At 38.9% G+C, this 144,179-nt stretch overlaps 3 protein-coding genes and 1 long non-coding RNA gene across 6 annotated transcripts; all 4 read left to right on the top strand.

The window, feature by feature from the left end:
- Positions 1-8,344: 8,344 nt before the first annotated feature.
- LOC133816002 (L10-interacting MYB domain-containing protein-like) lies at positions 8,345-9,776 on the top strand. Its single transcript, XM_062248735.1, has 2 exons — positions 8,345-8,695; positions 8,786-9,776. The coding sequence occupies exons 1-2, from the start codon at positions 8,348-8,350 to the stop codon at positions 9,368-9,370; spliced, it is 933 nt and encodes a 310-aa protein (XP_062104719.1). The 5' UTR covers positions 8,345-8,347; the 3' UTR covers positions 9,371-9,776.
- Positions 9,626-10,960, top strand: LOC133814195 (uncharacterized). Its single transcript, XM_062247189.1, has 3 exons — positions 9,626-9,997; positions 10,200-10,431; positions 10,509-10,960. Exons 1-3 carry the CDS (start codon positions 9,626-9,628, stop codon positions 10,958-10,960), a joined length of 1,056 nt encoding a protein of 351 aa, XP_062103173.1.
- Positions 10,961-40,472: 29,512 nt separating this feature from the next.
- On the top strand, positions 40,473-42,175 carry LOC133816001 (uncharacterized). 2 transcript variants are annotated; one of them, XR_009884943.1, is made up of 3 exons: positions 40,473-40,758; positions 41,464-41,786; positions 42,007-42,175. It is a non-coding gene; the product is annotated as an uncharacterized LOC133816001 (long non-coding RNA). The 2 variants fall into 2 exon arrangements; XR_009884944.1 differs by having other exon boundaries at positions 40,481-40,758; positions 41,464-41,578.
- A 3,264-nt stretch (positions 42,176-45,439) lies between these two features.
- Positions 45,440-103,610, top strand: LOC133817733 (protein SWEETIE). 2 transcript variants are annotated; one of them, XM_062250327.1, is made up of 48 exons: positions 45,440-45,728; positions 46,272-46,479; positions 46,650-46,756; positions 47,311-47,547; positions 47,652-47,741; positions 53,425-53,512; positions 53,776-53,840; positions 54,307-54,411; positions 55,193-55,282; positions 55,403-55,483; positions 55,599-55,667; positions 62,672-62,797; positions 63,162-63,265; positions 63,549-63,681; positions 63,772-63,878; positions 64,078-64,188; positions 64,306-64,473; positions 64,635-64,721; positions 64,842-64,935; positions 65,401-65,469; positions 65,541-65,663; positions 65,766-65,834; positions 65,923-66,027; positions 66,214-66,302; positions 67,840-67,996; positions 68,211-68,360; positions 68,555-68,604; positions 68,790-68,889; positions 68,983-69,039; positions 69,143-69,210; positions 75,173-75,266; positions 75,746-75,972; positions 76,067-76,211; positions 76,319-76,387; positions 80,890-80,946; positions 81,127-81,213; positions 81,299-81,427; positions 81,617-81,820; positions 81,919-82,380; positions 88,621-88,686; positions 99,676-99,776; positions 99,860-99,956; positions 100,064-100,199; positions 100,466-100,773; positions 100,852-100,986; positions 101,078-101,245; positions 101,384-101,509; positions 102,493-103,610. In XM_062250327.1, exons 1-48 carry the CDS (start codon positions 45,564-45,566, stop codon positions 103,198-103,200), a joined length of 6,591 nt encoding a protein of 2,196 aa, XP_062106311.1. In that variant the 5' UTR covers positions 45,440-45,563; the 3' UTR covers positions 103,201-103,610. The 2 variants fall into 2 exon arrangements, with proteins under 2 accessions (XP_062106311.1, XP_062106312.1); XM_062250328.1 differs by lacking the exons at positions 45,440-45,728; positions 46,272-46,479; positions 46,650-46,756; ... (3 more) ...; positions 53,776-53,840; positions 54,307-54,411 and having other exon boundaries at positions 55,204-55,282; positions 55,379-55,483.
- The last annotated feature ends 40,569 nt before the right edge of the window (positions 103,611-144,179 follow it).

Here is a 144,179-nt window from a genome sequence, read left to right as displayed (position 1 = left end):
GCTGCATCACAATAATATCTCTCATTGAACAGCTGCCTAAATTCTTTCCAGTCCATCACAGCTGTATCTCGCATCTGGGATACTACTTCCCACCATGTCCGGGCATCATCCCATAATACATATGTAGCACAGATCACCCTATCGTGACCTACCAGCCCCATACTATCAAGAATGGAACTGATCATGCCCGTCCGTTGCTCTGCTCTGAATGGATTTAGGCCTCCCTCAAAGACTGGAGGGTAATACTCCTGGAATCTTCCACAGAGAAATTCCCATATGTTCTCAACCCTAGGCTGAGCTAAAACTGGTGCCACTCCTGGCATAGCAAAGGAAGAGGTGTTCCCCGACAGATTCTGTTATTGCTTCAAACACCTAATCTCTTCCTCTTGCCTCTGCAATCTTAATTGCACATCTGTAAACATTTGCTGGAAATTCTAAGGGGCAGGTAAATAACTCAAACCCTGGCTGAAACTCCCAACCTCGGTATAACCATCATCAGTCCTCATTATCTGCCTTGGATACATACATGCTGGTTTAATCTGCAGTTAATAACTTGACCCATTAAACATGATGAGCATATCAAGAGCTTTCCCCCACGGAAACAATCTTACCACACTACATTCACAAACCACTGTAGTGCTAATAATATGCCCATGGCATTCATACATCATTCATAATCCCTGCTCTTCCAACATACATACCATGCCTCCAACTCCAGCATGCAATTATCACAATTATATAATCACGGAGCAGGTAATCATATAATCACATTCATATATATATATATTCACGGAGCATGTAATCATATAATCATTTAATAGCCAAGAGCCAGGCTCTATCAGAATCTCATGCTCCTTAATAAAATGTGCAGGTAAAGCATTTACATTCTATTTAAGCAGTTAAACACATAACTACAGAAATAGTTACCATACCCTGAGTGAAGCTATCTATAGTGACGAGTGTACATGCCCAGCTTGTCTTCAGGAACCATTAACCTTGGCTCGCTCTGATACCAAGTTGTAACACCCTAATCTCCAGGGATCATTACGATGTGCATTTAAACAGTGTTAAACTCGCTAACCGAGTCATTTGGCCATAATCGTGTAACTAAGTATGATTAGCGGTTTAGGGTTAAAAATTTTGGTTAAAATACAACGTTTCACTAAAACGTTTACCATATACATTGGGATCCCAAAAATATAATTTAAAGGTTAATTACAATAAAATATTTACAACCAGCCGACCTAAGCGGCAAAATAGGGTTTAACCCTAGTTCCTCTTTAAACCCTCGGCCGTGGCGGTCGAGCAGCCACATATGTACACATCGTCACCTAAGCTCTCCAACTCAAGGATGGTCCAGCTTTCTTTTGCCTTTACCTACACCACATAGCACCCGTGAGCCAAAGCCTAGCAAGAAAACTCAATATGCTCATGAACAAGTAATAACATGTTAGTAAGTCGTAATAGGCATGCCTAGCAGTAATAACCCTACTTATGCATGCAAGCAAGTACAATTAAATGTTTGTGAAGTCCTAAACTCTTAGTAGATGACTAATAAGTCTCTCGCTCTGAGGTAGATGACTAATAAGTCTCTCTGAAGTAGATGACTAATAAGTCATTCTTTGAAAAATTGACTAATAAGTCGCTCTTTAAATAGATAACTAATAAGTTTATCTCGTTTAGATGACTGATAAGTCTATCTTGATTAGATGACTGATAAGTCTATCTCGGTCAGATGGCTGATAAATCTATCCCGGTCAGATGACTGATAAGTCTATCCTGGTCAGATGACTAATAAGTCTATCCCGATCAGATGACTAATAAGTCTATCCCGGTCAGATGACTGATAAGTCCATCTCGGTCAGATGACTGATAAGTCTATTCTGGTCAGATGACTGATAAGTCTATTCTGGTCAGATGACTAATAAATCTATCTCGGTTAAATGACAATTAAATGTTTGTGAATTCCTGCACTCTGAGTAGATGACTAATAAGTCATTCTTTGAACAGTTGACTAATAAGTCGCTCTTTAAATAGATAACTGATAAGTTTATCTCAATTAGATGACTGATAAGTCTATCTCGATTTGATGACTGATAAGTCTATCTCGGTCAAATGACTAATAAATCTATCCCGGTCAGATGACTGATAAGTCTATCCCAGTCAGATGACTAATAAGTTTATCCCGGTCAGATGACTAATAAGTCTATCCTGGTCAGATGACTGATAAGTCCATCTCGGTCAGATGACTGATAAGTCTATTCTGGTCAGATGACTGATAAGTCTATCCCGGTCAGATGACTAATAAATATATCCCGGTCAAATTGTTGATAAGTCTATCTCAGTCAGATGACTGATAAGTCTATCTCGGTCAGACGATTGATAAGTCTATCCTAGTCAGACGACTGATAAGTCTATCCTGGTCAGACGACTGATAAGTCTATCTCGGTTAGATTACTGATAAGTCCATCTCGGTCAGATGACTGATAAGTCTATCTCGGAGGTCCCATACCCTCCTAGCCATGTGACATGTAGGTAACCTTAGCCTTTTGGCTCTGGCTCTAAATAACTAGCCTTTAGACTATACAAGCACTTTTGTTTTTCATCGAACTTAAGGTCGATCAAGCATTTCATGCTCAGGACAATAATGCTTTTGTCGATTAGATCTAATCTTTATCAGCTTGCGTTAAACACACTAAGACCGTTCTTGACTCATAAGCCAATACCATACGACCAGTGCTCGGTACTACTGCCGAACCTGACTAGTAAGTCACTGCTTCACAGTTAATACCGACACCATTGCCGATTCTGACTAATAAGTCAGTGCCATTCACAAGTGAGCAAGATTTTCTAAGCATTTGATATGCAATCAATGTCCACATTTAAACACTCAATATGCCTCAATAATAACCATGCATGTCACATATGGGGTGCAGTTTTCTTACCTCTGGTTCGAGCGAGAAATACGTTACAAACAACCCTTGAGTTCGATTGATCCTTTGATTCTTTAACGGTCACCTAGTCATAACGAAATACAATCTCCGATTAATGAAATCAACAATAAAAGGGTCTTGACCTAAACCTCACTCCCGGGACCCCGAATTGTACCCAAACAGTGAGTAGATTCGATCCTGAGCCTTAGGAATTGAAACCCCGAGCCAAAAACCCTCAAAGGTGGCCAAAATATGCATCAGAGAAAACAGGCTAGCGCTACAGCACTGCCCCCCTAGGACCAAGCAGAATCGCCCTGGTTTTTCCCTCCTTCTATTCCTCCATTTCCAACCTGAAAAACCAGCTTCCAAACTTCTTTCAAACCCCCAAATGAACCCAAATACCATATACACAAACCCTAGGCATCATAACCCAAGTAACCCTTGCCAAAAACCCCATTGAATTCTCAACTTTCCAACTCAAGAACCAAACTGAAAACCAAATGAAAACAGAGCAAGAACAAGAGATTCTATGGTTAAAAACTTACCCCAAGCTCAAAATTACACCCTCTTCAATGGTGGAACACAACCCTTGCCAAAATAGAATCTCTTCTTCTATGGTTAAGAACAAGAGATTCTATGGTTAAAAACTTACCCCAAGCTCAAAATTACACCCTCTTCAATGGTGGAACACAACCCCAGCTTATCAAGACTTGATTCACTAGCTTGGTTTCTCAAAAGGAGCTTCGAAATTCAAAGGTAAATGGAAGAGAAATGGTGTACGATAAAGAAGTAAATGGTGCTCTGTTTTGCTAACTTCCACAGCCTTGTAATGGCTAAATATAACCTTAGGGTGAAAACACCTTATTGCCTCTAAGCCTAATTAAAACCCTTAACAGCCACCAAGGGCAAAATCGTCATTTCTCGCCTATTTCGTTAATCATAATTAACACCCTCCAATTCCCGTTATTTCCAATATTCTCAAATACCAATAATTCATATCCCGTTACCCTTTAATTCCCGACAACGCTCTAATCACCAAATTACTCCGAGACTCACCCCGAGCCCCGAACTTAAACCTGTTATGACCAAACCGCTAACTTGCACTCAAAGATCATCTCATGCCGAATGGCTCGAAAAAATCCACATTATTATGTGGCCTCAACAATAGTTCACCAACATGCATACAAATATACAATTATGCCCTCAACAGGGAAAATTACCACAATGCCCCTATGATGAATTGTGGACCCACATGCATGCATTTAACATCATATTATAATATAATTCACATAAACATGCACATAATTATTTAATGGCATAATAAATCAATTATGGCCCTCCCGGCCTACTAATCTAACCATTAAACCTCATTAGGGATTTTGGGGCATTACATTAGGTGCTAGGCTCGTTGAACCTTTAGAGCTTGGGTGCTAGACCCATTGGTCCTCTGGGTGCTAGGCCTGTGATCTTCTGAGTGTTAGGCTTGTTGATCTCAGTTTGAACGAGCATGAGTTTTACCCAGTGAAGTGTCTTTGGGAGTGTAGGTTGTCCACCCTATGAATGATAGGGTGGGCCGACCACTTCAAAGGGTTCTTGGGCCTGCTTAGGCCGACCATCCATAGGGGTTGGAGTCAGGCCGACCACCCGTAGGGGCCAATGCCAGGCCGACCATCCCTAGGGGGTTTAGGCCTGGTTGACTTTCTATAGGTCCTGGACCTATCTTTTTTGCTCATCGGTCTTTTTTCAATACTTCGTCGTTTTTCCCTGATTTATGATGCCATGTGCCGCTTTCTCATTCACCACGTCATCTCTAGATTTTTAAGGGATAACATTATGGTTTTTTTTATTAAAATTAGTTGTTATTATAATTTGATTTTATTGTTTAATTTGTAATTTTAGAGTTTAAAAAAAACAAATATGTTTTAAAAATAACTTTTAAAATAGATATTTTTATTTGTATGTTACAAACGTTGATGCCATAAAAACATGCGTAAATATACTTTATTTTAGAATTAAATAAATGTACATTATTCGTATAATTGAATGTTTAAATTATTACTGAATTATTATTATAAATATAAGAAATGAAATAACCAAGGTTATTATTTTTCTCCTTAATTATGACTATATGTTACTTTTTATAGTTTATGGTTTAGTTGAGTGGTGGAAATTAAAAAAAAAAATTGCTTTAAGTTTGAAATATTTATTTTAAGGATATGATTTTATGATTTAGAAAATAATTATAATTTGGATAGTTATAATTATTTTAGTGTAAATACCTGACTAATTTAAAGATCTCGGACCTTTAAAACTACTAAGACATACTACTATCTTTTGGATACATACATAAAATAATAAAACATTATTATAGAAAATCCAAAAGTACGGGATCCTATTGTTGATACATGAAAATAATAAAGAGAACAAAATCTTTAAGATATTTCAAAATACTAAATGCAGAAATCATAAAAGACATAATTAAAAGACTCAAAATATCAACGTCATCCTCGATCGATCCCATCGGTTCATTCCTTTAGTTCCTCGCCCAATACACATGCCAAAGCCATCTCGAATCTGTCCCGTCTTCCATGTTCATTTACCTGCACAATCTAAATAAAAAGGAATGAGCCTAATGCCCAGTAAGGAAAACCTACTAAAACATAAAACTTAAGACATAAAACATAAAATGGACGACAATATTAATGGCCATTAACTCATTATCGTAGTATGTGATAAAACCTCTATAGTCCTCTTATTTTAACTATTATTTTCGAGGTAGGTTTAGACACAACTATAGTCTACAATAACTATAAAAATAATCTCAGGATTTGCTATCTAAGCAACCATATTTCCCAAGCGACTAAAGACATAAAAATAACATACAAACACATAGCACATAAAATCTAACTTATTTTCCTTACCAAATTCGAAATATTGGAGACAAGTGTGGGATCAGAAACTCCTAAAACCATAAGTTTCCTAGAGAAAAGAAAATGAAAATAAGATCTAAATTATTGGAATAAAGACTTACCTAAAACCTTAAGTTCAAAGAAATCGAGTTCCTAACCAAAAGCCATTATAACGAGTTAGGATTTGAAGTAAAAGAAAAGAATAAGAGCAATAGAAATAAACTAGACCTGAGGATTAAGAGTACCTTAGATAGCTTAGAGATTCGATTTATACCTCAAACACCAAAATTACAATATAGCTTACTTCCAAGTGTTTAGAAAAGCTAAGATTTGAAAGCTTTAACCCCAAAACCCTAGTGTTTCTCTCTAGAACAAAAATAGCTGCTTGGAGGCTCTGAAAAGTGTTTGAAAGATGATGCAAATGACTAAGTGAAAAGTCCTATTTATAGAGTGAAACTAACTCCCATTAAAATGAATAAATAAATAAAAAAACATTTTTCGCTCAACAAATGCCCAGAACTCAGTCAAAATCGTTCAAGAACAAGTACAAGTTGTTGAGGAATGTTTCTAGCTTCGGATTCCACAACATTTCAAAAATGGCTCATGGAGCCGATATATCACCTTCCCTATAGGCGATATATCGCCTACTCTGTTTTCCCGAGGGTCCGTGGTTTCGTTCATGCAAAGTCTACATGTTTTTCCATATTAGCATAGGCGATATATCGCCCCCTACAATTACGATATATCGGCTTACACTTACATACTAAACCACGTTTTTGCACGTTTTAAGCACACTTAGGGCCCGTTTGGAATGGCTTTTTGAAAAGCCCAAAGCACTTTTTTAAAAAGCTATTGACTAAAAAGTGTTGGGTAAAATAAAAAAAAATAGCTTTTTTAGGAATTTAGGTTAAAATTATAGCTTTTTATCAAAGTTGGCCCACACCAACTTTGAGATTTTAGCTTATACGGGAAGCTGAAATTGTGGTTTAATGATATTTTTTTTGGACCAAAATACCCTCATTTAAATTAGAGTTATTAGGTCTTCTTTTTCAATCGTTAAATCTTCTTCACCTTGCCTCACCATTTCTTCTTCCTTCTTCCTCACGGACTACACTTCTCTGTCAAAAACTCCAGCACAATCAAGTCAAGGTATTTCTCTAACTTTTTTTTTGAATGCTATATTAAACACAGATTTATTAAAGGGCATTTTATATATATATATATATTTGTACAGTGGTTTGATTATTGTTTCTGTGATACTGGGTTATTCGATCTTCTTCATACCAGTATATTTGTGTGTATATATATATATGGGTTGGACTTGTTTAATGGTTTATTTTGATGCATTTCCTTTTTTTGTTTCTAATGGATATATAGAGTTAGCTACTTTTAGCCTTCTCAAATCCCAAAACCCTCAATCAACCATGAAATTTGTATCTGAACCAGTTAATACTACTTCCAAGTGTCGTCGAGGCCTCATAATCTGCTGCAGTTTGACAGCGGTAGTCTTGATCATGATCACCGCAGTGTTAACCGCCTTGGGCATAACATTTTAATTAGCATATAATATAGAAAAACAAAAAATAGAACTGCTGTAAGTGTTATATTTAAATTTTGTATGAAATATATTATATAGAAGATATCAATAAAAGACAGATAGCCATAATAACATATCAATAGAAAAACAAAGGAACATCGCAAAACTTAATTAATTTGGCAAAACAGTACTGCTTGTTCATTAAGAGAGAAGGCCAAAAACAACTTGGTCAATGGGAATAGAAGTTTATATAAAAATATATATAATTCTATATAGAAATACGCAAATCAAAGGAGAAACATCGATGAATGAACCAAACCCAAACACAGACGAAAACAAGACCAACGTGTTAATTTCTTACAATGCTATGCTGCTGGGCATATTCACATAGATATAGAGATATAGAAAGAAAAAACTTAAAGCACACATGCTTGACGTGGTATTTAATTTGAATCAAATCAATAACCATCTCTATGATTATGATGATGAGGCTTTCAAGTTCAACCTCATCCTTGCCCATCTCCATCAACAAAAACAATCCTTTTTCCTCTCTCACGAATTAAAGTCGTATATAGAGTTATATTCAACACTGAGAGAATTAAAGTCATATGTAGAGTTGAATATTCAATACTGACTGAAAAAGGATAGATATGATTTTTTAATACAAAAACTAGATTAGATTTCTATCTTTTTGTTTTGAGTGAAATAAATAATATAAAGGAGATTTCTCACTTCAAAAGTTGATTTATAGTAACCTTTTACATGTATATGAATGTACATATGTGTGTGTTTTATCTTCTCCCAAGGGATTCTTTAAGAATAGTCTTGAAGTTGGATATGTTGAACTTTAGTTGAATTATTTAGTTTTACATAGATGGTAGTGATTGATAAGAGTTGTTGCGTATATGGATACATCATTTTACTTTTTTATTTTTTTTATACTTATCATTTCACTTCACTTTTATTAGATGGAAAATGAAAATAATATTTGCACCAAGAGTGACGTACCAAGAAGTAAAGCAATATGGAATTCAGAGAGTTTGAATTTTTTCTTAGACTTCTGTATCAAAGAGGTTGATGATGGGCATCGTCCTACTACTTATTTAGATAAAGTTGAATATGTAAACTTGATTACAAATATGAAGAAAGCAACTGGAAGAGATTACACTAGACCACAATTGAAAAATAAGTGGGATGGATTAAAAAATGAATGGAAGCTTTGGAAGCAACTCAAGGGAAAAGAAACTGGCTTAGGATGGAATATAAAAAAGAATACAATTGATGCAACTGAAGATTGGTGGAATAGTAAATTACAGGTACATTATGATCTTGTTAAATATTTATATGAAACTAAAAGACTTTTTTTTTCATAAATGTTACATTTAATTAACAAAAAATTTTTGTAGAGTCATCCCGATGCTGCAAAGTTTCGCATTCGGGGAATTGAACCAGAGGTAGAGGAAAAATTAGATAGGATTTTCATGAACACTGTTGCTACAGGAGAGTATACTTGGACACCTTCATCTGGAATAATTCCATCTAAGTCTGAAAAACCTTTTAACAATATTGAAACCTTACATGAACAACTTGAGAGTAGTGACGATGATCTAGAGATGCCTAATACTGATAGATTTCTTAGAGAGAAAAATAACAAGAGATTAGCCGAGCCACTTGAGAAACAAAATAAAGCAATGAAACATGGAAAAGGAAAAATGAAGAAGACAGGGCCTTTAATGATATTTGAACAAATTGGTCGCCTTGCTGATGCTGTGGAGACAAGGAGTAGAAATATTGAAACAGCTAGAAAGGAGAATAGTATTACCGAAGTTATGAAAATTTTAAATTCTTTGCCTGGAATTGAGAAAGGGAGCAGCTTGTATTTATTTGCAACTCGCTTGTTTATCATGAAAGAGAAGAGAGAGATGTTTGCTTCATTGGAAGAACCTGAGTTGATGCTTACTTGGCTCAAGAATGAGCATACTCTGGGATAATTATAATACTATGACTTATAGTAGTAGTAGTATTTATTTTCTAAACTTTGTGTTATGATGTTAGTATATGTTTATTATGTTATTTCTTTACAGACTTTTTTTTTAAATTGCTCTCAAGACTTGGTGTTGTCACTATTTAATATAAATATGCTTTATTATGTTTTTCACTTGCATTTGTTATGAAGACTTTATGGCTATTTGGCATGTATTTTATATACTCTTTAATATACACAGGTTTATTTTAAATTAGAAATAATGGCAGACACGGATGAGGAGATTGAGTTACAATCGGCGTCTATAGCTACATACTTTGTTCAACATTATTATACAACATATATTGAAAAGACACCTTGTATGAATTCTTCTCAAACTGGTCATATGTGGTTGATGGAAATATTAAAAGGAAATGAAAGTAGATGTTATAGCATGTTTAGGCTGGAGAAAGATGTTTTCATTAAATTATGCGATGAATTGGAAGCTAATTATGGATTTAAGGGTTCAAAGAGAATGTGTGCTCTTGAGATATTAGGCATGTTTTTATTTACATTAGGTCACGGTGCTGGAAACCGATTAACACAAGAGCGATTCCAACACTCAGGCGAGACAGTTAGTCGATATTTCAACAAGGTTTTAGATGTTTTATGTCATATGAGTGTAGATGTATTAAAACCACCAGACCCATAATTTAAAGATGTTCCTGAAGAGATATTGAAAGATTCTTGATATATGCCTCATTTTAAGGTAAGTCATACTTTAAAATTATACAATTTTTTAATAATTTTTTTTCTAACTAGAGTATATTTTTATAATCTTGTATTTTTTTTTCTAGAACTGTATTGGCGCAATAGACGGTGTACATGTGAATGCTGTAATTCCACCTGAAGATCAAGTACCATTTGTTGGTAGAAAAGGGATACCAACTCAGAATGTCATGGCAATATGTAATTTTGATATGCAATTTATATATGCATATGCTGGGTGGGAAGGTTCTGCTCATGATACAAGAATTTTCTATACAGCTTTACGTGATTCAACTTCAAATTTTCCAAAACCTCCCCAAGGTTGTCATCTAAACACATTTATAAAATATTAAAGTCTTTATAATTTTGTAATTATATTTTTATATTTTATTTGACAGGAAAATATTATTTAGTGGATGCGGGATACCCACAAATTACAGGTTTTTTAGGACCATATAAAGGCCAAAGATACCATCTACCACAATTTCAACGAGGTAGCAAACCTACTGGTTATAAAGAGGTATTCAACCAGGCACATTCTTCTCTTCGAAGTGTTATTGAAAGAACTTTTGGAGTATGGAAGAAAAGATGGAAAATATTAAGAGATATGCCTAGTTATCCATATCAGAAGCAAGTGAAGATAGTGATTGCATCAATGACCTTGCATAATTACATTCGAAGGCATGCAAAACGTGATCGACATTTTGAGAAAATTAGAGATAATCCATATTATTGTGTAGAAGATCAAACTAATATTGAAGATGAAGATGAGACAGCTAGAGCTTCAAATTTAAATGAAATGGACAATACTAGAGATCTGATTGCTGCAAGTTTAATGGGATATAATTAAACTATATTCTTATCTATTTTATTTTATTTAAGTTTTGTATTTTGTCGTATCAAATTGACTAAATTTAAATTATTTGTTATGATCAAAATTTATAATAATTTAAAAATAGACAATATTTATGTTGATTTTTTATTTTTTAAAATTTAATTAATCATTTTATTATACGTATATATTAAAAGAATTAAATATTATAAAAAATCATTATTATTTTTAATAAAATAAAAAATAATTATAAATATGTTAATATGTATAAATTTATTCAAACAAAATTAGTTAAATACATATGATACCTATTTTGGTCATTCTGTATTTAACAGCTATCTAATAATCTAGTTTACCAAACACTTATATACAACTTTTCCAACTCACAGTATTTCTAAAGTTATAATTTACCAAACACTCAGCAGCTTTTTCTCACAGCACAGCTACAGCTGCTTTTTCTCACAGCACAGCTACAGCTGCTTTTTCCCACAGCACAGCTGTACCAAACTGGCCCTTAAAGTTTTTTAAACCACTTTGACTGAGTAATACGAGATCCTAGCATCTGAGGGAAGGTTCTAGACTTCCTAGGCTTATCTATGATTATTTTATTCACCTAAAATTCTTAAATCCTTAATAAACATACATGTGACAAATGTCACATTCTTAGTTATTCTATTTAAATCTTAGGTTATAATAAATAATATTTCTAGGACCAGCTTCAATAATTAAAACTTATGATAAAATTAACATTTCTAAACTATAGGCTAAAATTATAAAATCCATAACTATTTCTATGAGTTTCCAAATAATTCCCAGCTTGAATCAATATCCACGAAAAATTAAAATACTACAACATAAGATAATATTATCTAACTAAGTAAAATTTCAAGGCACTACATTTAGTATTTATAAGATTTTAGCATATGATTTAAATTAGTGTATAGTTTAAGCTTTTAATTAAATTAGAATATAGTTTTAATGCACATATTTTGGTAGTCTAAGGATTTTACATGTGACATTAAATTAAGTCCCAATTTTTTAAAATATTAGGTGTGGCCAAAATTCCCTATATTTTTATTAGGTGGAATTTTTGTGAATTTATTTATTAAGTATGAGAGTTATTTTTCAGAACAAAATTGAAGATTAATTAGTCAAAAGCATGTGGAGCATATTTAGGCTAGGATTTAGACTAAATTTTGAATGTTACATAGGTGTCACACTAAGCTTAAGTCAAGTTACCAAATTGAAATTTTTTTGAACCATTTTGAAGATGTTTGCATGGTTATGAGCGTGTAGGCTATATAGGTGGGTAAGTTGGGACTTTGAATCATTTTTTAATCAATTGGAAGCTATTTGGCATGTTGTGAGAGTTTGTAGCACTTGGAATAGATTAAAACTAGCACTGGCTGAAATCTTAGAGTGGGAGGGATATTTAAATTTTGAAAACTAGTTGAATGAATGTAGAGAGAATCAAGGAAAGGAGTTGAGTTGTGAGCCTATAAATAGAGCCTTTCACCGTTTTCACACAATCAAATCTTTCAAGCCTCTTCATTTTTGAAAGTCACTCTCCCAAAAAGCTCTCATCTTTTGCTCCATAAACACACCCCATAGCCGAAATCACTATAGTCTTTATAGTGCTTCGAATTTCTTTCTTCTTCTATTTTCTTAATTAGCCTCAAACACATGAGCCAATATCAACCATATATAGCTGAAACTCTAAGCCCTTGTCAAACACTTTATAGCCGAAACACTAAGCCCTTGTCAAACACTCCAAGTATTGAAGCTCTTGGTGGTGTTGAAGATAAGCATTATAGAAGGCTCGGGATTTCAAACTTTTGGTTCTAGGTTAAATGTATGACTTTTATAAGTTTTAGAGATTTTGGAAGTCTAGTTTTATTGTAAGTCTCTAATCTTAAATATTTTATGTTATATGTAAGGTTTTGGGCAATTTTCTATAGCAAAGCAATCTCTCTTTTTCCTCTCATTTCCACACTCAAGGTAAGGAAAATTAGGTAGTTTAGTTATGATGTAGTTTTGTGATGTGTATGACCCTAACATTTCAGGTACATTAAAAAGATGAATGTGGTTGGACCTAAGGTGTTCATAAATGTATGACAGACCTAAGTTGATGTCTGGTAGGCTCGGTTGCCAAAATTGTATGACAAACTTATGTCCGGGGCTTAATTGCCACCCCTGTATAAGCACTTATCTTTTTCTTATGTCTTGTTATTATGACCTATGATTATGACCTATTATGACTTATGATTATGTTCTTGTTTGATTAGGAAATTAGCATTGTTATGAACACTTGTGTGAACTTATGGTACATTTGTTATGACTATATGATTATATGTTTGCTTGTTAGTATTTTCCTTACTGGGCTTAGAAGCTCACTCCTTATGATGTTTGTGTGCAGATAATTAAGGTTAGAATGGCCGGTGGCAAGTGGGACCTAAGAACTTAGTGATGTATTCATGGGGACCATATAGCCGAGGATTGATCAACGGGCCTATGATTTTGTTTTCTGAAGCGTTTATTTAAAGTTTTTCTTTATTTATAATGTTGCTAATTTTATTATGTTAAAGACTACTATTTTATTTTTGTAAAGACATGGAATCCCTTTGCTTAATCTGATTTTTCCTAAATAAAAGAGCAATATATATGTTATGATCCAACGATGTAATCTCGATAATTTTATGAGAAATTAGGGCGGTACAAGAAAATTCTATATTCACTGATGATAGTATGATCTTGTATGAGTACGAGAGGATTAAGATCATATATAATAAATAAAAATAGTCAAAAACATATTAAAGTAATGAATCTTTAATGTATGGTTGCTAGTGCAATTTATTAAGTATTTTAATAATACATGTGATCTAGATCTGGATCACTGATGTGGATAGACATCTTAGAGAAGGTACTTTATATAATAAGATTATATATGACTGGACCGATATGAATTGATTTCTTTATAAACATGTCGTTTACCATAAAGATTTAATTCATATCAAAACGATGATTATATGTAAATCAATATAAATCATGAGTAGTCATAAAAAGTTGTTCATGTTTGTTGGGTCTTTTGATTCACTCGTTAGGGTCTCTTAAAAAAATGAGACTACTGAGTTTTGTTTTGGAGACTCAATAACATGAATGACTAGGAACATGATCTTACAAGATTTAGAATTCATGCTTTCCTAAAATGGTTTAATATTGGTTCCCTTAAGAGTTAAGTCTAGAACTAAATAGTTATTGAGCTCAAATTTATAATACGATTATAAATTAACTATTTACTAGTGAATTAATGGTGCTATAAAGGAACCAGATGTAATTAGGAGGGTAAAATGGTAATTATAACCATCTCTAATTAACGTACAAATAATTGGAGGACATAACTATCATATTATTTTAAATAATATAATGTTAGATTAAATAATGTGACATAATATGATTTGTCACACAAATGTGATTTGTCACACCTTGTAACATATTATTGAGAGTCACAAAATTGAACACATGTATGTGCCCAAATGTGACATATTTTGGAATTACAAAAACAGTTACAAATTTCCCAAATATTACCCAATAATGTGTAGATTTGATATTACACATTTTGATTTGAATTTCTCAAAGTCATAAGAGATATGGCTGTTAGAGATGTGATTTTAACTCTCATAATGTGTATGGAAGTTACAAAATCAAGTGGGAATGAATTTGGAACGTTTTGGCAAATTTGGAAAATTGGTTGCTGAAAAAACGTCTTGGGCTGCGACCTGAGTTTTTCAGGCCGCGGCCTGAGCGGCTAACAACATTTTCTAAACTTCGGTTATATCCAATTTTGAACGTTTCCAACAACCAAGTAACTCTCAAATCTCTATTTTAATTCCATAAACATCCAATTAATCATTGGTAACAGCCATGGGGGTTGGTGGAATTTAAAATTCCAAGGGTGTCTCAAAACTCTATAAATAGGAGCCTAATGCTCACTTGTAAGACACATCATTTTCTATCCACAAAGCACTTGACTGGAAAATACACCATAGAGGCTTGATAATTCTAGAGAGCTATTTCCTAGAGAGATCCCTTAGTGCTTAGAGAATAGGGGAAAATAAGCTTTTGGACAAAGGTTTTGAACCTTGTTCAAGTTGGTGATCCCCACTACTCTACACTTTGGTTGTGTGAGAGTTTGTTCTTTATTGATTTTATTTTCATTCTTTTGATCTTGTTGATCTTATTTACTTGTATTATTATTGTTTTGAGTTTGTAATCTTCTTCTTCTTTATATTTACTTGTATTTTGAGCAATTGAGTTGTAATGTTTATTTAATCAATTGCCTTGTCTATTGTATTTTTTGCATAGAGTTGTATTTTGGTTTTTCCATGTTTCCATTGAGTATAAATATATATTCTCTAACAATAACTACATTATATGATTATATTAATAGATTGGACGAGATAATTCTGTAAATATAATTATATAATTACTAAGAATGCAATTTCATATTTATAGTGGAATAATAATGGAATTAATAAATAAGACTTTGTAATTAAAGAGTTTGATTAATAATTTGGTTTATTAGAGCTTAGTATTATACCCTAAGTCAATTTCTATACAACACTGTCTAGAGTGTGGATGTTATTGATAAGATAAATTGAGAAATGACTAAATTGCAAAAAGAATTAATTTTATAAGGCAAACATATAATTATATTTAATTAATTTCACCGATATATTTTATTTGAAAACTATATATTAGTTGAAAATAATTTTAATTAGTCTTGAATTAATATTAAAATTAAATGATATTAATTTACTACAAGATAATAAGTTTATTAGGTTTTATAAGATAAAGTTAATTTTGAATTAACTGATATATTTTTTAATTGTTCAATTGTATTCATTACAATTTGAATATTTTTACTCTACTAGTTAATTATTTAATTGATATTTTAATTTGATTAAAATATTAATTAAATAAATAAAACCTAACCTAATGAGATTAGGCCTATACTATATATATTTTTGTAAGAAAAAGTTGATTTTGAATTAACTGATATATTTTTGAATTGTTCAATTGTATCAATTACAATTTGAATATTTTTATTTTATTAATTAATTATTTAATTGATATTTGGATTTAATTAAAATATTTATTAAATACATAAAACCAAACCTAATCAAATTAGTATAAATATTTTTATAGGCTATATAAAGATAAGTATTCAAGAGCCTGAAAATTTATATAGATATTTTTCTCTTCTTCTCCCATTCTCTCAGAGCCTTCTCTCTTCTATAAATCTCTAAATCTCGTGTGATGAGCACATTTGGAGACAAAAAATTGCCCTGTACATCCTACGTGTCCACACACGTCCTAGGGTGTTGGTGTTGAGAATTGGCTTGTAATATTTTGGCGTGGATCTTGCTGCAATTCATTAGATTGGATGTTCGTTATTTTTATATTAAATGATAGCAATGATTTTTTATAGACTTCAATATACCAAATAAATTCTTTCATACCCATAATTAGGGCTGCCCAAAAATGCTAGTGGGCCGACTACCCAACCCAACCCACAATGAAAATGGGCCGAGTCTTACTAGGACGAAGCTTATTCGGTGACAAAATTAGTAGGTCGATAGTCCACTGTAACAGCCTTGATAGCCAAGACCGCTACACTGTGTACTTATAAAGGTGCAAGACTTGCTAATCAAGTCATTAACTTAAAAACGTGTCACTAAACATGTATGAGCTAGGGTTAAAAATGGTTTTGGTCTCAAAAGTTTCACTTTATATAATTAAACAGTTATATACATGGGATCCCAAAGGAAATAGGGTTTAAAAGTTGGATTACAGACTCCCCAAAATACAGACAATTGTCAGCCATACTAAGGCAAAATGAACATTTTTGGGTCTCGCGTCCCTACCTAAACCTCAACTGTGGTGGCTGAGCAACTGGTCATGTACATTCCACTCGCAGAGCTCTTCGAATCAGGGCTAATCAAGTTTGCCCTTGCCTTTACCTACACCACGTAGCACCCGTGAGCCAAGGCCCAGCAAGAAAACATAATAGGCAATGCAATAACCAGCAACAAATAACTAATTCATCAAGCATGACCAAACACCTATCATTCTACATTAATCACTTAACACATATTCATAATCAACAATGCAATTAATCGTTCTAACAGTCAATTCACATAATAACTAAGGCCGAAAACTTAGGCCGCACCCTCTGTTTATCCCACTGACTCCGGCCCGCTTAAACCGAGCTCAGTGCATAATAAGCTGTCCTTGGCTACCAGTGGCCAAGCCGCGCCCTGTGCGCTAGTGTAACCCATGGCACTCTTAGGCCGTTGGTTTACTGTTTACATGGCATAACACCATCCTTTCAAAGCATACATATTAGGGATCCCTTAGTCCCATTACAAATACACAACCGGATGTATTCTTACCTATAGCTTCTTCGTTTATTAATTACAAGCGACATCCCTCGAGCACAATCCTTTCCTGAGCCCTAGCTTTAACACCTAATCACAACCAAGGTATTAGGTTTCATTAATATTCAGATATAGGTTTTCGGGTACAAAACTAACTTCCGGGAAATCGAATTCCACCAAGCGCGGTGGTGAAATCGATCCCGAGCACTCTAGGCTAGATTCCCGTGCTTTAAAACCCTAAATGTTCAAGTACACACCTAAGGGCTGCGGCCCCTGAAGCTTAGCCACAGCCTTGCCCTAAAACAGAACCAAGGCCACCCCTGAATGAAGACACGTGTCACGGCCCTTCCTTTGGGCGCCGCAGCGCTTACCCCTGGCCAAGCCTCCCTAGCTCATTTGCATCCTAGGGCCGTAGCGCTCTAGAACAGAGTCGCGGCCCTTCCCTTTGTGCCCAGAAATTCCACCATTTCAAACCTCTAAACCTTACCCAAAATCATCCCAAAGCTCTCTAATTCAAAACCAGTTAATCCCAACACTTTTAGAATGACTCTAACAACTTAATTCAACAGAAAACCTAACTTAAAACTCATTGAAATCCTACTTTCAATTTCTGAAACTCAAGAACTTCAAAACACCCAACCAGCCATGCAAAAACTTGAATTTAAACCTCTAATTCACAAATTGAAGCTTACCTCTTCTGCTAATCCACTTCTCTAAGCAAAATCCAAGTTAATTCCCAAGCTTTCAGCTTCAATTCAACTTGTTATCCCAAAAATCAGAAGTGAATGACATGGCAGGCATTAATTACACGTGGCTGACACCTGGCAGAATCTGTGTTCGACTATCGACCAGGAAGACATTCAGTATCATGCGATCGGTTTCTTTATACGACCAGCCTGGTCGTACGCACATTTTACGCGGAGGAAATCTTAGGCAGTTAAGATGGAATCCGAAATTATCTCCCATGATTTCCTGAGTATCCAATTATTTAGGAAAGAATATCTGTAACAAATCAATGTAAATCTTCCCTGAGCTTATAAATAGAAGAAGAGGGCTCAGGGAAGAGGATCCCTTTTTTTTCTTTTCTTACTTTCAGATCACTTGAGATTAGAGTTATCAAACTAGTTATATTGTATTGTTCTTCAGAGGTTGGTGAAACTCATTGAACCCTAGTTCTTTGATCACTCCTTTGGATCTTATACCAATAACAATCTAAGTGGACGTAGGTTATTACCAGATCCTGGGGCCGAACCACTATAAAATCTTGTGTTCTTATTATTTTCGTCATCACATTCTTTTCAACGTATTCTTCCACGTCAAGCGTATTTTGACTCCGTGTCAGTTGGCCAAAATCTGGGTCAACATTCTGGTGCTTTCATTGAGAGCTTGATATAGCATCGTTGAGAAAACCAATGGCGAAAACTACCAGGAAAACTGGACAGGCGACCGGCGCTGCACCATCTAACCCGCCTCCTCCTCCTCCTCCCAACGTGGCTAAGGATGAGCCACATTTGGGAATTTGATGAGGAAGAAATGGATGACGCGACGCTGAAGAGTACTCTAGGGGCGTTGCACGAGGAGATGGCCAATCTGAGGGCCAGCCAGGAAAGTGCTGCCGAAATCATGGCGCGGCAGCAACAAGAAATTGAACGGCAGCGCTTGGAGCTAAGTGAAAGGCAGGCAGAGATGGACCGTCGCCAGAGCGAAGCCATGGCAGCCCTCAAGGCAGCCTTGCAATTGGCTAGGAATCAGGCTGCACCTACCTCGCAGCCTGATCAACCCGTGAATGGGCCACCCCACAGGGGTCCCAATCCTAGCCCGCCTATCCAACCCTCGAGCCCGCAAAGGCCCGAGCAGCCACCGGCGCCTCAAGATGATGTCCCGCTAGGAGACCCTGAGATACAGCCTCCATCCCAAGCTGGTCACGGCAATCCCCCGCAGCAGAGGCAGAATAGGACCGGGCAGCAGCCTCGCAGTCCTAGACGCCATAGGGGCGACGAGCCAAACCCTCTGAGCAGAGGACAACATCCTCCTGGAAACAGGAGGAACTCAGAGTTAGGCTTTGCGGTCCGAGGCCCCCCACGGCATGATAATGCACGGGGACCTAACGACCAACGCAGACCACCCTCTAACGCTCGGGGGGTTCCAGCCCGGGAAGGCAATCGAGGGAACAGTCGATCCCACCATAGCCAATCAAGATTCAGAGATGGCCATGGTTATAATGAGGCCGACTCAAGCAGAGGGAATGCCAATCGGAGGAATGAGGAAAGAGGTGGAGGCAGGAGCCAGCCACCTCAAGATGACCAACCCGACAGACGGGACGTTGGGGGGCAACCCAGACAAAATAACGTCTTCGACCGGCTCGGAGCTAGCGAGAAGCGGAGAAGAGACGAGGACTTGAGAGATGTACTCAACGATCGCCGCGAGTGGCACGGCGAAAACGTCCCCCCAGCACCAGAGGCCACGGCGATTCCTAGCGCTGTGCAGGCCCAGATAGATGCCCTCAACCAGGCAGTGCAGCAGCTGGTTGGGGGAAGAACATCTTACATCGACCACGATAGAAGGAAAGGCACTCCTTTTGTCCAGAGGATAGCTATGGCAGAAACTCCTAGCAAGTTTAAAATGCCTACGCTTCCAAACTTTGATGGGTATGGTGACCCGGTATCTCACGTCAACAAGTTTGAGATACAAATGGACATTCAGAAAGTGTCTGAAGACGCTCGGTGCAGGATCTTCCCTGAAACACTTTATGATGCCGCACAGGAGTGGTTTTTTAAATACCCTCCTGCAAGTATAGTTTCCTAGGAAATGTTCGTAAAGGAGTTTTACGGACAGTTCTATGCGGGTCGTGTGCACCCAACTGAGGCAAACCAACTGGTTGAAATACGCTAGCAAGATGGAGAACCACTGAAAGACTACGTCCAGCGCTTCATGTGAGCAGCTGCTGGAGCAAAGACAGTGGGAGACGAAGGAAAAATGATGGGCATAACTGCAGGGGTTAAGAGCCGCACGCCTCTCTAGGAAAGCCTCCGGAAACATGGGGTTAGAACTACCCAGGAATTCTTGGATCGGGTTGATCTCTACATCAAGCTCGAAGATGCCATCGCCGACGAAGAAAAGCCCCCGGGTAAGGGCAAGGGGACTGCTGAGACCGCCAAAGCCGCCAATGGGTCCAAGCCCAATGGCAACGGCAAAGGCAACGGGAACGGCAACGGCAACGGCAATGGCAAGAATGGGGGGAAACGGCCACACAATGAGCCTTCCACCTCTGACAATAAACGAGCCAAGGGTAACCGTTATGAACCTCGGTTCACTAACTATACTACCGTAGTTGAGTCTCGGGGAGAAGTTTATCAGGCCACAAGTTCCAGCATGCCTTATAAGAAGCCTGCCCCCATTCGAAAGGATATTTTGAAAAGAGACACTACCAAGTTCTGTCGTTATCATAACGACTACGGACATGATACCAACGAATGCAACCAGCTGAAGGATGAAATCGAGTTCCTTATTAGACAAGGACACTTGAGAAGATATGTACGGGCCTCGGGAAATTCCCAACGAGAAGCTCCAGGTGGCAACGAGCAGGCGCCCACGCGCCAACGCTCGCCACCTTTGCAGCCTACCCCCGTGATTGGCACATTGTTAACCATCTATGGAGGCCTGCACCTCACGGGAAACAGCGGAAAGGCTAGAGAACGATATGCTCAAACTCTGCGCTACGACCAGGACATCGAGATGATGACTGTGGATGACCGTGCGCCGAAGAAGGCTCGGTCAGAAGAAGGCGAGATAACCTTCTCTGATAGCGATGCCCAACATGTCTGGTTCCCACATTCTGATCCGCTGGTCGTGGATATCCAAATGGCCAACATGATGGTGAAGAGAGTTGTAATGCCCCAAATTTCCTAATAAGGTTTAGGACCTTGATTAGGAGGCCGGGAGGGCCATAAATGATTTATTATGATATTTAATGATTATATGCATGTTTATGTGAATTATATTATTATATGATGGTGAATGCATGCATATGGGCTCATATTTATAATGCAAGGGCATTTTGGTAATTTGGCCACAGTGGGCGTAAATGTATATTTTGGGTGCATGGTTGAGATTAATTAATATAGCCACATTATAGGGTGGATTGGTTCGAGCTTTTCGACATGAGACGATCATGAGATGTAGGTGTTCGGTCTAGTCATAACGGGTTTAAGTTCGGGGCTCGGGGTGAGTCTCGGGGTGAATTTATTTATTAGAGCATTACCGGGAATTAAAGGGTAATGGGATGTGATTTATTGGTAATTGAAAATATGGAGATTAGTGGGAATTGGGAAGCGTTAATTATGATTAACGGGATAGGTGGAAGTACCAATTTTACCCTTGAAGTGGTTTAGAGGCTTTTATTGGCTTAAGGGTATTTTGGTCATTTTGGGTTTTGGATATATATGATTTAAAGGCTGCTGGCTGTGGAAAGTGGTAGATTAAAACAGAGCCTATCCCTTCTTTCTCCCTACCTTCCTGTACAAGTTCTCCTTCACTCTCTTCTTTAGGTTTTGAGAGCCTATCTTGAGGAAGCAAGCTAGGGAGTCAAGCTTGGGGAGGTTTAGCTTGAGTTCAGCCATTAAAGTGGATTCAAATCGTGTTTGAGGTAAGCTTCAACCATTAGTTTCTGGTTCATACTCTGTTTTGAGTTTTAGTTTTTAACTTGTGAATCATTTGTGGAAAGTTTGAATTAATGGAGGTTTGGATGATGTTTATTTTGGGTCTTGATGAGGGGAAGTTATGGGTGATTTTTAAGGGTTTAATTGTGTGTTTGGAGGTGATTTGAGACAGGTTTGAGGGGCTGGTTCTAAGGGAAAACGCAGGGGAGAAATCTGGTGTGCGAGTTGTCATTTTGGCTGAACTAGGGGTTGCGCCGCGGCATGGCCAGGGAGAGCCGCGGCCCTTGGAGTAAACTGGGTTTGGGCGCCTCTGTCTGAGGGGCGGGCCGCGGCATGGCCAAGGAGGGCCGCGACCCTTAAGGTCATTTTTGCCAAGGAAGGGGTTTTTAGCTTGGGAATTCAAGCCTTAAGCCTCGGGGTTGTACCTAGTACCCGGTTAAGTGGGGATTGATGTCCTGGAGGATAGATATTGGTTTGGGAACTTATATTGAACATTTTTATTAATGGTATTCTATATGTTTGGTTATGACTAGGTGACCGCTAAAGGACTAAAGCTGATCGTTCTCAAAGGTCGTTTCTTTTATTAATTCTCGCTCGAACCCGAGGTAAGAAAATTGCACCTTGTGTATATGTGACATGCATGGCTATTATGGATGCATGATGGTTGATTATTGAGCATGACATGCATGGCTATTATGATGCATGTTGGTTGGATATTGAGTATAACATGCATGGCTATTCTTGATGCATGGTGGATGTTTAAATGTAAGCATTGATAGCATAATGAATGCCTGGCAGTTTTGCCCATTTGCGTATGATTATTATTGAGGCATGCTGGATGATTAAGTGTGATGCATGTGATGCACGAGAAACATATGATTAGGCCATGCCATGAGTGATGAATATGAGATTGGCCAGAGCTTGAGTCTCTGAGTTAGTGCATGATCATGATTATGCTAGCAACTGTTTAGTAAGCGTGCTGAATGCCCTATTCTTGGATAACTGGCATATGATACATATTGATAGCATTGCTTACTTGTGCATGGTACTGACTAATTAGTCAGGTTTGGCAAAGGTGCTAGTATCAACTGTGAAGCTGTGACTTACTAGTCAGGTTCGACAGTGGTACTGGGCACTGGTCACGTTGCACTGACTCGTTAGTCAGAATTGGCAAAGGTGTTAGTATCAGCTGTGAAGTTGTGACTTACTAGTCAAGTTCGGCAGTGATACTGGACACTGGTCACATAGCGCTGACTGATTAGTCAGAACGGTATTAGCGTGGTTCACGCAAGCCAACGGAGATTAGATCTAATCGACCATCAGCATTGAATGACTCAAAGAGCATTAATGCCCAACCGACCTCGAGGGTCGATGAATGAAATAAGTGCTTGGAGGCTAGTGGCTTACCTAGCAGCCACTCTCCCTCTTGAATCATATGATGTTCACTCATTGATTTGGAAGCTTTATGCTCCGTGTGATTATAATGATAATCATTTGATAATGCTTATGTATAGTGTTATGTTTTCTTGCTGGGCTTCGACTCACGGGTGCTATGTGGTGCAGGTAAAGGCAAGAGGAAGCTAGACCATCCTTAAGTTGGAGAGCTTAGGTGATGACGTGTACATATGCAGCTGCTCGTCCGCCACGGCCGAGGTTTAAAGTGGAACTAGGGTTGAACCCTGTTTTGCCGCTTAAAACGGCCTGTTGTAAATATTTTCTGTAATAAACTCTGAAATTTATATTTTCGGGATCCCAATGTATATATTAAACGTTCTAGTGAAACGTTACATCTTAACCAAAATGTTTAATCCCTAAACTGCTAATCATACTTAGTTCACGATTTTGGCCAAATGACTCGATTAGCGAGTTTAGCACTGTTTACAAGGCACACCGTAACGGTCCCAGGAGTTGGGGCGTTACAAGAGTGCTGGTCGATACAGGAAGTTCGGTGAATATCCTGTATAAGTCTTCGCTGGAACGCATGAAGTTGTCCGTTAAGGACCTGGAGCCCTACAACCAAACAATATACGGCTTCTCTGGTGAGGGACTCGCCCCCACAGGATCAATCAGACTACCAGTGATGACAGGTACAGCGCCTGCTACCAGGACATTACTCGCTACTTTTATAGTAGTCGATTGTCCTTCGGCGTACAATGCCGTCATTGGGAGGCCTATACTGGTTGATTTACGGGTTGTCACCTCTATGTGGCACTTGGCCATGAAGTTCCCGACAGACCAGAGGGAGGCCAGGGAGTGCTACAACGCCTCAGTCACTAAGGCGATGAAGGGAACATCAAAGAACACTCCCCCAGATAGGTTGCAGATGGCAATTGATACACAAGCCCAATCCGGTGATGAAGTCACCAAATAGGGTGTTGCCCAAAGTGAGGATAGAGATTTAGATCCTCGCTTTGGGGATTTTGAAGAGAACGTTGGACCCATCGAGGACCTGGAAGAGGTCCAACTTGACGAAAGAGACCCGACCAGAGTTGTAAAGGTCGAGAAAAACCTAGAACCAACCACAAAGTATGCACTGGTGGAATTTTTGCGGAAGAACCAGGAAGTCTTTGCTTGGTCGCACAAAGACATGGCTGGGATAGATCCTGCAGTTATCAGCCATGTCCTGAACATAGACAAGACTTTTCCACCCGTGCAACAAAAAAGAAGGCTGCTCGATAAGGATCGATCGAGAGCCTTAAAAGAAGAAGTTGAGAGGTTAAAGGAGAGTGGGCTCATCAGGGTGGCATTTTATCCATCGCGGGTCTCTAATCCAGTGCTGGTTCCCAAGCCTAACGGCAAATGGCGAACCTGTGTGGATTTTACAGACCTCAATAAAGCCTACCCGAAGGATTGCTTCCCACTCCCCAGGATCGACCAGTTGGTCGATGCTACTGCAGGACACGAGATCCTCTCCTTCATGGATGCATATTCAGGCTACAATCAGATTAGCATGCATCCCCCTGACGAGGATCACACCAACTTTTGGACCGATACGGGCTTATACTGTTATAAAGTAATGCCCTTCGGACTGAAAAATGCAGGTGCGACTTACCAGTGGCTAGTTAACCACATGTTTAAAGAATTGATCGGAGTAAACATGGAGGTGTACGTGGACGACATGCCGGTAAAGTTGAAAAAGGCAGAAGGACATGTGAAGGATTTGCAAGAGTGTTTCAATGTATTGAACAAGTACCAAATGAAACTAAATCCTCTCAAATGTTCCTTCGGAGTTGGATCAGGGAAGTTTTTGGGGTTCATTGTAAATTCAAGAGGAATCGAGGCCAACCCCGACAAGATAAAAGCCCTGATCGACATGAAATCGCCAAAGAAGATCAAAGATGTACAAATTTTAACCGGGAGGATTGCAGCCCTAAGTAGATTTATTTCAAAGTCGACGGATAAGTGCGTCCCTTTTTTCAATCTACTTAGGGGCAATAAGAAATTTGAATGGACAGGAGACTGCGACCAAGCTTTTCAGGCCTTGAAAGCCCATATGGCACAGCCTCCCATTTTATCAAAGCCAATCGAAGGAGAAAATTTGTTCATTTACCTGGCGATCACTGAAGTTGCTGCTAGTGTGGTACTAGTACGAGAGGAAGAAGGCGTACAAAAAGCGGTTTACTATGTAAGCAAAAGACTGATCGGAGCAGAACTGAGGTATCCTCCCATCGAGAGGTTAGCATACTGTTTAATCTTGGCCTCGAGGAAGCTATGCCCTTACTTCCAAGCCCACCCTATCACAGTTTTAACTGACCAGCCCCTTCGGCAAGTCCTCCAAAAACCAGAAGCGGCTGGGCGTCTATTAAAATGGGCGGTCGAACTAGGGCAGTTCGATATCACATATTCACCGCGAGCAGCAGTAAAGGGACAAGTCTTGGCCGATCTCATTGCAGGGTTTACCGAACTCCCGGACAGCGAGCAGTGCGAACAGCCTAGAGTGCCTGAGCCTCAAGATGAAGCTCCTTCGTGGAAGTTATTCACAGATGGGTCGTCAAATGAATCTCACGCAGGAGCAGGAGTGATCTTGATAACGCCAGAAGGGCATCGATTTCACTGCGCCATCAGGTTCGACTTCACCGCGTCAAATAATGAAGCTGAATACGAAGCACTCCTCGCTGGATTGAGAATGGCAAAAGACATGAGCATAAAGGCGCTGGATATTTACAGTGATTCACAGCTGGTAGTGAATCAAGTTATGGGGGAATATCAAGCGCGAGGCCTAAAAATGGTAGCCTACTTGAATAAAACTAAAGACCTGTTAGCCCAGTTCACAAAGTATACCCTCTAGCAAATACCGCGGGATCAGAATTCGAATGCAGATGCCTTAGCCAAACTCGCGAGCGCGAAAGATGCTGACACTTTGAACATTGTGCCAGTAGAAAGATTGAGTGAGCCAAGCATACGAGCAATTGAAGCCAATATGGAAATCCGAATGGAAGATACATGGATGGCGCCTTACTTGGAGTATCTGACAAATGGTGTACTACCAACAGATAGAAACAAAGCCAGAACTCTACAAAGGCAGGCTGCTAGGTACATACTGGTCGATGGTGTTATGTACCAAAGAGGATATTTCATGCCACTGCTCAGATGCATTACACCAGAGAAAGCTAAGGAGCTAATGAGGGAAGTACATGAAGGCTTCTGCGGGGATCACGCTGGGGGGCAAAGTTTGGAAAAAAAGATTCTAAGGCAAGGTTATTTCTGGGCGACCATGAACAAAGATTCGATGGAGTTTGTACGAAAATGCGATAAATGTCAAAGATTTTCCAAAATTCCACGAGCAGCTCCAAATGAGTTAAAACAGAAGCAGAGTCCTTGGCCTTTTGCAGTATGGGGTATAAACTTGATTGGATCCCTGCCAACGGGAAAAGGCGGAGTGAAGTACGCAGTTGTGGCAGTCGACTACTTCACCAAATGGGCCGAAGCTGAACCACTCGCTACCATAACGACCAAGAAAGTGCTTGACTTTGTCATCAAGAACATTGTTTGCCGGTATGGTTTGCCTTGAAAGATTGTTTCAGACAACGGAACCCAATTTGACAGTGACTTATTCACCGACTTCTGCGAAAGGCACGGATTATCAAAAGCTTTTCTTCAGTTGCGCATCCACAAGTGAACGGGTAGGTCGAGGCAGTGAATAAAACGCTTAAAGACACCCTGAAGAAAAGGCTGGAAGACGCTAAGGGAGCATGGCCAAAACAGCTGCCTGAAGTCCTCTGGTCGTATAGAACTTCTCACCGAACAGCGACAAATCATACCCCGTTTTCCTTAGCTTACGGGTATGAGGCCATGTTACCTGTCGAATTAGATCCCCGCTCACATCGACGCATTACATACGACCAGGGCCAGAACAGCCAACTGTTGATGGAGTCCTTAGACTCAATTGACGAAATACGAGAAAAAGCCCAACTCCGAGTTGCTGCGTACCAGCAAAAGGTCGCTCGGTACTTTAACTCAAAGGTAAAAGAAAGAAAATTCAACGTCGGTGACCTAGTGCTACGACGAGTTTTCTTAAATACCCGCGACCCCACTGCTGGAGTACTTGGACCAAACTGGGAAGGACCTTACTAGATTGAATAAGTCCTTCATCCGGGCACCTACAAACTTGCACGCTTAAATGGAGATCTCGTTCCACGCTATTGGAATGGAGAACACCTGCACAAGTATTATCAGTGAACAGTCCTTCTTAAAGAACTGGCTTGTATTAATTTTTACTTTTTACAAGTTTCGAAAAAGGGTTAGCCACGTTGTATGGCTAATCAGTTATAAGTGTAAGATCTTTTTAAGATCCCTCGTACAGACATGTTTAGTCCATTTTTAATACGAGACTATAAGGGACTGTGCGCAGCCAGTCATTCTTGCCAACCTTTGTAAATTTACTTTTACAAGTATTTGTTCATTACGTGTGTTGTTTTGCTGTATTACAAGTGTTGAATTTTGCAACGAGCAGTAATGTTCGAACAGGTCATGGTCAAGGCAAGTGACCAAGGACCTAAAGCTCCTCGATCACTTTGGGGGCATATAAGGTACATCGATAGCAAAGCGTACCATGAGGTATGTAAACACATGAACAAAATGAGTGAAAGCATGCTACGGTACTTAGAGCATTTTTCAAAATTTATGTTTTGTAAAATCAAACCAAAGTACTATGCTAAGTTCGGTCATGCGAACAGGTATTATAATAAAATAAACATTATAATATCAGTAAGGCAATCGTTTACACCGCGAACATTAGTGCTCGGATGTAAATAAGTAATTAAAAGGAAAAACCTTTACACCGTGAGCAGTACTGCTCAGATGTAATTGTTCGAATATAAGTAAAAAAGCTGCCCTCGCAGCAATAAAAGAAAATTGTCCTTACAAATAGACCCGTGGGCCATAAAAGCTGAACAAATAAATAAAAAATACTAATTTTACTGGGGAGCAGGAGGGTCTTCTGGATTAGGAGCACTCTGATCAGCCGGAGGACCAGCCGTAGCATCAGCAGCAGGGGTTTTGGCCTTGGCTCTCTCCTCTGCCTCCAACCGAGCAGCGCACTGCGCCATCAGCGTCCTTTGCAACCGCTCGGAGAGATAGTTAATGTTGGCCTCCCGATTGTGCTTCCAGAATTCATAGAAACAAAGGAAGGTGGCTTCCTTGTACTTCTTCAAAGTTTTGGCCCCATCCTCCTCTAGCTCCTGCACTCGCCCCTCGAGCTCTCGCACCCGCTCCTCGAGCTTCTTTGCCTCATCCCTGCTGGCGGTCAGATCGAGTGTGAGCTATTTACACTCTTGGGTGTGGAGTACAGAACTCTCCCTCCATCTGTGCCGCTCATCGATGGCTTTCTTCAGGGCCCCTTGACTTTCTTGAAGCTCCTGGGTGAGGGTGGCTTGGTCCTCGCATAGCTGTTCATTCAGCTTGGACAGCTCCTTATTTTCCTCGAGCAGCTTTTTCTTCTCATCCTCGAGTACTTGCTTAGCCTGAGCAAGCCTGGAGTCAAAGTTCTGTCCGCGAGAAACCAACGCCCCAGTACGGCGCCAGCCAGTAGTTAAAGACAGCAGTCCCTGAAAACAAAAAATGAAAAAGTAAGGAATAGAAGTCAGACATAAATGATGAAACAGCAGAAAGTGACTTACGCTGACTATCTCATTCAACCCTCTGTTGATGATTTGGTCGGCCTCCATTGAGGCAGTTTCGTTGATGGCGGCCTGGCTGCGTTTGTGCTTCGAGAGCTTGTATATTCTCTCCCTGGCCGACCCGACCACGAGGCTGGACAGGGAGCCTTCGGACAAGTTGTCCAGAGTCTCTCTATCAGCGGCCCTAGAGGAGGGCTGTGGATTCTCAGGTGCGGGCGTCGACTGTTCGGTGGGAGGCAAAGGTGTCGTGTTTTCCTTAGAAGGGCTGGCGTCAGGAGTATCCTCTGTTCGAGCCTTCTTTGAAGGGGTCTTGCTGCTTTCCCCTTGAGCCCTTTTGCTGTCCTTCGAGACAAAAGCAGCAGCAACAGTTTGGTAATTCTCGAAGAAGTCCTCAGAGTCCATACCTGCACAAAGGAAAACAATTCAAACAGTGAGAATAAAGGGTCACGAGAAACAGAGGTCAAAGTAAAAGGATTACAAGTAAAATACCCGAGCTACACCTATTGGTCGTAACATTATCTACTGAACTACTTAGTTCCTGGAAGAAATCTGAGTTTAAAGAAGGGGCGTTCCCAAAGTTGCCATCCCCATCAAATAGATGGGAAGGAATTGGCAGATTATTCAAAAACGAGAATGATGTACCGTTTACTTCCGACGAGTCGTTAGACAGTTCGGTAGGTTCAGCAACCTTTTGTTTCCCCTTGCCCTTGGGGACCGATGATTCCGCTGCTCGGTGGGGAATAGCACGTTCCCTGATTGTAACTCCAGTTGGCCTCCTCCGAGGAGGGGGTGCTTGAGGTTGCTGCTTGGGTTCCTGCTCAGGTCCCGCATCGCCATGGACACCACTCGCCGCAAGTTCGTTAGTCGCAGGTTGGGAGCCCCAAAGGCCAACCAGCCTGAGGTTAGCCTCATTAATCAAGTTCTTCACACTCTTAGCAGCACTTGGCATGCTGGCTAAGAGTGTTGCCCTCGACTCCATTCCTGGAGTGGGGGTCGGGCGTAACCATGCGCCTGGAATACAATGGAACAACGAAGTATTATGACGAAAGGATTAAAGTACAGAAACTACTGGTTCAAGGATTATTATTTTCTTTACCTCCTCGAGTGAAGGCCAGATTATCCGCGGCAATGTCGGGTGTAAGGAAGTACTCTTGATGGTACTTCCCCACGTTTAAGATGTGAGTGGTGTCGGACAGAAAGGTGCGGCTGGTCTCTTGGTGGCAGAAATGAAAAAACCCCGTACCATCCTGGTTGGGGTTGGACTTGAGGTCAAACAGAAAATTGACCTCATGAGGAGAAGGAGCTGGCCATTTCTTGAGCTTGTAGAGGATATAGAGCGCGGCCAGCATCCTATACCCATTCGGGGTAATTTGAAAGGGGGCCACCCCAAAGTAGTTTGCCACCCCTTGAAAGAATGAATGAAGAGGCAGGGTGGCACCCGCCTCGATATGGTACCTCGACCAGGCGCTATAAGCCCCTCCTGGCAGGTTGGCTCGCTGGTCGATGGAAAGTCTGACCAGGGTCACCCCTGTCAAATTGTATTTGTTTAAATAGTTGGCAATCATACGAATCGTCACCGAACTTGGGGAGACGACGTGCCACTCGACAGCTGGCTGGTCGGCATGCTGAGGACGGGCACGCCTCTAAACTTCGGTTTCAGGGGCGAATTCACCTCGACCACTGGTCGAGGGGGCATCAGCAGAAGGCTGACTTGGAGAGCTAAGGTTGCGTCTTTTTCTAGCTTTGATTTTTGTTCTGGCCATTTTCTGATTGGGAACTGGTGGAGGATTTGGGTTAGGACGTGAAAAGGGGATTTCTGGGTAAGTTCAATGTGGGTAGTTTGAAGGACGGATAAAGACAAAAAGGAAAGTAAACTGTTTTCTGAAAAGAGAACTTTTTCGACTCTTGAGGGGCGGGAAAAATTTCGATTTTTTCACCTGGCTTAAAGGTTGAATCTTTCGTCAACCTAACGTCCCAAACCAGAGATCCTAACTATCAAACTATAGTCTTAACCTATACAAAGCATAAAAACGCATTTTTACCAAGCACTAGGCGGTTTATACCAAAAAACCCTTAAAACTCTATTCAAGAACGCAGAAGTCACAGAGCACAGAAACGACATGCATGGCGTAATAGAAAGCTTAAAGAACGAAGTTCTTACCTAGGCGAAGATGGAAACTTGGACCGGAAGACCTTCGGCTAGATGTCAGACTAGTTTTCGAAGCTCTGAACTCTGGTGCAAGTTCTTGAAAGTATTGGCAAAGATGGTGAATAAAAATTTCTTAAAAGAGACAAAAAGCCTACTTATAGGGATTGAAGGGATAGCCAAAAGGCAGTAATCATAACTTCCCACTTTCGAAACGAGGGAAAGTGTATAAGACGTCAAATTGCCTTTTTGGAAACCGAAAAGACTTGATTAAACATAATTATATCACGGTTTTCGAAAATGCACGGGGATTCTGACAGACATCATGGGGATGTGAATGGTTGTTCCCTTAAGTTTCTTTATTGCCCGTCGCACTAAACAAACTTGGGGGGCAAATGTTATCCCAAAAATCAGAAGTGAATGACATGGCAGGCATTAATTACACGTGGCTGACACCTGGCAGAATCTGTGTTCGACTATCGACCAGGAAGACATTCAGTATCATGCAATCAGTTTCTTTATACGACCAGCCTGGTCGTACGCACATTTTACGCGGAGGAAATCTTAGGCAGTTATAATGGAATCCGAAATTACCTCCCATGATTTCCTGAGTATCTGATTATTTAGGAAAGAATATCTGTAACAAATCAATGTAAATCTTCCCTGAGCTTATAAATAGAAGAAGATGGCTCAGGGAAGAGGATCCCTTTTTTTTCTTTTCTTACTTTCAGATCACTTGAGATTAGAGTTATCAAACTAGTTATATTGTATTGTTCTTCAGAGGTTGGTGAAACTCATTGAACCCTAGTTCTTTGATCACTCCTTTGGATCTTATACCAATAACAATCTAAGTGGACGTAGGTTATTACCAGATCCTGGGGCCGAACCACTATAAAATCTTGTGTTCTTATTATTTTCGTCATCACATTCTTTTCAACGTATTCTTCCACGTCAAGTGTATTTTGACTCCGTGTCAGTTGGCCAAAATCTGGGTCAACACAACCTTAAACATCAAAATCACAATTACCTCCCTACTCAGAAAAACTCAAAGTTTCTAACCTCAAAAACACAATTTAATTCTCACCTTGGCCTTAATTAAATGTTCCTTGGATAATCCTTGAGCTAAGCTTCTAAATCCCCACTGAAATCCCAGCTCAAATCCTCCAAATTTTCTCTATTTTTCTTGTGTTTTTCCTAGTTTCCTTGAGAGAGAAGAGAGAGAGAGAAAAAGAGTCGGTCTAATTTTCTTTTCCACTAGCTTCCGTTTAACTAAGTCTATCCTTTATCCTGTTAAGTCAATCCCGAGGCCCGGGGTGCCGGAAACGTCCCCTAGGGCAAAACGGTAAATTTCCCCAATATTCCCGGCTAGACCTCCTAACCTCAAATATATCTCCATATATTTATTTTCATAACCCGATAGTCTAAATAACTACCCGATACCTAAAATACCCTTGACTTATCCAAAGTCAACTGTTAAACCCCGTTGTGACTTTTCCCGCTATCTAGCCCTAGGACCGCCTCGAGTCGTGCTCTGCAAACCTACCCACATAATAATGTGGTTCTCACGAATACCATATATATATATCCCATTAACATCAATATAGTCATACAAGCATTTTAATCATATAATTATGCATTTAAGTCAATAAAATCATTCAAATCATATTTAACCCAATTATGCCCTCCCGGCGCACTAATCAAGGCCCTTAAGCCTCATTAGCGAATTTAGGGTCGTTACAATTATCCCCTCCTAATGAGAATTTCGTCCTCGAAATTTACCTGAATAACTCGGGATACTGATCCCGCATTGCTGATTCGAGCTCCCAGGTCGCCTCCTCGACCTTGCTATTTCTCCATAACACTTTAACTAACGGAATTGTCTTATTCCGTAAAACTTTATCCTTCCGGTCCAAAATCTGAACTGGTCGCTCTTCATAGGACAAATCTGTCTGTAACTCTAAGTCCTCGTACTTTAGCACGTGTGTTGTATCTGAAATATACTTCCACAACATGGAGACATGGAACACATCGTGAACTCCTGACAGCGACAGTGGCAAGGCCAACCTGTAAGCCACCTATCCAATCCTCTCTAGGATCTCGAAAGGCCCAACAAACCGAGGGCTCAATTTGCCCTTTACTCCAAATCTCCTCACCCCTCTCAATGGTGAAACTCATAGAAACACGTGGTCCCCAACCTGGAACTCCACATTCCTACGCTTAGGATCAGCGTAGCTTTTCTGTCTACTCTGCGAGGCAAGCATTCTGGCTCAAATCTTCTCAATAGCCTCATTGGTCTTCTGAACCATATCTGGCCCAAAATACTTCCTTTCACCCATCTCATCCCAATGAATGGGTGATCTACACTTTCTCCCATATAGCATCTCGTAAGGAGCCACCCCAATCGTGGACTGATAACTGTTGTTATACGAAAACTCGATCAACGGTAAGTACTTACTCCAAGACCCCTCGAAATCAATCACACACGCCCTAAGCATGTCCTCCAATACCTGAATCATCCTCTGAGACTGTCCATTAGTCTGAGGATGAAAAACGGTGCTAAATTTCAGCTAAGTCCCCATAGCTCTCTGCAGAGCTCCCCAAAACTTAGAGGTAAAGATAGGGTCTCGATCAGATACAATAGACTTTGGAACCCCATGGAGACGAACTATCTCCCTCACATACAACTCTGCATACTGTTCCACTGTAAAGGACGACCTCACTAACAGAAATTGAGCTGACTTGGTGTATCTATCCACTACCACCCACACCGAGTCACAAAGTCCCACTGTCCTGGGTAACCTTCCCACGAAATCCATGGTGATGTCCTCCCACTTCCACTCTGGGATATCCAAAGGCTGAAGCAACCCCACTGGTCGCTGAAGCTCAGCCTTTACCTGCTGGCATGTCAAACATCTAGACACATACTCTACCACATCCCTCTTCATCCCGGGCCACCAATATAATGTCCATAGATCCTGATACATCTTCATGGTACCCGGATGAAGTGAGTATGGCGTAGTGTGTGACTCATCTAGTATCTCTTGCCTGATCCCTTTATCTGCTGGAACACAAATCCGCCCCTGATATCGAAGCATATCAGTCTCAGAGACGAAATAATCCTTAGCTGTTCTCGCTAAAACATGCTGCCTAACTTCCTGCAACTGCGCATCCACCATTTGTCCCTCCTTAATCCTCTCAAGCAGGGTCGACTGCAAGGTAATATTCACTAACTGGCCCACCACCAATTCTATCCTTGCTCTGGTCATTTCATCTGCTAACTCCCTTGAAATCTGGGTGGAACTATACAACTACCCTGGGCCCCTCCGGCTCAAAGCGTCTGCCACCACGTTGGCTTTCCCTGGGTGGTAAAGGATATCACAGTCATAATCCTTAACCAGCTCCAACCAACGCCTCTGTCTCATGTTCAAATCCTTCTGAGTGAAGAAATATTTCAAACTCTTGTGGTCAGTGTATATCTCGCACTTCTCCTCATACAGATAATGCCGCCAAACCTTCAGTGCGAATACCACTGCCGCCAATTCCAAATCATGAGTAGGATACCGCTGCTCATACTCCTTCAGCTGTCGCGATGCGTAGGCTATAACTTTCTCATTCTGCATCAGCACACAGCCTAAACCCATTCTCGATGCATCACAGTAAACCACAAACTTTCCTTTCTCCGAAGGAAGACTCAACACTAGTGCAGAAATAAGCCACGCTTCAACTCTTGGAAACTGTTTTCACACTTCTCTGACCAAACAAACTTCTGATTCTTCCTCGTCAACTCTGTCATTGGTGAAGAAATCTTTGAAAACCCTTCTACGAACCATCTATAATAACCTGCCAATCCAAGGAAACTCCGCACCTCCGAGGCGTTCCTTGGCCTCGGCCAATCTCTTACTGCTTCTACCTTGGATGGATCTACCTTAATCCTTTCTGCTCCAACTATATGCCCAAGAAAAGTTACCTCTAGCAACCAAAACTCACACTTCTTAAACTTGGCGTACAACTGATGTTCCCTTAACCTCTGTAAAACCTGTCGAAGATGCTGCTCATGCTCTGCCTCTGAACTGGAGTATACCAAGATTTCATCGATGAACGGGGCATTGGTCAAACCAAAGGACATGACCAAAAACTCATAGTGCCCATACCATGTCCGAAAGGCCATCTTCGGTATATCCTCATCTTTGATCCTTAGCTGGTGATAACCAGATCGTAGATCAATCTTTGAGAACACCGTCTTTCCCTGCAGCTGATCGAACAAGTCATCAATCCTTGGTAAATGGTACTTATTCTTTATGGTCAACTTGTTCAATTTTATATAGTCTATACACATCCTCAGAGTCCCGTCCTTCTTCTTTATAAACAACACTGGAGCACCCCATGGAGAATAACTAGGCCTAATAAATCCCAAATCCAGAAGCTTCTGCAACTACATCTTTAATTCCTTCAATTCAGCTGGAGCCATTCTATATGGTGTCCTTGATACTGGTTCTGTCCCCGGTGCTAACTCAATTTCAAACTGAATCTCCCTGCGCAGTGGCAACCCTGGTAGATCCTCAGGAAATACATCCAAAAACTCACACACCAATCTGGTCTCTCCCGGCCCTGCCGGCATAACCCTAGTAGTATCCACTACACTGACCAGAAAACCTATGCATCCTCCCTATAACAAATCCCTGGCTCTCAATGCAAAAATCATGGGTACGCGGGGTCCACATACTACACCCACAAATACAAAAGGGTCCTCGCCCTCAGGCTCAAGAGTCACCATCTTCTTACTGCAGTCAATGGTAGCCCCATATCTGACAAACCAGTCCATCCCTAGAATCATATCAAAATCCTCCATGTCAAACTCAATCAAATCCACCGAAAGTTCTCTACTATCAACCATCACTGACAGTGCCCTAATCCATCTCCTAGAGATTACTAGTTCCCCTGTAGGCAATAAAGTCCCAAACCCTGCAGTCCGATATTCACTAGGTCTACACAATCTATCTATCACTTTACTAGAAACAAAGGAATGTGTAGCACCAGAATCAATCAATATAGTAAAAGGAGAGCCAGCACTAGAAAGCTGACCTGTCACTACTGAGGGACTAGCCTCGGCCTCTGCCTGAGTCAAGGTGAATACTCGAGCTGGAGTCAAGCTATCCACCTTTCCTGCTTCACCTTTCTTCACTGTTGGACAATCTTTCCTGATATGCCCCACTATTCCGCACACAAAGCAAGGTTTGGCCCGAAATGAACCCAAATGACGCCTTCTACACCTCGGGCACTCCGGATAGGTCCGCCATGCCTCGCCGCCACCTTGACAGCCACCCTGACCACCCCGACCCCTCCTATCAGAACCAGGAGCGGTAGAAGTGTTAGGAGCCTTTCTCTTGAAGTCACTAGGGCCTCCGCCCCTACCTGTCCCTGAAGAAGGAGGTACCATTCTACGGCCCTCGCGCCTCACCGCACTTTCCCTCCAAATCTTGTTCTCCGCTTCCTCAGCGGTAAGAGCCTTCTCAACGGCCTGGGCATAAGTTGTTCCTCCAGGTACCGTTGTAATTCTAACATCCCGGGCTATCATAACATTAAGCCCCCTGATAAATCTATCTTGTCTAGTAGCATCAGTAGGCACAAGATCTGGTGCAAACTTTGCAAGCCTGTCAAATTTTAGGGCATACTCTATAAAAGTCATATTGCCCTGCACCAAACCCACAAACTCATTAACTTTGCTGCCCTGATGGCAACATTATAGTATTTCTGGCTAAACAAGTCTCTGAAGCCTTCCCAACAAAAAGCAGTCACATCCCTAGTCTGCAATGCCACTTCCCACCAGATGCAGGCATCCTCTCTCAACATATACGTGGCACATGCCACTCTGTCATGTCCCTTTATTCTCATGAAATCCAAAATAGTAGTAATCATGGTCAACCATTGCTCAGCCTTCAATGGATCAGGTCCCCCTTCAAAGATTGGAGGTTGCTGCTTCCTAAACCGCTCATACAACGGTTCCCATCTGTTCCCAACCTCCCCGGACTGTACAACCGGTACCACTGCAGATGGTACAATAGGGGCAGCACTCCCTGATGGAGCATGCTGTCGCAGTAGACGAATCTATTCATCCTGGCTCTGTAATCGAGCCTGCATATCTGCCATCAGTTGTTGCCAGTTCTCAGGGATTGGCGAAGGATTCTGGCCCTGGTCATCACCCCCGGCCCCAGACCTAGTGCCGGCTAGTCGCGTAGATTTTCTTGGACGCATAGCTATCCAAGTCAATCTGCAATCAACGACTCGACAATTAGACCATGATGATAGGGCAAAAGCTTCTCCCAAAACCCATCAAAGTATCATAACCAGTCACAAACATTCACAATATAGGAATTCATCCACATGCACCTGTTGCTAATAAGCATGCTCCAACATTATCATACCAAAGCTAAAATAAAGGCATTCACTAATGGGCAATATACAATTAATCATTCAGATATCCATTTACATGCAATGCGATGCTGATAAGCATGCATTAATATTCTCATACAGCAGTCAAGGGCCAGGCCCTATCAGTATCTCATGCTTCCTATTAATCCAATAAATAATAATATTCATAACTCATTTCAGGCATATGAACACATAAGCACATATACACATTACCAAACCCTGAATCGAGCTTGTCTCTAGCAGCGAATGTACATGTCCAACCAGTATTCAGGAACCCTTAAACCTAGGATGCTCTGATACCAAGTTGTAATGCCCTGGATAGCCAAGACTGCTACACTGTGTACTTATAAAGGTGCAAGACTTGCTAATCAAGTCATTAACTTAAAAACGTGTCACTAAACATGTATGAGCTAGGGTTAAAAATGGTTTTGGTCTCAAAAGTTTCACTTTATATAATTAAACAGTTATATACATGGGATCCCAAAGGAAACAGGGTTTAAAAGTTGGATTACAGACTCCCCAAAATACAGACAATTGTCAGCCATACTAAGGCAAAATGAACATTTATGGGTCTCGCGTCCCTACCTAAACCTCAACTGTGGCGGCTGAGCAGCTGGTCATGTACATTCCGCTCACAGAGCTCTTCAAATCAGGGCTAATCAAGTTTGCTCTTGCCTTTACCTACACCACGTAGCACCCGTGAGCCAAGGCCCAGCATGAAAACATAATAGCAATGTAATCAACAGTAACAGATAACTAATTCATCAAGCATGACCAAACACTTATCATTCTACATTAATCACTTAACACATATTCATAATCAACAATGAAATTAATCGTTCTAATAGTCAATTCACATAATAACTAGGGTTTACAACTTAGGCTTCACCCTCTGTTTATCCCACTGACTCCGACCCGCTTAAACCGAGCTCAATGCATAATAAGTTGTCCTTGGCTACCAATGGCCAAGCCGCGCCCTGTGCGCTAGTGTAACCCATGGCACTCTTAGGCCGTTGGTTTACTGTTTACATGGCATAACACCATCCTTTCAAAGCATACATATTAGGGAGCTCTTAGTCCCATTACAAATACACAACCGGATGCAGTTTTCTTACCTTTAACTTCTTCATTTATTAATTACAAGCGACGTCCCTCGAGCACAATCCTTTCCCGAGCCCTAGCTTTAACACCTAATCACAACCAAGGTATTAGGTTTCATTAATATTCAGATATAGGTTTTCGGGTACAAAACTAACTTCCGGGAAATCGAATTCCACCAAGCACGGTGGTGAAATCAATCTCGAGCACTCTAGGCTAGATTCCCGTACTTTAAAACCCTAAATGTTCAAGTACACACCTAAGGGCTGCGACCCTTGAAGCTTAGCCACGACCCTGCCCTAAAACAGAACCAAGGCCACCCCTGAATGAAGACATGCGCTGCGGCCCTTCCTTTGGGCGCCGCGACACTTACCCCTAGCTGAGCCTCCCTGGCTCCTTTGCATCCTAGGGTCGCAGTGCTCTAGAACAGAGCCGCGACCCTTCCCTTTGTGCCCATAAATTCCACCATTTTCAACCTCTAAACCTTACCCAAAATCATCCCAAAGCTCCCTAATTCAAAACCAGTTAATCCCAACACTTTTAGAATGACTCTAACAACTTAATTCAACTAAAAACCTAACTTAAAATTCATTGAAATCCTACTTTCAATTTCTGAAACTCAAGAACTTCAAAACACCCAACCAGCCATGCAAAAACTCGAATTTAAACCTCTAAGTCATAAATTGAAGCTTACCTCTTCTGCTGATCCACTTCTCTAAGCAAAATCCAAGTTAATTCCCAAGCTTTCAGCTTCAATTCAACCTTAAACATCAAAATCACAATTACCTCCCTACTCAGAAAAACTCAGAGTTTCTAACCTCAAAAACACAATTTAATTCTCACCTTGGCCTTGATTAAATGTTCCTTGGATAATCCTTGAGCTAAGCTTCTAAATCCCCACTGAAATCCCAGCTCAAATCCTCCAAATTTCATATGTTTTTCTTGTGTTTTTCCTAGTTTCCTTGAGAGAGAAGAGAGAGAGAGAGAAAAAGAGTCGGTCTAATTTTCTTTTCCACTAGCTTCCGTTTAACTAAGTCTATCCTTTATCCTGTTAAGTCGATCCCGAGGCCCGGGGTGCTGGAAACGTCCCCGATGGCAAAACGGTAAATTTCCCCAATATTCCCGCCTAGACCTCCTAACCTCAAATATATCTCCATATATTTATTTTCATAACCCGATAGTCTAAATAACTACCCGATACCTAAAATACCCCTGACTTATCCAAAGTCAACTGTTAAATCCAGTTGTGATTTTTCCCGCTATCTAGCCCTAGGACCGCCTCGAGTCGTGCTCTGCAAACCTACCCACATAATAATGTGGTTCTCACGAATACCACATATATATATATCCCATTAACATCAATATAGTCATACAAGCATTTTAATCATATAATTATGCATTTAAGTCAATAAAATCATTCAATCACATTTAACCCAATTATGCCCTCTCGGCGCACTAATCAAGGCCCTTAAGCCTCATTAACGAATTTACGGTCGTTACATCCACGGTTCGAAAACATTCCCAACAATTAATAACCCAGCCCAACCCAATATACCCGACTATCTATTAATAAATATACATATATTTTAATTTTTTTTATACACACTAAAAACCCTAAATATAAAAGCTAAATATCCTAAGTTCTAACCCTAAATTTGATTGCCGACATTTCACACTCCTCACTACACTCTTTGTCTCTCAAGCTCAACTCTCACTCTGTCACTCATTGTCCACCGTCCACCACCATCAGCCACAAACTAGTTGTCTTCCCCACATCTCACTCATCCTGTCTCACTCTTCTTAGTCGCACACACTACGACACCACCACCACAATAGTCTTCTTCCTTCCCACGACACCACCACCACATAGCTATCTTCTTTCTTCACCACAACGACACCAACAGATCAGTCTCCTTCCTCCATATTTTTGGTTTGATTTCTATGTCTATAATTACTATTTATTGTTATGTTATTTTTGTGTTATGAATTTAGGTTAAAATTGTTTATGTTATTTTTATTTTTGAAATCGGATTTAAAACAAATATTGGAGCTTTCAAAGGGAAGCAATTATTATTTTGCTTGATTGGGAGAAATGTATTTTTTTCACTATTTTATTCTATGATTTGATCAAGTTGTTTTTTTTTAATATTTTATCTAAACTCAGTTCTATAATTTATATTTTGAATCAATGTTCGATTCTGCATATGTGTGATTCTATATTATTTTTGAGCTTGTATGGTGTTTGGTGTATACTTTTTTAGGCTCTGCGACAAGCAATGATACATATACTGTGTTTGGTGTATATTTCTTTAAGCAAAGATTATGTAGGGACCTATAGACTACATTCACTTTCAATATTGTATTGCACAATGTTATTTCTTTGAGCAAAAATTTTGGTTTATTAATCATACATTGCACGTTGTCATGCTTTTTCATATACTGATTTTAGGTTATTAATAATATTATATTTGATTGATTTTTTATGTACTACAAGCTGTTATTTGCAATTAATAAGTGGTTCTTGATTATTAAATCTATTGGTTCTTTTAGTAATTTTTCTAGATTAATAATTTGGTACTAATGTTTTCAGTTCTTGAGTGATGTTTGTCTAAAAGAGGCTAGATGTTTGCTGCAGATTTATGGGGTGCATTCCAGGATCAAGGATATGGAGAATTCAATGACATTGGCTCTATCACTATAATAGCGAATTATATTGTTCCAGTTGTTATAGGACAGATTGATGTAGATTGGTGTGCTCAAATATGGTTCAATCCTTGCTAACAAAATTGAGGCTGATAGTGAAATAGGTACAGACAGTGAGGAGGAAGTTGAACTGAGAGCTTGTTCTGTTCATGTGTGTGGAAAAAATGAGGAAGTTAATTAGTAACATATCAGGAAATCAAATATAGCCATATCTCCTGTTGCTAGCATTGAAATTTTCTTGCTGCTGATTTTGTTGTGAGTTTTGTATGGCTTCTTACCTTATTCTGACACGAGCTTGTTAGTCTAAGAGTGCTTAAGTTTTTAGTTTATTTTGTTTGTTCTTTTTCTTCTTATTTGTAAAAATCTATGTCTAACTATACTTAGTTATTAGTTGATTTTGATTTGTTAATAATATAACTCTTTTATGTATATTTGTTTTCACTAAATTTCTTAATTTTTATTTATTGAATTGTAGACAATCCAACTAAGGCAAGGAGCAGAGGAGAAGATTCCAAACAAATGATTGTGTTTATTCAATATTAAATGGGTGACTGGAATGGATGACTGTAATATCTTGAAGAACTATGTTTGGATGACTATAATATTTCAAGACTTGTTTTGTTTGTGGTTTTATAATCCATTAATTTTGAGTGGTTAAGGACTAAGATATGATTATTTTGTTGGCATGTTTTATCTTTTGATGGTTTTTTTTTTCAAATTTCTTTCTTAGGTTGGAGAATATAATTTATTGATTTTAAAAATTAAATTTGACATGAATTTAAAATTTTGAAGTTTATAAATTAGTTTAACCCAACCAAACCAACCCAACTCAACTCAACCCAACCCGAACAATGCTATAGATAGTAGGGTTGAGTTATAGAATAAAGTCATCTTGAATGGGTTATGATTTCTTTAGGTCGATGTAGTTGGATTGACTCATTAAAATGTCTTAAATCCGGCCAACCCAACCCATGTGCACCCCTACCCATAATGGAAAAAAACCTGAATAAAGAAGTGAAATGTGGTGTTCTTGATTTATTACAGCTACACCTGTTTGATCTTGTGTTTGATTTAATGTATGTGCATATATATTGATCTTGACTTATGATATTAAAATTTTTTTTTTGTAATACACCTTTCTCTACACACTTTGTGTAGCACACTAATTTTTATTTTATTTTATTAAGTGTGTGAATTATTTTATTATTAATTGTTAAGTGTTAGGAATTTACTTTTATTGTTTGAATTATTTGGTAGAAATTATGTGAATTAAAATTATTAATTGATTTATTTTGTGAGTTCTTGAGTTTTGGTTGTGTGCACCAAGGTGCATAGTTAGTAGAAATGCACACACAAGTGCTAGGGTGTGTGCATGTGCATGATATGCATAGTGAACATGCATTAGTTTCCATACATAGTGTATTTTATTCTCCTATTATTTATTTATTCTTTTTATTAATTTAGAAAAGGGAAAAATAAAAGAAATTAAGAAGGAATGACTTGTAGTGTGAATGGAAGGAATCAGGAGTGGAAACTTTCATTTTCCTCACCTAGGCATTTTTATTTATTTATTAGAAAATTGAAAGAAAGATATATGAATAATGTTAAATGGTTAGGATGAGATTTTCTTTTATTAAGTTGACTTGGGCTAATTTTTGAAAAGATGAAAATGAGAAATAGTAATGTGAAAGGCCATGTATGGCTGAGTAGGAGAGAGAGAGAGAGGTCGACTAGGGGAGAGAGGGAATCAAGAGTGAGTTTCCATTTTTGGTTTAGCATTTAATCATGAAGTTGTCGTCCTTAAATCTATTGTTTATCAATGCCAAAATATAGGGAAATCAAATCCTAGAATTTTCCCTTACTTTCCCATTGTATGATGAGTAGTCTCTAGGGTTTTTATAAGGGAAAGAATGTTTTAGAGAGCCTCATTTGGAGTGCTGGCCGACTACACCATAGAGAGAGAGAGAGCACAAAAATATAGAGAGAAAGAGGGAAAGAAAGAAAGAGTGAGAGAGGGAAATCGTGAAGAGAAGGAGAAGGAAGAAGAAGGGAAATAGGGTTTCGAAATCCCTAGGGTAAGCTTTTGGGTTCATGGTGATCTTTAGTTTTCTTTTTCTTCTTCTTGAATCTAAGAACATGTTATTGTTTTTTTTTTCTTTTCTTGATGTGGGTTTTGAAAACCCTAGGTTGATCAAAAGTGGTGCCCATTTTGGGTCTTTGATTTCTAGCAAGAGAGGTAATGGATCTTCTTAACCTCTTTGTTGGTTTGACTATGTTATGATCTTGTTGTAATTTTGAAGTATGGTTAATGGTTGAAATGAATGGTTAGATTTTATAGAAAGATGAAAAGTGTTGGTAGTATATTTTGTTCTTCGTGCTATTCTCTTATGGAATCGAATAAAGAAGCATGGTGAGTTGATTGCTAAATCTTGTTGTTAGACTCATGTGTATTTCGGCAATAACATGCTTTGGGCTTAGTTTTACTTGCTTTATTTTTGGCATAAAAGAAATGTTAAAATAATGTTATAATAGGAGCATGTTAGAGGTTCTTTTTATTTTGTTGCTCACTTGCTCATATATAAACATGAATATTCGAGGTATTTTATTGTATGAGGGAAGCATGAATTAGCTGTATAGGTTGTGCGCTATTTTAGTAGTGTATTCGTCCTAGGCATTGTTGTTGTTAGGGCTGTGCAGAAACGATCCGATCTAATAACAAACCGACCGATCCAATGTCAACTGACCACTAAAAATTGGATATCCAATCATGATTGGATTGGATCGGATGACATTTTTAAAAATCCAATATTGGATCGGTCGGTTCTTAGATGACATGTAAATCCAATGGATCCAACCGACCGATCCAATCCAATAATGATCCAATACCATCCAATTAATATTCAGATAAAAAATATATTATATATTTTTTTAAAAAAAATCAGGTTTAACTCTTCTAAGGATCGGATTGGATGGATCCAATCAATCCAATTAATATTGGATCAAAAATATTGGATGGATCCAATCCGATATAATAAATATTGGATCAAAAATATTGGATGGATTCGATCTAATACAGGGATTCATATCCATTGGATGGAACCGATCCAATCCAATGACTTATTGGTTCGGTTCGGTTGAGCATACAATATTGGATTGGATCAGTTGGAGAAATCCAACATCCAATGTATAATTGGATTGGATCTGGATGGGTCCAAAAACATTGGAAATGGTCCAATGAACAGCCCTAGTTGTTGTCGATTATTGTTTCATACATGATTAAATTATTGGTGCATGCAAATTGAATCTTGTGATGCATAAAAATTATAAAAATATGTTATAGAATGGTTTAAACATGATTAAAAAAAAGCATTAGAGTTGTTCTACGAATTTCTAAAAATGAAAAAATAAACGAAACCTTATTGATGGCGTTTAAGAGACGTCACACTCGCGCCCTCTTTCTTCGAGATCGAATATCAAATAGAATTCTCTGAAATATGTAAGCGATTAAACTCCACCGTTCAATTATTGAAGAAGTGGTAGAAAATGGTGAATGAAAAGAACACTATAATCAGAGGATATAACAAATTTATTATTTACTTTTCTTCAGACATTCATGATTCATGCGCAATATTTGACCAATAAGGCGGCTCATAGATTAGTTGAGCATTATTTACAGTGTACACGGATGATGTTTTATCTTTTTTATTTGATGTGTTATACTTTGAATATTTTCAATGGAATGCTTGTCTAAAAAATATGGTGGTTGATCAGATGTTGTATTCATCCACGTGTTGCGTTTTTTAGGCTTAACCTAACGAACTGTACCAAGTGTACTGTGCTGATGTGGTATTATTTATTTATTTTAATTGTTAGCTAGTAGGATTGTCAAGTTCTCTTCTCATTTGGTAACTTGTTATGTTTTTTAATTTCTCAAATCCAACAAATAGTTTTATGACCCTCAGTTGCCAAGCGCTAATGGAGTATTTCCCGATTCTATAAGGATTTCGTCAAATTTCATTAAACAAAGCTGCAATGGTGAGGAATTACGTGAGAGAGAACGTACCGCTCTCGCGGTTCGGCGTCCTGGTGGTGCAGTTGGAGTCCATTGGCGCCTCCGCGGCTCAGCAGGCGCCGGAGCCACTCCTCTGTTTCGATCTCCTCTCGGATCTCATATCCGCCATTGATGAAGAACCCAAGGTCTCCCTAACTTTCTAGTTCTACTTCTGTTTTTTTTTTCATTACGAAGCCAATGCTTGAATTTGATTCCGATTGTGGTCGAACGAACTTGTGGAGTCCTTTTGGTTGTTCTTCTTGTCAAATTCTGTAGGCACATTAATAACTATCGTACAATTTAGTGTCCTTGGGATGTAAATGAGGCAATGCCACTTCAATTTAACTCACGGCGTCCTTACCGGTCTGATGATTGGTGTGTAGTTTAGTATGATTGCTTTAGATAGTTGAAATCTGAAGTATTTTTGGATCAAACTTCGGCTTAATGATGAAGTGAGTTAATATTCGAGTGTTTCAATTTACCTAAGTAGTAAATGCAATGCACTCAAGAATTCATGCTTTGTGTTAGAAGTTATGATATTTATTCGTGATATATTCGTGTTTTCTAGGAATCGGTAGTTAGTCTTTTGAATTAACTCGAGTATTTTTGTTTGAGTTGATTGGATTTTGATTCATATGCACTGGAACTTCTGACTATTCACACTAGGCCTGTGGACAAATAAATTTCAGGAATCTATCTTGTTGTGGCAAAGGAAATGTGAGGACGCATTGCAAGCCTTGCTTACTCTTGGTGCTCGGAGGCCTGTTCGCCATTTGGCGTCAGTGGCAATGGCTAGGATTATATCCAAGGGAGATGGAATTTCAATATACTCAAGAGTGAGCAGTCTTCAAGGATTTCTCTCCGATGGGAAGAGGAATGAACCTCAAAAAGTTGCTGGTTGGTTGCAAATACTAAAATTATTTGCATTATCCATTTTCACGAGTTTTTTGTTTTTGTTTTTTATATGATATCGACCATGAAATCCAGAAGCAAGAATGTTATTGTTGTGTACTGCAGTTTGTCCTGATATATCATTGATTTATTATTTTTCTGAATCAATTGTATAGGTGCTGCACAATGCTTAGGAGAACTATATCGACATTTTGGGAGAAAAATCACTTCAGGATTACTTGAAACAACTATTATTGCGACCAAACTGATTAAATTTCATGAGGTAGTCCCACATATTCTGCAAATTTGCTTATTAATGAATACAAATTTATAACACAGGACACATAAATGTGAGAGGAACCTTTTGTTAAGAATTGAATTTAGTATAATTGTTATTTGTAATCTTCCACTATGGAAATTTTTGTCTTCAGAGTGGTTTTGTTTGTATTTCATCTCTCCTATCCAGTTAAGGATTTGTCCCTTCCACCTTTTCACTTTTAAGTTTATTATACACCTTTTTTAGTTTTCATTTTGTCATTTCCTTTGCGGCATATAGGCAAATAGAGCTAACTTTTTCCATACAATTCTGGATAATTTGGTTGAATAGTCATATTTCCTACTTCTTTACTTTATGCTGGATGATTTTCATTCTGGCATCTTAGTCTACTTATTAAGTGTAAATATCTTTTACGACTTGTTATTTGTTATGCACTTGCTAGTTTATTCTATTTATTTAGCAGTATGGAATAGAGTGGCAACAATGTAACATTATTTTTCCCTTTCCTTCTTTTTGATGTCTTCTATTGTTATGATTCTAGCTATATTCGTCATATTCAGGAATTTGTCAGACAAGAGGCTCTACACATGCTTCAGAGTGCACTTGAAGGCTCTGGTGGCAGTGCTGCATCTTCAGCATATACCGAATCATTTCGTCTTATAATGCGGTTTGCTGTTGGGGATAAATCATTTATTGTTAGAATAGCTGCTGCGAGATGTTTGAAGGCTTTTGCTTCTATTGGAGGACCAGGTTTGGGAGTGGGAGAACTTGAGAATTCAGCCTCCTATTGTGTTAAGGTAAGTTTCTTCTTTGTCTGGTTCTTTCTAAATGTATGTTGGTATTTTCAATGCTACTGGTAAGCTTTTTGTGTTTTTCCTTGTTACCATTGCTTATGCAATAGGCCCTTGAAGATTCTGTTCCATCTGTTCGGGATGAATTTGCTGAAGCATTGGGGTCTTTGCTTGCTCTTGGAATGAATCCTGATGCACAGGTTTCTTCGTCTTTTTTTTCTTTCTCCTCTTCTTTTTTTCAATTTGCTGTTTGGCTGAATTTGGGTGAATCAAACATTTTCATATTGTTTGAGATTTGATTATTATTATTAGTTTTTATGCAAATGGTTTGAACTTATAAACATTGTAGAATATCAAGATGTCGATTCATATTCAAGTGTATTTATTACTGCTTTCTTTTCCTAGTTAGTAGATTTACTGCTTTGCTTATTTCCTATTTACAGCTGTATTTTATTTTCCTAGGTATCGTTTCCTCTTCTGTATTAATTAGCTGCTTTGTATGTGTATATATACCCCTATACTCTATGAAAAAGATATAGAATAAAATTATTCTTTTACCACAGTAAGCTTCATGGTATCAGAGCTGTAGTTGGCTTCTCTGTTCACCTCTGTTTTCACTAACCAAAACAGAGCTCCTTCTCCGAGAAGTACAGCCCTTCTGTCAACTACTCCTTATCATTATTTCATTCTTATTTGTGATCTCTTGCTGTTTGCTTCAATGGCAAATGGTGGAAACACATCTCCAAAGAGTGGTGACTCCTCTTCCACCACTAATTCTCAAAAATCTTCAACTCCGGTCACTTTGCTCCCATCAGATAGCACTGTTATTCCTGTGACCAGTCACAAACTCAACGGTCAGAATTATCTTCAATGGTCCCAATCTGTTATGATGTTCATCAGTGGTCGAGGTCGTGACGACTGTCTTACTGGGGCTGCCGTTCAACCAAGTGTTGATGACCCGCAATATAGGAGCTGGCGTACTGAGAAAAACTTGGTGATGTCTTGGCTAATCAACTCAATGACAACTAAAGTCAGCGAGAATTTTCTTCTCTACAAAACAGCACAAGATATTTGGGAAGCAGCCCGAGATACTTACTCCAGCCAAGATAATACTTCTGAATTGTTTCATGTGGAAAATCTCCTCCACGACCTTCGACAAGGTGAAAACTCCGTTACCACATACTTCTCTGCCCTTAATCGATGTTGGCAGCAACTAGATCTCTTTGAAATTTATGAATGGAGGTGTCCAGATGACAGCAACCAATTCAAACGAATCACTGAGAAAAGACGTGTTTTCAAGTTTCTTTTGGGCCTTAATAAATCCTTAGATGAGGTGAGAGGTCGTATACTCAGTACCAAACCTCTACCTAGTCTTCGGGAGGCTTTTTCTGAGGTTCGTAGAGAGGAAAGTCGCAGGAAAGTGATGATGGGACAGCCTGAATCTGCTGTAGAAATGGATGGATCAGCCTTGGTAGCCCTCAAAACTCAAGTCATACCCGATTCAACAGCGTTTAATAGTCGTGGGGGGCCTCAACATCATGACAATCGGTCTCGTAAAGGTAGACCATGGTGTGATCATTGTAAGAAACCTGGGCACTACAAGGAGACTTGTTGGGTGCTGCACGACAAACCACCAGATTGGAAACCAAGACGAGACCGGGACAGCAGAAGCAATATGGCCTCAGTTGAAGCTGAAAAGACCCTGCCCAATGTGCAAAATGTGCCTTTCACAAAAGATCAGCTTGAGATGCTTCAACAGCTTTTCAATAGGCCTTCTCAATCAACCATGGCTTCTGATTTAGGGGCAGTCACTCAGCCAAGGTCCGATAATCATTCTCTACATGTTGCAAAGTCATCTTCTAGCCCTTGGATTGTCGATTCTGGCGCATCAGATCACATGACAGGTGACAAGTCATTTTTCTCTCAATACTCTCCAGCTAAGAGTCGTCATACCGTTCGGATAGCAAATGGTTCTCATGCCATAGTTGCTGGGAAAGGAACCATACATCTCTCTAAAACCCTGACTCTTTATTCAGTCTTATTTGTTCCTGATCTTGACTGTAATTTGCTCTCAGTTAGCAAACTTAATAAAGATTTGAACTGTGAAACTAAATTCTTGACAAACTCTTGTGTTTTTCAGGACTTGGATTCGGGGAGGACGATTGGCAATGCTGAACTTTGCTCTGGCTTATACATCCTCAAAGGAAACAATTCCTCTTCATGTCGTGTTCCTAGTTATCAGTGTCAAAATGTCAGTTTTGAGTCTAGTAAAGATAGTGAAATTATGTTGTGGCACCAACGATTAGGTCATCCTAATTTTACGTATTTAAAGCGCTTGTTTCCCTCGTTATTCAATAATAAGAATCCAAAAATATTCCAATGTGATGTTTGCCAATTTTCAAAACATACCCGCAGCAACTATCCTCCTCAGCCTTATAAATCATCTCATCCTTTCTCTTATTCATGGTGATATTTGGGGACCTACAAAAATATCCAATATCACTGGTGCCAGATGGTTCTTGTTATTGGTAGATGATCACACACGCCTAAGTTGGACCTTTCTTATGAAAGAAAAATCAGAAACAAGTCAAATTTTCAAAAACTTTCATGCTATGGTTCAAACCCAATTCCAAATGAATATTCAAGTGCTCAAAACAGATAATGCAAGAGATTTCTTCAATTCCGCTCTTGGCCCTTACCTTGTTTCTAATGGGATCGTTCATCAAAGTTCATGCGTGGACACACCACAACAAAATGGAGTGGCAGAACGCAAAAATAGACATCTGCTTGAGGTGGCTCGATCATTGCTCTTCACTTCTACTGTTCCTAAGAGATTTTGGGGGGAAGCGGTTCTTGCTGCAACCTACCTTATCAATAGAATGCCTTCTAGAATTCTAAAGTTCAGAACTCCAATGCAAACTTTCCTTGAATACTTTCCAAAATCTCACTTGGCTTCGCAAATTCCTCTCAAAGTTTTTGGATGTACTGTATTTGTTCATATCCATAGTCAAAATCGAGGTAAATTGGATGCAAGAGCCACAAAATGTATCTTTGTTGGATACTCACCCAACAAGAAGGGATACAAATGTTATTGTCCTACTTCCAAGAAATTTTTCACTCAATGGATGTAACTTTTTTTGAACACCTTCCATACTTCTCCAACTCTGCGATTCAGGGGGAGAACTACAGCCATGAATCACAGAATTGGGAATGGTTTATAGATTCGAATCTGCCAAATACTCATAAACTTCATTCATCAATTCCAACACCTCTAGACCAGCCATCAACTAGTACTTGTCCTAAGTCTACACATCCTGACCAGCCATCAACTAGTATTTGTCCTAAGTCTACACATCCTGAACCTCCATTTCAATCTATTCCCCTTCTTTCTCCAAAAAATAATATCAAGGTTTACACAAGAAGGAAAACCTGTGAACAGCCTGTGCCAGTTCAGCAAAGCCATGAGTTCAATCCGAGACCAATCAATCCTGAGATTGTGCAAGAAGAAACTGAACTTGACCCTCGTATTGAGTGTGATTCAGAGTTAGACAAGCCAATTGCTCAGAGAAAAGGAGTCAGGTCATGCACTCAACACCCACTTCGAAATTATTTGTCATACTCAAGTTTGTCTCAGAACTTCAGAGCTTTCATCTCAGCCCTAGATCAGATTCAGATTCCCAAGACTATTCATGAAGCTCTTTTGATACCTGAATGGAAGGCTGCTATTCTAGAAGAGATCCGAGCCCTTGTAAAGAATGGGACATGGGTGATTACTGATTTACCTCCTGGAAAGAAGACTGTGGGATGTAAATGGATCTTTTCTGTAAAACAAAAGGCTAATGGGAGCATAGAAAGATTCAAAGCTCGTTTGGTGGCTAGAGGTTTCACTCAATCTTATGGGATCGATTATCAGGAAACCTTTGCTCCTGTAGCCAAATTAAACACAGTTCGAGTCATCTTATCTGTTGCTGTGAACCAAGATTGGCCATTGTATCAGTTAGATGTTAAAAATGCATTCTTGAATGGAGATCTTTTGGAAGAGGTATATATGGATGTTCCGCTAGGTTTTGAAAGTAACCACTCTAAGCACCAGGTATGTAAACTTCGAAAATCTCTTTATGGGCTCAAACAATCACCTCGTGCTTGGTTTGAAAGGTTTGCAAGAGTACTTAAAATAGATGGTTACTCACAATGTCAAGCTGACCATACTTTATTTGTCAAACACTCATACAACAATAGAATTGCATTATTGATAGTGTATGTTGATGATATAGTAGTTACTGGAAATCATGAGGAGGAAATCAATCATCTAAAGAACTTGCTTTCTAAGGAGTTTGAGATCAAGGATTTTGGGCAGTTGAGGTACTTCTTAGGAATGGAAGTTGCTCGTTCCAATCATGGTATCTCTGTCTCTCAACGGAAATATGTTTTGGACCTTCTAAAGGAGACGGGAATGAGTGGGTGCAAACCTGTAGAGACACCCATGGATCCTAACATTAAATTGGAGCCTCGTGGTGAAGGAATAGTGACAGACAAAGGGAAGTTCCAACGTCTTGTGGGTAAATTGATCTATCTAACTCATACTCGCCCAGATATAAGCTTTGCTGTCAGTATAGTTAGTCAATTCCTGAGCAATCCTTCAGAGGGACACATGGAAGCTGTATATCGAATCTTAAAATATCTCAAAAAGGATCCCGGAAAAGGTCTCATGTTTAAGAAATCTCTCAATCGCTCGCTTGAAATTTACACAGATGCTGATTGGCAGGGTCCCCAATTGATCGAAAGTCAACCTCTGGCTATTGCTCCTATGTATGGGGTAATTTGGTTACTTGGCGAAGTAAAAAGCAACAGGTGGTTGCCCGCAGTAGTGCAGAGGCTGAATTCCGTGCTTTAGCTCATGGAATTTGTGAAGGGATCTGGATAAAAAGACTGTTGGATGAACTCAGAATCAATGTAGAAGACTCCATAGAAATGATGTGTGATAATCAAGCTGCTATTGCCATAGCCAAAAATCCAGTCCATCATGATAGAACAAAACATGTGGAAATTGATAGACATTTTATAAGTGAGAAAATTGAAGACAGAGTAATCTCACTAAAGCATGTTCCTTCTCGTTTTCAGATTGCTGATATTCTTACTAAGGCTCTACATCGTCCAAATTTTCAGGATCTGAGTTCCAAACTTGGTTTGACAAGCATATATCGTCCATCTTGAGGGGGAGTGTAGAATATCAAGATGTCGATTCATATTCAAGTGTATTTATTACTGCTTTCTTTTCCTAGTTAGTAGATTTACTGCTTTGCTTATTTCCTATTTACAGCTGTATTTTATTTTCCTAGGTATCGTTTCCTCTTCTGTATTAATTAGCTGCTTTGTATGTGTATATATACCCCTATACTCTATGAAAAAGATATAGAATAAAATTATTCTTTTACCACAGTAAGCTTCAAACATAATTGAAACAAAATAATTGTAAATAGGTCCTAAATTAGACGTTCAGTTTGCTGAAAGATCAAAAGAAGGCTAATCCAATATGTATATATACATATTTGTATCATTTCATTTATGATTTTTTAAGATCTGAGGTTCAATTTTCATTCGGCAAATGCAGTCTTTTCAAGTTTCAAATCTAGTTGAAAAATTATTTTACTACTATATAGATGTATGAATGATTAATCTTAAAAAACAGAAATTATATAAATTATGAGAATTTAATTAGCTAAAGATATTTCATTTTATTAGCAGATGACATAATTAGCATTATGTTGATAGTTTGATTTGAAATGAATTCTGATTCACGTATTATTGCATTATCAGATTTGGGTATGCTTTTTCTGCTTTCTATTTGGTCCTTTGCAATCTCAAGTTTGTTTGTTTTACTAGGTTCAACCCAGGGGAAAAGGTCCTAATCTTCCAGCAAAAAAGCTAGAAGGTGGTTTGCAGAGGTACTTAACCTTGCCTTTCAGAAAAGGTAATGTCCTGTGTGTAGTAGTTTATTGTCTCTACCTTAAATGCTTTAGAAAAACATGTTACTCTTACAGGTTATAGGAATTTAAATTGTCTTGGCTAAAACTTTATAAGAGTTGGTGACTTTATTGTTTGATGATTGGCATTGCATGCGTAATGTGAATGTAAAGGCATAGAACACACCAAAAAAAATAAAGTGTTAATCGCTATACATGGCATTCATGCTTCAGAGTGTTGAAGTATTCTGACAAACTATTTGTATTACAGCAAGTGGATCTCGGTCAAAGGACATGCGAGTTGGAATTACTTTGTCGTGGGTGTTCTTTTTACAGGTAAATGCTTCTTTGGGAGGCCTTAGTCAAACCAATTTGTTATTGTGGTTGACTATGTTTTAGATTTTGTATACTTTTCCACTCATTAAGAAACAACAAATAGTGTGCTTTATTTATATATGATCTAGGATTAAAATTTTCTATGCACTAAATGCAAGACATAGAGGCTTTTTTATGGTGTGTGTGTAAATATATACATGAATGCATATCACACTAGATTTGATTTAAGGTAGTTTGTTTTTACTGGATAATTTAAATGGAAGCATATGTTAAGCAGTTCTATTGTTGTTTGAGTAACAGTTCTCTCTCTGTAAGTTTATGAATTGGCTATGGCAATTGTTGGATGTGCTAAATTTAACGTGTGGCATACGGTTATCTTATCTTGTTTTAAGATGCTATTGTTTATTTTTTTTTTGTTGTTTTTATATCTGTTCTTTACAAGTCTCTTTTGTATTTTATCTTTCAGGCCATTCGCCTAAAATATCTGCATCCGGATAGTGAGCTTCAGAACTTTGTTTTGCAAGTTATGGACATGCTTTGCCCGGATGCTTCAGTTGATTCCCACGCGCTGGTATATCTCAGACAAGTCACAGCCTTTTGGTTGATTTTTTTACTCTTGACTTTGTTTTTAGCTGACAATTAGGTAACTCATACATATTATCATGTCTCTGTTATCATCTGTTAGAGAGTGAAACAGGGAATGATTAAATGGAGGAAACATTGATCTGGAATTTAGTCAGGCTCAGTTTAATTCTGTTGAAATTGAATCATGATGTTGGTTTCTTGTCCTACATCTCAAGATTGGACTTATGTTCAGTTTATCACTTTTTAATCAGCTATGCAGCTACCAATATTAATTCTAGCTATAGATCTGTCAAAATTATTATCATCTGAAAAAGTTTTAGCTGATTTTCTGAAGTATGTCTCCAACTACCAGATAACAGATAGTACAATCAAGACCAGTTAGTTGTAGTATCCTCAGATAGAAATTGAAACATGTTACACAAGAATTTAGAGAGGGATTCTGTTTCATTTATATGGACGAGCTTCATTTCTTATCAAATGAAATTAGGGGTATAATGTATTAGCTGGATAAAGACAGATATCAGCTATTCCTTGCTTCATATCTTGCTTACTGGTGCATCCTTAAATATTCTGGAGCTTGGGAGGGTGAGGTATTTAGAATTCCTAGGTTTTATAGTGAACATTTTGTTGATGAATCCCTATTTTTTTTTACTGTTTGCTTTTATTTGATGATATCTTCTTTTTGTTGGCTTCTATAACATAGCTAAGCCTATTAGCAATTTTATCCTATGTGAAGCTACTGACTGGTAAATCATTTTTTGGTGAAGGCATGTGTTCTCTATATACTTCGTGTTGGTATGACTGACCAAATGACAGAACCTACTCAGAGGGATTTTTTAGTTTTTCTTGGAAAACAGGTAACCATAAGTTTTTTAAGGTTTATTATGAACTCTCTCTACTTTAAGATATCGATTCTTCTGATGAATGCCTAAACTTCTATGGTGTCTCTAAAGCAAACTTTACAATGAAATCCGCAGCTCCAATCACCAGATGCCAGTCCTTCCATGAAAATTGCTGCTCTACGTACCCTGTCATATACACTAAAAACACTAGGAGAGGTAGTTGATTTTGTTAATTTTTTCTGTACATTGAATAAATTTCTTACAGATACGTTTATATCATAACTATGTTGTGACTCATTTAAGTCTTTGTTCTTATCTTTTCCCTTGGCAGGTTCCTTCTGAATTCAAGGAGATGCTTGACGATACAGTTGTTGCATCAATATCTCATTCTTCACAGATTGTAAGCTCTTGATTTGTCACTTGCATTTGAAGATTTAGCACCTATTTTTTGATAATATTATTGCTTAACGCTTACCATACCGCCCTCATTTCTGCTGTCTTGCAGTGCTGTTTGCTTAGGAATAGGATATCAAAAATCACTCTAGTTTACTTGTGTAACTGCATTCAGCTTGTTGGTTATATTTAGGTTTTCCAACCTTTGCTTGGTTATGACCATTTTGAGATTGGTTCTTATCTTTTTTTTTTTAATAATAAGAAATGATTGGTGTATATTTATAGAAGATGATAAGGTATCATCTTGAATATTAAAGAATTTGTAAGAAGAAATTATTATTATTTTTTTATTTTTGTGTTAATAATCAGTAGAATACAAACCTATTTATACAATTTTACACCTCTAAACCTCATGATTAAAGAATCACAAAGATAGCTAAAAAAGGAAACTACTAATTTACAGCTACAATCAAATTTTCTTTGATTTTTTCTTATCTGTCAACACTCCCCTTAAGCTGGACTGTAAATATTGATGAGTCCAAGCTTGTTTACTAGAAAATCAAAGACTCGTTCGGATAACCCCTTTGTGAGAATATCAGCCACCTGTTGATCTGTCTGTACATATTTGATGCTGGTAGTTCCTCCATCAATCTTCTCTTCAATAAAATGACGGTCTACTTCAACGTGTTTAGTTCTGTCATGATGTATAGGGTTACGTGCAATACTGATGGTAGACTGATTGTCACAGTAGAGCTCAATGGGGGCTTCATATTCAATCTTCAATTCCCCTAATAGGCGTTTGATCCATATTGCTTCGCACACTCCATGGGCCATGGCTCTATACTTTGCCTGTGCGCTACTTCTTGCAACCGCTGATTGCTTTTTACTTTACCATGTCACCACATTACCCCATACAATTGTGCAGTACCTAGATGTAGATTTTCTATCATCAACTAACCTTGCCCAATCTGCATCTGTGAATACTTCAACCTTCCTCTCGGTTGTCTTTTTGAAGAAAAGACCTTTTCCTGGTGTTTGCTTGAGATACCTAAGAATTCTGTATACTGCATTGAGATGTCCTCGACATGGATCATGCATATATTGACTGACCAGACTTACTGCAAAGGCAATATCAGGTTTGGTATGTGAGAGGTAGACAAGCTTCCCTACTAGTTCCTGGTACCTTCCTTTGTCAATTGAGTTTCCTTCAAACATTTTTCTCTTGTCTCCAAGCTTGATTGGAGTTTTGTTGGGTTTACTTCCAAGTATTCCTGTTTCTTTTAAGAGATCAAGAGTGTACTTTCTTTGAGATACAAAAATTCATCTTTTGCTCCTAGCAAATTCCATTCCCAGAAAATACCTGAGTGTGCCCAGATCCTTGACTTCAAACTATGAGAATCATCTCTTCAGTATGGTTGCTAGTGACAATGATATCATCAACATACACAATCAGTACTGACATTTTTCCTGTTACTGAATGTTTGATGAAGAGGGTATGGTCTGTTTGGCCTTGCATGTATCCAAGTCCTTTGACTACTTTCAGGAACCGATTGGAACGTTCGAGGGATTGTTTTAGACCGTAAAGAGATTTGTTTAGCTTGCAAACTTTGGTTGTATTGGGAGATTCTTCAAAACCCGGGGGTTGACCCATGCACACTTCTTCCAGTACTCCATTCAAGAATGCATTTTTTACATCAAGTTGATGCAACTCCCAATCCAAGTTAACAGCTAGCGAGAGCAATACCCTGATAGTATTGAGTTTTGCAACCGGAGCGAAGTTTGAGTGTAGTCAATTCCGTAGGTTTGAGTAAAACCCCTGGCAACTAACCGTGCTGTATACCTCTCAATAGATCCATTTGCATTGTATTTGACCTTGAATACCCATTTGCACCCTATTACTTTATTGTCTGGTGGTAACTCCACTAGTCTCCAAGTTCCATTATGCTCAAGTGCTCTTATCTCTTCAAGAACTGACGTGTTCCATTGAAGAGTACCAAGTGCTTCATTGATATTCTTGGGAATCACAACATCTGACAGACTAGAGGTAAAAGCTCTAAATGGAGATGATAATCTTGCATAAGAGATGAATTTTGAAATAGGGTGTTGGGTACAAGATCTAGTTCCTTTTCTTAAGGCAATAGGAATATCTAGATTTGACTGAGTGTATGAGGGAAGTGTACCTAGATCATCTGAGGGAAGTGGTTCTATCACCGGATCAGGCTCTTGAATGTGATAAGGATTCGTTACTTGTTTATTTCTTTCTCTTCTGGTATACACCCGTATTTCTTTCTTGAGAAGTAGGGGAAGGTGGATGATCTTGGGAAGGAGTGGTTTCTGGCTTTGAAGGGAATGAAGTGTCTAAGGGTATTTCTAAACCCCACGACCACTGAGCTTCTTACTCGTGATGGATGTGCTCCTCCTGAAGCAAGGTGGGAGTGAAATAAGGAGAATTTTCGAACAAGGTGACATCCCTGGAGATGTAGGGTTTCTTGGTGAGAGGACAGTAACAACGGTAGCCCATTTGTGTAGGGGAATATCTTAGGAAAACTGTTTTTATGGTTCTAGGATCAAGTTTACTCTGGTGTTGGGAGTGCACGTGGACAAAGGCAGCCAAAAACTTTGACTGACAGAGTATTGGTAGAAGTGTGAGGGTAGAGAGATGGAAAAATGAAGTAGGATGTCTGGAATTGAAGAGGCCTACTGGGGAGACGATTAATCATATAAGTAGCAGTAAGTATAGCGTCGCCCCAAAGATATTTGGGAACATGCATATTGAACATAATTGCATGAGCTACTTCCGAGAGATGATTTTTTTTCGACTACGCCATTTTGTTGTGGAATATCTACATACGAGCTTTGATGAATAATTCCATAATGTAGAAGATAGAGACCAAGGGTGGAATTGAATTAATCAGTACCATTATCGGTACGAAGAGTTCTGATAGATGTTTGGTACTGTATTTGGATCATTTTGTGGAAGTTTTGGAAGACTTGGTAGGTTTTAGATTTGTGCCTAAGCAGATAAACCCAAGTGATCCGCGTATCATCAATGAATGTGATAAACCAACGCTTGCCAGAGGAGGTAGTGACCTTTGACGAACCCCATAAGTCGTTGTGAACAAGGGAGAAGGGGCTAGAAGGCGTATATAGTTTGTGAGGAAACAAAACACGAGTATGTTTAGCAATTTGGCAAATATCACAGTGAAAATCAGCAACTTTTTTATTGATAAACAAAGAAGGAAACAAGTGTTTTAAATATAAAAAACTTGGATGTCCAAGTCGACAATGCCATAACATAATTGTTCGAGAATTTGAATCAAAAACAGAATTAGAAATAGAACTTGAAGTAAAACAATGCAAAGAAGGCTGCTCTGGAGGCGAATGATGAAAGAAATAAAGTCCGTCGCACTGCCAATCACCCTCCACGATGATAGATCTTGAAATTGACAAGAATTGGAGACAAATTTAGCAAGACAGTGATTATCGGAGGTTAATTTCTGAACAGAGATTAAATTGCACTTTAACGAAGGAACGTGGAGTACTGATTTAAGAAGTAAATCAGTAGACGATTTTATGGTGCCAATTCGTGCAATAGGTGATGAGTACCATCTGCAATCTTAACACTAGAGGTAGTAGAGCAAGGATAATAAGAATAAAACAAATGAGGTAAACTTGTTATGTGATCAGTTGCGCCAGAATCGATGATTCATGGTGTTTGGAAATTGGAAGAAAAATTACCAAATTGTGCAATTGGTGCACTATGAGACTCGGGACCAAACTTGGGTTTCATGGAGGATTGACTGAGGAACGTGTATAAATGGTCAAGTGGTTCCTGACTGAATGTAGGGGCAGCAGGACTGCTCTGATTTGTGCTACTCGTAGTTTGAGTTTGGTAGGCCTTTTGTCATTTTGGCGACGAGGAGTCCAATTCGGTGGTTTTCCATGAATTTCCCAACAAGTGGAGCTAGTGTGACCATGACGTTGACAGTAATCACACCAAGGTTGGTCACCCTTACGATTAGGTCGAGGGTCAGGGTTGGATTTGCTAAATGGTGGTGGGCCAGACTTTGAGACAAGTGCGGAACTCTCAACAGGCTGCAACTCTGGAGTGGTGAGCATGACACGACGACGTGCTTCTTCACGTCTGACTTCAGAGAAAGCTTCTTCAGTGTCAGGAAACGGAGAACGGCTAACCAAACGACCCCGAACTTTATCAAGATCACTGTTCAACCCAGTGAGAAACTCAAAGACCAGATCTTTTTCTAATTATTGGTGTTGGAGTGTGGTGCAGGGAGCACACAAATGAGTGGTATCTAGGTACAAATCGAGTTCCTGCTACAAGTCTTGTAAGTCTGAAAAATATTGGGTAACAATGCGATTACCTTGCTTGATTTATTTGAGTTTGGTCCGAATTTCAAAAATCTGAGAGGCATTCCCAAGGTTAGAGTACATCTTTTTAGATACATCCCATACTTAGCAGTTTTAAAAAATAAATACTTGCGACTGATTTTTGGATCCATTGAGTTAATAAGCCACGCAAGAACTATAGAGTTCTCAGCTTGCCATATCGTATACTTGGAATCAGTCGACGGTGGTGCAGGGAGATCACCAGTGATATATCCAAGTTTCCCACAACCACAAATAACAAGCTTGACTGACTGAGCCCATTGCAAATAATTTTTTCCATTAAGTTTATGAGCAGTGATATGAAGAGAGCTGTTGTCATGGCTATAGATAGACCTGATAAAACTGCTGGAAAGGGCAGGACAGGTTGTGTGGGTTGGCTGAAGAGTGTCACTTGTTTGAGAGGATACCTCATCGGTGGTGGCCATTGTGAAAAAGAGACCTGAAGCACTTAGGATGCAGCAACAAAAAAAAAAAATCGAGTAACGTGGCAAACATGAAATATCGAAAACACCCAAAAAACTGCCCAGAACGTGCCAAAGAAATAATATCGAAGATTGTGCCCAGAATTTATTCCCCAAAAAAAGATAGATTTCTAAATACCACAACTTTCAAACAAACGTGCCAAACAGAGACCTTCAAAAAAGAAGGATGTGAGCCAAGAACTTGGTAGAGAGGGTGGGAACCAGGTGTCGTCAAACCTGGGCTGAGTAGTGACTGCTGGGAAAAACGCCTGGACAGAGAAGCCTATGCCGAGAATCGCCTGGACAGAGGGAGCAAGAACTTGGCAGAGGGCTGATGTTGAGAGATGGTGGGAGAAGCTGCCTGGAGAGAGGGACAGCCGAACTTGTAGAGGAGTCTGTCGGAAAAGACAAAGTGCAGTTCCCAGAAAAAAAATGGAGCCTTAGGGCTCTTATACCATAAAGAATTTGTAAGGAGAAATTCTTTTTCTTATCTCTGTGTTAATAATTGATAGAATACAAGCCTATTTATACAATTTTACACCTCTAAACCTCTTAATTACAAAATCACAAAGATAGCTAAAATAGGAAACTACTAATTTACAGCTACAATCAAATCATGGGATTTGATTTTCTTTGATTTTCTCTTATCTGTCAACAAATATACAACCAAATATACTAGACAAAACAACAAATCAAATTAGATGGTTCTATTTCTTAATCTTTATGGAATTTCTCCTGCGGAACCAAGGTTGAAAAGATTTAGAAAAATCAGTCATTCACAAGGATTTTTACTTTTTTAGAAATCAAATGGATTCGGTCTTATACAAATGCATGGAAGGTAATAAAAAAGAAAGATGAGTTATTCATTCTTTTATCATTCCTAACATTATAAGGAGACCACAAAAAAAGATGCCAATCATTTACTAACACTGAAAATGGAAGACTTTGAAATCCCTAGTGTTAAAGACCCATAAAGCAGTATTTAACTATGGCCCATATGGAAGATATCTCAGCTTTCACTTTTTGAAAAATTCTATTGTTTCTTTCTATTCACAACACCCACAGAATAGCCAAAACTGAAGCATGTCACAACTTCATGCGACTACTTCCAGAGACACTCCCACAACCACCTATACCTTCCAACTGACTCAAAATATCCCTGACAGTGAGCAGGCTACATACGCTCAATTGACTCCAAGTTCCTGTAAAAACCTTGACCAAAGAGTTGCAGAATACGAACAATGTAAAAATAAATGATCAATAGACTTTCTGTTTGAATAAAACACATCAATTGGGAGAAATGTGTATGAAGGGTTTCAGCGTTATAACTTCTTACATGAGTGTTTAACTTTGTAGTGTCCACAATCACCCAAACATGTCTACTTCTGATGGAGCAACATACATTGAAAATGGATGTACACGATAACCCATACCCTCCAAACAGCATCCAAGGTGCAACAACTGTATGAATCTAATGCCATGATCAACTGAGAAATCTCTCTCATTCAGGTTTCTGAAAAACTTGAGATCCCAAGAAAAACCACAATTTCTCCCTGGATTTTCATTTTCTTGCAAAGAAGCTAATGTAGCATCATGAGAGCCAACAACTCACTATAACGAAAATATTCCTGCCAAACTTGCTTATCTTTGCCACGAATCCTGCAAAATCTGATTGTCTCCCCATTCTCTGGTTTATAAGTAACAAGTTTGAGAAAATCATTGTATCTTGGTGAAATGAACTTTCATGAGCTCCCTGGTTTGCTTTGCTTTTGCATTTCAATAATCATCGCATTCAGGGTGGATTTATAATACGGGATTCAGGTTTTAGATTTAGTTAACCAGGTCAGGAGGGTGAAATTCTTTTTTGGCTTAAGGGGACTAATGCCTTAAGTTCTCTAGTTTTTTTTTTTTGTGTTTAGTGTTTTATCCTTCTACTGTTTCCTGGTTTATATTTGCAGTAAGAGATGGTCAATTTGGGTTCTTAATATGCTTTTAAGTAATGTGGTATTCCTTTGCATTGATATTTTTTAATTTATAAATTTGGAGTTAATTTTTTTTTCTTAAGATCATGATTACAACATTTCAATTTTACTATTTCTACAATGGGTTCTGTAGCTTAATATGAATATAAAATTATGGTCAGGTACGAATTGAAGCTGCTTCAACGTTGCGTGCATTAGCTGAGGTTGATCCCACCTGTGTTGGCGGCTTGGTTTCTTATGCAGTAACCATGTTAAATGCTTTAAGAGAGAATCTTTCCTTCGAGAAGGTGAAGTTGTAATTTTTTCTGAAACCAAACATTAATCCCATGTTATGTTATAATGACTATGAATCTTTGATGACCAGCTGTGATTATATTTCATGTTTAGATTACTGCAAAGTTAAAAGATATATTTCTTGCTAGTGTTTGCCTTTTGGTTTCTATCTTGTCCTACCATTAATAGCTTAAAGCTTTACATTGTGGAACTTATATAATCAGGGCTGCTATAAATTATTTAACTATATAGAATAAGGGAAAATTCTTTTACTTGACCGCTGTAGTTTCTCTTATTATTACCAGTTTACCTTGGTTTTGAAGCACTTCTGTCATGAAGAAGTTGTATTATAAGTGGCTCCCATATTTTTCTTTGCAGGGGAATAATCTGCTTCTAAATCTGAACTCTTTGCATGGGCAAGCTACTGTATTAGCAGCATTTGTATCCATCTCCCCCAAATTACCTCTTGGGTATCCAGCGAGGTAATCATATTTTATTTCTGATGGTAAATTGCTTCTTGGGTATCCAGCTAGGTAATTATATTTTATTTCTGATGGTAAATTGCTACTTGCCCATTAATTAGAGGTATTTTTGAACAAATAACTTCATATGTTGGATTGACACTAAGATATAGGTTACTAAACTTTTGCCTATAGATACGTTTCATATGTTTTCCAAAGAAGGATTTCTTGCCATCCTCACGTATTCTCTACATTTATTATATGCACGCGGTTTCATAACTAATTACTCATTTATTGCTCACAGATTACCCATAACTGTGCTTGAAGTTTCAAAGAAAATGCTGACAGAATCTAGTCGAAACCCTGTGGCTGCCATAGTTGAAAAAGAGGCCGGATGGTATCTATTGTCATCTCTTCTAGCTTCTATGCCAAGAGAGGTATCCAGTGATCTATATATTCAAATTTATCGAATCTCGTGGAAAACTGCTTGAAGACCTACCATTATATGCTACCCTTGAACCTTGCAGGAGATTGAAGACCAGGTGTTTGATATTCTTTCCTTGTGGACTGACCTTTTCAGGGGAAATCCAGAGCATGAAACGAAACAAAGTGAAGATTTGATATCTAGGATTCGGTAATACTGTAGAATGTATTTCTATTCTCTTCTACATTACTGATTGATTTTTTTACTTGTGATGACCTAGTACTTTCTATCATTTGAGTTTTGTTAGAACTCTCTCTGGACCTAGTACACTGTTCTTTTATCTTTCAAGCTTTGAAGTCTTGCAATGTAGTCTACACATATAACAAAATTTCTTTATTTCTTCTTGTAGCATGTGGTCTGCTGCAGTTGATGCACTTGCATCATTTTTGAAATGCTTTGTTTCTCCTAATTCTGTCGATAGTGGGATTTTACTTCAACCAGTACTCCTATATCTGAGTAGGTATGTTTATTGTCACAAATTTTATGTTGTCCTGACAATTTTATACTTTGTCCATTTTTTGTTTGTTTTACTTTTCTATACAGTTAATTTAAAAGTTTCTTTCATGACATAAAACAGGGCCTTATCCTATATATCAGCAGTATCAACCAAAGACCTGCGTAATATGAAGCCCGAAATGGGCATATTTATTATTAGAACGTTAATAGCATATCAATCACTTCCTGATCCAATGGCATATAAGAATGACCATCCACAGATTATTGAATTGTGCACAACACCATTCAGGTGATGTTATTTGCATTTTTCAGTGTCTTATCATTTTGGTGTAGTGTTTAAAATAATGTTCCTGTTCTGTTTTTAGTAGAATGCATCCACTTCCTTCCAAATCACTTTTTGAAGTGAAGTTGTTCTGGCCATTTTCTCTTCTTGTTGATTTAATTTAACAGGGATGCTGCGGGGATTGAGGAAAGTTCTTGCTTGAGGTTGCTGTTAGACAAAAGAGATGCATGGTTGGGTCCCTGGGTCCCTGGAAGGTGTCCATTTTTCTTTTCTTTTTGACATCACTGCATCATTAAGTCATTTTTGTTGCCAAATTTGGAGTCCTCCGCACAATTTTTACAGCGAGATATATTTTTTTATTTGGGTTTCCTTAGGGATTGGTTTGAAGATGAACTTCGCGCTTTTCAAGGGGGGAAGGATGGTCTTATGCCCTGTGTGTGGGAAAATGAGCTTTCTAGTTTTCCGCAGGTAATTATTGTTTTTATATAATTGATTCATTACCATCGGATTTCAAAATTATAATTTTTGTGAATAGTAATAAACTAGGGATGATTTTTCCGTTTATTTGTGGTTTTTCAATCTTTCAGTGACATGATTAGCGCTTTTTGTAGTGTGAAAATTGTTCTGTTTTTATTAAATCCTGATGTCTGATTTCACTATTTCGTTACTTACAGAGGAGGCCTCATTCTTCTTTGTTTTCTCTCTGTTTTGAGGGATATATAAATATATATATTTTGGAATATTGTTAATAATGTTAAAATCTTATAAAGACGAAGGGAATGAAGAACCAAAATTGACAACAATTAGTAACAACTAAAAACTACTCTATTTAGAACAACTTTCAAATTATTAACAACATAGAAAAAGCAAACTCCTTAACCTTCCATCTTTAATAATGTTAGTTTTTATTTTTATTTTTTATATTGCATGTAGCCTGAACCAATCAATAAGACCTTGGTGAACCAGATGCTGCTATGCTTTGGGCTCATGTTTGCTTCTCAGGTAGGGAAGTGTGATAAATAGTCTACATTTTTCTATGAATATCTCACTGCTAACGAACTTTAAACTCCCAGGATAGTGGTGGGATGATGTCACTTCTAGGAATTATTGAGCAATGTCTGAAATCTGGAAAAAAGCAACTGTGGCATGCAGCCAGTGTCACCAATATATGTGTGGGGTTAATGGCAGGATTTAAGGTTCTTATTGTTCTAAAACATACATGTTTTATGTTTTTGAGTCTAACGTTGATCAACAGTTAATTGTTCCGGCATTAATTCTTAACATCACTCTCTTCTCAGGCTTTGATTTTTCTACGCCCCCAGCCTCTAGGACAGGATATACTAAATTCTGCGCATTCCATTTTTCAGGTGCCAAAATTTTAAGATGCTTGCCCTAAATGTATCATTGATTGATAATTTTATCTATATTCCCGAACTGTAACTTTTTGTTTGGTAGAGTATTCTGGTAGAGGGAGACATATGTGCTTCACAACGCAGAGCTGCCTCCGAAGGTCTTGGTTTTTTAGCTCGCCTTGGAAATGATGTCTTTACAGCAAGAATGGTCAGTTTTGCTTCAGTATCACCGACTCTTTCCCTCTCTCTCTCTCTCTCTCTCTTTCTTTCTCCATATATGTGCTTGTTGTTTCAGTATTTATTTAATGCGAAAGAAATAGAGGTGCTCTCACTCTCTCATGTTCCTCATGTACACATGTATGAACTCACTGTTGCTATTTTTGGTGGTATATAGACTAGATTGCTGCTTGGTGACTTAACTGGAGTAACTGATCCAAACTATGCTGGATCAATAAGCCTCGCTCTTGGCTGTATTCATCGCAGGTGAAATATTTATTTGTTTTAGTTTTTTCCCTTCCTATACCCAACATGTATCTTATCACGTTAACCATTGGTTGGTGGTATTACCTTGTTTGGTCTAGAAAAATTACCTCAATTATTGAATTCAATCCAAAATAGGCAAATAAGTTAAATGAATTCTTTCAGCACTTGCACAGGACTGCCCTTTAGGTGGGCATGTGTGTGCACATGTCTGATAGACTTCCTATCAGATTCACATATGTTTGAAGAAAGAAAAGGGGCTGAGAATGTGGAAAAGCTTGGTGTTTCAGTTGAACTGTTTGACTGTTGTTTTGTATAGAGTTGTGTGCCTGTTGCAGAGGTGTCAATAAAATATATTAATAGTGGGAAATGAGAGAGAGTTAGTTACTGAACTAAGTCATATTCGACTAGTGGAGAGGGAGGCCTCTCAAATTAACCTTGTATTCTTCTAGGGTTAAGGGTCTCAAGATTAGCCTTAATTCTTCAATAAGACCAGAATTGAGTCTTCTTCAGTAAAGAATTTTATCAGTGTCCTCGTTATATTGAAGTAGGAGTGGAGATTTTGGCCTGGAGAAAATATTCAACTAAATTTGTTTTACTTGATAAGGATTGTTAGACTCATTATAGTGGAGACTTGTTGATTGCCTATTTCTTTCTTCTAGAATTTTTACCATTTACTCTATTCTTTGTGAAATGGAATAAGATAGTGCATACTGGGTTCAAATAATTGTGAAATTGTTATGCTGTAAACGGCGAGGCATGTTTGCTGTATTATTCTGTGGCAAATATGATATTTTTTGGTCTGTTTTGTGTGGTGTTCACTCAGATCGAATTGAATAGTTGAGGATTCTTTTTGAAAATGTGAAGAGGGACTTTATTATGTTTCATCGGTATACCTTTAAACGGAGGCAGATGTGCCCCTCTCTGGTCAGAAAATTAAATTTCCGTAGATACACGTGGCAACCATTTTTCTTCACCATAGTGATTATAGCTGCTGCAACTTTTGTAATTCTTGATGAATCTTTTGCTTTCAGTTCTTCTGGTGCTTCTTTTGTGTCTTGTGCTGCTTATGTTACAGTTATTATGTTGCAGAAAAAGCAGTGTGTTACTAGTAATTTGGTTGCATATAGCAATTGGAGTGATGATTGACTAATGGTCAATTGTTTTAAAAGAGTGGTCAGTTTAAAATGAGAGGTTGCCATGTTCCAAGGAAATACCGAGTTGATAGTTGAAAGTTCAGTCCTGTCTCTCTTGACAATATACAAAAGCTCAGCTACTTCTGAATGAATTCAGTGACTCAGCTACTTCTGAATGAATTCAGTGACTTGTCTGCCCTTGTGATGTCATATATCAAATACAAACCTTAAACTATTACCAACTTTGAATATCAACCATTGTAAAAAAAGGACCAATATCTTCTATCAAATAGGAAAGAACTAAACATTGTTGCTTAGTGGTTGTTGGCTATGGATCTTAGTGTTTCAACTTTTGTGTTACACACACACACATATATATTTCCTCTTACATTTTGTACCTGCAGTGCAGGGGGCATGGCACTGTCGACCTTAGTGCCCTCAACTGTGAGCTCAATCTCTTTTCTAGCAAAGAGTTCAGTGGCTAGTTTGCAGATCTGGTCTTTGCATGGACTTCTTTTGACTGTTGAAGCTGCTGGGTTATCCTATGTGTCTCATGTCCAGGTAACTTATGATAGACTAAGTGTCTTGTTTTGGTGGATATATGAGGAAATTGTGATGATAAAGGTTTCTCTATCTTGTTGCTGATAATTTGGAATTTTGGCTTATATCTGTTAGTGTTAGAGCAGTTATCATATTGGACTTTTCCAGCTGCATGAACAGTTGCTTTAATTAACTTATCATATTCGAAGTCTGTTTTATATCTTTCCATGGACAGGCAACACTTGGCCTTGCACTGGACATTCTTCTGTCTGAAGAGAATGGATGGGTTGCACTTCAGCAAGGTGCTGGGCGCCTAATAAATGCTGTAGTTGCTGTTCTTGGTCCTGAACTTGCCCCAGGAAGCATTTTCTTTTCCCGCTGTAAGGTACTTACTATAGTCTTCTAACATCTTTGGGCTTATCAAATGCTAATCTTTGCTTACTGTAAGGTGCCTACTATGGTCTTCTAGCATTTTCCTTGGGCATTACAATCAAGTTCAAATCATTTGAATTTCTTTTTCTTTCAGATTTAACAAGTCAAGATGTATATTACCTTATGCTGATGAAATTTTTTATACAGTCTGTTATTGCAGAGATAAGCTCTGGGCTGGAAACAGCAACAATGCTCGAGTATGTTGGCTGATCATTTAATTAGTTATGCGACATAGAAGTTCTCTTTTTTTAATATTTTTTATTAATATCAGAAGGCTACGTGAGGATGCTGTTTGAGTATAAAAAGATTCAATCCCATTTTTATTTGTGTAGCTTAATTTTGTTAGAATGTTGAATGTTCATACCTTTTGTCATTCATGCAGGAATGTCCGCTTTACCCAGCAACTTGTTCTTTTTGCACCACAAGCTGTGTCTGTTCACTCCCACGTGCAAACTCTTCTCCCCACTCTTTCCTCAAAACAGGTTTGTTCTCAGAGATAATGGTTGAGTTCCTAAAATTGCATTTTCTCTTCTTTTTACTATTTTACATTTTCTCCCCACTTGAATTTTATGCAGCCAACTTTAAGGCATCTTGCTGTTTCTACTTTACGACATCTCATTGAAAAGGATCCGGTATGTACTGGGATCTAGCTTATTTCAGAAAACAATGCATTGTCTTAGTTTGTAAATTTTACTAGTGGACACTTTCTGTTAATAATGTTATTTATTTTCGCAGGTATCCATTGTTGACGAGCAAATAGAAGATGAGTTGTTTCATATGCTGGATGAAGAGACTGACTCTGAGTATGTTGAAAAACAATTTTCTAATGTTTATGTATTTATTTATTTTTTCTATCTGCATTGATTGGGTGTACTTGTGTGATCTTTTGATCATTCACAAAAAAATCCCTTTAATTCAAAAACTCAAATACACGGGTTATTCTTCCTTTAACCAACATTATGAAGTGGCCATTAAGAGGTCTTTCATATGATTGAATTTTCAAGAAGCCAACTCAACACTAGTTGTTCTTTTGATTTACTTTCAACATAAAATGTAATTACTTCTAATATGGTTGTCAATGTGCCAAGTCGAAGGGAGGAAATTCTATTTCATTAGAATGTTATTCATACACTTGCAAAAATACACGTGCATACATAGATTGTCAAGTATATTATACATATACATATATATATATATATATTAAGCAGAAGCTCTTTCTATTTGGGAATAAGAGTTCTTGATATGATTTTTGTTAATATATCATGCATGTCAAGCATTGTGTTAGAGGGAAGTGAATGTCTTGTGAATTAGTTCCATTTGTCTTAGTTTTCTCACCATGGTCAACTTTAGAAATTATATGTTCGTACTTTGTACTCCCCACTATAATTTTTTTATGCAAAATGTTTTCGTTCTGTAAGATTATGTTGGCCTTTTCTCCTCTATCATATGATATTTTTTATCATTTGGCTACTTTTATTGAACTATAAGTGTGAGTTTGTGTAGCGATCGAGAGAGAATGCTTAGGTCGAGGGTGCACCATAACCCTACTGGTTATGGGAAGAAAAACGTCATTTTCCCCACTGGGATTGGACAAGAGTCGAATTCTGGTTTTAGAACAATTCATAAGGTTTTCATGTTATCCCTTTCAAAGGATGGTGGATCAGTTAGATTATGTGAGAGAACTAGATTTACAGGGTATGAGATCTCTATAACGCTAGATGCGGCCATGTGGCTCTTAGAAGAAGTGGAATGGATGATCGAAGCTAAGGAATATCGCAGAGCAGATCGGAGGAGGACTTTTAGGAACAATTCCATGAGGCTCTCGTTGGAATGTTTCCAGAATGCTCGAGGAGTCTTTTTGAAAATATCTGTTCTCAAACATAGCGTCTTTGAGTCCATCATAGTGCCTGAGGAGGGGTGTACCAAGGGTTGGAAAGATTTAGCATTTTGCTTGGAGCATCTGGTTAGAAAAAAAGGTAATTTTCCTCACAGGGATACTGTTCGGAGGGTGGAAAGATCGACCTCTTGGGCTTCCGTAGTTAAGAGGAACTCTCACTCGAGATCCTTAAAGGATGAGGAAATATTACGAGGGAAGGAAGCGCATGATGAAGAAGTGAAGACAGAATTAGGGGAGATGGGAATGGAGGAGAAGGGGGAGAAACCGATCATGGATTGGCGTTATGCTGTTCTCATGCTTAGGGAGGATTGTCGACTCCCTTGGTCTGCGGTTCAGAGAGGAGTGAAACGTTGGTGGGGAAAAAATATCACCTTTTCTAGTTTCTCAGATGACCGATTAGTCATTCAATGTGCCAATGAGAGGGAGCAAGAGAATTTGGCCTCTATGGGTTCGGTTAACATTCCGGCAATCACAACAGTTACTTTCCTTAAATGGAGTTAGAGGAATCAAACAATTGACAGGAAATTTTCTTGCAGAAAAGAATGGATAGGTGTTGAAGGAATTCCGTTTAACATTTGGAATATTCATGTGTTTAAGGTGATAGGTTCTTTCTGTGGAGGTTTATTAGAAATTGATGACGACACAATAAGGTTTAAGAATTTAAACTATGCTCGACTCAAGGTTGTTGGGGATGGCTCTGGTTTTGTACCAGAAAGAATTTCGGTGCCGTACGAGGGTGATACTCTTACCTTGAATCTGTTTCGAATTCAGAAGAAAGATGGGAAGGAGGGCAAACGTCCAAGGCAAGTTTGGATGAGGAAATCAGTGAGGAAGGAGAAGAGTGGAGTTGAGGTTGCGGCTGAGTCCCAATCGGAGGGGATGGAAGCATCTGGGGGTGCAAGGAATGAGAGCCGAAAGATTCCTGATGAGTTGAAGGGACGTGCTACGGCGGTCATCGGTGACAGGTTGGAGATGCATGCTGAGCGGGCTTCGGGTCCTGATTTGCCGGAAGTAACTGAAAATTCAATGGAAATTAATTCCCGAAATTTTTGTCCATCCTTAAAAACAATTTACAACAGATTGAGGGCAGATCTTTTGGTCAAAGATTTCAGCTTGAATGACACGGTTTCCTGCTTTAAAAAAAAGGTGGACTGCTTTTTGTCCTGCACGTGCCCTAATGTGAAGGAGCAATTTTGTTTAAATAAAATATGCACTAATGGGATAAAGCAGATTTTCTTTTCAGTCAAATATTTCGGCTAGACTATGTTTTTGGAGGGTGGGCCATACTTAATAAAAGTAGATATTAGCTCTCTTTGGGCTCTCTTCAATCCAAGGTTGGCAACTAAGATTTTGGGCCAGCAAGCTTTAAGTAAGCCCAATTCAGTTTTTAATAGGAGATCCACACGTAGGCTCATACAAAAAGAACGTGCTTCTTTTTCAAAAGGAGATGTCACATTTTGGGATGACACAGCTCCTAGGCCTACTCCAAGGAAACGTAGCATGTTGGTTGAGAATTTGGAGGAGTATGACTCAAAGTCAAACACACAGAGTTTTGGCTGGAAAGTCTATACCCAGAAACATCCTCAAATTTGTCCAAGAAGTACTTTACTCGTTGAGGAATGGAAGAGGAGGACTTCATATGTCCGATGTTTGATGATCTAGAATCGGGCAGCTCGGAAGATGACATTGAGGAAAATGGTTCAGAAGGTGAAAGAAGGGAAGGGGAGGATAGTGTGTTTCTGGGGGGCTGTTTGTGGAATGAAGGAAAAAAGGAAGAAGAATACGAGGTCTATGAAACAACTAAGGGGGAGGGCGTGCGTTTGAACTTGGCTGAGCCATTAGCTATCAACAAAGGGGATCCTTTGCAAGGGGAGATAGGGGATCAAGGTATTAAGTTTGGGATGGAAGATGTTGAGTCTTCTAGACTTCTTACAGCCATGGATTCATTAGGTATTTCGGTGTATCCAAACGATTTGGGGGAGAAGGAGGAAGGAGATTCCATTAGTCTATCTCAAAGAAGCTATCGTGAACTTAGAAAGTTGAGATTCAATGTAAATTATGAAAAGAGGAAGAAGAGAGGAGTGGGGTGCAATAGTGAGTTATGAAGATTTTGTATTGGAATGTGAGGGGGTGTGGCAACAGGGATAAACGGAAGGCGATTAAAGAAACTATTTGTAAAGCTAGCCCAGATATTATCGTGCTTCAGGAGGTGAAAAAGGACAAAATAGACAGAAGTTTCGTGGGAAGCATTTGGCGATCCAGATTCAGGGCTTGGATTTATCAGCAGGCTACAGGTCGATCGGGAGGTACTTTAGTGGCTTGGGACACAAGAGCTATCTCTGTTATTGATTCTTTAGTGGGAGACTTCTCTGCTTCTGTTTGTATTGAGGCAGAGGGGAAGGATCCTTGGTGGTTTATTGGTGTGTATGGGCCAGTGGTGTACGGAAAAAGAGATAGTTTATGGGATGAATTATCAGGCTTGAGTGCTATTTGTGGTGATAAGTGGTGAGTGGGGGGCGATTTTAATGTGGTCAGAAAGGTGGACGAGAAATTGAATAGTGGGTCTAATACCAAAAGTATGAAGAGGTTTGATGCACTGATTAGAGAGTTAAAATTAATAGACCCAACCCTTCAGAATGGTCGTTTCACGTGGTCAAATTATAGACAGAATCCAATTTGTTGTAGACTTGGACAGATTCCTATACTCTCCGGCATGGTCAAGGTTATACTCTTTTGTTCGACAGGAAGTATTGGTTCGCGTTGTGTCGGATCATAGTCCAGTGGTGTTGGACTCTAATCCTCACTCATGGGGGCCTAGCCCGTTTAGATTTGATAATGCTTGGTTGGACTATAAAGATTTTCCTAGCCTTTTCAGGAAGTGGTGGGTCGGGACAAGGGACAAGGGTGGCTTGGGTATCAGTTTATGTGCAAGTTAGACTTGGTCAGAGACAAAATAAAAAAATGGAGCAGGGAAGCCTTTGGATTAAGAATGGAGTCTAAACAGTCGACGAAAAGGAGGTTGGTTGCTTTGGATAGAATAGAGGAGGGGGGATTATGGAATGAACAATTTTGTCAGAAACGTTCAAAGTTGAAAAAAGAGTGGCAGCAAATGGTCTTGGAGGAAGAAAGAAGTGTGTGGCTTAAGTCAAAATGTCAATGGGCAAGGGAAGGGGATGCCAATTCCAAGCTCTTTCACAATATTCTTAGTGCTCGGAAAGCTAAAAATTTCATTTCAAGGATAGAACAAGATGATGGAACTGTTTTGGTTGATGACGTCGATATTGAAAAGACTATTGTGGGTTTTTATTCTTCCTTGTACACGTTGGTCTACAGAAAATGGATTGGGATGGACGGGATCTCTTGGGAACCTATTCCGTCTGTGTTGGCTTCTCTGATTGAGCGGCCTTTTTCTGAGGAAGAGTTAAGACAGGTAGTGTTTGATTGTGATGGGTCCAAAGCTCCGGGGCCAGATGGTTTCTCCATGGCAGTTTATCAGAAAAACTGGGACACAGTGAAATGCGATCTGATGACAGTCTTGGATGGGTTCTTTAAGGATGGAATTATTCAAGGGAGAGCCAATGAAACTTACATATGCCTTATTCCCAAGAAAATTAATAGTTGTCATGTGAAGGATTATAGGCCTATCAGTCTTGTCACTAGTCTGTAGACTTCGAGGTGGTCCGTGGAGGGATATTGCGGCATTGTATGAGGAGTACAGAAGGATGGTATGTTTTAAGGTGGGGAAGGGAGATAGGATTCGGTTTTGGGAGGATGTTTGGCTAGGCGAAGATCTCTTGAAGTCTCGCTTCCCGGATTTATTCTTGGTGTCCATGGCCAAGAATTGTGTGATTAAAGATTTGGCAGTCTTGGGCGGTGAAGGGAGTGTGGAGGCCATAGGATGGAATTTCCGTTTCAGAAGGAATTTGTTTGATAGGGAGGTGGCCAATTTCGCTCAGTTGATGTATATGTTTCAGGTGGTGGCTCTCTCGTCAATTTTGGAGGATAGAAGGAATTGGATTCCGGATACCAGTGGAATTTTTAATTGTAAGTCTGCCTTCCATTCCTTGAGCTATGCTCATTTAGGCCCAGAGTTGGATTGGGCTAAGTTTTTGTGGAGGAGTGTTGCTTCGTATAAAGTTAAACTGTTTGGTTGGTTGTTTTTCTTGGATAAGGTGAACGTCCACGAGAATTTACAAAGGCGTAGACCTTTTCACTATCTTTCACCGAATTGGTGTGTTTGCTGTAAGAATGAAGGGGAATCAGTTCGTCATCTTTTCTTAGATTGTCTCCTTGCAAGGGAGGTGTGGATAAAAGTACTGGCTGAGTTCGGAGTTTCTTGGTGTATGCCTTCTTCTTGTTCTCATCTATTCCTTTGCCATCTGGGGGGCGGGCGAAGGATGGCATGTCTGTGGCAGAGTACTGTTTTGGCGACTTATTGGGCAATTTGGCTGGAGAGGAATAGTAGAATCTTTGAAGACGTCTCTTCTGCAATGGACAGTCTTTGGGATAAAATCAAGTTCTGGGTGGCAACTTGGGGGTATAGATCGACAGACTTTGAGGGTTTGTCTTTTTTGGATCTTTGTAGGGAGTGGAGTAGTTTATGGGCGCATTAGCTTTTGTTGAGTTTGAGTCCTTGGGTGTGGTTATGGCATTGATTGTTTATTTTGGTTGGTTTTTATTGTTTTTGTTGTCTCCACGGTATTCCTCCGCCATAAGTGAGGGTCCTCAATTTATTTGAGAGGAGGTCAATCCTTGAACTCTGTATCTTTTTTAAAAAAAAAAAAAAAAAGTGTGAGTTTGTGTATGGAAGAAAGAGATTGCTGATATTTATTCATTCATTATACTGTGGTTTCCTTTTGTTGTTTTAGGATCGGGGATCTTGTGCGTACCACAATTATGCGGTTGCTCTATGCATCTTGTCCATCTTGTCCGTCTCATTGGATATCAATATGCCGTAACGTGGTAAGCTCTTTTTTGTTATCCTACATTGTCTCTTTTCTCCTCTTTTTATATTTCAATTTGAATTAAATGCATATTGTTCTGTTTTTTACATGCAGTTTTTAAAATAAAACATAATGATATTGTTATTAGCAAAAACTTACGGATCCAATTCTTTCCTGGAGAAATTTGGGGACAACTACTATAAATATCTGACTTTTTTTTTTTTAAATCAGCCCCCCCTCTCTCTCTCTTAATTGAATACCAAAATTTTCAAGTATCTTTTCATTTTGTTGGGAGAAGATCTAGCTTTTGCAGCACTATTTAAATGCCCTTTCATTTCATTATTAGGTGCATGTTCTGTTCTGTTCTTTTTAATTAGAGATTTTTGTCTGGTCAATTTGATTCTTCCTGTTCTCTTTTATGCATTTACTCAAATTAAACTACTGCTTTTACTCTTAAAGTTAAGCTTGAAGTTGAAAACTTGTTGAAACTCTCTCCAGGTACTTGCCACGCCCACAAGGAGAAATGCTGAAGGTAAATATGACACAGACAATGATCCTTCAAATGGTACTGAGGGTGATACAAGTTTGAATTTTGGTCATGATGATGAAAACATGGTTTCTAGCTCTGGAGGCTTTCCATCACATGGAAACACTCCTAAAGCTTCTCACATGCTCTTCAACCGAGATAGGCACCTTAGATATCGGACCAGAGTATTCGCTGCTGAGTATGTGATAATTTTTTCTTTTATTTTGTATATTTTATTTTACATTCAACTTGTTATACAGATCACCCATTATCTTATGTGATTGTGATTGTAGGTGTTTGAGTCACCTTCCTACAGCTGTTGGAACTAGTCCAGCTCATTTTGATCTCCATTTGGCAAGGAAACAACCCTCCAGTGGACGGGCTTCTGGTGATTGGCTTGTCATCCATATACAAGAACTCATATCACTTGCATATCAGGTGCTGATATGAAACTGCTTGCCTTTTGTGTATGTGTTTATGAGTTGTATATCTCAGATACCAAAATGCATGTAAGTTTGACTTTTCTCCTAACTATTTATATATAGATAAGCACGATCCAGTTTGAGAGCATGCAACCCATAGGTGTGAGACTTCTGAGTACCATTATGGACAAGGTAAATCTGTCTTTTTTGTTGAAATGCTAATATGTGCATTTGATGTAGAACTTATATAGGTTTTATATCTTTATTAAGTGTTTGCTTTACGGGATTCAATTTCTGCTATAACTTTGTTAGTTCAATTAGTTGGTTTGTGCTAATTAATCTAGAGTTCAAATAGGTTGTAAATTCTGCTATCAATGCCTATGCTGCATGATAAACCTCCACTCAAATGGGTACTCTAGGAGGGGTAAGAAGGAATTTGGGCTGGAGGATAGTGGCTGAGTCAACTTTTGGCAAGGTTGTTAAGGGAGTGTCCTTATAGTGGGGGTCTGTGAGTAGGAAATCTTAGGCAAAATTGTAGAGTGCTTTTCTTATTGCTGAGTAGGGTGAGGGGTCATTGAATGTCCTATTTAATGTATTCCCTTTTTGAACGTTCTTGTTCCTTTATAAATACTGCACGTACTGAACTTTTTTTTTTTTTTTTGAAAAAGAGATGGAGGTCAAATGTCTTAGACTGGCCTCCTCCCAAATTTATTAGGGAGCCTCACATATGGCAGAGGAAAACCGTAGTAACAAAAGGCAATTATAAAAGTCCTAAGAAACATAATCCTTTCAATACATAAAATAGTACAAATAACCATCAATTTCCTAAGCTGAGTACTTAGAGTCTTGGGGAAAAATACAGCCCCACTCTTTGCTGAGATCTTGGAAGGAAAAGGAAAGTTCAGCGAAACCTTTGGTTTTGTAAACCCACGATGCAACTCAGAATTTGATCTTCTCCCACAAGTCCTCTGCTTTATTTTCTATGTTTTCAAATATCCTACCATCTCTTTCTAACCACACAACCCACATGATAGCTAAAACTGCAGCCAACCACAGTCTAGCAGTCCTTGTTCCACCTCGCATCTTACAAGACAGCAGTTGTCTGCAGTTGATACCAAAATCTCTCAGCAAACTACTCCATAGAGACAAACTAAACGGGCAGTTCAAGAATAGATGGGATAGAGATTCTCCGTTGTTCATGCAGCATACACACCATCCTGGTGACAAAGACTGGTAAGGTCTTCTCTTTCAAAATCTCGTGAACATTCAATTTTTCCACTGCTGCCAACCAACCAAATACCTTGACTTTGGAGGAAACACAACTTTTCCACACCATTTTAGCCCAACCTTCCTCTGCCATTGGCTGAATTGATACAAATTCTTGGAAAGCGGACTTACAGGAGAATATTCCACTAGACCCTGGAATCTATACTCTTGAATCCTTCAGCATTCGATTTATTGGTTTTTGGTCAATGATCTGGAGCAGTGTCAACAAATTTGACATCTCTCTGTCTCTCAAATTCCTTCTAAAGTGGAGGTGTGCCATTATTAGAAGCTGACAATCCTTTGGTCTCAACCACCACTTCCTTTATACTTTTATTTTGAGCTTTAGAGACTAGTGCCAAGTCTGGAAATAAGTTCTTGAAGGCTTCATCTCCTACCCATTTATCCTCCCAGAATCTGATCCTCTCACCATTACCAACCTTGAAATGAACCAATCTTAGAAAATCACCGTATAAAGGAACAATACTCTTCCACGGACCATTGTATGACATTCTTTCCCCTCTTTTGGAGTCCCAGAAGTTATCAGAAGCCCCGTATCTACTTTTTATCACTTTATGCCACAAAACCTTGTCTTCCATTGGGAATCTCCACAGCCACTTCATGAGGAAAGCTCTATTTCTCAGTTCCAAATGACCTATACCCAAGCCACCATGGAATCTAGGCTTACACACTGTTTCCCAAGCCACCAGGTGTTCCGAGCCCATCATATCACATCCTTCCCAAAAGAAATCCCTCATCATTTTTTCTAGAGCATTTATAATGTTTTTGGGCGCTCTAAACAAAGATAGGTAGTATGTTGGCAAAGACGAAATGACAGAGTAAATTAATCATTCTACCCCCTCTAGACAAATAAGCACTCTTCCACCCATCAAGCCTACTGGCACATTTGACCATAACTGGCTCCCAGAAAACTTGCTTCTTTGGGTTTCCTCCTAATGGTAATCCTAGATATTTCAAGGGCCATTGACCCTCTTCACAGCCGATATTGCGAGCCAAAGATTCAACCGACTCCACATCGATGTTCAACCCAAGTAATTGACTTTTATGCTATTTTATTTTCATCCCAGAGGGAGAGAAGAGAATGGCTCGTCTTTGGCAAAGTACCGTGCTGGCAACTTTCTGGGTTATTTGGTTAGAAAGAAATAACAAGATCTTTGATGAGTCCTCTTGTTCTGTTGATTCCCTTTGGGATAAAATTAGATTCTGGGTGGCTACCTGGGTATATAGGTCGAAAGGATTTGAGGATGTTTTCTTTTTGGATCTTTGTAGGGAATGGATGTATTTGTGGTTTTAATCTTTCTTGGTCTGGTTTTTTCTAGGGCTTTGTTTTTGTCTTATTTTTGTTTCCACAGTATTCCTCCGCCAAAAGTGAGGGTTATTATTGATTTTGAGAGGTCTTTCTGACCTCTGACTCTTCTTTTCAAAAAAAAATCCCAGATAAGGTGCAGAAGTCATTTAGAATATCCATTAGATTTTGAATTGAGTCCTCGTCTCTTACAAAGAAAACCGTATGTGCAAAATGGTGAGAACTAATCACGTCAACTATCTTTTTATTTTCTGATACACATTGTACAACCTAGGACTAGAGATATATATAGGATATACAAGAAGAACTACATTAATCACAGAAATATGAATCGATTCCTATTCTTACGAAACCCAAAGATCAAACATTAATACCCTATTTTTTCTAACCGTCAACACCATATCGTTTGCAAATTGGAGATGGCTAACTGTGACCTCCTTCCCAATGAGGAACCATTTAAGAAAGGATGATTCAACTGCTTTATCTACCATTCTTCCTAATATATCCACCACAATAGTGAACAAGAAGGGGGGTAAGGGATCTCCCTGCCTTAGGCCTCTGGTTCCAAAAAACTTCCCTCTAGGTCTTCCATTTACAAACATAGAATAGGAGACAGAGGACAAACAACTCCTCATCCATCTTCTCCATTTCTGCCTGAATCCCTTTTTTGCTAGTACCAACTCTAGAAAGTCCCACTCAACGTAGTCATAAGCTTTCTTGAAATCAATTTTGAATACCAATCCACTTCTTCCCTTACTTTTGTATTCCTCCACGACCTCATTAGCCACCAGGACCGAATCTAGTATCTGCCTGTCTTCCACAAAAGTGGATTGGGTTCCTGAAATTGTGTCGGCAAGGACCCCCGCAACTTGACTGATAGTACCTTGGAAATAATCTTGTACATGCTAGTAATTAAACTGATGGGCCTATAGTCTTTCACCTTGCAGCTGTTTAACTTTTTGGGAATGAGACAGATGTAAGTTTCATTCATACTTCCTTGAATGATTCCATCTTCTGAACACCTTCATCAACTCTTCCTTCACTACTTCCCAGTTGGCTTGGTCCACTGCCATTGTGAAGCCATCTAGTCTTGGCGCTTTGTCCCCTTTACATTCAAACACTGCCTGTTTAATTTCCTCCTCCTCAAAGGGCCTCTTGAGATGTGCTGCTAGATAATCTGGTATTTTCTTCCAATCAATTCCTTCAATATCTAAGATTGATCTTTCAGAGGATTTATATAAATTGGAATAAAAGGTGGTGATTTCGCTCACTATATCATCTTCACTGTCTAGTATTAACCCATCATCTTTCTCAATTCTAGAGATGAAATTCTTAGCTTTTATAGCACTTAGCAGGCTATGGAAGAGCTTTGAATTTGCATCACCTTCTTTGGCCTACTTGCATCTTGATTTCAGCCAAATCCCTCTTTCCTCTTCAAAAGAAATTTGCCGCCATTCTTTTTTTATTCTGCTTCTTTCTTCCATTGATTGTGAGTTCCAATTGCCCCTCTCCTCTAGCCTGCTGCCATTCTTTTTTTATTCTGCACGTACTGAACCTTTCAATTGCAATAACGAACTCCGTTCAATCCAAAGTCTAGATTATTGTTTTGTTGCCGTTTTATGCAAGAATATGTTTTCTGGTGCTCTCTGGGTTTTCTACTCATGCTGGTTTTATTTTCATCATTTTATTCGCCAGATAAATGAAATTACCCCAAGACTTTTAAGCCATGTTTTACACCAAGAAATTCTAAGCTTCACCCATTCTCTCCCTTGATCTTTTGCCCTCATTAGTATTGATGCAGCCTTATGGAAAATGGTGATTTTTTTTTTCCCTTAGATTTTTACAGTTATTATTATTTTAAAAAATACTTATGGATGAAGGGGTTGCATATTGAGGCAAATAAAATATAACAAGACTGCCCATTCCAGGTTCAAGATAGCTCTGTGTTATTTAGCTGTAGATAACTTTATGGTTTTCACATTAATTTTTTGCTCTCCAAATTTCATGTTGATTATATTTTCTTGTTTCGGGAAATAAATAGATCCATTTACCAGAAGGCTATGATTTTCTTCTGTAATCTTGTTTTTATCTTATACGGAGACAGTTTGAAAGAACACCTGACTCTGAACTTCCAGGCCACCTTTTATTGGAACAGTATCAGGTATGTTAATTGAACTTTTTAAGTTCACTAGTTTGAGTAACTATTGATGTAAAACCATTTAATTTCTATATTAATCTGTAAAACATGAAGTAGCTCCTTGACAGATACTAAGGTGGGCATTTTCTTTGATTTATTCTATTTCACCATCTTCTCTTAGTACTAAAATTGTTTAAAATGTAGGCACAACTGGTATCTGCAATCCGAACTGCATTAGATTCATCTTCAGGCCCTATCTTGTTGGAGGCAGGTTTACAGTTGGCTACTAAGGTAATGAGTAAAGACAATATTTTTTTTTTAAATTTTATTTTTTAACCAATGATCCATATACATGAAATGACATGTTAAATTTCAGATACTGACAAATGGAATAATTAAGGGCGATCAAGTTGCTGTTAAACGTATTTTTACGTGGATATCGCGCCCACTAAATGAGTTCAAGGACCTTTACTATCCTTCATTTGCCGAATGGGTCTCCTGCAAGGTGTTTAATTTTTGTTTATTTTAATTATACACTAAAGAAGAGTAAAGATAAATGCCCTTCTATTTATTTTATACTTTCTGTATACATGATGCTACAGAAGAATCAAGAGTGTCATGCTTGTTTCTTAACTGCTGGAACATATCCAAGATAAAATGAAAGTCTAATTTTATTCATTCATAAATGAAACAGATCAAGATAAGACTTCTAGCTGCTCACGCGTCTCTTAAATGTTACACATATACATTTTTGAGGAGGCATCATAGTGAGGTTCCAGCAGAATACCTTGCACTCTTACCACTGTTTTCAAAGAGCTCAAATATGCTTGGGAATTATTGGATAGGGATTTTGCGTGATTACAGTTACACCTTCCTGAATGTGCATCTTAAAAAAAAGGTAAACTTTTCTTAAGTTTGTTTTTCCTCTTTTATGCCTTGCATATTACACAAAATCTTCGATGTATTTATGCTGTCACTCTTCATTATCATTATCAGTGGAATTCATTTCTTAGTGGAATCCAATCACCTCTGGTGTCAGCAAAACTTCAATCTTGTTTAGAAGAATCTTGGCCTTTAATTTTGCAAGCACTTGTATTGGACGCAGTTCCTGTGAATGTTGATGGGAAAACCCTGTCAAAAGGCGCTGTTGAAAATCTGTCAGGAAATAGCTTACTTTCTGGATATAGTATGGTTGAACTGGAGTCTAGTGAATATCAGTTTCTTTGGGGATTTTCTTTGCTTGTTTTATTTCGGGGACAGCATTCAACTGTCTGTAAGCTGAAAATTCCACTGGCTTATGCTAAAGCTAACCGTGAGGTAGAGTCAGCCATTGAAGAGTTGAACTCTCCGGCTATAAACTTATATGAGATTGTATTGCCAGTCTTCCAATTTCTCTCAACAAAAAGATTTGCTGGTGCGGGATTTCTTACTGTAGATATTTGCAGAGAACTGATGCAGGTGAACATCCATTTCTCTCTCTCTCTCTGATATAATAGTATATTATGAAAATTTCCATGTGCTTTTTTTTCTTTCTAATATGTAGGATTTCAGCATATTGATTGTTGAATCTTATTTGTTCAATCCGGTTGCAGATTAAGTGTCTAACAAAAAAATCACTGTGCATAAACAATTTTTTTTTATTTGTGATGCTCTGGAGGATGTTTGGAGTTTTTTTTTTTCCCAAGCTATGTTTATATACTTGGTACAAACAGCCCTAATGTTTATGTCATATTCAATGCCCCTGGAAGTGTGATTCCAGAAAGCATCTGTGTTGTGTAGTCAAGAGTATTTATTCCTCATGTTTTATGTAAATCTCTTGTGAGCCATGCAGTTCACAAGGTTCCATGGTCCTCCTAGCTATGGATTTTTCACCAAGAAAAGGCACCTTGACCCCACTGGTCATGGGAAGAAAAATGTTCTGTAAGTCTGATGGTAGAGTGCTTTAAGAACAGCAGCGTTACACAAAAAGATGTTAAAGTCGGTGATCATTCCAGGAGAGCAACATTCAAAAGGGTGGAAGGAATTGCAGGAGTGCTGGAATGGGTTAGTAGGCAGAAGGCAGATCACAAATAAGGAGGTACCTCAAGTGTCAAGCGGAGCAAAGACAAGAATCACAGAAGAGAAGGCAGAATCCAAACAGACATGGGCAAGCATAGTGAAGGCAGCAGCGGATGAGGTTCAGCCACCTGAAAAGAGGGTCTTTAACAAACAAAATTGGGCTAGCGAGGTGAAGAAATCAACAGGATCCAAGCAGAAAAAGGGAGGATGGGAGCATTATCCAACCTTCAACTTTGGACCTCCCACGCTCAATAAAATATTCCATATTTCTGGTTCAAAAGGACAGCCTTTCTCAGACTACTTGAAAGCAAACACAAATGATAAACATTGGAGCCAAGCCGTATCAGTGCATAGAATGAATAGTTTTGTGCCATGGGAAGCTATACAGTATGGAATAATCGTTGAATTAGGAAAGAAGTACGAGATAAGTGCACTGTATGATGATAGAGCTGTCTTATAGAGTCATAGTGAGGAGGAAAGGACGAGGTTGGAGAAAATGGGAACATTAAAACTCACTGCAGTAACCATGGTGAGATTGACTCCATGGAATCAAGCAAATCAACTAACAAATAAGAGATTGGAATGTCATTATGGGTGGATTGGTGTAGAAGGTATTCCATTGAACATGTGGAATATGAAGGTGTTTAGATGAATCGAATCTAATTGTGGTGGACTCATTGATGTGGACCAAGACACTGCTGAGATGAATTACCTCACACGCTCAATTAAAGCTATGTGGTGATGAAAACGACTTCATTCAAGAGGTTCTATCTCAGCCTTGCGAGGGATCGACGTACATCCTCAAGTGCTTCAAACTCAGCAATAGGAGTTATAGATTCCATGGGGTTTGCGAGTCAGTTTGGTTTAGGAAGGAAGAGAATGAAACTCTGAGCAAAAAACAGGCCATCGAAGGTGCGGAAGATGGACGGAATGGAGGAGAGGAACAGACTGTTGGTATCCCAAGCTGTCCAATCGGCAGTGTTGAAGGACCAATAATCATGGAGGACAGGAACTTGGGAAGGAGGGAGGCATTTAAGAAGAATTGCGGCTTGGAAGATAGGCAGTCTTTCTTAATTGCTAGAACCGAGAAGAATTACGTACAGATGGAGTATACGGTTTGTTTGGAGAGGGTTTTTAAAAGATTTTATGACATAATTTTTAAATACCCTAAAAGCTCTTATTTTGCGGGGCCTAGAGTTTACACGTGTAGGCCCATAGGATGCCCAAATAAACCCACCTGGCAGCAGTCTTTTTTGAATGAGATGCAAGTTGACTCTTACTTGGGCCATCTTGAGCGGGCCTTGAATAAGGCCCTAGAAGGAAAACAAGTTGGGGATAATCGGCTGGGCCCTAGTGAAGAGGAACAAGGCCCTTTTCTTCAAAGGCATTTAAATCTAGTGATAGGCCCATATCCCATAAAGGGGATACTCGGCTGGGCCCTAGTGTAAAGGAAAAAGGCCCAATATCTTCAAAAGAAATTATTTTTAGTGACAGGCCCAATTTCACTAAGAAGGCAGCAGACCCAAGGGCTCTATTTCTAGCATGTTTTGACGTTAAAGCTAAGGAATTTTGCCCAAAAGAAAGAGCAACATTTTCAAGAGCAATTATCCTCTTTTGGTCAGATTTTAATCGGTCAAATAAAGCAAGAAAGAACTCAGTCCTCATTAAAGAAATTGAAGCTTCAGATTAGGAAGAAGAAGAGAAGACACAAGGAAAGTTGATTGTGTACACAAGAAAGAAGAAAGTTTGCTCAAAAAAGGCTAATATGGGAATAGAAGATACAGTGGACAGCCATCTAGACGAAATAGATTGCATTGAAGAATTTCAGGAAAATGAGTATCATGATGATAGTTCGATTGGAGGCAGTTCAGAGGATGAGGATGACCATTCTCTTGCATCAGACAAGGAAGAATTAGAAGAAATTGTGCCAGATATGAGACAACTGTGGGTTACAAACAAAGATATGAAGGACGATGTGGGGGACTTGTCATTACAAGAGGAAGGTCAAGGTGCTGAATTAGAAAACAATGATCTAGTTCAGGAGAGCGGTTCACACCAGAAAATAGAGATTGCTCAACAACAAGCACAAGACTGGAGTGTTCTAGCTCAATCTCTGAACAACATGGGAATGTCGATGGTACTTCAAAAACCAAGGAGGAGTAGAGAACTGAAAAATCTGACATTCAATGTGAACTACGAAAACAATCGGAAAGAATGGGGGCTCAAGAAATCCTAAATGAAGATAATGACTTGGAATGTGAGGGGAAACAGGACAGCAAAGAAGAGGAGGGCCATTAAGGCAACCATTTGTAAGATTAATCCCGATTTAATTGTTCTCCAAGAAGTTAAAAGGGAGAGTGTGGATAGAAGGTTTATAGGAAGTATTTGGAGGTCTAGATATAAGGCGCGGGCTCTACTTCCTGCAGTAGGAAGATCAGGTGGGACCCTTATAACATGGGACACGAGAAATATAAAAGTGATTGATTCATTAGTGGGAGAGTTTTCAATATCAGTATTGATTAAAGCAGAAGGTAAAGATCCTTGGTGGTTCTTAGGGGTGTATGGCCCAAGCAGATATGGGGAGAGATCATCTTTTTGGGATGAAATAGCGGGGTTAAGTGTAATTTGCGGAGAAAAATGGTGTTTGGGGGTGACTTTAATGTGGTTCGGAGAGTATAGGAAAAGTTGAATAGCAACTCTACTACGAAAAGTATGAAACTTTTTGACGACCTAATAAGGGAATTGCGACTAATAGATCCCAAACTAAATAATGGGATGTACACATGGTTAGACTTTTGACAACAACCCATATGCTGCAGATTGGATAGATTTCTATTCACTAACAAATGGAATGAGTTATACTCTTTTGTTAACCAGGAAGTCCATGTAAGGATCGTATCAGACCAAAGTCCGATAGTTCTCGACTCCAATCCGCCATCGTGGGGACCCAGTTCTTTTCATTTTGACAATTCATGGTTAGAACATAGTTCCTTCAATAAGGAATTTGAAAAGTTATGGAAGAATGCACGAGCAGTAGGATGGCCAGGGTACAAATTTATGGAAAGATTGAAACAAGTTAAAGGAAAGGTCAAAGATTGGAGTAAGAAGGAATTTGGAAGTAAAAGATTCTTGAAACAAGCATTAGAGAGGCGAATCACAGAGCTTGACAAGTTGAGGAGAGGGGCAACTGGAACTCACAGTTTGTGGAAGAAAGAAGTAGAATAAAAAAAGAATGGCAGAAGATTTCTCTTGAGGAGGAAAGAGGGCTATGGTTGAAATCAAGATATAAATGGGCTAAAGAGGGAGATGCAAACTCAAAGTTTTTCCATAATATCCCAAGCGCCAGAAAAGCTAAGAATTTCATATTTAGGATTGAGAAAGATGATGGATCAATATTAGATGATGAGGATGATATAGTGAGTGAAATCACTAACTTTTACTCCAATCTTTATATATCCTCCGAAAGAAGCGTCTTAGACATTGAAGGAATTGATTGGAAGACAATACCAGAGTATTTAGCAGAACATCTTGAGAGACCCTTTGAGGAGGAGAAATTAAACAGGCAGTGTTTGATTGTAATGGGGATAAAGCGCCAGGCCCAGATGCCTTCACAATGGCAGTGTACCAAGCTAACTGGGAAGTACTGAAGTAAGACCTGATGGAGGTATTTAGAAGGTTCTCAGAAGATGGAATCATCCAAGGAAGTATGAATGAAACATACATATGCCTTACACCCAAAAAGTTAAACAGTTGCAAGATCAAAGATTATAGGCCAATCAGTTTAATTACTAGCCTGTGCACGATTATTTCCAATGTTCTGTCCTACAGGCTGAGGGGGGTTCTCGCTGACAGATGATTAGAAGCTCAGGTTGCTTTTGTAGAAGGCAAGTAGATATTAGACTCGGTTTTGGTAGCTAATGAGGCTGTGGAGGAATACAAAAGTAAAGGAAGAAGTGGACTGGTATTCAAAATCGACTTTGAGAAAGCTTATGACTATGTTGAGTAACTTCCTAGAATTGGTATTAGCAAATAGGGCTTCGGACAGAAATGGAGATGGATGAAGGGTTGTTTGTCCTCTGTCTCATACTCTGTCTTCATAAATGGGAGGCCTAGAGGGAAGTTTTTCGCAACCAAGGGTTTTAGGCAGGGTGATCCCCTATCCCCTTTCTTGTTCACTGTTGTGGTGGATATTTTAGGAAGAGTGGAAGATAGAGCCGTTGAGTCATCTCTCCTCCACAGATTCCTCATTGGGAGAGAAGGTCATAGTAAGTCACCTTCAATTTGCAGGTGATACGGTGTTCTTTGTGAAAGACGAGAGTTCAATTTAGAACCTGCTAGACATTTTGAAGGTATTCTGTGCTCTATCAGGAATGAAAATTAATTTGCACAAAAGTCAGTTACTTGGGTTGAATGTGGACGCGGAGTCAGTTGAATCTTTGGCTTGAAACATAGGACGTGAAGAGGGTCAATGGCCTCTGAAGTACTTGGGATTACCCTTAAGGGGAAATCCTAAGAAGCAAGCATTTTGGAACCTGTGGTGGCCAAATGTGCCAGCAGACTTGATGGATGGAAGAGTGCTTATCTATCTAGAGAGGGCAGGTTGACTCTAATTCAATCTGTTCTTTTGTCGTTACCAATATATTACCTTTCGCTATTTAGAGCGCCCAAAATTATTATAAACACTCTTGAGAAAATAATGAGGGATTTCTTTTGGGAAGGAGGTGAATTGTTGGGCTTAGAACACTTGGTGGCTTGGGAAACGGTGTGTAAACCTAGATTTCAAGGTGGACTGGGAATAGGTCTTTTGGAGTGGAGAAACAGAGCATTCCTCATGAAATGGTTGTTGAGATTTCCATTAGAAGATCAAATTTTGGGTTGCATCATGGGTTCATAAAACTAAAGGTTTTGTTGATATTTCTTTCCAAGATCTTTGCAGAGAGTGGGCTGTATTTTGTTTTAAGATTCTATATGTTTGGCTTAGGAACTTTGATGTTTTATTGTATGATCTTTTTATTGTTCTAATCGTTGTGTTACCACGGTTTTCCTCCGCCATAAGTGAGGCTTCCTAATAAATTTGGGAGGAGGTCGGTCTAAGACATTTGACTTGTGTCTCTTTTTCAAAAAAAAAAAAAATGCCCCTGGAAGTGTGTTCTCCTTTGATAAGAAATAACAGATCTCATTGAGAAAATAAAAACTTTATAACTATGAGAATTAGAGGGCAAACTCTCATTTGCCAAACAAAATAGCCAACAAAGGTAAATATTAAAACCTCTCTAGTCAACCAAAACTATTAAAAATTAAGGAAACTTGGGACAAGGAAGCAAGATCTTTGATCAGGATCCCCTGTAAGCACACTGTCTCCATCAAACAAAGAATGATGATTATAAAACTACATATAGAAATTGTTTTCCATAAACTTGGGAATAGGAGTGTTGTTGAACATGTGCTGTACTCGTTTTGTTTTTTCCCTTAGTTTTTTCATTCCAAATGTGCTTAATATAATAACACCCACTCTGCATGAATGTGGTTTCTGTGTGATTTCAAAAGCTTCTGTAATTTATTATTTTAACAACTACAGGTTTTCAATTTCATGTATGTGATTACACAAGCTTTTGTAATTTATTATTTTAACTGTTGCAGGTTTTCTCATATTCCATGTACCTGGATAATTCGTGGGATAGTCTTTCAATTTCTGTTCTATCACAGGTAAATGCTGGCAAATTCTTCTCGGATATATATTTATTGATGAATAATGGGAATTGTTTTTTCTTTGTTGTCTTTTGATACATACCTAAAGAACAATTAGTAGAGAAAGAAATAAAGGCTTTACCCTGGTTAAGGCCGCTATGGAAGATTTTTTTATTTTTTATATTTTAAGAGACTGAGGTCTTTTGTCTTAGACTGACTTTCTCTCAAATATATTGAGAGCCCTCACTTATGACGAAAGAAAACGGTGGTAACATAACACAAAATAACAAAACAAGGCCAAACAAAAAGCACCAAAAACACCCCACACTCCCCAATAGCCGTTAAAGCTACAAACTACCCCACTCCCTACATAGATCCAAAAAAGAAACCCCTCAAAAGCTCTTGATCTATACACCCAAGTAGCAACCCAAAACTTGATCTTATCTTGTAGTTTTTTGTGAATTATACTTCTAATATGATTTTATTGATGAATAGAATGGCCTATATATAGGCTGAATACAAAGAACTAAACAACTAAAAAATGAAAAATTACAACCTAAACTTAGCTGTACAATATACTTTAGATAAAACATATGACTATCTAATATTTCTACACTCCCTCTCAAGCTGAGTTGTATATGTCATACAAACCTAGCTTGGAATTGAATTATTCAAAACTTGTTCTTGGTAGGGTCTTTGTTAGGATGTCAGCAATTAGTTTCTTTATAGGAATGTAGTTGAGCTCAATGATCTTTGAATTCACCTTCTCAGAAATGAAGTGTTTGTCTATTTCAACATGTTTAGTTCTGTCATGGTGAATCGGATTTTTTGCAATGTTAATTGCAGTTTGACTATCACTGTACATTTACAAGGACTCGGGAGAGTCAAACCTCAATTCGTTCATAAGCCTTTTGATCCACATCTCTTCACAAATACCTAAGGCCAAAGCACAATATTCTGACTCTGCACTACTCCTTGAGACCACCAAGAAAGAAAGATTGATGTTCAAAAAATGTTACATCCATAGTGTTATAGACCCTTTTTATAATTGGGGAGTAACATTTGTACCCTTTTTGAGTGTTGGAATACCCGATGAAGAGACACTTGTGAGACTCTGGATCAAGTTTTGTTCTTTTGCGATCATAAATATGGGCAAAAGTTGTACATCTGAAGACTTTGAATGAAAGATTTGAGGAGAAGGCTGAGATACGAGGGAATGTTGCAAGTAACAGAATTTTTGGGGCTTTGAATTGTAATACTCGGCTAGGCATACGATTGATGGGATAGGTGGCTGTGAGTAAGGCTTCCCCCCAAAACTGTTTAGGAACATGATTTGAAAACACGATAGATTTAGAAACTTCAAGAAGGTGTCTGTTTTTTCTCTCAGCCACCTCCATTTTGTTGCGGAGTATCAATTCATGAACTAATGTGAACAATTCCTTGATCTAACAAGTATGGACCAAGAATGAAGTTAAAATATTCATTTCCATTATCAGTTTTCAGGATTTAGATCTTTCGGTTAAATTGATTTTGAATCATGGAATGAATTTTTTTAAAGATGGAAGCAGTTTTAGATTTTTCTTTCATAAGGAATGTCCATGTTGTCCTAGCATGATTATCAAATAATGATACAAACTATCTAGATTCATTAATATTTGTTACTTGTAAGGGTTCCCAAATATCACAATGTATCATTGAAAAAGGTTGTGAATGTTTGTAAGGAAGATTGTGATAAGAGTTTCGAGTATGTTTAGCAAGTTGACAGACTGCACAATGAAAGAATTTTGGTCTTTTGTGGACAAATAACTAAGGAAATGGTTTTTCAAGATAACCAAAATTTGGATGTCCAAGTCGAAAATGCTACAACTCGATGAGGTTTTCATTTGAAACAGACACAATTGAAAACAGAATCTAAATTGGAATGGTTACCACGACTTGATTTGTGAACTTGTTTACTTTTAGGAGAATCCTTGAGAATATAGAGCCCATTATGCATTTCAGCATTGCCAATCACCTTCTTCGAGCCCTCAACCTGATATTCACAAAGATTTGGATAGAATTTATGGACACAATTCAGAATTGAGTAAGTTTGCTTATTGAAATAAGGTTGCAATTTAGTGTAGGGACAAATAGAACAAATGAAAGGAGAAGGTCATCTGATAATGTTACAGAGCCAGTCCCTCTCACTTTTGAGAGAGATCCATTGACAATTCAGACTGTGTAGGAATTAACACATGGCTTTAAGGTGGTGAAGACTTGTAAATTACCCGTTATGTGGTTGGAAGACCCTGAATCCACTATCCAAAGACCTTTGTTGGAGGATGCATTGAATGTGTAAGACGTAGAACCTTGATGAGACATTATCCTGACATTTGCCTCGGTGGAAGGTGGGTTTGACTGCTGTATAAACTATCGAAGAGGATTCGAAGGTGTTATGAGAAGTGGTTGGCTTTGTGACAAATGGTTGGTGGAGGACTCCCATGAATTTGAGAAAGATTTATGAGATTGAGTGATTGAGATTGAGCAGTCATTGGATTTTGAAATTGAACTTTTGAGGAAGATGAGATTTCTGAGGAAGAGGAGTTGGCTAGAGTAGCCATTGAGTTTTGAAATTGAATTTTTTTTTATGAGATTGTGCAGCAGAGAATGGTTTTGTGTATATAAAAGAAGTGATACCAAAGATGGTGCGAAGAAAGATATAGTAGAGAAATTATGAAGTGGGGAGGAAAAAATGTTTCTTATTTCAGTATGAATTTACAACCTAGAAGATGAGCTTATATACAGTATTTCTATCAAACCCTCTTTATTACAAAATAAATACGATAAAAGAGAATTCCTATAGACTAGGTAACTGAATCATCTTTTTGGTAGCGTTTTGATTTCCGTTATTATTTTTTGACTGTTAACACTTCCCCTCAAACTGAACTGTAGATATTGATGAGTCCAACTTGTTTACTAGGAAATCAAATACTCGCTCGGATCTCTTTTGTGAGAATGTCAGCCAACTGTTGATCCGTATGTAAATATCTGATGCTGACAATTCCCCCATCAATCTTCTCTTTAATAAAATGACTATCCACTTCCACGTGTTTAGTTTTGTCATGATGTATAGGGTTGTGTGCAATACTGATGGTAGACTGATTATCACAGTAAAGCTGAATGGGAGCGTCATATTCAATCTTCAGTTCCCCTAACAAGCGTCTGATCCATATTGCTTCGCATATTCCGTGGGCCATGACTCTACTCTGCTTCTTGCAACCACTGTTTGCTTTTTACTTCGCCATGTTACCACATTGCCACATACAATTGTACAATACCCAAATGTAGACTTTCTATCATCAACTGACCCAGCCCAGTCTGTATCTGTGAATACTTCAACTTTTCTCTTAGTTGTCTTTTTGAAGAAAAGACCTTTTCCTGGTGTTTGCTTTAGATACCTTAGAACTCTATACACTGCATCAAGATGTCTTTGACATGGATCATGCATGTATTGACTGACCAGACTTACTGCAAAGACAATATCTGATCTGGTATGAGAGAGGAAGATAAGCTTCCTTGCTAGTTGTTGGTACCTTCCTTTGTCAATTGGGCTTCCTTCAAACATTTTCCTCTTGTCTCCGAGCTTGATTGGAGTTTTGCTAGGTTTACTTCCTAGCATTCCTGTCTCATTTAAGAGATCAAGAGTGTATTTTCTTTGGAAAACAGAAATTCCCTTTTTGCTTCTAGTAAATTCCATTCCCAAAAAATACTTGAATTCATCGAGATCCTTGACTTCGAACTCCTATGCCAACATTTCTTTAATTCGAATCATCTCTTCAGTATGGTTGCTAGTGACAACGATATCATCAATATATACAATAAGAACTGACATTTTCCCTCTTTCTAAGTGTTTGATGAAGAGAGTATGGTCAGTCTGCCCTTGTTTGTATCCAAGTCCCTTGATAACTTTCAGGAACCGATTGAACCATGCTCAAGGAGATTGTTTTAGACCGTAGATTTATTTGTTTAGCTTGCAAACTTTGGTTGTATTGGGAGATTCTTCATAACCCGGAGGCTAACTCAGGTACACTTCTTCTTCTTCCAGCTCACCATTTAAGAATGCATTTTTTACATCAACTTGATGCAATTCCCAATTCAAGTTGACTTCAAGCGAGAGCATACTCTAATGGTATTGAGTTTGGCAACTAGAGCGAAGGTTTCAGTGTAGTCAATTCCGTAGGTCTAAGTAAAACCCTTGGCAACTAACCGAGCTTTGTACGTCTTAATAGACCCATTTGCTTTATATTTGACTGTGAACACTCACTTGCATCCTATTACTTTCTTGTCTGGTGGTAACTCCACTAATCTCCAAGTACCATTATGCTCAAGTGCTTTCATCTCTTCAAGCATTGCTGTCTTCCATTGAGGAGTACCAAGTGCTTCATTGATGTTCCTGGGAATCACAACATCTGATAGACTAGTGGTAAAAGCTTTAAATGGAGATGATAATTTTGCATAAGAGATTAATTTTGAAATAGGATGCTGGGTGCAAGATCTGATTCCTTTTCTTAAAGCAATAGGAATACCTAGATAGGACTGAGTGTAGTGTTTGATGGTAGAGTACCTGAATCTTTTAAGAGAGGTGGTTCTATCATCAGATCGGCCTCTTGACTGTGATGAGAATTCGTCACTTTTATTTCTTTCTCTTCTGGTATACACCTGAATTTCTTTCTGCATGTTTTGATCTTGAGAGCCATGAGAAGATGGAAGAGAAGGTGGAAGATTTTCTGATTCAGGAATGATTTTGTTCTCCGGAGGAAAGGACATGTCTAAGGGTAATTTTAAACCCCACGACCACTGAGCTTCTTGCTCGTGATGAATGTGCTCCCCCTGAAGCGAAGTGGGAGTGAAGTATGGAGAATTTTTGAAAAAGGTTACATTGCTGGAGTAGCCTTTCTGTGTAGGAGAATATCCTAGAAAAACTGTTTTTATGGCTTTAGGATCAAGTTTACTTCGGTGTTGGGAGTGCACATGGACAAAGGTTGTTCAGCCAAAGACTTTGACTGACAGAGTATTTGTGGAAATGTGAGGATAGAGACTGAAGAATAGAGTATGGTGTCTTGAATTGAAGAGGTCAACTTGGAAGGCGATTAATTAGATAAGTAGCAGTGAATACAACATTGCCCCAAAGATATTTTGGAACATGCATGTTGAACATGATAGCACCGACTACTTCTAAGAGGTGACGATTTTTCCTTTCGGCTACTCCATTCTGTTGCGGAGTATCCACACACGAGCTTTGGTGAACAATCCCATTTTGTAGAAGATAGGGACCGAATGTGGTATTGCAGTATTCAATACCGTTATCAGTACGGAGTGTCCGAATAGATGTCTGGTACTGGGTTTGGATCATTTTATGAAAGTTTTGGAATACTTGACATGTTTCGGATTTGTGCCTTAGAAGGTACACCCAAGTAATTCGTGCATGGTCATCAATGAATGTAGTAAACCGACACTTACCAGAAGAAGTAGTGACCTTGGATGGTCCCCATAAGTCGCTATGAACAAGAGAGAAAAGGCCAGAGGGTGTATACAATTTATGAGGAAACGAAACACGGGTATGTTTAGCAAGTTGGCAAATATCACATTGAAAATCAACAACATTTTTATTGAAAAACAAAGAAGGAAACAAATGTTTTAAATATCGAAAACTTGGATGTCCAAGTCGACAATGCCACAACATAATTTTTTGAGAAGTTGAATCAAAAGACGAACTAGAAATAGAACTTGAAGTTAAACAGTGCTAATTAGGCAGCTCTTTGTTCGGGTACTGAAAGAAATAAAGTCCATCACGAATCCTAGCATTGCCAATCGTCCTCCCTGATTATAGATCCTGAAATTGACAAGAATCAGACATAAATTTAGTAAGGCAACGATTATCAGAGATTAAGTTGCATTGTAAAAAAGGAACAAAGAGAACTAATTTAAGAAGTAAACCAGCAGACAATTTTATGGTGCCAATTTCTGCAATAGGTGAGTGAATACCATCTGCAATCTTAAACTAGAGGCAGTAGAGCAGGGACTATAAGAATCAAACAAATGAGGTAAACTTGTCATGTGATCAGTTGCACTTGAATCGATGATCCATGGTGTATGGAAAGCAGAAGAGAAATTACCAGAGTGAGCAACAGAAGCACTATGAAACTCAGGACCAGATTTGGGTTTTATGGAGGATTGACTAAGGAGCGTGTATAAATGTTCGAGTTGTTCCTTACTGAATGAAGGGGCATCAATACCGCTGAGGAGTGCTACTCTTAGTCTGGGTTTGGTTGGCCTTTCTGTCATTTTGGCGACAAAGAGTCCAATTTGGTGGTTTTCCATGAATTTCCCAACAAGTGGATCGAGTGTGACCATGACTTTGACAGTGATCACACCAAGGTCGGTCACCTTTGCGATTAGGTCGAGGATCAGGATCGATCTGCAAGTGGACTAGACTTTGAGACAAGTGTTGAACTCTCTACGGGTGGTAATTCTGGAGTAGTGAGCATGACGCGACGACGTGCTTCTTCACGTCTGACGTTAGAGAAAGCTTCTTCAGTGTCAGGAAACAGAGAACGTCTTACCAAACGACCCCGAACTTCATCAAGATTACTGTTCAACCTAGTAAGAAGCTCAAAGACTCCCTCTTTTTCTAATTGTTGGCATTGAAGTGTGGTGCAGGTAGCACACAAAAGAGTGGTATCTAGGTACAAATCGAGTTCCTGCCACAGGTCTTGCAAGTCTGAAAAATATTGGGTAACAGTGTTGTTACCTTGCTTGATTTCTTTGAGTTTGGTACAAATTTAAAAAATCTGAGAGGCATTCCCAAGATGAGAGTACATCTTTTTAGCAACATCTCATACTTCCTTGGCAATTTTAAAAAATAAACTTTTGCGATTGATCTTTGAATCTATTAAATTAATAAGTCATGCAAGGACAATAGAATTCTCAACCTGCCATTCCTTGTAGGTTGAGTTAGTCAGTGGAGGGGTAGGAAGGTCACTGGTGAGATATCAAAGTTTACCACGTCTACAAATGACCAACTTTACTGACTGTGCCCATTGTAAATAATTCCTACCATCAAGTTGGTGGCCATCAAGTTGGTGGGCAGTGATGTGGAGAGGGCTGGTATCATGACTATAAATAGAGCTAGAGGACTGACTCAGGCCTGAAATTGGGTTAGGCCCACTATTTTGAGAGGGGATTTCTTCACTGCCTGACATGCTGACACGTGGCTAGGGCTGGCAAGTGGGGATGTATATATCAATTTTTTGTTGTTGTTTGGAGTGTGCGATTGAGATTGGACAAGCGACCGAGGTTGGGCTGGACAGAGAGCGACGAGGCTGGGCTGGACAGTCATGCCGGATTGGACAGAGGTTGCCGAAGATGGATTCGTCGGATAGAGGTTGCCGAAGATGCTGCCTGGAGTTGCAAACCGCTTGGAGCGCCGGAGATGTCATCGGAAGTTCCAGGAGCGCTGGAGGTGTTGCCTGGAGTTGCAGAAGCTGCCAGGAGCCGATCAGAGAGGATAGAAAGAGCTGTACGACTCTGATACCATATAAAGTGGTGAGGAAAAAATGTGTCTTATTTCAGTATGAATTTACAACTTAGAAGATACGCTTATATACAACATTTCTATCAAACTCTCTTTAATACAAAATAAATAGAACAAAAGAGACTTCCTACAGACTAGGTAACTGAATCATCTTTTTGGTAACGTTTTGATTTCCGTTATTATTTTCTAGTTGTTAACAGAAATATTTCACAAAAAAAAAAATTGATGCACACATAGAAGAGGAAAACAACATAGACAAAGATGCAACTTTTTGATGAAATTGTGGGAGAACCCCAGATGAAGAGTCACGGTCGAAGCAGTAAGCGCCGAGGAAGAAGACGTCGGAAAAAACTGGTCAGAAGACGTTGTCATGTGCCTACACGCACCATTCACATGGGAGAGTGGCCGGAGATGGAGGCGGCGCGTGTGGCTTATGCGCAACTTTGTTGGGCATTGGACTTTGGGGTTTTGCCGGCCGGAGGTGTCGCAAGCTCCTTGTGTAGGAGATGAGAGTAGAAGATCACCCTAAAATGGTTTTCTAAGGTTGAGCTCAAGATTGCAAAACCATAATTTTTTTTTATTAGTTTTGAGAAAGGGTAGAAAAAATTGGAAAGATTTTTCCAATTTTTAGACTACTAAAGCTCTGATACCATGTAGTTTTTTGTGAATTATACTTCTAATCTCATTTTATTGATGAATAGAATGACCTATATATATGCTGAATACATAGAACTAGACAACTGAAAAAGGAAAAATTACAACCTAAACTTAGCTGTACAGTATACTCTAGATAAAACGTATGCCTATCTAATATTTCTACATCTCCCAGGTAATCTCCGCTGAACAATAAACGTCTTCAAAAATCCTACTATTTCTTTCAAGCCAAATTGCCCAAAAGGTCGCCAACAGAGAACTCTGCCACAAACAAGCCACCCTCTTTCCTCCCTCTAAATAGCATATGAACAATTGAGAACAAGAGGAAGGCATACACCAAGAGACCCCAAACTCGACAAGCACTTTAAACCATACCTCCCTAACAAAACTACACTCCAGGAATAAATGTCGAGCTGACTCCCCTTCATTCTTATAGCACACACCAATTTGAGTCTTCTCCTTTGCAAGTTAACATGGACATTTAATTTATCAATAATAAAGTAGAGGGAGAGAACTGGAAGAAAGAAGGAAAAAGAGCAAAGCATTGAAGTGCTTTCTTTTTTGAAGTTTACAGAATTTAAGGAAAGAAATGTTCCCCTTCGTCTTGGGTGTCGAATGATGGATAGGCTGGTTGAGTGAGGCAAAAACTTGAGGTTACTCTTTCTTGAATGAGATGTCAAACTGGTCCTCTCAAGGCAAGTGGAAAGCACAAAAATAAAGAGGAACTAAGAGCAACCAACTGAACACTTTAACTTTGGAAGGAGAAACACTCTTCCACAATTTCTTAGCCCAAATCTCCTCTGGACCCTAATGGGCATAGCTCAATCTTTGAAAGACAGACTTACTAGAGAACATTCCACTAGTGTCTGGAATCCAGAGCCTCATATCCTCCAAAATTGATGGCAGAGCAACATGTTGAAGGAGTTGTAACAGTTGAGCCAAGCTAGAAACCTCCCTATCAAACAAATTCCTACGGAGGTCCCACCCTAGACCACCCAAACTCCCTTCACCTCCCGAGACAACTAAATCTTTAATCAAGCAGTTTTCGGCCATGGACAACAAAAATAAATCAGGGAATTGAGACTTTAAAGAAACATCACAAATCTAAACATCCTCCCAAAAGCGAATTCTATCCCCCCTCCCCACCATGAAACTGACCAACCGACTATAGTCATCATACAAAGCCGAAATATCTGTCCATACACCGCAAACCGACAACCTCACCTCTCTACCAGTATCCCAATGACCACCATCTGCCCCATACCTACTCTTCACCACCCTATGCCACAGAGCTTTGCTCTCTAAAGGGAATCGCCATAACCATTTCATAAGAAATGCCTTGTTCCTCATCTCCAAATTTCCGATACCAAGACCACCATGGCGTGCGAGATTTACAAACTTCTTGCCAAGAGACAAGGTGATCGGGAATGATCCGCCCCTTCCCACAGAAAGTCTCACATCAACTTCTCAAGAATCCCTACCACTCTTAGGAATACGAAAGAGCGACAGGTAATACATTGGAATAGAAGACAAAATTGACTGAATAAGATTCATCCTGCCACCCCGTACCCACTTCAACTTAAATAGTCAAGGGTGCCTAAATATGGCAATTACCTATAGCAGATGGAAGATTCAGTTCACTATAAATTGGCATATTTAGGCACCCTTGACTATTTAAGTTGTGACAATTTGGTTCGCAACTTTTCATTTTTAACACACTTGGTCCCTCGACCCCTTAAACGTTGTGACGATTTGGCTCTGAAGAAAGTTTCATTCGTCATTAATTTGGTCACTTTGGTTAGGAAGTAGAAATTTGGAGATCAAACCGTAATTAAATAATAAAGGGATCAAATGAGCCAAAATTGAAAATTAAGGAATCGAATCATCATTACTTATATAATGAAGGAACTAAATATGCTAATTTCCCTAAAATTAATTTGATATTAGACTTACATGGTGTATTTATGCACTTTTTCTGGTATGTTATTGAAATCGATTTACTTTTGCTAAGATGTACAGCATATTGGCATGACTCCCCCCAAGAGTTGTCCTTAATATGAGCCCTTTCATTTTGGTTTTCTAAAATAATTTATAGACTATATTTTTTAGATACCTATTTCAAAAAAGGGTGATTCTATTGACACCCACTTTTTTTCTCTCCACACCCTATTTTAATTAATTAATTATTTCTAATGATATATTTGTGATAAATTTACACAAATATCCTTACTAGTTATTTAGCAATAAAATTATATTTCTTCACCCATACTTTTAATATATAAACTAAATAACAAAAATAAAATAAATTATAAATGTTAATTTTTTTTTATATATATATTTTATTTTATTTACAAACATGAAAGTCAAACTACATATTATAAATTAGTAATTTTTTATTTTATTTTATTTTATTATCATTTGTTCTTGTGAGTTAAGTTTTTTTTTTAATATTATTTGTTCTTATTTTGTGTTTAAGAGGAGAAAAATTTAATTTTGCAATTGATTTTTCTTTTAAAATATGAAGATGTATTAATTTTTCTTTATGATTTTTATGAAGATTAGTAAGGGGTGTGAATTGTGAAATAGGTTTTTTTTTTTCAATTTTATGAGGAGTGTAATTAGAATGGGGGTGAGGAGAGAAAAAGTGGGTGCCAATAAAAGCCCCCTTAAATTATGTACGATGTTGGTTATAATTTTTATTTTTATGTGCTTATGTATAAATTTTTTATGGTTTGAATTAAAGATTCTGAATCATATTTTTATATGAATTCTTCCAATAGATTGTGCTGAACTGCTGCCCTGAAGGTTTCCTTGAAATGGAAAACTTTTCTTATTTGGCGATGGAACTTTGTACGGCTTATCTCTTTAAAGTGTCTCGCAGGTACAGCTTTTTATTATAATACTAATTTATCCTGCTCCTTGAAGTGAATACCCAAATTAACTTACAATTTCGGGTCTTTACAGTAATGATGCAGTATCACTGGATCATTCAAACTGGGAAGATTCAGTTTTTGCACTATTCGTTACAGCTGAAACACTAGTGAAGCATTTTGAACCAAAGGTGGGTTTATGGTACATGAGTGTTTTCCTTTTCCGCTGTATTTTATCTTGTATTACTGAGGCATACATTTGACTTATACTTATCACCTTCCTATCAACTTTCTGCAGAAACAATTAACCTCCGCAGCAGTGTCATTTCTTTTAATTGGTTACAAGTGGATTAGTAAAGCCTCAACTAACTCGTGCTTTTCCAAAGTTAATGATTTTTTCAAGTGCACTAGCCTTTTATTGAAGAAATTTATTGGTGAGCATTCATGATGGCAGGGTCATTTCTTTTAATTATTGCAAGTGGATTAAAAAAGCCTTGACTAACTTTTGCTTTTCCAAATTTAATGATTTTTTCAAGTACTCCACCCATTTATTGAAGAAATATATCGGTGAGCATTCATGATCTAGGGAGTACCAACTGGTACTCCCCAGTCATTTATGCTAAATCGTCAACTTAATCATGCTAGCAATATTCACTTGGATAATTGTTTCTTTTTTCCACTCCTCTTTATGGGTGTGCAGATGAATATAAAGCTGCTGATAGTGATTTTCCTGGTATGAGAATGATATTTGGAATTTGCCTCAATGCGATAGCTAATTTGTCAAAAGATTGCATTCAGAAAATTCATCTACTGGAGAATAAATCTGGTTTGCGCACACTATGGCAGGCAAAGCTTGCTTTTTCTCTCGAACAAACTATATTAGTTGCCCAGTTAATTGATGAAATAGAATGTCCGGGGGAGCACGGTGATGGTGACCACGTGTACTTTTCCATGTTCAAATGTTGCATTGAATGTATCCAAAATGTACTCAATGATTCAAATATACAGGTAACATACATTCTGTTACATGGAGTTATCACCATTAATTACATGTTTTAAGCAACTGTAGAATTTTCTGTCTTGCAGGTTCAGGCTATTGGGTTGCAGGTTCTAAAAGGTGTTATACAAAGGGGCACAAATGCTGAAGACAATGCCTTTCTAATGTTCTTTGCTGGTGAACTTATTGAAGATATATTTATGATAATCCAGAAGAGTCTGAAGGTTTTTTATCCCTTGCTAATTACTTTTAGAAATCTTATATTTTCTGTGTTTTGCTTCTAACAAGACTGATATGATGTTCTTGATGGTTCAGCATAAGCTTATAACTAAAGAATCAGCAGCTGTTGTCGGTGAGTGCTTGAGGCTTTTAGTGCTTCTTCAGACAGTGTCAAAAGATAGTGAATGTCAGCGAGGCTATGTGAAATTGTTCTTAGAAGCCATTGTCATGATTATTATGGCTTCAGAGAATGGATATTGTCAGGTGATATATATTATTGGTTGAAATAGTTAAAACTTACAATAACAATAATGATAATAATATTTAGCTTTATTAATGGAATTTGTGGTTGTCACTTATTCGATTTCATGGCAATTTTTTTTAACTATCAATTTATGGCAGGAGTTCAATGATCTAAGAAGCACTGCTATAAAGCTTGTTTCTCATCTTGCGCAAATTCCTTCGTCCGCAATTCACTTCAAAGATGCCTTATTGTCTATGCCTATAACTCACCGGCAACAACTTCAGGTATATCGTGGATGTATTTATTCATTTAAAAAGATAAAGAAACAGTATATTTATTTCATTAGATGATATCAGGCTTCATTATGTTAGTATTTAGATAAAGAAGGGGTGCTGGTTGTGCTCTATAAAGCTTGTTATTATAATGATCATTGTCCACAAAAGGTTTTATTCCCGTGGCTCATAAGTTGACTTTTATTTTTTTTTGTTGAAAAAGAGAAGAAAGTCGCGTCCTTGAGTGACCACCTCCCAAGTTGTGTATTAAAAGCCTTCACTTGTGGCAGATGAAAACCGTAGTCACAAACAGAACACTAAAGGGGTGACTGTTATGGGGTTTGGTTTCTTGGGAATGAGAATATGAAAATCAACCTTTGTTTGGTATAATTTTTTGGGTAGGGTTAATGTTTCTGTGGGTCCCCTTTTAACTTTTTTGGGGTAATGTTGAACTCTTTAAACACTTGAGCATAGAATCTCAACTTCTCTCTCAAGTAAAGCCCCTATATGCCAAACATCTCATAAGAGATTACAAGAAAAAAACCAACATCTCAAAACATTAAAAAAAAAAAAAAAAAGGCAGAACAAAATTAGTTTAAAATTACAAACTAATACATAATTAGTTCATAATGTTGACTTAAAAATGGTGAAACTTACGATTCTTCTAGTGCTCCAGGCTCCAATTTTTGCATTAACTTTATTTTAGTAAATGTTTTTCTCCCTGTAAGTAACCTCGTGTTTGTTTTTTTGTTTTTTTTTAAAAGATGATAAAATGATTCATATGTTCTATTTGGTCATGCAATGGCTTCTTATCCCTCTTTCTTTTTGGTGAAGCTGTTGTGAGTTAGAAACAGATCCGAATCATGGGAGAAAAATCAAATCAAAATTAAACTATTTTTGCAACTGATAATTGCAATTAAATATGAATTTATAGTCAGAAGTTGTAGAGTCCATTAATTGAATTTTCATTTACGATAATTATCTACTTCTATCAGGAGGTCATCCGTGCTTCTGTTACACAAGATCAAAATGCAACACAGTCAAAAGCCATACCTCCATCCTTAGGGATACGATTGCCAGCGCCAACAGGGAAAAGTGGAGAGAAAATCTTGCAATCTTCAGCTGCTGTAATTCACAATGATAAGGATAGCATGGTAGAGAACGAAGAAGATGAGGAGGATGATGAGGATGAAGATGATTGGGATGCCTTCCAGTCCTTCCCTGCCTCAGAAAATGCAGCTGGGACTGATTTAAAAGTAGAAAGCATCTCAAAAGAATCCATCCCAATTGAAACAGAGTCTCAAACAACCAACACCGCAAAGGATGTCGGTGACACAGAACAACAGGGTGTTGAAGGTGATGTGACATCTGATACCCAAGGTTACAACGTGCCACCATATGAAAGTACATCACAGGACGTAGATGAAGCATTTGATCTTCAAACTAATAGCGGGCTTAAGGAGACAAGTGATTATCAGCATTATGGGAGAGAAGAGGAAGTAGTGGCCAATCAAGAGAGGGGAGACAGAGCCCAATTGAGTGAAGTGACCGAACAAATTCCATCGCTTAATGAAGATGAAGAAGGATCCATAGAAGTAAATTTGGTGAAGGATGAGCGGCTCAGAAAGGAGAAGTCAGCTTATAAAAGTGAGGTAGCACCATCAGATCCTCTTCCTTTGGATGAGGAAGCAAATGAGAAGTAGCAAACAAAAGCTGATAGAAATAATATAAGCAAACCATTGGTTGAAGCTGAACTGCAGCCAGAGAGCAGGAACAAGTTAAAGTCATCACATGGGAAAGATGACGATGCCTCAAATATCTCAACGCCGTGATCTCTAGTATCTCAGTCCTTTATTATGGAACTGGTGTGGAATTGGGCCAGTTTCAGGTCTGTATTACAAACCATATAATTTTAACACCTGAGAAATATTCTTTAATTTATTTTGGATTTGTAGTTTGCTTATGTATACGTTTAGAGGTCTTAAGGTACACCGTTTTGAATTCATCAATGTTTCGGCTGTTCTCTTGTAACATGTGCTGTGCTGGTGATTAGTAATTGTAATTGCAATGGAGTTTTAATAAATATATATATATATATTATATTATATGATTAGGCAAGTGGAGATTCCAAAAATGAAATTAGATAAAAATTCTAAGGGTGCGTTTGGAAAGTCACTCTGCAGTTGGAATTAGGTGTAATTCGTAGTATTTATATAATTTGACGTGTTTGTCTGACCATGTAATTACGCAGTAATTATGTAATTAGAGATAATTGAGGGGTCCCAATTATACTCTCCAATGAATTGAGTGTAATTATTAATTATTATCAATTTTAAATAGAGTAAATTGTGGTTAAAATACTCAATGTTTTTAAAATATTAAGTGATAAGTGCTTAAAAATTTGTATTGTTATGTTTGGTGAAACATTTAATAATTATACAGAAAAATAATATTATATAATAAATAATATTTAAAAGAGTAAATTGTGGCTAAACTACTCAATGTTTTCAAAATGTTGCACTTTTATATCAAAATTTTTTTTTGAGGAAATTACATTTTATATGAGATTTTTTTTAATAAAGTGTGCAAAAATGACTTTTTTTATAAAAAAGTTAATTGATAGCTTTTCTAAGAATTTTCACTTTTATGGGTTTATTTTCTCATATTTTTGTATAAAAGTTAGTTTATGTCATAGTTTATTCTTAATCAAGTTTTATTAATTTGGAAGGGAATGTTTGTAATTTGATTATTATTTTTTTTTAGCTTATTTGTTTTTTTATATTATTTTTATATAACTAATTTTATATTAAAAAATTTTTTGGTTGTTTTGCAATTTTTTTTGTAATATGAATTGTGTTTATTATTATTTTTTATTTATTATAAACATTTTTTTCAAATCTTAGGTAAGGTAACTAGTTAGTTGATTGATCTTTGACAGTTATGTAAAAAAAATCTTAGAGCTAGGTTAAATAACCAGTTACCTGAGATGAGTAATCTTCTGTCATAAGAGTGGTAACCAGTTACCATAAGATGGATGGCAGGTTACTTATATTAAATATGAAAAGAAACATAAAATTTGAATGAAAAAGACGAAGAACACTTCATTAAAAATAAAGACGAAGTAACTATGATTTTAGTAACATAGGTAACCAGTTACCATAAAAAACTGAGAAATACACACATCAGAATGTGAAGGTAATCAGTTACCCCCAGATATATATACACAAAGAACAAGAAGGTAACCAGTTACCTCTAGAAATATACACACAAAGAAGTGGAAGGTGACCAGTTACCCCCAGAAATATACACACAAAGAACGGGAAGGTAACCAGTTACCATATACCTGAAGATAGAAAAAAAAAGATCCACCCCTTTCTCTCTCTCCCATCTTCTTCTCTTCCCTCACCTAGAACCCTAGCCGTCGCCTACCTTTTTGCCGCCTAGGTTTGTGTCTGCATGCGAGCCCCGTTGTTTTAAATCTAGGTGCGCACCGACATCACAGCCGGAGCTGGAGGTGGTTCGTCTTGGAGATGGTGGTGTCACGCTTGGGCCCACGCTCAGATGGGGCTCTCGAATGGAGCTGGGGTCTCGGACAGGGGGGAGGGGGCTCAGACAAAGCTGGGGTCTCGAACAGTTGGGGCCCCGAACGGTTTGGGACTTGGACGGTTGGAGCTGGGTTGGGTTTCTGGGATGGGTTTCACGGAGGTGCGCGCCTAAGGTGAATCACAGGTGGTGAGAGTGGGTGGCTGGAGATAATGGTGGAGATGGTGAGGCAGGCGAGTGGAAGATAAGGGAGGTGGCGACTAGGACAAAAGGAAAGAGAAGAGAGATGGGAGAGGGAGGGGGGGGGGGGGGGGGGGGGGGGGGGGAGCTCAGACGAAGCTGGGGTCTCAAACAGTTGGGGCCCCAAACGGTTTGAGACTCGGACGGTTGGAGCTGGGCTAGGTTTCTGGGATGGGTTTCACGGAGGTGCACGCCTAAGGTGAATCACAGGTGGTGAGGGTGGGTGGCTGGAGATAATGGTGGAGATGGTGAGGCAGGCGAGTGGAAGACAAGGGAGGTGGCGACTAGGACAAAAGGAAAGAGAAGAGAGATGGGAGAGAGAGAAAGCGTTTATGTGGCTGGGCTTTGAGAGAGAGAATAGCATAATGCTAATTTACAATATTACCCCTGTTTGACTGATATGCTTTGATTTTAAATTTAGCTTTCATATTTTAGTTAGCTAGTAATTGTGTTTCCCATACTTTAATTTTTTCTTTAATAAATTTTCCCATATACATTTATAAAAGTATAATTCCCACATTTTTGCACAAGGATGGAATAAAAGCCATATTTTTTAAAAATTCCCTTTTTTTGGTGGTAAATATACTCAATGTCTTCAAAATGTTGCACTTTTATACCCAAACTTTTTGTTTGGCAGTAAATATATCAAATGTTTTTAAAATGTTGCACTTTTATACCTATTTTTTTTTTATTATTTTGAGGAATAATAAGAAAGTAAAGGAAAATATATGTTTTTAATTATTTTTTAAATTTTAATTAATTTCAGTAGCATATTCTTTATCAAAATAACTATTTTAAATTAAAAATTAATGAAAAATAATTGAAAACTTATATTTTTCCATCAATTTAAAATAAAGTTTTTTTTTAAAAAAAAGTGTAGGAAAAATGTAAGTTTTAATTATTTTGATTAGTTTAAAAATTTTAAATGATTTTTTTTATTATTTTTAGAATGTGAAAATAATTTAAAATTAAAAATCTATATTTTTCTTTCACTTTTCTATTATTTCTCAAAATTATAATAAAAAATAAGGATAAAAGTGCAACATTTTGAAAACATTGGGTACATTTATGTAGCGCACCAATTTTTATTTTATTAAATTATGTGCTTTATTTTTTTTTTATCAATTGTTAAGTGTTAGGAATTTTTTTATTTGTTTGAATTGTTTGGTAGAAATTATGCAAATTAAAAATTGTTAGTTGTTTTATTTAATTATTTTAATTTGTAAGTTCTTTAGTTTTGGTTGTGTGCACTAAGGTGCATGGTTAGTAGAAATGCACCATAACACTTGTGTGTGTGCATGTGCATTATTTTAGTAATGCATATTGTATTTTCTTTTCATTTATTTATTATTATTATAAAAAGAGAAAATAAAAATAATATAAAGGGGTAAGTTATTAGTGTATTTGTACCTATCTTTGGAAGGTTGAAAGGTTGGGAAATGTAGTATGAAAATGCCATCTTTGGCCGAGTATAGAAAGAGAGGGAGTGATGGGTGGTCGGTCAAGGAAGGGATTTGGTTTCCCTTTTGGTGCTCCATCACTGGAATTGGGGAGAGGTAATTAAGGGAAGAGCTTAATTTTGGGCAAGTGGATCAAGTGGGGCTCGACTAGGTTATTAATAAGGGAAACAAGGAGAACTTGAAGGCTCATTTGTGGCTGCTGATCCATAGAGAGAGAGAGAGAGAGAGAGGAAAGAAGGTGATTCCAACTAGGTGTACCAAGAGGGTGATCACCATCTTTCTACGTATTGAGTCTTGATCACTACAAAGGAGGTAATGGAGATTCTAGTGTCTTTATATTTTGCTTGATGCTGTTGTTGTGTCCTTTTGATTTAAGTGGTCTTCATGAAAAGAGCATGTTGATTTGTAATAGTGGTTTTGTATTATGGATATGCGTTGTTGATACTCTTGTCCTTGTAAATGAATCCATGATTTTGATGGAATATATGTTGAAGAGTATATTGTGTTATATGGTTTTCAAGTTTTGACCAAGGGATAGGAATTTGATCTATGTTCATTTTTTTTTTCTCTTTTTGTTATTTACTCTCTTGATGTATATAAGAGCATGATATAATTTTTGTTGAATCCATGATTCCATGTGAGTTGTTTTGAGTCAAACATAGGAAAAGCATGCTATGTTAAATTCAATTGAAATTTTAATGCCTTAATGGTGTAGGGTTCGGCCTTGAGAGCCAATTTCATGTGTTTACCACTTTGTGTAATTTATGCTATTTAAATGAGTGGGTAGAAACATGATTAAGGTTATTTCAAATTGTATTTTGATTGTCTCTCAAGAATGTGATTTCAGCCACCCTTGTAAAAGGAAAATTAATTTTTTTTAGGGACATGAAACATGGGAATTGCAAATTGTAAGGTTCTAGGAAGCATGATAATTTTCAAAATTTTGGTTTTGTATCTTGTATTGATAAGAGAAAGCCATACATATATGTTTATGGATTTTTTTAATATTGTTATTGTTAGTTTTGCATGTTTAAAGGAAATGTTGAGGTGTTCAAAGTATAGAAGCATGTTAGGATAAATTGTTAAAACAACTATAATCATTGTTTAAGTATTTTATGATTTTATATGCTTGCTGTTTTTTTTTTTTTACTTTTGTGATGGTAATGGTAAATCAATGATTTTAAAATGCACAAGAGAAGCCTCAAAGTGATGTTTTGATTTTATATAAACAAAAGACGTTTAATTTCTTAGATCTTGAACTCTAGTATAAAGAGAGAGTTATCTTCTTTGATCATGTGTAGAGCAGCCACCAAATTCAAATTGTGAGTGTAAACTTAACCCTTTACTCTTCCTCTAATATATATAAAGTCCTAAGTGCCTAATAACTAAGTTACCCTTAACTTTCAATTAAGCAAACCTATCCTCATGACCTTAATAGTAATTTACCATAAAATTATTAGTTTCCATAACCATAATTAACTTATTCTCCATAAGTTCTCTTTATTCTACTATGACCCTTAATTCAAAAAATCATGACAATAAAGTCCCTAACACTTGAAGGAAACCATGATTCGTCAATTTTACACATATCCCAAGCACTTTTGGTATTTTCCAACATGAAATATCTTACTCATATATTAATATCACATAAACATATTCATATAATTACATAACACGTAATTTCACAAAATTACAAAAATATCCCTCAAGAGTATAAATTACCAAATTGCTTTCACAGGCCAAATTACCAAAATACCCATGAAACCAAAAAGATGTATGTTACTTCTACTTACTCGATCATGTGATGTTTTATCCAAAACATTAACTAAGTAGATAATATCGAATGCATTTTTTTACATCAGACTAGGACCGAAGCTAATTATTGATAGATAAATAAGTATCATTATTATCGAATCTAATCAATGTCATAAGTTGATCATTGGTCAAGTCAATCTCAATTTTGAGTGATAATATTTCTATTGATTATATTATTTGAGTCTTTTGACTTGTTCGTTAAATTTTGTCTCTCCGACATGGCTAATACTTACATCTTGGAGATTCAGTAATCTAATTGAATGAGAATATCTATCATAGATACAAAATCTATAGCTTATGCACAAGAAGTGAAAATATGACTTCCTTAATAGCTTAGTCCAAATGGTTAAATGATTGAGCACTCATATTTGTGATTCACTTCTTGAATTTATAATTTACAAGGGACTTAAGGATTGTTGTGCCCTAATTTTAGCTTGAGTTCATTCACTCAGCTCGGGTACAACTGACAAATAAATATACGGAGAAATAACCAAGGGAATGATATCTGCTTATTATCCACGTGGACAACTCCAGTTTCATGTGGTCACACGTGGTGTTAGGCGTCCTGGGTTTAACTCGAGCTACAGACACGAAGGCTGTGAAGCGCGAGCTCAAAATATTAAAGCAGCTGTCGAAGCACGAGATTGGAGGAGATATCCAGCTTGTGGTAGTTTTAGTATATTGCATACCCGTGGATCCCCAGAGACTCGGGATCCCTTTATACGTATATTTATGACCAGACTGTCATATTTAATGTCTCAGATATTAGGAGTACATTTACCTTGTGATCAAATCATATTCCAATATAAATAGGAATTATTTGTATTAAATGTAATAATTATGTAAATGCGTGATTGACTCACGCGGTTACCCAAACCTGACTATGAAATTCCCTTATAAATACTGGGAATATTGGACAGGAAAGATGACCATTATTCTGTAATATCGAGACTCTGTCAAAATAGAGAGAAAAACAGCAATGGTAGAGACTCATGGATTAGGTGGATTTTAACCACTGAACCACGTAAAAATTATATGTTCTTGAGTGAATTCATTTATTTTTCATTACGGTTTATTAAGCACTAATCTACCTTATTATTTCTTAATACACTGTTGGCCAAAAACCGCGTTAACAGTTTGGTGCTTTCATTGAGAGAGAAATTAGTGCTTCATCAAGATCCCAGTCGATTCTCATCATGGTGCTCACTCACTCAATGCACGATAATGAGATAGAACAGCCTGGTGGGCAGGAGGCCCATCATACCGCTGTTTCGAACAAACATGGCCCTGAGATCCCACAGCGTCCGGGAAAACAACCGGTGGGTCATGGCGACATTGGGAGTTTGACGTCATTGCCACCGAATCCAAATCCAGACTACATAACTGCCGTCGAATTGGAAACACATGCAATTGAGAAGCCATCTTGCTAACGTAAACAGGCAGATTGAGAAAGTTTTGGCTCGGTTACCCCCTCTTGCAACCGACGTTAATGTCGCAAATAGGCAAAGTGGGTCTCACAAGTCCCACATGAGTAATCGATCCAAACCAAGTCGATCAGTCAGGACTGCCACCCCAAGTTCTGTACCTACAGGGCGTGATCGCCAGAATGCTTAACCCAGTGGCCCTCATAGGGGTCATCAGCATGTCAGTCGGTCAGTTAGAACCGCAACCCCAAGTTCGGTGCCTCCTTCACAGGTCCCTAGAAATGCCCCTGGCAATCCACAATAAGGGAGTGGGACAGGCTCACAAAGACAAAATGTTCTAACAAACCCTCCTACGTCATGATCAAACCATCAGGCGCAGAGAACTAGAGACAATGGAGTAGAACATAGGTGGGCTAATTTAGTCCGCCCTGATGGAACAAGGATTGCCTCACCAATAAGGCATCCCCCATCGACTATAAGACATTCAACACCATCTCTTCCTACGCGGGAAATTCCAGCTTATGGAGACAATATGAGAAATCCTCCTTCTGCCAATACTTACATCCCACAAACACGTGTTGAAATCCAGATCCTCGGCCCCAACCGCAAGCTGTAAGCTTCGCAAATGGGAGTTATTGGACCAAAATTCATTGTAGTGCTAGGTCCGAGGGTGACCTAAGAAATCATTTGAGTTTAGCGCAAAGCCCTCGATACGAGTCGCAACCCGATTTGCGTGATCGCTTGAATTCGCAGAGAAGGAATTCAGCTCAGAATGAAGATGTTAGTTATACTCGACAAGAGGGAGGTCCGTCCATAGTACATGATAATGAGAATTCCCCACCAAACCAAGCTCGAGCTTGGAGGGAAAATAACCCATCAAATGCATACGATAGGATGGGAGCTGTCGAACAGCCCCTAGGTAACCTAGGGACCAGAGACCAAACCCTCGATAGGCTAGCTCTGATGGAAGAGAAAATGAAGAGAATTTTATCTGGAAAAGATAAAGAGGATTGTGACTCAGAGGATGAGCTTGAGCCTTTTGCTCCAAATATTGCGGTGGGCACATATCCGGTAGGCTTCAGAATGCCACACTTGTCAAAATTTGATGGAGATAGAGATCCGTCAGACCACCTCGGAATGTTTAACACCATGATGATGGCCCAAAATGTCAGACTCGATCTAAGGTGTATTTTATTCCCTGCAACTCTGGTCGGGCCAGCTAGGCAGTGGTTTAAGCAGTGCAAGAGACATTCCATAAGCTCGTGGAAGAAGTTTTCCTCCGAGTTCAAAAAATCATTCTAAGCTTCAGAAGCAACTCGAGTTGAGGTTGATTCATTGGCCAATTTAAAGCAGCAACCTGGTGAAACGTTGAAGGCATATCTAAGTTGATTTGCCAATGTTGTTGCACGAGCCAGGGATGCTGATGACAGCTCCAAGATCATGGCACTAAGGACAGGAATCCTCATCGGGGGCGACCTGTGGCAAGAACTCCAAAGGAAAGGAGTTAAGAGTGTGGACGAATTCTTGGGCCGAGCTCAAGAATGGATTAACATAGAGGAGGAAGGAGCTTCTGTCGCAGGAACCAACCTGCTCTCTGTCCAGCCCGTTGGAGCGGTAACGGACGTTGCAGCTACGACTCAAACCGTTACCCAGAACAACCAAGGGGGAATAACAAAAGGAAGGGAAATGGTGAGGGCGACCAGAGCGAAATGAAGAAAAATAAGTTTGGGGAGAAATTCAAACTTTTTTACACTACTTATATCGACCTAAAAGACACTAGGGAGCACATCTTCCTGGAAAATTCTGCTTGCCTTCGGTGGAAGAAGCCAGAACCGTTGAAGAAACAGAGGACGAAGAGAGATTCTTCGAAGTTTTGTCGATTCCATAATGATATCGGTCATAACACTGATGACTGTCGACAACTGGAGGATGAGATTGAAACTCTCATTAGAGCGGGACCTTTGGCCTAGTACGCTCGAAATTGGGTGGTCCCTAATTAGCCCACTGGACCAAACCCTCCTCCGTCAGTCCCCGAAGCTTTAGTAAGTAAAATCGGAGCTCAAGCGAATCAGGATGACCCTCCTCCGATAATAGGGGGAGATATAGCCACCATTTCTGGAGGACCTCATCTGGCAGGCACGAGCAGCGGGGCCTAGAAGAGGTACATTAACGAACTAAAATCCCATAATGGAGTGGAGTTTGTCCTGGAACAATGATTATCAAAACAACAAAGATTGGAAAAATAACCAATCATTTTTACATAAGAGGATGCTAGCCACGTCCAATTCCCACATAAGGATCCATTGATCATAACTGTTTAGCTTGCCAGCCGGAGGGTTCGGAGGGCACTAGTAGATAACGGGAGTTTTGTGAATCTACTTTTCAGGTCCACCTTGGAAAAAATGGGGTTGTCTGTAACAGAGTTGAAGGCGACCTCAATGACTCTGTACGGGTTTTCTGGTGAAGGGCCAGCAACCATCGGGACGATCAAATTAGTGGTAACATTGGGAGAAGGCTCACGAACTATCTCCAAGTCACTTGAGTTCGTGGTAATCGACTGTCCAGCTTCATACAATGCAATTTTGGGCCAACCTGCCCTGATGGCATTTGAAGCCATAACCTCTGTCCGCCACCTAGCTATAAAATTCCCCTCAGCTGCGGGAATATGCACTGTCAGAGGTGATCAGCTCGCTGCCAGAGAATGTTATAGCATTTCTATGAAGGGAAAATCACAACCCGGGCAGCAAGATATGGTCATAAATGACGAAGGTGAGGAGCCCCAAGAAGTAGAAGTTACTTGCGGGATGGAGGAACCTCAGCAAAAAGAGGACAGTAACAACGCCCAATGCGATGACATTGACCCATGGATAGGCGAAGACAGGTCAGAACTCTAAGCTATAGAGGAGTTCGAGGAGGTAAACATTGATCCCAATGAAGCTTCAAGAGTCGTAAAGATTGGAAAGAATCTTAATGATAAAAGGAAGAAGGAGTTGGTCAATTTCTTACAAGAGAATCTGGATGTTTTTGCCTGGTCACGTGAAGATATGGTGGGAATAAGCCCAAGTGTAATCATGCACACTTTAAATTTGGACATGAATGTGCGTGAAAAATCCCAAAAATGGAGACGCTTGGGAACGGTCCGAGCTAAGGCTCTTGAGGAAGAAGTAGCTCGACTACTAAAGTGCGAGTTTATCCGTGAAGCAAAATACCCGATCTGGGTCGCCAATCCCTTGTTGGTCCCAAAGCCAAATGGGAAACGGAGGACCTACATCTACTTCTCTGACCTGAACAAAGCTTGTCCCAAGGATTGCTTTCCACTACCAAGGATTGATCAGTTGGTAGATGGCACGGCAGGTCACGAGCTCATGTCCTTCATGGATGCGTATTCTGGATAACCAGATTGCGATGAATCCAGCGGACTAGGAACATACTAGCTTCATGACCCCAAATAACGTATATTGATATAAAGTCATGCCCTTCGGGCTGAATAATGCCGGAGCTACATATCAACGCTTAGTCAACAAAATGTTCTCTAATCAGATCGGGAGAAGTATGGAAGTGTATGTTGATGATAAGCTTGTCAAATCAAAGACTTCCGATAACCATGTATCCAATCTAGAAGAATGTTTTGGAATCTTAAGGAGGTATGACATGAAGCTGAATCCTCAGAAGTGCACGTTCGGAGTGGCATCTGGAAAATTTATGGGTTTCATAGTCAACACGAGGGGGAATAAAGGAAAATCTCAAGAAAATCAGGTCGTTGTTAGAAATTCCCTCGCCCAGGTCGCGTAAAGAAGTTCAAAGCCTAACTGGAAATGTGGCAGCTTTGAATCGTTTTATTTCAAAATCTACTGACAAGTGCTGCCATTCTACAAGTTGCTCAGGGGAAACAAAAATTTTGACTGGACTGAGGAGTGCGAACATGCATTACTCGACCTAAAAACGCACTTGGCCGAGCCCCTAGTGTTATCTAAGCCTATGTCTGGAGAACCTCTGTTCCTTTATTTGGCCGTGACAGAAAATGCAGTCAGTGCCGTGTTAGTCCGAGAAGAAGACCGTGCTCAAAAACCAGTATATTATATAAGCAAGAGACTTCTCGGAGCTGAGTCACGATACCCACTGATAGAGAAGCTGTCATTCTGTCTGATATTGGCTTCCAGGAAGCTCCGACCATATTTCCAGTTCCATTCAATCAACGTCACGACCGACCAACCTTTAAGGCAGGTATTGCAAAAACCTGAAACATCGGGATGTCTTTTAAAATGGGCTATCGAGCTTAGCCAGTTTGAGATATTGTACGTGCCACAGACCTCAATAAAAAATCAGGCCCTTGCTAATTTTGTGGTTGAATGCACCGGATTTAAAGAGGAGCTCTTGAAGGATCCGGTGCAGGAGTTATGGAAAATCTTCGTGGATGGATCATCAAACGAGAACGGATCGGGAGCTGGGATCATCTTAATCTCCCCAGAAGGGCATTTATTTCATACAGCTCTGAGATTCGGATTCGAGGCATCCAACAACGAAGCCGAATATGAGGCCTTATTAGCTAGGCTGAGAGTGGCAAGGGAGCTCAAGACGAAGGAAGTCCAATGCTATAGTGATTCTTAGCTCGTGGTTAATCAGGTGTTGGGAGAATATCAAGCTTAAGGTACCAAGATGGCGGCCTACCTAGCTAAGGTGAAGGGAGAACTATATGAATTTGAGTACAGTTTTTTTGAACAGATACCTCGTGAGCAAAATTCAAATGCTGACGCCTTGGCACGACTTTCCACCACAAAAGAAGATGAGACATTGAATGTAGTGCCAGTGGAGTTCTTGGAGAATCCGAGTGTAACATAAATGATAGAAGTCGAATGATCGACACAAGACCGACCTAGATGACTCCCATAATGGAATACCTCACAACAGGAAGGCTACCTTACGATAGAAAGGATGCAAGAAAAATACTTTATCAAGCTCCGCGGTATGTGATAGTGGATGGGACCTTGTACTGACATGGTCATTCATTGCCTCTCCTATGATGTGTTCTGCCTGAGGAAGCTAAAACCATTTTGCAAGAAGTGCACGAAGGCTTTTGTGGAGATCATGCTGGGGGGCATAACCTAGCACTGAAAATACTGAGGCATGGCTATTTTTGGCCCACTCTAACAAAAGACTCAATCTCGTATGTTCAGAAGTGCGACAAATGCCAGCGTTTCGCCATAGTTTCCCGAGCTGCTCTAGTTGAGCTAACGATGATCTCATCCCCATGGCCATTTATTGTATGGGGAATCAACCTAATAGGGTCCCCTACCTATGGGAAAGGGAGGAGTTCGTTACACGGTGGTGGCGATCGACTATTTCATGAAGTGGATAGAAGCCAAACCTCTGACAACCATCACTTCAAAGAAAGTCCTAGACTTCATGGTGAAGAGTATTATATGTCGATTTGGGCTTCCTAAAAAGATCGTGTCAGACAATGGGACACAGTTCGACAATGATCTCTTCACTAACTTCTGTGAAAAATACGGCATTACTAAAAGTTTCTCCTCAATAGCATATCCGCAGGCCAATGGGCAGGTCGAGGCTATGAACAAAACCCTAAAGGAAAGCTTGAGGAAGAGGTTAGACGAAGCCAAAGGATTATGGCCCGAACAGCTCCCGCAAGTACTTTGGGCCTACCGAACTTCTCACAGAACCTCCACCAGACATACTCCTTTTTCCTTAACTTTTGGAAGTGAGGTCGTGCTCCCAATCGAAGCCGTGGTAGCCACTCATAGGAAAATGACATTTAATCAAGAACAAAAAGATGGATTACTTAACACATCTCTTGATCTGATTGAAGAAAAATGAGAAGAGTCGCAGTTACAGCTCGCCCGTTATCAACAAAAAATCACTCGCTATTTTAATTCTAAAGTTACGCGGCGTAGATTTGGACTAGGCGACCTGGTACTCCGAAGGGTCTTCTTGGTGAATAAGGACCCCAAGGACGGTGTATTAGGCCTAAAATGGGAGGGACCATATCAGGTCGTTGAGGTTTTGCATGAAGGAACTTTCAAGATAGCTCGGCTGGATTGGGAAATAGTCCCACGGTTCTAGAACGCTTTACATTTGAAAAAGTATTATCAGTAGTACCTCCATCGATGTAAGGATTATTTATAAAAGCCATTTTATTAAATAGTAGGTGGATTATTAAATAATTTTTAAGATTGTATTAGTTCGTGTTCTAGTGTTTGTAAAAGCAACCAAGAATGTTTCTACATTCTGGTTACTTGGGGGGCATATATATAACTCGAGGTTGGAAAAATTAAGCTTGCTTGATAAGATTAACAAACTTAGAGCTTGGAAAATTGATTATTCGATGACTTTTTAAGAGCTCGAGTTTTCAATAAACCTAGCACGAACTAAGTTAAAATCATTCAAAACCCTGGATACAACCAGGTCAAAAACTTGGAAGCTTGGACAAATTGATTATTCGACGACTTTTTAAGAATTCGAGTTTTCAATAAACCTAGCGCGAACTAAGCTTAAATCATTTAAAACCCTGGACGTAACTAGGTCAAAAACTTGGACGGTTGGGAAAATTGTTTAATATCAAGGGTTTTTTAAAGCTCGAAGTTATCAATAAACCTAGCACAAACTAAGTTTAAATTATTAAAAACCTCGGATATAACCGGGTTCAAGGCATGATTCTTAACAAGTATGATACAAATCAATACACAAAACTTGGATATAACTAAGTGCGATAAAATCTATCTCGATCTAAAAATCGATTCCTAAAATCTTGAATGTACAAGTTTAAGGATTCATAAACATGAGAGATAGTAAAGGAAAGATAAATGGATCAAAAAGATGTATATTGAAATAAAGCAAGCAAATTATCCCGAGGAGAAAAAACCTCAAACTAAGCCCGAAGGCAATTGTTTGATAAAAAAAACTATTAAACAGTTGCAGAAAAAAACATTGTTAAACAATTACAAACGAAAAACAAATACAAAAGAGCTATCATTGAGCTCCATCAGCTCGCCCCACCGAGGTGACCTCCTCGCCATCCCTCCATTGCTCCGGAAGCCTCACCAGTCTCTAACGGTTCTTGCAAGAGTTGAGCCTTGAATCTTGAAAGGTACGGATCCCACATCTCGGGTCCCATGAAAGAGAAGTTTCCATCCGGGTTGAAGGCCCAACAATGGTACAACATCTCCTCCATGGCCGATGATGACACCGCCTTTTCTTCTTTGGCTGTGACTTCGGCCTCAAGTAGTTTGGCTCTGACCTCAGCAATCTCGGCCTGAAGTTGGGCAGTTTGAGCTTGGGAGGCAGACAGAGTAGTCTTTGCAGCCTGCTCACTTCCTTTGGACGAGGCGAGAGCAACCTTGGCATCGTGCTCACTCTTCTGAGCAGCCACCAAGGCAGCTTTGGCAGCCTACTCATCTTCTTGAGTTGCAGTCAGGGAAGTTTGGGCAGTATTCAGTTTAGCGCGGAGCTCATCATTTCTAGCCCTGGCACGGGCTATGCTACGATACTGGGCCAGGGTAGACTGCAAAAGAACAAAACAAGTCAGAGATATACCCTTGGTCACAATAAAAAGAAAATTTTCACCAAGTAAGGAAAGAGGACTTACCGTGAGGTTCATCCCCATAGATGATTCCATGACATTCTCCAGGCTGCACTCCTCGATGGTCCTCAGACCCCTCAAGCTGGCCTTATAGGCGTGCCCCACCATATGGCTCATAGTCTCGTAAATGATACCCCGAAAGGCTTCAGGGATCTTCTCCAGGTCCTGAGGATCTACTGGTATTCAGATGGTGGGAGCTGGGATGGTAGGAGGGAGCTGGGGGCTCAGTTTGTATCACTTGAGCCTGGGGAGGCACGAATCGAGGTGGAGGAGGAGGGGGAACCTTAGCGGCAACAGAAGTCACTAGAACTGGTTCCTGAGCTGAGCTCGTGTCTTTCCCCTTGGCAGGGGATTTTGAGGTGTTTCCCGTTGCAGGGGTTCTTCTTCGTGATCCTAAGCCTCTTTACAACGGGGCCCGAGCCGACTTTCTTAGTCTGGAAAACAGTTCGGAGATCGAGGGCTCCTGGTTGTTCCATCTCTTCACCTGAAAAGAACAAAAAAAGTTAGTTCACAAAAATAATGTTTCAAAAAGCATTTATAAAGAAAGAAAGAAAACAAAGATCCTACCCTCCGGGCTGGGGGAGGAGTCTATTATCACCAGCTCTAGTGTTTTGGCTGGGATAGGCATGACCTCTGGCCTTGGAACTAATGGAGGAGAAGAGGAATCTACATTTAATATTTTTGGGATCCTAAGGGGTTCAGGTTTAAGTCCTTCCTCAGAAATAAATTCATCTACATACTGTCTAAATCCAGGGGAAAATGCACCCTGGAGCAGATAAGGCCAGGTCCTACAGTTGGTCCCATACTCCTAAAAAATGGCGGATCTAAAGTTTAAAGTGTTATCAACTACGAATGTGCCCTTAGGGTAACTGTTGTCATGGCGTACCACTAGGTGGTCTACGCACTGCAGTAGGGTTATATTTCAATCCGGGTTATAGGGATGACGATGGACGAGCTGGTTTGGATTAAAATGAACTAACCTAAAATCGGCAACAATCCTATCTAATTCCCTAAAGGGGTATGGGTTACCTTGGTCGGAGGGGCCGACAACTTCCCCTGACGCAACTCGTTCTAGATCGGGTTCCCGGACAGCCTCGGGAGCCCGCCTTTTTCTCACTAGAGGCACCTCGTCATCTCCATCCTCCTCGTCCTCAATGGCTGGTAGGCCTCTTGAGAGGATGGAAGCTCGGGGATCACCGGAAGGGCATCCCGGCTCCTCAAGGCTAGTGTTTTACCTTTGCCGATCAACTTGCAAGCCAACGTTGTGATGTCATTCATGACCTGGCAGTAGTCCTTCTCACTGGGGGGAAGCCCAGACAACTTCTCATACTGACCCCCGAGAGTCACGGACTTTCTCGTCCTCGCAAATATGGCTGCACGAGAAACAAATTCAGTTAAGATATAAAATATATATCTTAAATGAAAATTCACGAGCTGAAGTCGCAAGGATGGAAGACTTATGAGGTCGGTTGAAGTAGTAGTGTTCGCAATTCCAGAATCCATTCGACATAAAGAACAAGTCTTTATAGTCGTTTGGATGACTAGGAAGCTCGACGATGGAGGCCGAGTTAAGGAATCGCGTGAGGTAATAGAATTCATCACCGCGTCCCCTCTGGTCGGGGCTTGCCTTGAGGCAGAAGAAATACAGAATGTCTGCCGGAGTGGGGACCTCCCACTCGTGCTTCAAGAACAAATACTTCAGCCCCGCCAAAAGTCTGTACGAATTTGGGGGCAGCTGAAATGGAGCCAGCTTCACATAATTTAAAAAATTTGCGAAGTACTGGTTCAGAGGGAGGAAGGCCCCAGCCTTCAGATGCTCGTCACTCCAAGCCGCAAAGTTGTCTTAGAGAGGGGAGCAGTCCGTTCCCTTTTGAACGCAGGTCGGACGAGGAGAGTTCCAGTTCCGACCTCTATATTGTGGCTCAACATGATCTTGTTTACTCTCCCCTGAGTCGTGATCTTTGAAATGATATGCTCAGCCTCGAAGTATGCGTTGGGATCGACCACAATCTCCTTCTCCACCACCGGATTGAAGTGCGGGATGGGAGATTCTGGGGAGATATTCTTCCCTTTGTTCTTTTGTTGAGAGGACAAGCTCGAGGCATTCTTCTTTGGGGCGTTCTTCTTGTGAGGAGCCATCAGATCGCCTAACGAAAAAATGGCCTAGTTAGTAAGCGACCTAAGAGGATCTAAAACTATGAAGTGAGAATGAAGGAAACAATTTACTTTTGATATACGAGCTAAGGTTAGCCTCAGCCCCATCACGTGATGCCACGCGATATCCTAAGCTGCGCGCCTCGGTTTCCTAACAGACCCCTGATTTTAGGGATCCGTGTGTCAGAATGTCAGACCACTACTTTCCTTGGGAGGCGGTTTAGTGCAAAAACACCCAAGAAAATGTAACCTCTAAGCTATTTGGTTCTAAACCTAAAAACCCTTCATTTCATTTACCCTGAATGAGTATTCTTTAAATTAATGCACCACTAGGATTACCCAGAAATTTCCCAGTTTTATGAACGTTTTATTTCTAAGACATTGTTGGACTCACCCATTGAACCTAAGAACATTTAGAAATAGCCTACCAGCGACTACAATAAGTGTTGATGAACATGGTGAAGAACATAAATTCCATTAAAAAAAAGGGAAAAAACTTTTCAAACCAAAGAATGAGATACTTACAAGAAGTGTGTTCGTCGACGGTAAGATGTAGACTCAACAAGGGGAAGCTCCTGGAAAGCTTCTGAGTGACTGGGCACAATGGACGATTTTTTGGGATTTATGGGAGAGAAGAGAGGTTTGGAAGTGCAGAAAAGGAAAAGTTTTAAATGAAAGGTGGTGAAGTTTGAAATTTGGCCATCCTATTTATATGTAAATTGTGTAGATTAATCTGAGCCATTCAATTAGGTTAGTTCGAGATCCAAGGGCTAAGATTAAATAGACCAAAGGACGATAAAAAGGTGACAAGACAGTTATTGCATTCCTCGAAACCCGAACAGACGCCAATTGCGGTACACCACGTGTCCAGTACTCAAGTAGTGGGCAGGTGTGGTTTTATGTAACAGAAGTCTAAAAGCCCCTACTATGTAGGTCAGAAAGTGACAACATCATACACGAGCATGAGCTTAGGGGGCAAATGTTGCACCCTAATTTTAGCCCGAGTTCATTCACTCAGCTCAAGTATAGCTGGCAAATAAATATACAGAGAAATAACCAAGGGAATGATATCTGCTTATTATCCACGTGGACAACTCCAGTTTCATGTGGTCACGCGTGGTGTTATGCGTCCTGGGTTTAACCCGTGCTACGGACACGAAGGCTGTGAAGTGCGAGCTCAGAATATTAAAGCAGCTGTCGAATCACGAGATTGGAGGAGATATCCAGCTCGTGGTAGTTCTAGTATATTGCATACCCGCGGATCCTCAGAGACTCGGGATCCCTTTATATGTATATTTATGACTAGGCTGTCATATTTAATGTCCCAGATATTAGGAGTACATTTACCTTGTGATCAAATCATATCCCAATATAAATGAGAATTATTTGTATTAAATGTAATAATTATGTAAATGCGTGATTGACTCACGCAGTTACCCAAACCTGACCATGAAATTCCCTTATAAATACTGGGAATATTGGACAGGAAAGGGGACCATTATTCTGTAATACCGAGACTCTGTCAAAATAGAGAGAAAAACAACAATAATAGAGACTCGTGGACTAGGTGGATTTTAACCATTGAACCACGTAAAAATGATGTGTTATTGAGTGAATTCATTTATTTTTCATTACTGTTTATTAAGAACTAATCTACCTTATTATTTTTTAATACACTGTTGGCGAAAAACTGCATCAACAAGGATAAAATATAAATGAGAGGTGAAATGATAGTTTATACCCAGCTCATTAGTAAGTCATCGATATAAGATTGATAGATGGAAATGGTTATAACAATGGATTGCATTTTTATACGGGTCGACACATTCTATGAATCAAGAGTTCAATTTCGAGTCTATAACAGAGTCATTCAAAATTAATAAATTGTGTTGAAATGTACTCACGAGAACTTATTGTAGCTTGCATATAGGGATCCATGGTCCTCTTCTTTGATTAAATCAAATCTTTTAGTCTCAAAATGTTGATTTGATTATCAACTGTTGACTATGTCAACAATAATAAATAATATTATATTATTTATTGATATATTCATGAATAAAGAAATAAGCAAAAAATATAGAATTTAATTGGAAATTCTCAAGAGAATATTTTTTAGTCACTTTGGGTAATTTTTTTTAATATTGATAACTTAGTATTAGTATTAAAATATATTAAATCAATGTTCAAATTATAATTAGTTAATTTTATAAGGATTTAATAAAATTAATATTAAAATAAATAAATGGATATTTGAATTTTGAATCAATTCAGAAACAAAATTCAAAACGAATTCTCCCATTCCCTTCGATAAAGGGCAGCCAGGAATAGTTATTAGGCCAATTTTTGGGCTTAATAATATCTTAATTTATTTATTTGATATTTAATTAATAAATTGGAAATTAAATTTATTTTTGCCCTATTTTTTGGCTATAAATAGAAGGCTTATGTGATGGTTAGGGCTATAATAATTTTTTGGTAAGTAAACTCTACAAAATCAAACCCTAGGCACTACACATATTTTTTTCTCTCTTTTAGTGTTTTATCTCATGTGTTAAGAATTAGTCTACTCTTAATTAGATTCTATCAAAGAAATATGTGGAAGATCGTGGTATAGTTCATATTGCGGTTTTGATTCTTGACAATTCCCAGCAAAAAATAGGACAAAAGGTTAAAGAACAAAAAAATGAACAAGTCTATTAATTCTACTGCGTATTCAAATTTTATAGTTTAATTATGGATTCATGTTCACAAAACAAAGTAAGATGACGGACATCAATATGTGCATTTTTTTTATTACATCTAGCAATGCAAGGCATAATAACTTGACATAATTACACGTCATTAAAATATATCAAATTAAGTATATTTTGTAGTAATGGTCCCACTACTTACTGGAGCTCATCTCTTACTGGAGCTCATCTCGCCAATGACATCTCACCTCTCTAGCCCTTGATGAGGGTCAACGATGCTTAATATTTTTTGTTTTGGTGTTTGTTGTTCTAAGTATATTTTTTTCTTTTGTATGTTCTTTATGTTGTTTATTTGATCTTGCAGTGTTGTTTTTATATCTTTCAAGAAGATTAAAACGATGAATGAAAATTCTTAATTTAATTTTGAAATCTTCTTTTTCATATAACTAGTTTTGGATTAAATTTATTTTTAATTATTAATTTAATTTAAACTTTTTAAGTTTAATTTGTTATTTTTTAACATTTGTATTAATTTTAATTGATTTTTCTAATTATTTAAAGATAAATTAATATATTTTTTATGTACCAATAATAGCATGTCATGCAGGTCATTGATGGAGAATTAAAAATATCTACCATCGCACCAAAAATCTTGACAAAATGGAATTTGCCATTATAAATTTGAGAATTTTAAGTACAAATATTGATATAACTTATATATTGTGGCTGTAACTTATAATTTTTTCTTTACAAAATACCGTTTACCATAGATAAGAATCATGAAGTACATAAGTTGATCCAAAAAGAATTTCCGTCTAATCAAATAAACTCGTAATATATCAAAAGTGCATACTTAGGTACATAGTCCATGAGTAGCAATATTACAATAGCACAATATATGGACAAGAAATACAACTGAAAAGATAGTTAATAAATTTCTAATGTCTCTGGCCTCCACAGTGAAACAGCATGGTGCTGAAAAAGAACTGAATTAAACACTACCTCAGCATCACTTTTTATTATTGAGATAAAACAATTTAGATAAAAAATCCAATAAAAAAAAAATCATAACTTCTGCTTCTCTATGTAAAGTAACAGCCACCTTTTTTGCGAGCAAGGATAAAAGTAATATAACTAGCTACAACACCGCGTGACTTCTTTTCATTCATGTCCCTAGTGCAAGTAGTTTGTTAAATTGATCTTAAAAGATCAATCAAATTTTTTAAACCGTGCCGTGATGGACAAAGTGTGCAACAAAAAGATATGTGCAAAATGCACATATGTCAATTGATTTGATCAATTGATCATTAGGTCACGTAGGCTACGGAGCCGTGAGTCAATGTAAGGAGATTTTTTTATTATTTAATTAAATATATATATATATATTAATATTTGTTGTTAAGATATTTAAGAGAATAATTGAGTTGTTAGTTGAATACTCAACTTTTTGTTTAAAAAACAATAAGAGAATATTATCATCCTTAAAATATGGAAAGTAGATAATGATTGTCAAATTCAAATTTAAATTTAAAAAATTTAACTATATTAATTAATTGTTTTATTGCCAATTAAAATGTTAACTGATAATTTTGAGAAACAATACATTTATGTGTTAATTTAAAATTAAGAAAGTGAATTGTTCACTTTTCTTAATTTTATTATTGGGAACATTTGACTATTTAGGGTCCGTTTGGTAAAATTTTTGTTTTTGAATTTTTTAAACACAAAAATAGAAATATTATTTTATTTTTGTTTCTTTATTTTTAAAAAATAAAAATATGTTTGGTAACTATTTTTATTTTTTGTTTTTAAAAACAAAAAATAATAAACGCGTTTGATAACTTTTATTATTTTTTTGTTTAACAATATGATGTGTTGATTTGAAGAAGAGAATAAAAAAAGAAAGGAAAAATTGAAAACTGTTTAAAAAAAATTGAAATTGAAAAAAAATTATATTTTCAAAATTTTAATTAAAATTTAAAAAATAATAAATAAAAATAGAATTACTAAACACATTTTATGTTTAATTGTCAAATTTTTAATTAATTAAATAAAAAACTATTTTTTTAAGTGTTACCAAACAATACCTTAATTAATCAAATATCTTGTTTATAAAACAAGATTATTAGTTTTCATGTCTTAATGAAAAATATATGATTTATGGAAATCAAATATTGGTTTAAGAAATCACTAATAAGATTAATAATTCATTTTCATTTAAATAACTGAAAGTTTTTGAACACTTTGATTAGAGTCAAAATTTAGTTTATAGAAACTAATTAATTATTAATCAAATATAATTTGAGTAATTATAATCCCAATAATTGTAATTATAATAGTTGTCACAACCCAAAATCACTAATATGGCTTAAGGGCATTTATTAGTGTGTCGGGAGGGCATAATTGGTTGTGTGTGAATTTATTGGTTTAATGCATGATTCTATGATAAGCATGCTTGTATGGTTATATGAATGTAAATGTGATTATATGTTATAATTGTGAGGACCACATTATTATGTGGGTAAATTTGCAGCATGCGACTTGAGGCGATCCTAAGGAGCTAGTGAGCAAGAAAGTCATAACGAGACCTAATATTAGACTTGGGGCAAGTCAAGGGGTATTTCAGATATTAGATGATTATTTGGGTTATCGGGTCATGGAAATAAAAAATTGGAGATATATTTGAGGTTAAGAAGCTTAAGTGGGAATATTGGGGAATTTTACCATTTTGCCCTCGGGGATGATTTTGGTACCCCGAGCCTCGGGATTGACTTAATTAACTAAAGTGAGACTAGGTAAAGCTCAGAAAGCAGTAGAAGAAACCCAAACCGACTTTCTTTTTCTCTTCTTCCTTCTCTTATCTCTTTCTCAAGGGAACTTCTGAAAACTAAGAGAATATAGCTGGAAACTCTGTGATTTGGGCTAAAGTTTTGAAGGATTAGCCCAGTTTTAGCTAAGGGATTCAACCAGGACTGAGGTAAGAATTGAATTACATTTTTGGTCATTATAATTCTGTGATTTTGATTGAGTTCCAAGAGATTTTTGGGTTTTGAAATTGAAGACTGAATTGAAGCTAGGAACTTGGGAGTTAGCTCAGAAATTTCTTAGAGAATTGGTTCTGTAGTGAAGGTAAGCTCGAATTTATGATTTAATGTTTGAATTCTGGTGTTTTCTTGGCTGGTTTTAGTGTTCTTGAGCTTTTGGGTTTCAGAGATTGAAGTGGGATTTTGAGTGAGGTTTGAATGTCAAAAATGGAGGATTTTCTGGGTTCGAGGGGCTGGGCCGCAGCTCTGTTCTAGAGTGTCGTGGCCCTGTGGAGCAAGGAAGAGCCAGGAAGCATCTGAGGTAAGGGAGTGTCGCGATGCCACAAGGGCAGGGCCGCGGCGTGTGTCTGTGGTTAGGGAGGCCTAGCCTCCGTTTCAGGGGGCGGGCTGCGGCATGGGTCTCAAGGGTCGCGACCCTTAAGGGTATTTTTGGCCTTTTGGAAGTTTTAAGCGCGGGAACCTAACCTAGGGTGCTCGGGATAAATTCCACCACCGTGTTGGGTGGAATTTGATATCCCAGAAGCTAGAACCTTATCTGGAAACCTTTTTACAATTATTAATGGTATCCCTTGTCTTGGTTCTGACTAGGTATAAGCTAGGGGCTCGGGAAACGGATCGTGCTCAAGAGGCATCTCACGTAACTAGTACATTTGGAAACTAAAGGTAAGAAAACTGCATCCGGTTGTGAATTGATAATGGGACTAAGGGCTCCTTACATTGTATGCTTATTGAATGATGGTATTATGCCATGTGAATAATAAACAAACGACCTAAGAGTGTCAGAGTTTACATTGGCGCACCGGGCGCGACTCAGCCACTGGTAGCTGAGGACAACTTATTATGCACTGAACTCGGTTTAAGCGAACCGAAGTCAGTGGGGTATACGGAGGGTGCGACCTAAGGGTGTCGACCTTGATTATCATGTGATTTGATTATTATTATTGATTGGTAGATTTCTTATACTGAATAGATGAGTGTTGGTTTGTTGATTCTTTGCTTATGTTTATAGACTATGTAATTAGGGTGGTGTGCTAAGTATATGAACATGCTTTAGAGATTATTCAATTGTTATCATTGTTTGTACTGTAACGTTATATTTTCTTGCTGGGCCTTGGCACACGGGTGCTACGTGGTGCAGGTAAAGGCAAGGGCAAGCTTGATCAGCCCTGAATCGGAGGGCTTTAAAGGCAGAATGTACATGATCAGCTGCTCGACCGCCCCGGTTGAGGAGGAGACAGGAATGAAAGGACCATAAATACATGTTTTGCCCTTATAGTGGCTAGTGGTTGTTCGTACACTGGAAATTTTGTAAACTGACTTTTAAATGCTGTTCTTTTGGGATCCCTTGTGTAAAATGTTTAATTATATGAAATGTATCTTTTGAGACCAAAACCTTTTAACCCTAGCTCGTTAATGGTGTCAGTGACACGTTTTTAACTGAATGACTTGATTAGCAAGCCCTGCACCTTTATAAATACACAGTGTATCAGTCTTGGATATCCAGGGCGTTACAACATTGTATCAGAGCCTCCTAAGTTTAAGGGTTCCTGCTAGAGACAAGCTCGATTCAGGGTTTGGTATTGTGTATATGTGCTTACATGCTTGTATTCTTGGAAAGAATTATGATTGTTATTATCTGTTAGAATAATAGGAAGCATGAGATACTGATAGGGCCTGGCCCTTGACTGCTGTGTGATAATATTGAGGCATGCTTATTAGCATTCCTGTGCATGTGAATGGATATTTGAATGATTAACTGCATATTGTGTGTGGACGGATGTCTATGTTTTAACTGTTGTGTGGTGATGTTGGGGCATGCTTATTAGCAATGCCGTGCATATGGATAAATGCCTATATTTTGATTATTTGTGATTGATTATGTTCCATTGGTGGATTTTGGAGAAGCTTTTACCCTGTCATCATGGTCTGATAGTCGAGTCGTTGATTGCAGATTGACTTGGATAGCTATGCGCCCAAGGAAATCTATGCAACTAGCCGGCACTAGGTCTGGGATCAGAGGTGATGACCAGGGCCAGATTCCTCCACTAGTCCCTGAGAACTGGCAGCAAATTATGGCAGAGATGTAAGCGCGACTTCAGAGCCAAGATGGGCAGATTCGCCTTCTGCGACAGCAGGCTCCAGCAGGGAGTGCTGCACCTATTGTGCCACCTGTAGTGGCACCAGTTATACAACCAGTAGAAGTTGGGAGTAGGTGGGAGCCATCGTATGAGCGGTTCCAGAAGCAGCATCTCCCAACTTTTGAGGGAGGACCTGATCCACTGAAGGGCGAACAGTGGATGACTATGATTACTACTATCCTGGATGTAATGCCCCAAATTTCCTAATAGGGTTTAGGACCTTGATCAGGAGGCCGGGAGGGCCATAATTGACTTATTATAGTATTTCATGATTATATGCATATTTACGTGAATTATATTATTGTATGACGGTGAGTGCATGCATATGGGAGAATTTATTATTGTGAGGGTATTTTGGTAATTTGGTCACTGTGGGCGTAATTGTATATCTTGGGTGCATGATTGTGATTAATTAATATAGCCACATTATAAGGTGGATTGGTTCGAGCTATCGACATGAGACGATCATGAGATGTAAGTGTTCGGTCTCGTCATAACGGGTTTAAGTCCGGGGCTCGGGGTGAGTCTCGGGGTGAATTTAATGGTTAGGGCATTACCGAGAATTAAAGGGTAATGGGATATGGCTTATTGGTGTTTGAGAATATTGGGAATAGCGGGAATTGGAGGATGTTAATTGTGATTAATGAAATAGGTGTGAAAGGACGGTTTTGCCCTTGGTGGCTGCTAAGGTTTCATTTTAGACCTAAGGGTATTTAGGTCTTTTTACCCTAAGAGATATATATCAGCCATTAAGGCTGTAGAAGAGTAACAAAAACAGAGTCTCTCCTCCTTCTCTCCCGATAGATTTTCTTCCTCTTTTCTCTTTGGATTTTCAAGCTCAGTTTGAGGAATTAAGCCAAGGAACCAAGCTTTGCCAAGCTAGGGTTATGCTCCACCATTGAAGAGGGTGTGTTGCCAGGATTAAGGTGAGTTTCTAGCCACTAGAACTCTTGGTTTTGCTCTGTTTTCTTATTTAAGTTTCAGCTGGTTTTTGGGTTGGAAACTTGGGAATTGGTTGGAGTTTTGGCTAGGGTTCTTGGGGTTGTGGTCCCTAGGACATGTGGGGATGGTTTTTGGGTTCATTTGGCACCAAAAATGGGATTTGGAAGCATTAGAATTGAGGGAGTCGAAGAAGGAAGTTTCAGGGGTGGTACTGTCTGGGGGTAGCGCTACAGCGCCCATCAGAGGGCTATAGCGCTACACAGGGCTCAGTTGGGCGGTTTGTGATTCTGTCTTGAGCGCTGGGGCGCTAGAAGGGCAGCGCTGTAGCGCTACCCTGCTCCTTCAGAACCCTGTTTTGGGTGTTTTTAAGGGCTTTTGGCTTGGGGTTTCAATCCTTAAGGCCCGGGATCGAATCTACTCACTATGTGGGCATGTTTCGAGGTCCCGAGGGTGGGGTTTAGGTTAAGACCCTATCTTTGGTAATTTTCATTAATTGAAGATTGTTTGGTTATGACTAGGTGACCGCTAAAGGACTAAAAGCTGATCATTCTCAAGGGTCGTTCCTCTAATCGTTCTAGCTCGACTTTGAAGTAAGAAAACTGCACCCTGTGTATATGTGACATGCATGGCTATTATGATGCGTGTTGGTTGATTATTGAGTGTGACACGCGTGGTTATTATTGATGCACGTCGGTTGATTATTATGTGACATGCATGACTATTCTTGATGCATGTTGGTTGATTATTATGCGTGACGTGCATTGCTGTTATTGGTGCATGTTGGATTGCTGGATATATTGCATACGATGCATGAGAAACATGTGATCAAGACATGCTTTATGTACTGAGTATGATATTGTTCAGAGCTTGAGCCTCTGTGGTTGCGCATGGTCCCAATTGTACTGGTATCTGCTAGTAAGCATGCTAAATACCTTGTTTATGGATATTGGACATGTGATAAATGTTTGGTGGCATGGCTTACTTGTGTATGGCGCTGGCTTATTAGTCAGAATCGACAATGGTGTCAGATCCGTCTGTGAAGCTGTGACTTATTAGTTAAGTTCACCACGGGCTGAGCACTGGTCGTGTTTTACCGACCCAAGGGTCAGAAGTGGCAGTGCGTTGTGAACGCCGGGCCGATTAAAGATTAGATCTAATCGAGGTCGGCATTGAATGACTCATATGGGGTATTAATGCTGGACCGACCGGAAGGTCAATGAGAACTATAAGCGCTTGCCTGGTCTATGACCAGATGTTTATGGCCAAGGTATATGACCCCGGTGACTGTTTGTCACATGGCCAAGGGACGCTGTCCATTGCACGACTCTAGGGTCGGGAGGAAGGTTATGTTGGTGACCATTCACCATGCACCTGTCCTAATCAAACTTATGAAAGGATCACTTGTCAGTTGAGCCCTGTTGACCTTATCGTCACATGGACAGGAGGAGCGATGCTCATTATTGTGACTTTTGGCTATTGTCACCTATTTGCTTGGACTGATAGTCCTGAATGGTTATTATGATCGTTGTTGAGACTATGTCACGCTTTATTGTGTTTTCTTGCTGGGCTTTGGCTCATGGGTGATACGTGGTGCAGGTAAAGGCAAGAGGAAGCTGGACCATCCTTGAGTTGGAGAGCTTAGGTGATGATGTGTACATATGCAGCTGCTCGTCCGCCACGGCCGAGGTTTAAAGTGGAACTAGGGTTGAACCCTGTTTTGCCGCTTAGAACGGCCTGTTGTAAATATTTTATGTAATAAACTCTGAAACTTTATTTTCGGGATCCCAATGTATATACTAAATGTTCTAGTGAAACGTTACATCTTAACCAAAATGTTTAACCCCTAAATCGCTAATCATACCTAGATCACGTTTTTGGCCAAATGACTCGATTAGCGAGTTTAGCACTGTTTACAAGGCACACCGTAACGGTCCCTGGAGTTTGGGGCGCTACACTAGATTTCATGAGGATAGAAGGTTATGACAGAGTGGCCTGTGCCACATATATGTTGAGAGAGGATGCCCGCATTTGTTGGGAAGTGGCATCACAGACCAGGGACATCACTGCTTTGAGTTGGGATGGATTCAAGGATCTATTCAGCCAAAAATACTACAATGTTTCCATCAGGGCAGCAAAAGTTAATGAGTTTGTGGGATTGGTGCAGGGCAATATGATAGTTACTAAGTATGCCCTAAAATTTGATAGACTTGCAAAATTTGCACCAGATCTTGTGCCTACAGACGCTGCTAGGCAAGACAGGTTTATTCGAGGGCTTAATGCTATGATAGCCTGGAATGTAATGATTACAATAGTACCTGGGGGAACAACTTATTCCTAGGCTGTTGAGAAGGCTCTTGCTGCTAAGGAAGCGGAGAACAAGATTTGGAAGGAAAGTGCAACGAGGTGCGAGGGTCGTAGAGTGGTGCCTCCTTACTCTGGGTCAGGTAGGGGCAGAGGCCCCAGTGATGTGAAGAGGAAGACTCCTGACACTTTGACTGCTGCTGGTCCTGACATGAGGGGTCGGGGTAGTCAGGGTGGCCGTCAGGGTGGCGGTGAGGCGTGGAGGAGTTATCCGGAGTGCCCGAGGTGCAGAAGACGCCATCAGAGCGAGTGTCGAGTCAAGGCCTACTATGTGTGTGGAACAGTGGGGCACCTCAAGAAGGATTGCCCAACATTGAAGAAAGGGGAAGCAGGAAAGGTGGACAACTTGACTCCAGCTCGAGTGTTAATTTTGACATAGGCAGAGGCCGAGGCTAGTCCCTCGGTGGTGACAAGTCAGCTTTCTAGCCCTGTCTCTCTCTTTTTACTATATTGATTGATTCTGGTGCTACACATTCATTTGTTTCTAGTAAAGTGATTGATAAATTGTGTAGACCTAGTGAGTATCGGACGGCGGGGTTTTGGACTTTGTTGCCTACTGGGGAACTGGTAGTTTCTAGGAGGTGAATTAGGGCACTGCCAGTGATGGTTGATAGTAGGGAGCTTTCAGTTGACTTGATTGAGTTAGATATGGAGGATTTTTACATGATCTTAGGGATGGATTGGCTGGTCAGGTATGGGGCTTCTATTGATTGCAGGAAGAAGATGGTGACTTTTGAGCCTGAGGGCGAGGATCCTTTTGTTTTCGTGGGTGTGGTATGTGGACCCCGTGTACCCATGCTATCAGCATTGAGAGCCAGAGACTTGTTATAGGGTGGATGTATAGGTTTTCTAGCTAGTGTGGTAGATACTACCAGGGTTTTGCTAGTGGGTCCGGGAGAGACTAGGGTGGTTTGTGAGTTTTTGGATGTGTTTCCTGAGGAGCTACCAAGGTTGCCGCCGCGCAAAGAGATTCAGTTTGTTATTGAGTTAGCACCGGGGACAGAACTAGTATCAAGAGCACCATATAGGATGGCACCAGCAGAGTTGAAGGAATTGAAGATACAACTGCAGGATGCTCTCCATGGGGCGCTCTAGTTTTGTTTGTTAAGAAGAAGGACGAGACTATGAGGATGTGTATAGACTACAAGAAATTGAACAAGTTGACTATCAAGAATAAGTACCCTCTACCAAGGATCGATGACTTGTTCGATCAGCTGCAGGGAAAGACGATGTTCTCAAAGATTGATCTTCGATCTGGTTATCAACAGCCGAGGATCAAGGACGATGACATACCGAAGACGGCCTTCCGAACGCGGTACGGGCACTATGAGTTCTTGGTCATGTCTTTTGGTTTGACCAATGCCCCGACAGCTTTCATGGATCTAATGAACATGGTGTTCAAGGACTTCTTGGATCAGTTCGTCATTGTCTTTATCGACAACATCTTAGTGTACTCCAGTTCAGAGGTAGAGCACGAGCGACATCTTCAACAGGTCTTACAGAGGTTAAGGGAGCATCAATTATATGCCAAGTTGAAGTGTGAGTTTTGGTTGCCAGTGGTGACTTTTCTTGGGCATATAGTGGGCACAGAAGGGATTAAGGTGGATCTGTCCAAGGTGGAGGCGGTGAGGGATTGGCCGAGGCCAAGGAACGCCTCAGAGGTGCAAAGTTTCCTTGGGTTGGCAGGTTATTACAGGCGGTTTGTAGAAGGATTTTCGAAGATTGCTTCACCGATGACAGAGTTGACATGAAAGAATCAGAAGTTTGTTTGGTCGGAGAAGTGTGAGCACAGTTTCCAAGAATTGAAGCAACGACTTATTACTGCACCTGTGTCGAGCCTTCCTTTGGAGGAAGGAAATTTTGTGGTATACTGTGATGCATCGAGGATGGGTTTGGGTTGTGTGTTGATGCAGAATGAGAAAGTTATAGCTTATGCATCGCGGCAGCTGAAGGAGTATGAACAGCGGTATCCTACCCATACTCTGGAACTAGCGGGAGTTGTATTCGCACTGAAGGTGTGGCGACATTACCTGTATGGGGAGAAGTGCGAGATATACACTAACCATAAGAGTTTGAAGTATTTCTTCACCTAGAAGGATTTGAACATGAGGCAGAGGCGTTGGTTAGAGTTGGTTAAGGATTATGATTGTGACATTCTTTACCACCCAGGGAAAGCCAATGTTGTGGCAGATGCAGTGAGCCGGAGGGGCTCAGGGCAGTTATTTAGTTCTGTTCAAATCTCTAGGGAGTTAGCGGATGAGATGACTAGGGCAAGGATAGAACTGGTGGTGGGCCGGTTGGCCAATGTTACTTTGCACTCGACCCTACTAAAGCGGATCAAGGAGGGTCAATTGGTAGATGCGCAGTTATAGGAAGTTCAACAGAATGTTTTAGCGGGGGTAGCTAAGGATTATCCGATTTCTGAGGCTCGTATGCTTCGATATTAGGGACGGATTTGTGTTCTGACAGATGAAGGGATCAGACGAGAGATACTGGATGAGTCTCACACTACGCCGTACTCGCTTCATCCGGGTACCACGAAGATGTATCAAGACCTACAGATATTATATTGGTGGCCCGGGATGAAGAAGGATGTGGTGGAATATGTGGCTAGATGTTTGACATGTCGACAGGTGAAGGCTGAGCATCAGCGACCAGCGGGATTGCTTCAGCCTCTGGGCATTCCCGAGTGGAAGTGGGAGGACATTACCATGGATTTTGTGAGAGGTCTACCTAGGACAGTGGGACTTTATGACTCGGTGTGTGTGTTAGTGGACAGATACACCAAGTCAGCTCATTTTCTGCCAGTGAAGTCGACCTACACAGTGGAACAGTATACAGAGTTGTATGTGAGGGAGATAGTTCATCTCCATGGGGTTCTTAAGTCTATTGTATCTGATCGAGACCCTATCTTTACCTCCAAGTTCTGGGGAGCTCTGCAGAGAGCCATGGGGACTCAGTTGAAGTTTAGCACAACCTTTCATCCTTAGGCTGATTGATAGTCTGAGAGGACGATTCAAGTATTGGAAGATATGCTTAGGGCGTGTGTGATTGACTTTGAAGGATCTTGGAGTAAGTATCTCCCGTTGATTGAATTTTCGTATAACAATAGTTATCAGTCCACAATTAGAGTGGATCCTTACGAGATGTTATACGAAAGGAAGTGTAGGTCGCCCATTCATTGGGATGAGACATGTGAGAGAAAATATTTGGGGCCAGACATGGTTCAGAAGACAAATGAAGCTATTGAGAGGATCCGAGCAAAATGCTTGCTTCGCAGAGTAGACAGAAAAGCTACGCTGATCCCAAGCGTAGAGACGTGGAGTTCCAAGTTAGGGACCACGTGTTTCTGCGAGTTTCACCACTGCGAGGGGTGAGGAGATTTGGAGTAAAGGGCAAGTTGAGCCCTCAGTTTGTTGGACCTTTCAAGATTCTAGAAAGGATTGGACAGGTGGCTTATAGGTTGGCCTTGCCATCGTTGTTGTCCGGAGTTCATGACGTATTCCATGTTTCTATGTTACGGAAGTATGTCTCAGATTCGACGCATGTGCTGAAGTATGAGGACTTAGAATTACAGACTGATTTTTCCTATGAGGAGCGACCGGTTCAGATTTTGGATCAGAAGGATAAAGTTCTACGGAATAAGACGATTCTGTTAGTTAAAGTATTTTGGAGAAATAACAGGTTCGAGGAAGTGACCTGGGAGCTAAAGACGGTGATGCAGGATCAGTATCTCGAGCTATTCAGGTAAATTTCGAGGACGAAATTCTCAGTAGGAGGGGATAGTTGTCACGACCCAAAATCACTAATATAGCTTAAGGGCCTTGATTAGTGTGCCGGGAGGGCATAATTGGTTGTGTGTGAATTTATTGGTTTAATGCATGATTCTATGATAAGCATGCTAGTATGGTTATATGAATGTAAATGTGATTATATGTTATAATTATGAGAACCACATTATTATGTGCGTAAATCTGCATCATGCAACTTGAGGCGATCCTAGGGAGCTAGTTAGCAGGAAAGTCACAACGGGACCTAATATTTGACTTCGGGCAAGTCAAGGGGTATTTTGGATATTAGATGATTATTTGGGTTATCGGGTCATGGAAATAAATAATTTGAGATATATTTGAGGTTAGGAAGCATAAGTGGGAATATTGGGGAATTTTACCATTTTGCCCTCGGGGACGTTTTTGGTACCCCGAGCCTCGGGATTGACTTAATTAATTAAAGTGAAACTAGGTAAAGCTCAGAAAGCAGTAGAAGAAACCCAAACTGACTTTTTTTTTTCTCTTCTTCCTTCTCTTATCTCTCTCTCAAGGGAACTTCTGAAAACTAAGAGAATTAAGCTGGAAACTCTGTGATTTGGGCTAAAGTTTTGAAGGATTAGCTCAGTTTTAGCTAATGGATTCAACCAGGACTGAGGTAAGAATTGAATTACATTTTTGGTCATTAGAATTCTGTGATTTTGATTGAGTTCCAAGAGATTTTTGGGTTTTGAAATTGAAGACCGAATTGAAGCTAGGAACTTGGGAGTTAGCTCATAAATTTCTTAGAGAATTGGTTCAGCAGTGAAGGTAAGATCGAATTTATGATTTAATGTTTGAATTCTGGTGTTTTCTTGGCTGGTTTTAGTGTTCTTGAGCTTTTGGTTTTCAGAGATTGAAGTGGGATTTTGATGAGTTTCTAGGCTAGGTTTTCGCTAGATTATGTTGCTGGAATCATGTTAGAAGTTTTGTGATAATTGAGTTATGGAATTAGGATGGATTTGGGTTGTTTTGAGTGAGGTTTGAATGTAAAAAATGGTGGATTTCTGGGTTCGAGGGGCTGGGCCGCGGCTCTGTTCTAGAGTGTCGCGGCCCTACGGAGCAAGGAAGAGCCAGGAAGGCTCTGAGGTAAGGGAGCACTGCGACGCCACAGGGGCAGGGCCGCAGCACGTGTCTGTGTTCAGGGAGACCTAGCCTCCATTTCAGGGGGCGGGCCGCGGCATGGGTCTCAAGGGCCGCGACCCTTAAGGGTATTTTTGGCCTTTTGGAAGTTTTAAGCGCGGGAACCTAACCTAGGGTGCTTGGGATCAATTCCACCACCGTGTTTGGTGGAATTTGATATCCCAGAAGCTAGAACCTTATCCGGAAACCTTTTACAATTATTAATGGTATCCCTTGTCTTGGTTGTGACGAGGTATAAGCTAGGGGCTCGGGAAACGGATCGTGCTCAAGAGGCATCTCACGTTACCAGTACATTTGGAAACTAAAGGTAAGAAAACTGCACCCGGTTGTGAATTGATAATGGGCCTAAGGGCTCCCTATTTTGTATGCTTATTGAAGGGTGGTATTATTCCATGTGAATAATAAAAAAAAATGGCCTAAGAGTGCCAGAGTTTACATTGGTGCACAGGGCGCGACTCAACCACTGGTAGCTGAGGACTACTTATTATGCATTGAGCTCGGTTTAAGCAGACCGAAGTCAGTGGGGTATACGGAGGGTGCGACCTAAGTGTGTCGATCTTGATTATCATGTGATTTGATTATTATTATTATTGATTGGTAGATTTCTCATACTGAATAGCTGAGTGTTGGTTTGTTGATTCTTTGCTTATGTTTATGGAATATGTAATTAGGGTGGTGTGCTAAGTATATGAACATGCTTTAGAGATTATTCAATTGTTATCATTGTTTGTACTGTAACATTATATTTTCTTGTTGGGCCTTGGCTCACGGGTGCTACGTGGTGTAGGTAAAGGCAAGGGCAAGCTTGATCAACCCTGAATCGGAGGGCTCTAAAGGCAGAATGTACATGATGAGCTGCTCGACCGCCACGGTTGAGGAGGAGACTGGAAGGGAAGGACCATAAGCACCTGTGTTTCCCTTAGAGTGGTTAGTGGTTGTTCATACACTGGAAATCTTGTAAACTGACTTTTAAATGCTGTTCTTTTGGGATTCCTTGTATAAAATGTTTAATTATATGAAATGTATCTTTTGAGACCAAAACATTTTAACCCTAGCTTGTTAATGGTGTCAGTGACACGTTTTTAACTGAATGACTTGATTAGCAAGTCTTGCACCTTTATAAATACACAGTGTAGCGGTCTTGGCTATCCAGGGCGTTACAATAGTAGTTTAAGAAACCATTTATTATAAATAAAAATAATTATAATTTATTTTTCCCCAAAATTTGAAAATAGCTGTTGGAATCTAATGGACACTGGGATTAAATGAGAGACTCAGGATGAATCTCATATTATCCTCTTATTCTCTTCATCCAGGCATCATGGAAATGTAACAGGTTATGAAAGCATTATATTGGTGGCCTGGGATGGATATGGACATAATGGAATACGTGGCAAAGCTCTTAACTTGTTAGTAGGTCAAGACAGAGTATCAGAAACCAGTAAGACTATTGTAGCCTTCGAGTATTCCATAGTGGAAATAAGGAAATATCGTGATGGGTTTCACAGTGGGGCTGCCCAGGATAGTGGGTCAGCGTGATTTGGATTTGGGTCATTATGGACTAGTATTTAAAGTGAGCCCACTTTTATCAATAAGGACAAGTAACACAGTTGATCAGTATTCAGATCTTTGTGTGAGAAAGGTAGTACGCCTTCATAAATTTTGAGGTCCATCTTATCAGATGAGGACTCTATTATTACTTCCAAGTTTTGGAAGGGTTGCAGATTGTGATGAATATACAGTTTATTACTCTCAGATTGATGGTAAATCAGAGAGAGAGAGAGAGTTATCCAATTATTATTGGAAGAACATATTATTAGATGAATGAGATATTATATCTGGATCCTGAGGTAGTCCAGGGGATCATTGAGGTTATTGAAAAGGTTAAAGCCTGGATGCTCACTTCTCAGAGTAAATGGAAAAATTATATTAATTTGAGATGCATGAGCATGGAGTTCTAAGTAGAAGATTGTATCTTCTGTAAAGCATCACCATGGAAATGGGTGAAGAGGTAAAAGCAAGTTGAGCTCTAGAGTAGAAAAGACTGTTTGAATCCTGAATAAGATCGGTCAGGTTGCCTTTGGATTGGCCTTGTCTTTGACACTGTTGGTTGTATACAGTGTATTTCATGTTTCCATGTTGAGGACATGGGTTAGAAGAGACTCATGTGTTGAGTTATAAGAATCTGAAAATTGAGGCTAAGTTATCCTGTGAGGAGTAGCCAGTTCAGATCTTAACAGAAAGAACAAGGTTCTGAGAAGCAAAGCTAAACCTTGGGTCAAGGTAATGTTACATAAATGTGAGCTCTTTGATGTGTTCCTTGAGGACTTACCGGGACTACCACCGCATCGAGTTCATCATTAAGTTAGCACCAAGTACAAAACTAGTGTCAAGGGCACCATACAGAATGGTTACGACAGAGTTGAAGGAGTGGAAGGTACAGTTGCAGGAGTTATTTAACTTGGGATTTATCAAACCTAGCTTCTCACCATGGGGTGCTCCGTTTTTGTTTATGAAGAAGAAGGATGGGACCCGAAGGATTTGCATAGACTACAGGGAGTTGAACAAGTTGACTATCAAGAACAAGTACCCACTACCGAGGATAGACGACCTGTTCGATAAAGTTGTAGGTTAAGACATTATTCTTGAAGATTTATCTTCGATCTGGTTATCACCAGTTGAGAATCACGGACGAGGATATCCCAAAGATGGCCTTCCACACGAGGTACATGATTTATGAGTTTTTGGTCATGTCATTTTGATTGACCAATGCCCCACCATCGTTTATGGATATGATGAACAGGGTGTTCAAGGTTTATTTGGATCAATTAATGATTGTCTTCACTGACAACATTCTAGTTTACTCTTGTTTAGAGGCAAAGCATGAACAACATCTCTGATTGGTATTGCGAGGTTAAGGGAGCATCAGTTATATGCTAAGTTTAAGAAGTGCGAGTTTTGGCTACCTGAGGTGACATTCCTTGGCCATATTGTTAGTGGAGACGAGATTAAGGTAGATTCAGCCAAGGTTGAAGCAGTTAGAGATTGGTCGAGGCCAAGGAACTCCTCAGAGATTAGAAGCTTCCTTGGGTTGGCAGGATATTACAGGCGTTTCATGAAAGAGTTTTTTAAGATTACCACACTATTGACTGAGTTGACACGAAAGAATCTGAAGTTCGCATGGTCAGACAAATGTGAGGTTAGTTGTAATGCCCTGGTTAGCCAGGACCATCACACTGTGTACTTTAAATAGTTCTTAACTTGCTAAACGAGTCATTAGGTCATAAACGTGCATCTAAGTGTTATTAATGGGTCGGGGTTAAAATTTCAACTAAAAGGAATGGATATATTTTATTTAAAACGTTAAATTGTGCATGGGATCCAATAAAAGTGTTTACAAAGTTGTTTACAATCAAAAATGATCATTACAATTCAAAAGTTACAATCCGCCGCCTAAGCAGCAAAATAGGGCAAAACCCTAGTTCCCCTGAGAAACACCTTGACCGTGGTGGTCAAGCGGTCGCATATGTACACCTAAGCTCTCCACTCAAGGCTGGGCGAGCTTTTCTTTCCATTTACCTGCACAACATAGCACTGGTGAGCCAAGGCTCAGCCAGAAAACTTATTATTGCATGTATGTAATATCAATAAATGATCATGTAATCATTCTGGGGCTTGCAGCCCTAATCAGATAGGAGACTAATGAGTCACTCTCTAGATAGGTGACTAATGAGTCACCTCTGTATAGGTGACTAATGAGTCACACTCTGGATAGGTGACTAATGAGTCACACTCTGGGGCTCCGCACCCTAAGGCATGTGACGTGTCAGTCACCTGAGCCTTTTGGCCCTAACTCTAAGTAACCAGCGCTTTAGTTTTCTTTGACCTTAGGGTTGGTCAAGTATTTAATGCTCATGTTGATTAGATCTAATCATTTCGGCCCGTGTTAAACACATTAATGTCGTTCTTGACTCAAAAGCCAGTACCATACGACCAGTGCTCAGTACTACCGCTGATCTTGATTGATAAGTCACACCTTCACGACCAATACTAAACACCAATGTCGTTCCCTGAGTAATAAGTCAGCGCCATTCACAAGTAAGCAAAGCTGCTATGCATTTACAATGTAATTAATGTCCATATATAGAGAACTCAACATGCCTCATCAATAACCATGCATGTCACATACTGGTTGCAGTTTTCTTACCTCAGCCTCGAGCGTAAAATAATTTAAGAACGACCCTTGAGAACGATCGGTCATATCTCCTGTAGCGGTCACCTCGTCATAACCAAATATGGAATCCCATCAATAAAATAAATGATAAAAGGTTCGTGGTCTAAAACCCCGCTCCCGGGACCACTCCCGTGCTCTCGGGACTTCCAATCCACCGAACGGGGTGGTGGAACCATCCCCCGAGCCCCCAAAGTCCTCCCAAGCCCTAAAAATGGTTCTTGCATAAACAGACATAGTGCTGGGGCGCCCATGGGTAGTGCTGGGGCGCTGCCCCAAGTCAGAGAGCACCCGAGCTCTCCCTTGCCTAGCACTGGGGCGCCAAAAGTGGTGTTGGGGCGTTAGTTCGACAGACCAGAAATTTCTGGTTTTCTCCCCTACATTTTCCCCTGAATTCCAAACTTCAAAGCCAACCTAAACACCATCCAAACTTATAATTTAACCCCAAAAATTCATCTATACCTCAACCTCATCAAAACCCAAGCAAACTTTCCCAAAAACCTCATTGATTTCCCAAAACTAGCATCAAACTATAAACTCTGTAAATACTGTAAAAACAGAGGAAAAACTTAGTGTTGACTTGATTGTGAGGTCAGCTAGTTGTCAAGTTATTAACTCAATTCCAAACCTTTTAATATCGTCTTGTAAGTGTTGTGTTATCCCTTTAAGTGTTGATAAGCTTCCGTAACTCCGCCTACTAAGTGTGTCTGCCACGACATTAGCCTTTCCCGGATGATACAAGATCTCACAATCATAGTCCTTTACTAACTCCAACCACCTCTGTTTCCTCATATTGAGCTCCTTCTGCGTAAAGAAGTACTTTAGACTTTTGTGGTTTGTATAGATTTCACACTTTTCCCCATACAAATAGTGCCTCCAAATCTTTAAAGCAAAAACCACCGCTACTAATTCTAAGTCATGGGTCGAGTACCGTTGTTCATACTCCTTTTGATGTCTCGAGGCATATGTGACCACTCTTTCGTCTTGCATCAAAACGCATCCAAGTCCCTACTTCGACGCGTCGCAATTCCCTACAAACTTTCCCTTATTGTTTGGGACGCATAGAACTGGGGCTGATATGAGCTTGTCTTTTAATGTTTGGAAGCTTTCTTCGTACTTCTCCGTCCATACAAATTTATGTTGCTTCCGCGTCAAATTTTTTAAGGGTATAGCTATTTTGGAGGACCCTTCAACAAATCATCTATAGTATCCTGCCAATCCCATAAAACTTCTCACCTCCGTGGCACTCTTGGGATTGCGCCAGTCCTTCACTGCTTCGATCTTGGCTGGGTTTACTTTCACGCCATTTTTAGACACAATGTGTCCTAGTTATGCCACATTCTCACATTTCTTAAACTTAGCGTATAATTGATGACTTTTGAGTTGTCCCAACGTCAGTCGCAGGTGCTCTTCATGCTCGACTTTCATCTTTGAATAGATCAATATGTCATCTATACACACCACAAAGAACTTATCCAGGTAGTGCTTAAATACTATGTTCATAAGATCCATGAATGTTGCTGGTGCATTTGTTAATCCAAAATATATTACTAGAAATTCGTAGTGTCCATATCTAGTCCAAAAAGTTGTCTTTGGGATATCTTCTTCTTGTACTCTTAGCTAATGATACCCTGACCGCAAATCTATCTTCGAGAATACCATAGATCCATGTAGCTGGTCAGAAAGATCGTCTACATGAGGCAAAGGGTATTTTTTCTTGATCGTCACTTTATTTAGTTCTCGGTAGTCGATACACATCCTCATACTTCCGTCCTTCTTTTTGACAAACAGCATTGGTGCTCCCCAAGAAGAATAGCTCGGTCGGATGAAACCCTTGTTTAAAAGCTCCTATAATTGTATCTTTAATTCCTTTAACTCGGAAAGAGCTTTCAAGATTGGTGCCATCTAAGGTGCCAATTCTATTTCAAACTCGAATTCCCTATTCGAAGGTAATACTGGTAGATCTTCTGGAAACACCTTGGGAAATTCACATACAATATGTACATCCCTCGGTTCGAGTTGCGTCTCTCGTGTTTTGTCCACCACACTAGCTAGAAACGCTTGGCAACCACTATTGATTAACCATTGAGCTTTGAGAGCTGAGACTATCGGTATGCAAGTTCAAGAAACTTCTCCTTTGAAGGTGAATTGTTCTCCGTCTTCTGTTTGAAAGTTGACTTTCTTACTCTTATAGTCTATAACATTCTTTCCCTCGAGGGTAGCTCCGTGACAAACTTATCTCTAAAAAGTTCGCATGGTTTATATAAGCTATCAATCATATTCATAGAGACACAAGAATGCGTAGCTCTCGAATTGAATAAAACATTGCACAATTTACCAGAGATAGTGACCTGACCTGTTACCACTGTATTACTAGTTTCTGCTTCACCTCTAATAAGAGCAAAAACTCTGGCTGGCACAAGCTTGTCATCTTTCTTATGGTCTTTCAACTTTGAGCAATCCTTTTTAATGTGTCCTTCTTCTCCATAGTTGAAACTACCTTTCATCTTATATTGGCATTCTCCTGAATGCTTCCTCTTGCAGATAGGGCACTGGGGATATTCCACAAAGGGCTTCTTATTCCCATTACTTTATGATATAGTCTTGTTCTTCTTGTCGGCTTTTTGATTTTGACCACCATCATGTTTTCGTTTGTGGTCATTCTATTTACTGTTATTCTTTTTGGCATCCCTTTTGGATGCGCCTTCCTTTCAGATCCTTTCTTCAGCCTGCTCAGCTTCTAAGGCTACCTCTAATGTTTCTGCATAAGTGGTTATCCCCCGAATCAACTTTACGTCACGGGCTATCATAGGTTTCAGTCCCTTAACGAATCTTTGAATTTTTAGCTTCTTAGTGGGTACCATATCCACCGTGAACTTAGCCAGCCTATCAAACTTCCTAGCATACTCTGTCACAGTCAAATTCCCTTGAGTAAGCGCGATGAATTCGTCCACCCTTGTGGCTAGAATCGCAGGACTATAATAATTCTTGTTGAACACTTGGATAAACTCATCCCATGTCATAACATTCACATCTCTAATCTACTTCACTATATCCCACCAGATGCGAGCGTCTTTCTTTAGCATGCTTGAAGTGCATGAGACTCGATCTTCATTTCCCAGCCGCATGTGCTCTAGTATGGACTCCATCGATCGAAGCCATTCTTCGACTTCTATTAGGTCAGATCCGTCGTCCAAGTTTGGCGGTTGCTGCTTTCTAAAGCATTCATACACTGCCTCGTAGCGAGGTTCTGCCAACTGTAGTAATTGTGCTAGAGGAATGACTTGTTGCGCCACTTGTTGTTGTTGCCCTGAGTTTATTTGGAACTCTTCTTCCCTTCTCCTTAGCTCTGCCCTAAGACAGGCATTTTCTTTTTCCAAATTTTCTCGAGTAACAACAGCTTCCGGGTCTTCCACTACATTGGGTGCTTCTGGCACTCCTGGGGTGGCTGGAAACTCTTCGTATGTGGGGGTGGCGGCTATTTCTCTTCCTCGCCCCTTCCCCTTCCTCGGCCTCTGCCTCGGCCACTTCCTTCGACATGTAGTCTTTTAGATCTTCTTGGTTCCTACTCCATGTGTCTTTTCTGCTTCCCCAAAAAGAAAATTTTTAAAAGCTAAGACAAAAAAAATAAGTAGAGGTTACAACTTAGCCTATTGTACTACTGTCTTTTAGTTCCATCTATCTATTAAAAACTACCATATTACAATTAAGTCCAACTCGGGTAAATGGTCCTTAACAATTGAATCTTCCATGGAGGAGGGTTGGATTCAATATAACGTAACCACTACTAAGGCCCCCTAACTTCCATTTGGACCCAAAAGACAGGAATTTAAACCCTTGCTTTATTAATTGTTATTCATTTAAATTGGACCCAATCTAATAAGGCAAAGTAAATGGGCCTTCGCAAATGGGCTAACCCATAAGAGAGGAATTTAAACATTACACTTTCAATTGAATCCAAAAATTCTTAACACTTACTAAACAATGAAATAACAACAAAAGCAAATAACATGTTTTATTAAAATAAGCAATTAATTACAAACTAGTAAAATATTTCTTAAACATCATAAATAAAATTTAACGATGTGTTCTTATAT

The sequence above is a fragment of the Humulus lupulus genome, chromosome 2 (genome assembly GCF_963169125.1).
Source record: "Humulus lupulus chromosome 2, drHumLupu1.1, whole genome shotgun sequence".
NCBI lineage: Eukaryota > Viridiplantae > Streptophyta > Magnoliopsida > Rosales > Cannabaceae > Humulus > Humulus lupulus.
This window is presented reverse-complemented; position numbering and strand designations above follow the sequence as displayed.

What these genes read in the sequence shown, in the direction of transcription:
- LOC133816002 (XM_062248735.1), top strand. Translation starts at nt 8,348, where the DNA reads ATGGAAAATGAAAATAATATTTGCACCAAGAGTGACGTACCAAGAAGT. An exon ending in GGTGGAATAGTAAATTACAG is followed by an intron (nt 8,696 to 8,785) that starts GTACATTATGAT and finishes AAATTTTTGTAG; the next exon opens with AGTCATCCCGATGCTGCAAA.
- LOC133814195 (XM_062247189.1), top strand. Translation starts at nt 9,626, where the DNA reads ATGGCAGACACGGATGAGGAGATTGAGTTACAATCGGCGTCTATAGCT. An exon ending in TTAGTCGATATTTCAACAAG is followed by an intron (nt 9,998 to 10,199) that starts GTTTTAGATGTT and finishes TTTTTTTTCTAG; the next exon opens with AACTGTATTGGCGCAATAGA. An exon ending in TTTTCCAAAACCTCCCCAAG is followed by an intron (nt 10,432 to 10,508) that starts GTTGTCATCTAA and finishes TTTATTTGACAG; the next exon opens with GAAAATATTATTTAGTGGAT.
- LOC133817733 (XM_062250327.1), top strand. Translation starts at nt 45,564, where the DNA reads ATGGTGAGGAATTACGTGAGAGAGAACGTACCGCTCTCGCGGTTCGGC. An exon ending in CGTGGGTGTTCTTTTTACAG is followed by an intron (nt 53,841 to 54,306) that starts GTAAATGCTTCT and finishes TTTATCTTTCAG; the next exon opens with GCCATTCGCCTAAAATATCT. An exon ending in ATGTGCATCTTAAAAAAAAG is followed by an intron (nt 81,821 to 81,918) that starts GTAAACTTTTCT and finishes TATCATTATCAG; the next exon opens with TGGAATTCATTTCTTAGTGG.